Consider the following 138,225-nt stretch of genomic DNA (forward strand, 5'->3'; position numbering starts at 1 on the left):
CAGAGCATCAGGATTCATCCTCGGGAATGCAAGAGGAGCCAGGGGCAGGCAGAGAGATGTGGTGATGCTGGTGCAGCCCTGGCAAGGGGTGACAGGCTCTTGGAGGGTACAGTCTCAGGCTGAGCCTGGACATGGTGAAAACAGTGTTCAGGGGAAAAATGTTCCCCTTCCTTCTGGAGAAAAGCAGGCAGCTGGAAGGGTTGTGTCTTCTGCAGAAAGGCCAGTCAGTCCTCAGCTGTTTCACACGTTGCTTCTGCCTTTTCCTTCCCTGCAGAAATAGCCCATCCCAGCAGTGGGAATGGCCTCACAAAGCTGGGCTGCCCCTTCCCTGGCAGAGGGTTTGTTGTCCCAGCAGAGATGTTCCTACAGGAGCTCTGCATGTGTCTGGGTGTCCCCGGTGTGACCAGGCCTGGCACAGGGAGCAGTAGGTGTTGTGACAGCCTCATCCAGGGGAAAACACTCCACACAGTGTAAGGCTAAAAATAGGAAACCTCTCTCCATCTGTGCCATTGCATTAAGAGCACAGACAAGCAAACGAGGCATAAGCTGCTCAGTCGGTGGCTGCAGGTGACAGGGCAGCAGGAGGAAGGGGAAGGAGCCAGGGCTGTTTCTCTCCCTGGGCTGGAGAGGCCGAGGTGCCCAGCAGGATGCACCTCTCAGCCCATGGAAAGCGTTTCGGGTGCATCACCTCGGAGTGGTGACCCCAAGGGCTTGAGCCCTGGGCCAGCAGCCCCAGAGCCCCTGGGCTGGCTCTGCCCTCTGGGGCTTTTCCATCCAGTTGTGGAAGGGGTAGATGGGGTTGGACGTACAAATATCTGGAGCTGTGGGATAGACAGGGTAATAGATGTGATTATTTTTCTGAACGATGGGCAGAGCCTCCATTTCCATGGGTGACACTGCACAACCTGCCAAGTCCTCGCAAACCCTCTGAATAAATCTGCCTTTTGTATACAACTTAATTTCGACTTCCCATCTTAAATGTCTGTGTTTATTCCTGGCAGTGAGCACTATTTGTAGTTTCCAGACAACACAGCTCATAATTTTTTCACACCTCCTGGCGCAGGTGACAGCTCGTGCAGAGTCAGATTCATTCTCACACTGAGCACGAGGCTGAGGGTTTAATGCATCACACGCACCACATCAAAATAATCCTGCAGACAGAAGGATCATTCCCAATCCCAACTCACCCTCTCCGTGTCCAGTAGCAGGATGGGCACGTGTGGCACTGTGAGGCCTCGCTCTGTGATTTCCTCTCGGACAAGCTCCATTTTACTGAATCCCAGGAAGCCTCGTTATGCTAATTGCTGTTTTGCACTGAGTTAATTCCGCAGTGTTGGACTGTAAATGAAGCTCCCCAGGCCATAAGGCACCCAGTGCCTGTGCTGGGTAGTGCTGGGGATGCAGTGAGGTGTTTCTCTGGCTCCTGTGACCCGTCCATCCCTCTGGTGCCCCTGGATGCTGTCACCAAGCACCAGCTCACTGGTCCCACTGAGGAGGGTGACTTCTCCCTCCATCTGGGTGCAGGGAGCCGAGGCCTGGGATTCAGGATCCTTGCTGAGAAGTCTTTGAAGCCCCTTAAGCTTTAATATTCTTTGATGTGCCATAATTGCATTTAGTCAAGTTTTAGGTGTATTGTAATGGTATTGATTGTTAATAACAAAGCTGTGGCTGCTTAATGCCGAAAGATGATTCATTGTCAGTGGGAGCAGAAAGTCCGGGGGCAAAGTATTATTTTTGACATACAGTAATTTCTTCTCGCAGGATTATTTTTAATTTTTTGTTACCATCTCTGTGTTCTGGAGGCCGATGAGCAGGTGGGCTCCTGGGCACAGTGGGCTGTGTGTGCCCATGGGAGCAGGGAGTGCCTGCAGAGCCCCACTGCCACCCACGGGCTCTTCCAGTGAGCCTGGGCTTTGGCTGGAGCTCGAGGGGCTTTAACCCTCAGGGCCTCGTGGGACTTGTGACATATATAATGGTGATGAAAACCTTGTAGTTCCCTCATTCTTTATCTCCTCATATACGTCCCCTTTATTGCTTAATCCTCACACTTAACAAAATAGAAGTTTCTGATTAGGTTTTAGCTTGCAGATTACTTATGTGCAAAGCAAAGTGTATTAAAATGTAGTATACTTTTTAAAATTAGATTTTTTTGATGATAATCCATTCAGCTGTAAATGCATTTCAGTCACACTGAGAAGATGAAAGATCCTGAGCCACTGCATTACTGTAAGTAATCAGGCTGGAGGCTAAGGGGGCTTTCTTTTAGCAGACAAATGGAAGGAATAAATAACCTGGACACTAAAAGTTGCATTAGGCAAATAAACATTTCCACAAGAATTATGTGTGACATTCAAGGGAAGGCAAATAAACCTTGACTTATGGAAAGCTATCAAACCTCGTGGAGAATTAAATAACGGGAAATCATTATGTAGCATTTGCAGCAGCTATTGGGGACTCTCTGTTCTTTGGGTACTCCTGGAAGTCCGGTGTGACTGTAACCATGGCCAGCCAGTACGTGGTTCTGAGCAGAACCACTGATTTGGTTTCGTTTGAAACCCCTTTTATTTATGACAGAGGTGGGGTTTTGTCCCTCTGCCTCCCTGCAATGTTGGTGCTGGGGGGGATCTGTCCCCGTGGGACCACTCTGAGTGCAATGGACATTTCTTACAGGACTTGGCACACAGAGAGGCCCACTGGCAGTAACAGCCATCGATGGTCAGCCCTGCTCTGGGGCAGGAATAGCCCTGCTGAGAGCAGGAATAGCTGATGTTCAGCTGCAGCAGCAAAGATGTTTTCAACAGAGCTGATGATTCCCGTGGTTGGTTACGTGTCGTGTCTGCTGCACCGGGCGCTTTCTCTCAGCAGCAGCCACAGCATTTTGCCAGTTCTAAAAAAAGGCCATTTTTCTCAGAGAGCACTTTCTATTTACTGATCCAGTGGAGCAGATTGGGATCAAAACCGTGTTCTGAGAAGTAATTGATATCATCAGCTGCACGGAGCTCAGTGTTTGTGATAGAAGTGTTCTGGGTAAGGCGTAGGAAGTGCAGTGAGATGATGTTTGGTGATCAGGACTTTAGCCCTGAGCAGGGGAGTGTCAGCAGGAATTCCCTCTCCACTGCCTTTCTCCAGCATCTCCTGGTAACACCAGTGCTGTGCAGCACCCCAGCAGTGTCAGGTGTCCCGGCGTGCCCAGCCCTGGGGCGATGGGGCTCCCAGGGACCCTGCAGGCTGCCAGGTGTGCTGGCACCTTGCACAGCTCTGCAGAACAAGGTGTTCGTTGAGAGCGTCCTGGAGGGAGATGCAGAGGAGGCATTGCAGGAAGGTGCTGCAGAGCTGACGCAGGCGAGAGCTGTCACCTCTGCCTTCTCCTTGTCGCAGCCTCGGCTGTGCCGTGTCTGAAGCAAAGGGCCCTTCCTCTGCAGAACATGCCTGGGAAAGGGCAGAGGTCAGCAGGGAGGGTATTTAAAGTGCTCTCTCTGCTTTGAAGAGCCAGGGGATGGAGCAGAGCCACGGGATGAAAGGAGGGGGCTGCTGCTCTGAGCTGTCCCTGAACACCACAGGCTCAGGCTCCTGAAAGCCTTTCCTTGACTCCACACACGCTGTGCTCCTACTCTGCTTTGCCAGGAGCCAAGGAGCATGGTGTAGCTGCTGGCTATTTATTTTCCCTGTGTGCAGGGTGAAGAGATTCTCTCCTACAGAACTCGGCTCTAGAGATTGCTTTAAATTAATCAATTAGGAAAAACGAGCTGTGTGATGTAAAATGTCCTTGCTCCATGCGAGTCTTTTGAACTATTAGTTCTCTTGAGGAGATTAATTATGAGCGTACAGAGCTAATGCCCTTTTAATGGAATCAGTTATTCAGTTTAAGGAGTCCTGGGTACTGAGCATGCTGGCATTAGATATTCATTGTGTAAGTTCCAGATCAAACAGGAGAGGATCAAGCTGATCAGGGCTCTTTACTCTGCCGAGCTGAGCCACACGTGCTGATCTGAGGCGAGTCACAGGCTGGGAGCTGCTCTAATTGTCTCCTCTGTATGTGATGCCAGAAACTGGCTTTTAACCTGCAGTAAAAGGGTTATTTACAAAGTGCATACATTTACATCTCAACTACCTCTCCTTGGCTTATTGAAACTTGGAGATGAGCTCTTGGCTTCTCCTGGCTGCTGGGTTGCAGACAAATTCCTCCCCACATCCTGCACAGCTTTCTCTGCTTCTCGTTCTGACCTGGATCGTCCATTTTTAGTGTCTGCGTTTTCAGGTGCCCGTTTTAAGGCAGGAAAGGCCTGAGCTCACGCAGCTCCCAGCAGCCTCGTTAGTAATTGGGACAATTAGGGATGTGATGTGCAGACGCTCCAAATTGCAGCACCAAGAGCAAATTCACTTATTCAGCAGCAAATTGCAAATGGGAAGTTGAAGGCAGCAATCTCTGAGATAATTCTAGAGGGAAGGAGAAGATCTTTCCAGAATATCTGAAGTCCCTCTAGGACTCTTTCAGAGAGGCTTTCTTGGGGCAAAAAGGGTTTATTAGCTGGAGTGGGGATGTGAGAGGAGAAGAAGGGCTGCAAGCTTGGGAATCTGATTGCAGTACCACCTTTTTTGAATGTATTCAAGCCAGAAAACTTGTTTTCAGTCTGGCCCAAAACACAGGCTTCCTAGTGAGTCAATACTTATTTTTTTGCAGGCCAATCTACTCAGACTTATCAATTACAGATCTGACTGGTAGTGCAGCTTTCTTGCTATGGCAGCCAGATCTATCTCCAGTGTTATTCTTTTTCCGTGGTAGAAACAAAACATTTGCTAAACCGAAGAACATTCATTAGCACACGATGGAAATGACCCAGTGTTTTGGTTTCCCACTTGCCTAATTAGTTTTTGCAGATTAGCAAGTAGAACAGCTGAACAATCAATTGGATATATTAATCAGGCCTATTTTGGAAGCTTTAAATAGAGAATATGTTTTGTCTCTTCTTTCATTTAGGATATAATGCCTGGTAAATGGACACACAAAACATAAATTACACCCTCTAACAAGATAAGAGGAGGAAATGGTGAAGTCTAAATAAGGAAAGCTGGAGCATTTATTGGCAGCTCGTTGAGTTCCAGCCTCTCAAGCTGATGAGCAAGGGACGCTGAGCTCCAGCCTTGCCATGTGCCCCAACTCCATCCTATCTCTTTCCCTCTGGGACACACTGGTGAGGGCTGTTCCAATGGACTGTCCAAGAGCTCCACCTCCCTCTCAGAGAATGTGACAAGTGGTAGGGAAAAGCCCCAGCAGGGAACAGGAGAGACTGGGAGGTCTGGATAACCATTCCAGGAATATTTCCTGGTGGAAACGTTCCAACCAGCGCCTATGTCTCTGCACAGGAATGAATTTCCTTGTGGGATCCCAGCTAGGTCTGTTCCCACCTCCTTCCGTGGAGGCTGGGGAATAGGCAGCCATGGCTTCCATTCCTCAGAAAAAAGCCACAGTATCCAGCCAGGATTGCTGGCAGCTGCAAGTGGGGAGGAGGTTTGAGATCCTTTGTTCTGTGAGTGGCCACGACACCAGCAGAGTCTTCTCTAAGCGTCAGAATGGCTGAGCAGGGTGGCCTGATGGTCATTGTGCAGCTCAAAGTTAAACTTAAGAGTGAGGTAGCTGACTTGGGCGGGAGGGAGGGGAAGCAGACGGTGTCTGCGTGCCCGCAACTGCTGGGAGAGCTCCGGCTATCAAAGGAGCAAGGTCAGATGAGAGAGAGATCTTTTGTGGCTGAAAAGCTCTTCTATCAGATCCCGAGCACTGCAGCTGAGTCATACGTGAGCAGTGCTGCTGTCTGTAGGTGTGAGGCAGACACAGAGGTACGTTTGATACATTATTCCTATTTGCAAAGGTTCAATAAAAAATGTGTGGGTTGTTGCAAATTATTTCTCCCATCCTTCTTGCAATGAAGTTAACAGCTGACTGCCTTCAAATGCATCAGTTGTATAAATTCGTAGGGCATTTTCATGTTTCAATCTAGTTATGTATTTCTAGTTGACCAAACATGTTCAAATTACCATTAACTGCAATCCTATCACTTGGTTCACTGAGCAGAAAGGCAATATCTGCGTTTTAACCCTTGCAGAGCTGGGATTGGAGACAGAGGGATAGGAGAGGAAGGAGGAGAGGGGGAGCACAGGTCTGAGCTCCCTCCCCACGCAGGGCCCGGCTCTGCAGGTTCTCTCAACCCTTTCTCAGCCAGAAAAGTCCTCGGGATTGTGTGCCAGGACACACCACGGTCCCACACCTGCACTGACACTCAGAGACTCTGGCTTTGCCGAATGCTGCTTAGGTGCAAATGCAGAAATGGGCTAGAAAACGGCTTTTCTTGAGGAGATTAACATAACAGGGAATAAACCCTGAAAGCCAATGAAGATGAGAACCAGGGTCTGTAAGACCTCAGAGACAGGAGGCAGGACCAAAGCAGGGGGCAGCATGCCCAGGTGGGATGGTCCCTGCTCGTGGGCCCTGCCCAGGGCAGACCTTCAGCAGGTTCAGTGCCGTGTCTGGCCCGAGCGATGTGGGGATGTGTCTGCCTGCATTCCACCCCTGCCTGGCTGTGGCTGTGCCTGGATCCCTGCCTGGCTGCTGAAGGGCTGGAAGTGCTTTTATGAACGGCCTCGTTTCCCGATGTCCTTCGAGGGGTCTCACCAGGCGGGCGGGTGCTCCGTGAATTATTTAATATCCCACTTAGGTTTTTAAAGCTGCTGCATCCCGCACGAGCTGAGCTGAAACGAGCCTCTCCCAAGGATAAATGCCTCTGCAGAGCCAGGCCTGACTGTCAGATCAGTTTAACCCTCCCCTCTGCCGTCACCCCGATGGATCTGACTGACACCAAATGTTTTATCTGCCTGTCCCCACATATCCCCACGTCAGTGGCACATGTCAGGCTCCTTGCTGAGAATGTCCCTTGCTGGGGTGACCGTGTGGCAGTACCACACAGGCAGGGACTAAGTCTGGGGACAGATTACAGTGCAAGAGCAGTGGTGTTGCCTCCCCTGGTGCTGATGGCAGCACCAGCCTGACCCCTGTTTGCTTTTCCCGAGCTGGAATCAGAGTGTTTGCACCGGTGGAGTGCAGCCCAGCCTGTGACACAGAGCAGACATTCCTGGCTCTTTCTAAGCCCCACAAGGCAAAAGACAAAAAAGAGAAATGGTTAGAAATGAATGTTGAAAGTCTCAGCATATAGCACATTGGAGATCTGTCTGAATACTGCTGCAAGGAAAATGAGATGTGGTCTGAAGTCAGCATGAATGACATTGGAATTACCTTAAAAATTCACCATATTTTAATGACTGTTTTTCACCTTTTAACTTGCCATTACCACCCTGCTCTGTAGGAGCAGCCCCTCTGTGCGGCTGGCAGTCCATGGGGTATTGGTCATTCCAGAGAGCAACTTCAGTGGAAATGATTAGTCAAAACTCTTTTTTCATTGATAATGCCGTTTGCTGCTATGCAGAAGTGTTCTGCTCCAGCTCAGGCTGGGGTTATCAATTTCAAGCAGGCAGTGACAGGACATGAGTCTGGGGCTGCTGGAGGAGCTGTCCCCGGCTCACGGATCAGCCCCGCTGGGACACTGCGGTCCTGGTGGGCACTGCCAGCTCCAGGGCACGGCAGGCTTTCAGAGTGGGCACTCAGAGCTGACTAGCTGCTAGAGTCAGGCCAGCCCCATGGCTTGTTCCAGGTACTTTGGAAGAGCAGAAAGAGGCTGATGAGCTCTGGAACAAAACCCCCTGTTTGATGCGAGATTTAACCTCAGGTCAGCTGGAAGCTTTCCTGCACCTGGCTGAGGCTCCACGGCATGAAAGATGCTCATCAGACAGTGTTTCACCTTGATGATATTCTCTTGTCTCTCTTCTGGCAACCAGCTAAGACACACCATTATGGTTATTTTGAGAAGTCAGTTTAACACAGGCTTTTCTCTCACTTGGTGTATCCCTCCCACGAGACGCTGCCTTCCTCGCAGGGACCAGACTCAGACTCTTCATGTATTAGTCATTACCCAGGAAGGAACTATAAATCTAATGAACATGCCAAAGCTTCCTAAAGGTACCAGTAGGTACTTTCAGAGAAATTAATTATCTGTGAAAATCAGATCAAATAAATAATGTTCGCCTGGGCTCTCTGATATAATTCATCATTTCGGAGTTTAAGACTAGGGAGGATCACTGGAGGATCTGCTCTCACCTCGTTTAATGTGGGCCATCACACCCAGCAGAGTGTCTGTGAGGACGTGTCCCTTGTGCATGACTAAAGCCAGCTGGGGTGGGGTTGGTTTGGGCTCCTCTCCCAGCCACAGAGAGCACATCCCATCCCTGGGAGAACATTCATCTGGTGTAAGGACATCCATCTCTTTTCTGCCTGATGTGAACATTCCCTCTAACCCTCCTTCCATCTGTCCCCTTGTTTTGCAGGCGCTGCCCAGGAGCAGAGTGGAGCCTCTGGCTGCATCCACAGGTGAGTGTCAAAGCCAGAGAACAGGAGGGAAGAGCCTCTCTGTGGCCAGTGCTCGTGTGGTCATTGCTCCAGAGTCACTCCTTGGGAGAAAGGGGGAAAGGACCTCACAGCTTTTGTCTTAATTAGTGTCTAGTCTCTGTGCAACTTGACATCTCCATTTAATTTTGTTTGCAATATACATGCAGAGGAGAATGATAATGTAATACAGTAATGATCATTCCTGAGACAGTCGCTTATTCAAAATATTACTCCTGTTTAATCAGTGCAGCCGAGTGATTTATTGACTTGCATAACCAATCTTGCCTGGCATCTCACTGTAATTAAAACAGCGACGTTCCCTGAGTCCATCACATGTAGTAAATTGTAAAGAACCATGTCAGGGTGACATTAACACTGATGATTTGCACGGGTGACAGTCGAGTCCCTCCGAGCTGGGCTCGTCCTCCTCCCGCTGGAGAGGCCAGAGCTGGAGCTCGGAGACTGTGGAGTCCTGGGAGGTGACAGGGACGAACTGGGCACTTTGGTCATGTCCAGGGACGGGGCATTTAGGGCTTTTCCCAGGAATGCTCTGGGGGGATAAGTTTTTGGTTTTATCAAATGGAGTTGTCCCTTGCCTTCTGGGTTTATGGAGGGAGGTCAGTGGGAGGAAAAGCTCAGTGATGCTCAGTCTGGGCCAGAGGAGACCCTGAAACTGGGGCAGCAGCTGAGAACCCTGAGCTGCTTGCTTCATTCCAGGCTTTGGCAGCAGTCAGTGAATTCACAGCCTTGGAAGCAGAAGGTGATGGTGACACAAGTGTTTGAAATGCCATGAGTAAATCTGGTGCTCCTGGCTAAGCTGAGCAATGGGAAGGTTGTGCTCTGTGCCCTGTTCCCCATCCCCTGCACCAGCTCTCCCGGTGGCTCCCTGTGACCCAATGCATTGGATCATCCTGACCTACTGATAATTTCACTTCTTTTCAAACTGATTTGAAAACCAGTTTCTTTTTTCTTGAGTCATATTCCAACTACCAAAACTTCAGTATTCTAGAAGAAACGTAGTGGAAGATGTCAGCTTGTCGTTGAGAAAAGAACAACTGTCAAAACCCAAAGATTTTCTGCCAAAACCCACTGAAAAATGTTGGCTGAAAACTGCAGAGCACAAGAAGCCAGTCCAAAAGAGTCAGTTTGGGTGTTGTCAGCCTTTTTTTGACAAAAATTCTAAATATTTTGAAGAAAGGGGACAGCTTCCAGTAATTTTTGTTTTCAGCAGCTCCATATTCTGTGGGTTCTGACCCAGAATTCCCTGCTGGGAGCTGCAGTGGTGCCCCTGACCTGCTGCAGCACCGGCACCCAGACCAGCATGAGCTGTGTGGGAGAAGATCCTTCGTGTGGTGTCAGTGGAGCTCGGTGGCTCCTCACTGCCCCAGGACCTTCCCCGAGAAGGGACAGGTCAGGTGAGGAATTACAGAGGAAGGTCTTCAGTCCTGCTTCTGTTCCTGGGTTTTTGTTGGTATGACAATGCCCTGCCCCAGAAGGATGCTCAGAGCTGTACCCAGCACCAGCCACGCCGGCCCCTCGCTTTTGGGCAGGGAGGAGAGGTCTGAGGGAGGCAAATGGGTTCCTGCTGTGGAAATGGAAAGCAAAAAGCAGCTGCCTGCAGTGAAACCATCAGCCCGAGGCAGTCAGCTTGGAGAGGGCTGGGGGCGAGGCAGGGAAAGGACATGAGGTGCTGCAGGGCAGAGAAAACCATCTGGATGACACTCGACTCTCACCCGAGGCTCTTATCCATGTGCTGGAGTGCTGTGATGCTATTAAAATCCCAGGAAAGGACTTAACACTCTTGCCTGCCTTTGCTGCTTCACGCTGAGCCTGTCGAGCTGTACAGCCCATTGTGTGACAAGATCTTCATGTCGAGCAAGGACCAGCCCCGTGCGATGGCTCAGCCCCCACCGAGGGGTGCGGGTGTCCCATGGCCCAAACAGCGCTGCTGTCCCTGGCAGGAGCTGCCACTGCCCACAGATGGCCCCAGGTCTGCCTCAGATCTTTACTCCTCACCAGGGAATTAAGAAGCCACCCCAGAACACGTTTTTACTGCCCAAACGCCTCTGCAGTTTGAGGCCGTTCCAGCAGCTGCTGTCACTCCTGCTCTGCTCCCTGCAGCATTCCTGCCTCTTCTCCCGCACCTGAGCACTGCGCTGCTGGTGCCTGTGGAGCTTTTTCAAGCCAATATTTTCCTTCACAGCTCCTCAGCTCGGAGATACAGGCTCGGGTGTCTGCTTTTCCCTTGGGTTTCGATGTCAGGTGTTCCTCAGGATAAGGGAAGGGGGATGAAGAATTCAGGGTCTTTGGCCTATCCCTCCAAATAATATCAGAGGAAGTCCTTTCTCGGGTTAGGCATGGGAATGAGATGAGAACCAAAGCACTTGGCTGCTTACCCAGAGCTAACCTGGTGTGGCCCAAGGCCGCACTGGATCCCTGCAGGAAGGGGTCACCCCGGCACGGTGATGGAATCCCACCCAGATGGGTCCATAGCGGAGCCAGGGCAGGCTGTGGGCAGGAGGTGCCGTTGGCTGCCAGCAAAGGCAGAGCCACATCCCGTGGTGTTGGGTCTGGCAGCCCTTGGAGCCACTGTGAGGTTATTTCATGCTTGGGGAGCCTGACAAAGTGTGTGATTTGTAGCTCTGGGTCTGGTTTTCATCGCTGCCCAGGGCCGTGTGTGCCGCTCCAGCAGTGGGATAACCCAGTGTAAGCCATGCTCAGAAACAGCTGGGCTTTCCATCTTTAAATTAAAGGTGGAGGTGATGAACTGTGCAGAGAGGGGAAGGAACAGGAGCTTGAAGGAGTGGGAAAGGAGTGGAACTCTAGGAGCAGCACACCGTGTGTCTGAACCAGGGCAGAGCAGCACCACAGATGCCACACGTGCACAGGAGAGAAAGCCCAGAGGTGTGAGAGCAGGGAGAAATCATCACCAGTGGTCCTCCTTGCCTTGCTGTACCAGCCAAGTGCGTGGCTGCCACGGCTGCGGGTGGGGATTGTGGCGGGGAGGGGGCGCTGGGGACACGCGGAGCTGTCGCGGCCCCCGAGCGTGCAGGGTCGGGGAAAGTGTCGCTAAAAGCCTGTCACCTGTGGGGCTCGGGGGGCTCCCCGGCTGTGGAGCCCCTTACCCAGCTCGCTGCCCTCGGGCAGAGCTCTCGCCTCCCTCCCATCGCAAGATGCGATTGCCACCTACAGTCCCCGCTCCCGCAGTTCTGCTGGCACCGGGAGCTCCGCAGCGCTCCCGCGGGCCTGGGCGCTGCACACCTGCCCTACTGCAGCACTTTGGGCAATGCCGGGGCTCCCTCAAAGGAACCCCCTCCTCCTGCACATGGGTGTTTTCCTCCTGGATGCGGGCATTTTCCTCCTGGCTCCGTATGCAGCGCCTGTGCTCCTCCTCCGGCACAACCCCATCCCCATCTGTGATTACAAATTAGCAGCCTAATCCTAAATATCCTTTTTGTCTGGAAATGCTTGTCTAAATCTGATTTTTAATCTCTCTTTACCAGCTGCTCCTGCTGCTGCCCTTTGCAATTTATTTTGCGTGTGACTTACGCTGGATAAAAACTATCTGCCTAATTTTCTCTGATGTCAAACACCCTTTTCACTGGAGATGGTGCTTTCTGTGTTCTACAGCATGAGGGGAGCTCTGCCAGTGTAACAATCTCTGCTTTTCCTTGGGATTTATTGACTACAGCGAGGTCCTGCTCTAATCTTCTCCTCTCACACCCTGTTTCTTTCCCTAAGAACCACTAAGCCCCTTGAGTCTCCCGTATCATCTCGGTGATGGGCAGAGCTCCTCGCTGGCTCATCCCCTGCTCAGTCCCATTGAAGTGCAGGGCAGTGCTCAGCATCCCAATCAGCACGGATTTTTTTGCCTTGAATAGCCTGGTTTATGCTCGCTCTGGGGGAGAGAAACAGCCTCCTAAAGACTAAAATCCTTCCAAAAGGGATTTAAGTATTTCAGATAAATCTTACTAATGGTAAATGTAGCTATTCACTCCCAGCTCTTCATACAGGGATTTGACCCTTTTTTATGTTAATGCCGGCGCTTGGAGGATGCTGCTCACGGTCCCACTGCCTCTCCCTTGCCCTGCTGTGCCATCAGCCAACCCCAGCCCCTGAGCTGCAGGTCCCCGAGCCCCCAGCCCTGCCTGTGGCTGAGGGATCACCCCATTATATTGGGGAGGGGTGCAACTCCCAGCCCAGGGCAGGAGGTACCAGCAGCACCCACTCTGGAGGCACAGCTTTTGTTTGGCCCACCATGGATCAATTCTTAAGTCCTGGAAGGACGTCAAAGCTTAAGGAGAGAGTAGGGAGGATTTAGTTCCTTTGGGAATGGCCACTGATTTCTGTGCTCTGCATTTCTTTGTCCAGCTGTGCTGGTCCCCAGGCTCACCGGGCACCCCAGGGCAGCCGATGCCATGCTGGCACACTGGAGGCTGTACCTGGAGCGTGCGTGCAGACATGCACACCCCTCAGCCTCGACAGCGAGAGCAAATCACTGTGGGTCCACGTGTCTGCTCAGCATTTCCAGTCAGAGCTGTTTGCAGTGATTTTCTGGGATCCAAGCTTGGAGATGAGCAAAAAATTACATCAAGGTCTTACTAAAGAAAGAAAAGGAGGAATATAAGAAGCCTCAGAAAATGTTCTGGAGGAATTTCTGTTTTGGCATTCCTCTCTCCTGCCTGTCTGAGGCTCAGCAGCAGCTGATGAGCAGTAAATGGATCGGGCACCACTGTCAGGTGCTGGCAGGAGCTCCAGGTTCCTTCTCCCTCTGTCACTCAGCCCTGCCAGGCTGATGGAAGCTAAAAGTGAAAATCTTGAAGCTGCTCCCTTTCCTTCCCTCCCCACTGCTGTAGGGGGGCCCAGGGGAGCACCTGGACAGCAATTATCTCCTCATGCCTCGCTCTCTGGACGCAGCTGTTGGCAGAGTGAACTCTCACCCTGGGATGTCCCCAGAGCCACAGCAAAGCCCAGGGGCTTTCCATGGCTCACAGGTTTCCTGGGGGGACTTTGGGGTATTGAATGTCAAGGTTTCTAAGGAAATTTTCCTCTCTGCAGGAAGCACGTTCCCTCTGTTGCTGCCCTGGGAACACCCGTGCAGGCAGTGGTGGGAGAGGATCTGGACCCCAAACGAGTTCCCCTGGAAAGCAGCCCCAGGAGGCCCAGCAGAGAGCCAGGTGTTCACAGGTAAGTCCCTCAGAGTCCAAGGGAGCCCTCGCAGTCCCAGCCCCAGCCATCCCCCAGGCTGTGAGCAGCTTGTGCTGGAGCAGGGTTGCCTTCCCTGATTGCTAATTTAGATTTTCCTGCCATCCCACACAGTGGAATCAGGGGAAATAAAATTACAGACTTATTCACTCTTTTTGTACAGCTGATGTACTGATTACCTGTCAATCACAGAAATGCATTAACATCTGACAGTGTGTGCATAACAATTACCCCCATCAAATTAAGGAAACCTTTCACACTCAGAGACACAGAGAGGGAGGAAATTCAATCAGCGTAATTAGTTCAATCAGAAAAGATCTTCTTTTCATCAAGAAGGGGAAAAATGTACAGTGAGAGCAGGGTGGGAGCCAGGTATGGCTCAGGGCTGAGAGGGCAGCTCACACACTGCAGCAGGGCTTGGTCTGGCGTGGCTGGGGGTTGAATTCCCAGCTCTGGGTGCCAAGGGCCCCTCAGGCTCTGTGCTTCCTCCCCACCCCAGTTCCTCCTCTCTGGGCTCTCAAAATCTTTTTCTGTGGTTTTTGGGTGAAAAGGCTCTGCCTCCATGGCTTTCCTGCCCACCTGCATGGAGGTGAGGCATGAGGAGGTGGGGGTTGTAGAGGCTGCCTGGGCTCTGTGGGACTGCAGTGGGGTCAAGAGGGGTCGAGGTGGCCTGTGCTGGCAGGAGGTTTTGTTTCATATTCCCTGTGGAGGGAAGGGATTATTAATGGTAATTCCTAACAACAAAAACATGAGAGAGGAAGAAAAGCTCCACTAGCAGGGGGTCAGACACAGCTGGACTGGTGCTGCTGAGTGATGGTGAGCACTCCTGGCCCTACTGGCTGAGGTGGAGGTGTGTGAGGTGCCAGGGCTGGGAAGGGCATCACCACCACCTTCCTCCCCAGTGTTTGAAGCAAACCCCAATGGGAAGAATAGGGCAGGGGAAGCCTGGGGCGTTTGATCCGTCCCTTCTGCCATCTCCCTCCATTAACTCAGTTATTAAAGGAGACAGGTCACCGAGACTGACGGTGGCTGAGCCTGAGGTCGGGCTTGAGGTGGTTTTACCCACTGATCTGAGAAATGTCATGCAGAGTAAGGAGAAGGGGAAGGGATGTGGAGCTCCATGATGTCTCAGCACGGCCAGCAAAAGCCGGTGGAGTGGCAAAAGGACACTGGCAGTAGTGCATGAGACAGGCACATGTGCCAAATGACTCCTGAGCTTTTGTTGAGTTAATTATTTTGCAATTCAATTGAAGTTGAAAGGCAAAAGTGTTTGTGCTGCAGCCAGCAGCTCTGGGGGAGTGAGCTGGAGCGAGGGCAGGTGCAAGGGGACGTTTTCTCCAGCATCAGGTCTGTGTGTTGTGAAGGTTTTACCCCTGTGAGGCCCCTCATATGGGCAGGTCCCTTTGACACCTCCTGTGAGCCATTTCAGAGTCACTGTCAGGGTCAAATGCCCTGGGAGCCCCTTGTGCAGGATCCAGTGTGCCTGGGCTCCCTGCTGTTTTAGAAATACTCCAGCGCCACAGATGAGGTTTAAAGCACTGGGAGGTGGGGCAGAGTGTCCGGTCACTGAGGACATTTTTGAGGCATAGAGGAGTCATTGCAGAGTGAGGCTGAAGGCTCTCCTAGGAGGGCACGAGGGAGAGGATGCAAAGCTGGGAGGGAGCAGGATCGTAGCTAGTCCTGACTGTGTACTGAGGGAGATTGTCAGCCCTGGGGACAGGGAGTGCAGAACAGGCTGCTGGAGAGGGTGTACACGGGTTCCTGATGTCTCACCAGGGCAATCAGCATCTCCAGACCAGCAGTGTGGAGCTGCTCCTGCCTGAGGCAGCCAAGTGGCCCCTCACAGTGTGTGTTGCTGTAGTTCTGATGTGCTCATTATTAGTTTTCACATCCCAGCTCCACAATGAGATCAGGCCCAGCTTTGCAGAACTGTGCAGGAGATGGGAGGACCCTCTCCCCATCCCCCAGCAGATAAACACGGAGAGCAGGGAGCTGCTGCAGGAGGAGGAAGGAGGAGAGGCACAGGTACCTGTGGTCTGTGTGTGTGCCTCTTCTCTCTTAGTGCAGGTGGATGGTACAAAGTCAGGTTCATTTTCTTTACCCAAAACATGGTCTATAAATGAATAAGCAAGTAAATAAATCCGTCCTCTCTCAGCAGTCTTCCTGCCATCTGCTTACCATTACCAGCTGGCATCCACCCAGGAGTTTATATCTCCCTTTCACTTCAGAGGATCCAAAGCATCCTGCAAACTCTGGGCAGTGTTTGGCTCTCCCTTGCCCCTGTGTATGTGCAGAACAACTCAGAGCTGACTTTGTCCTCTGAGAAGCTGGTATTAAGGTTATTTAGCTCCCCATGATATGAGCTGTCCCTGGGGAGCCACACAGCAGCTGCCACCCCAGTGGCCCAGGGTAGGTGGTGAGTGTTGGGCTGTGACCTGCTGTCACCCATCCCACTGCCCTGACCTCGCAGAGGGGGTCTGTGCTGCAGGATTCCCCTTCCAAAAGAATCCACCTCCTCCACGCTGGGCAGGCGCGGGGAGTGGGAGTGTTCTCCATCTCCTCATGCCCCAGGGTTGTGCAAGAGCTTACCACAACTCCACATCCAGAATCAGCCAGGGAGGAGCAGAGAGAGGAATTAGAAACAAATTGTGAACAGATGTTGGCCAGAATAATAAGGAATGTATGGGAGGCCCACCAGGATAGATGGATGAAGCAAAGAAAGCCCCAGGCTCATCTGAGCAGCAGCTGCTGACCTGGAGGGATCCACACAGGGAGGAGAAACCAGCCTGGATAGAGAAACTTGTGCTGTTCAGGTTCTGCTCCCCGGGGCCGCCCCTCACAGCAGCTCCTGCTCTGCTCTGGTTGCGCAGCAACATCGCATTAGGATGCAGGATTTCAGCATCCTGGCTCCCGTGCTTCCACTTACCCTGTGAGCTGGGAAGATGGAGACAGGTTTCCCTCTGATTCCACCTCCTCTATGGCTGCAGACGGAGGAGGGCAAAGTCTCTGAGCAGGACAGCTCACAAAAGGGGCAAAAATTCCTTGTGTGTGGTGATAAAATCAGTTACTTGGTTCTCCTGCTTGTGTCCCTGGTTGGAGTGCAAACTTGGTTGCATGAGCAGCCTAGGTGAGTTCTGCTTGTACAGTGGAAACTGGAGGCCCTTTTGCAGAGCAGAGCCAAGTCAGTCCCATCCCAAAGCATCAGGTCAGGGCTCTGGCTCCCAGCATGGGGACCCCTTGGGCAGGGGGTGGGAAGGGACAAAAACCTTTTCAGATACCCTAAAGGGGAGTTTCTTTATTTACTCATAAGAGTAAAGATCAAAATGTATTTTTTATCATTAGCACATTCTAAAATAGCTTGTAATGAGTGAGTCAGAGGAGTTGCTGGGGAGGGAGTGGGGCCTGTCATTCAGCACATGAAAGGCTGAAAAAGCTCTTTGTGTGTCTTACAAATTAAAGCATAAAGACTGGAGATTACTACAGGCTGCAGATAACAGTGGAGCAGCTACAACCTGGAGCAGTGGAAGGATGTGCTCTGGGCTGCTCCCCTCGGGGATGGAACAATATGGGCAGAGGGGCCTCGTCTGGGGCAGGGTCCCCATGGGCAGAGCCCTGACCCTGTCCTGTCTGTCCTGGCTGTCCTTCCTGCTCTGAACATGTAAGGTGTTTTTCTAGGAAATACTTTGAGTGCTGATGTTGATATTTAAGAGCATTCCTTTTTCAAGGGCTCTTAAGGCAAAATGGAGCTTTAGCTGCCATTCATCCCCAACTCACCCACCAGGGACACACTCGGGCACAGGGAGCTCTGATGTGCAAACCCAGCCATGGCCGTGGTGCTGGAACTGGAAAACAAGTCTGGGATGTAGAGACTGCTCCTCACACACATTTGGTTGCCAGGTTGGTTAATTGCTGCACTAATGACACCCTGTGTCAGGAACTGGCAGGTGAAAATTAAAGAAGCTTACCAAATTAAAATGGCAATAAATACAAACTCCAGCTGGACATCACGGGGCAGTTTTAAAACCAGCAGCTGAAGAGCAGATGAGCAGACACTGAGAGGAGCTCTGTTTCCAGTTCTGTTCTCGATTTGAGCGGGTGTAAAAACTCGGTGATTTTTTATGGTTAAGAACCTTCCCTAGCAGCAGGGGCCTGCCACTCGTGTGTTCACACCCTCAGTGGCTCAGAGGGCCCTTTTCGGTAGAAAACGGGGCTTCGTTTTTGCTGCTGTGGGTCATGGGTGGGAAGGGATCAGAGAAGGGACCAGGGAAGGGACATGCCCAGGGGCAGAGGGGCACCAGCAGCTCTCCCCAAGGTGGACAGTGGCAGATCTCAGAAAGGACTGAGGTCACGGTGCTGTTGAAAGCCAGGGCTGGGGCTGCACGCTTTTTGGGGCTGAGCATGTGCAGCAGGTGAGGAGGAAACTCCTCTGCCCTCTTTCCACCACTAAAGGGTTAATTACCGTGTCCTCACCAGGACAGGGCTCCCTCACTCCCACCTGCCACTGGAAGCTGGTGCAGACCTGGGACTGAGATTCAGGCAAAACCTATCAGAACCCAGGTAATTTGATTAGAAATTAATTGGCCTACATCAGAGCCTGAAAAATCCAACAGATTTGCTGCTGATAAAATTAAAATTAGAAACTGAATTGATTAGCCCGTGCCAGCAAAGGAACCCAAATGTCAGAGGCACCAGCTGCACATTTGCATTTGGTACTTAACAAAGTTCTCACCAAAGTGAGTGAGAGATGTTTGACATTTCCATGATTTCTGCAATTCTAATGTATCTCTTATTGATATTAACTTAAAAAAGGGAGTAATGAAGTGAGGGTTGACAGGAGGTAGTCTGGGCAGTCCAGCTTGGTGGCTGATACAGGGTGTGGTGTGTGGCTCCTGCTCCACCATCCCTGGGAGCAATTGGTGTTGGACTGGGCGTGTGTCATTTTTATGTTTATCATGGTGAAAAAAAGAGAACTTGTGGAGTGTAAATTCTGGTGAAGTTTTAATTGGGAACAGTTATTTTGAAACATTTTCTTCTCTAATACATTTTACCATGGGGACTTATTACTGTGGGAAAATCCTATCAGGTTTATGCAAAGGTTTCTGCCACAGTCTATTGGGATATTTTAATTTCAGTTTCACAATGAGATATTCAGGAATATTGTGAATAAATTGGTGGAATGATTCTGCAGTGGGAAATTATGAAAATTTTCACCAAAGGGTGAAGTTTTTAGTTGTTTTATTTTTCTAATTGAGTGCTCCAAAAGTTGATCTTCCCCTCCTCAAATCCAGGGGCATTTCCAGCTCCCTTTGTGAAACTGAGCCTGTGATTGCTGGCATTCAGCAGTTACCCATTGCTGCCAGTGCCCATTGCTGCCCACTCTCTTCCACCCTCTCCTCCTCAGCTCTCTGCCATCCCTCGCCATGGTTTGCTTCATTTCTCTCCCTACAGACTAAAATTATAAATATGTCAGATGAAAAGCTTTGTTCTCTTAGAGTGAAGGTGAAGGAGAGCCTATAAATTTTGCAGCCTGTGTCTGAGAATCTGAACATTCCCTTTTAAAGAAAAGTCCCTCCTGCCTTATAAACGTTAATTGCAAGTCTGTGGTAACGAGAGAGACAAGGAGCCTCTGGCTCTGATCTGTGATTGTTTGACTAATACAAGCAACAGTTTAAACACGACAGTTATTATTTGATATGACACTAAATTAGAAGTTTCACACTTCATATTAAAGATTAGCTTATTGAGGGCAGGAGGAATGTGATTCTGCAGGTCAGGACAGTGCTCAGCAGATCTGGAGATTAAATTACTGCCCCGTGGGTCAGGAAGGTGCTGCCGGGGTGAGGTCCCCAGGCTGTCCCCAGGGACAGTGTGGGAAGAGCGAGGCCGTGCCAGGGCTCCAGGAATGGAATCGCCCCTGGATCTTCTAACCAGGCACTGAAAATGAGGTAAAAATGGAATGTTCCCTTCTGCCAAGCCTGTTCCCTTGGGGACTGGGGGGCTGTGCAGTGAAGCCTCAAGACAGGGTGGATGAGCTGCAGCCCCTGCACAGCTGAGGGAAGGAGCAGAATCCTGGTCCTGTGTTTCCTACAGAGAATCCTGGGGCTGGCAAAGGGTTCCTGTGGCAGCCCAGCCAAAATAAGGGGTTGGGTGTCTGCACAGGCACCTGGTCAGCACCTGCAGGGAGCCAACGTGGCACCGGAGGAGCCGGGAGTGGGCACGGAAATAACAGTTTGTATGACCCAGGCAGAGCTGGAATTCACCCTCTGGGACATTACCTGGGCATCACTTGTACCCAGCTGTATCACAGGCTGTGGGGAATATGAGGCATTGTTTCTTTTTTATGCTAATAATTAAATCAGCTGCTGGTTGTGCAGCTGGTTCAGGGGACAGGTGAGCTGATGGCTTCTCACAGGGTCACACCAACACCACGAATGGTGCTGATCCCAAATGGTGCTGATCCCAAAACCTGCCTCGGACAGGCTTACTAGGAATAAGCTAAGGATAACAGAGAAACCTCCCCTGGACTCCAGGACCTGCTCACATCCACCCACAATTCAAAGCCTGAGCCAGAGTGACCCTGAGCAGCTCCAGCCATTTGAAGTCTGTGCTATAATGCTGCTAAAATTACCAAACCTCACTGTACTTAGGAAATAGCCCATTATCAGAAGCTACTTTTATTGCCATGGAAACGCCAAGATAACAGAGTCAGGTCTGGCTGTGTGATGTTTATGGATGAGCTGCTGGCCTGAGTGGGACTGTCAGGGGCCAGGAGGTGGGGGGGTTCCTGTGGACATGTATGTTTGGCTCTGTATGAGAACATACATAAAGATGTACCAGGACCTGAGGAAAACATGAAGCTTTGTATCAAACTGCCAGAACTCTCCATTCATGGCCAAACACTAAATTCCATTTTTCTGGACTCATAGAAGGTGTAAGACTGAATCACACAAAAGCCCAGAGTAGGAAAACCATGAGAGCACAAGGGAAGGTCACCCTGGTAGCCCCTGCCCTATCCACACCTGAAGTTTTTTGTTTTCCCTCAGATTTGGGATGAAAAACTCCAAGGCAGGGATGTGGAGCAGAGTGTGGAGGGATGCAGGTCTGGGGATGTGGGAGCAGCTGCTCCTCCAAGGCTCTGGAGGCAGGGATGGTGCCAGCTGACAGAGCAGCCTGCAGGGCCCCTCTGCTCTGCAGAAGAAAGGTGATGAAATTTTAATCAAAACTTCTCCAAAGTGTGCAGCGCTGTGGATAAGGGCCCCAGTGTGCTGCTCCACCTCCAGCTTCCTCCTCCTCTCATCTCATGCACCATCATCTGCACAGCCATCTCGGAGCGTTTCGTGCTCTGACTTTCCCCAGGATTTCAAGCTGCCCAATTTACGTTCCTCTGAAGGAGGAGCCCTGCTCAATCTCTAATTTATATTTTTTAATCAGGGCACCAAAGTGTGAGAGAGCTCAGGGGAAACATGTCCCTTTTAAAAACAAAGTTATTGCTTTAATAAACATGGGAGGAAGGCAGTAATGGACCAGGGAGCTTCCCCTGGTTAAAAATTTAGTAATCAAGCCCTGCTCTTAATGAGACTGAGGATTAGTCGTAGGGAACAGGAACTTGTTTGTTGGCAGGACGGGTGATGTGGCTGTGGGGAGCACAGATGGCACGTCAGAGTCCTGCTGGAGGGGGCTTTGGAGCTTCCTCACCTGTGGAAGCTGTTTGGGTCTCTCCATGGGGTAATTCCTGCTCAGTGAAGTGATGCTGGTGCCTGGCAGGGCACCCACACCCGGCACACCAGGCTTGGGTCACCCTATGTGTTCACAGCTGATTGCTGAAGTTGCTGTGCCCTCACTTTGATCTAGGTAATGACTCTGAACTCTCGTTAAACCCCATTTCGTGTTGTGCCTTTCATGCTTCCTGTCATCTTCTTTATTCCACTGCTCACTTTGAAGTAGCCACACGTGGCCCTCGCTGGCACTGGGAGAGCAGGGTCATTATTCTTGAGAGCACATTTGCAGAATGACAGCAGCTCTGTCCCAAACAAAGGAGCCCGAAACACGCCGAGAAGTGCCAGGCCAGTGGGGGATCCACGGGGGCAGTGGAGCCTCAGCCCAGCTGGGTGCCAGTGCCAGCACAGGGGACACTCACAGCCTGCAGGTGCAGCCTGGGTGACTCAGCTGAGTGAAGGGTAGTGCAACTGGGCTTCAAAACAGCAGTAACACCTTTCTAGAACCAGAATCAGTGCCAGCCTTCACTCCCTGTCTCCCTCTGTGCTTGGGTAGCTGGTTGAGCCATCAGGACTAGCCCCGTGTCAGGCAATAGGAGTGTGGTTGCCCGTTATTCTGCTTTTCAGCTTCTCCTTTCTCTGTTCATAGTTAAAGGCATAATTCTCTGTCATATCTGGCTTGGCAGCGTGTCAGGAGCCTGTGCCAGGCAAAGTGGGAAGTGAGACTAAAGGATTTCCTTTACACATTCACTCAATGCAAAATATTCTCGGTATTCACCAGATTGTTTTGCATTTGCCCTTGAAAATGCTCCTCGTGCAGAAAACTCTCACCCACCCCTTCTCACCTGGCCTGAACCTCCCCAAGACTGGACTAAGGTCTGGCTGTTCCCTGAGTGGCTCCAGCTCTGTTCCAGCAGCAGGTGGAAACCCGAGGGCAGCATCCCATGGAGTGCACACAACAAGCAGACAAATGAAGAAGGAAGGGTTTTTTGCAAGACAAGTCAGTATAAAAGGCATTTATTCCTTCTTTATAGTTCATTACAGCTGAAACGAGGCTTTTCTACTCAGAATTCAGATGCTTGGAATCCTTTCTAAAAGTGCAATGAGCTCTCTTCCATCTAATTTTGGAACAGATATATTCACATTGCTCCTGCTGCGCTTTGTTGTGTCCCGAAAGGCTGACAATCTGCTGGCAGAAATTGCAGGAAAATGCAAGTAAACCCACATAAATGGTGGTTATGGTGAGGCAGTGCTTGTCACAGATCCAGGGCAGGTGAGCAGTCACTAACCTGCCCTGTGGCACCAAACTGAGAGCCAGATCAGCCCAGGGATAGAGATTCCCCCTGCACTGCATCCCCACCTCATCATGTCCCCACTTCACTGCTCACTCCCACTCATCCCCCGTGCAGTGAGTCCCAGCCAGGCTGGCACACCCCTCCTGCTGCAATCTCTCTCTCTCTTTCTCAGCCAGGCCATGCTGTTCCTCAGCTGCAACACAGTGTGTGACACCCCCCTGCCCTGCCTTGCCCTGCCCTGCCCTGCCCTGCCATCATTGGGGTCACTCTGAGGGGCAGCCGTGTGTCCATTTGGCATCTGTGTTGTGCAACATCCCACCAATATCTTGTGTTCACTGCTCTGAGGTTCTGCCTTAATGCCTCTGTACAATGTATATATTTATTAGCCCTGTGTTGAGCAGTTTAATGAATCCAGGCCTTTAGGGAGAATTAACAGTGTATTAACACCGCATCTGAAAAATTAAAGGAATAGTCAAGCAAATTTCTTTTTATTGACTTTTAGTGAGCCATTTAATCCAAACATCTCGTTAACCGCAGTATAACGATACTCTGTAATGGGTTCTGCAGTAAGAACAATTAGCTTTGCAATTAGCACAAGAGTGAGCTCTCTGCAGCCGCCTGCACTTGGCACCGGGCCCGTCAGGAACGCGGGGAGTGACCCGGCAGCATTTCCATGGGCACGGCGACACCGCTGGACTTGAGGCACCAATAACCAACATTCCTCCTACTGACCTGGTGTGCCCAGTCACCCAGGGGTGGGGGCAAAGCTCAGCTGCTCAGGGGCACTCGTTTCTCCCCTCTCCCCACTTATTTCTCCCCCTCCTCCAGTGTCCGGTGGCCGTGTGTCCAGGCAGGCTGCACATCCAAGAGCATAAGTAGGTGTTTATGATGTGGGGATTTTCTGTGTCAAAGGCAGAGTGGCTCTGTGGCTGCCCTCAAGCCCATTTCTGGGAGAATATCCACCTGGGATTGTGCTGAAGCATGGGATGAAATGGCTATCCATCACTCCAGGCCTGCTCTGCCTGGAGCTTCCCTTCCTTGGAAAACTGAAGACAACAAGGTTTGACATCTCAGGCTGTTGAATAAATAATAACCATCAAAATGTCAGCATTTAGGTTTTATTTAAATCTCCTCACCAACAACACTAACTTAAACTTTATGATGCACCATTACAGCCTCTGAGAGCGTTCTGCCTGCCAAACAATATGTTCCATGAAAACTGATATAATCTGCTTGTTATCTCCAGCACCGCCTTGTAGAGGGGCTTTATTGATTTTCTGCACAATCACAGTAAAAAGCCTTTTTTTCCCCTCTGGTATCTTTTTATGATTCTGGAGGATTTGTTTCCGCTCATCTGTCATTTTTCACCCACTCATATCTTGGCTGGTTTATAACGGTAAAAAACCACAACTCACTATTTATTTATTGAACCACATTAACAAACAGAAGCTGACAAGGAGTGGGGACAGGGAGAACCCCCCCGAGCTGCATGGGCAGACAGACAGACACCCAGACAGACACCTTGCAGGGGTGCCTGGAGCAGGGCACGGGTGCTGGCAGCAGCTCTGTCCCCTGGGAGGTGTTGGCCACGCAGGAGTTACGTGCTGGGGGACAGAGCTGTGAGGAGGAGCGTGGTGGGGAGGCACCTAAAGGAGGAATCAGGCTCTGTTTGGGCAGGTTTGTTACTGGTTGTGTCTCTGCCTCTGCCACGTGTCCTAGGACAGGGACCAGGGAAGGGTCACAGTTCTCCCACGGAGAATGGTGGTGTGGGGGAGCTGGTGAGTGACAGGAGTTGTCACAGAGGAGGCTTCAGTTCAGCCACTGATGTTTGGAGCCATCCTTCTCACAGAGTGAGTGTCCCCCTGCTTGCCCTCGTGCCCTGCTCGGGGACCTGTGGCCTGGGGGCCGTCCTCACGACACGCTCCATCTCCAGCAATAATCTAAAGTCAATTTGCTATAACAATTGAGAATGTTCCCTTTGATGAATTCCTGTTTGCCTTTAATTTGTTACAAGATGATGAGACTTAGAGGAAACGTTTGGCTGTCAGGAAAGTGTGCTCTCAGACACTTAAATTTGTGAACTTTGATATCATTGGCTGAGTCATTTTCCAGGGACTCTCTTCTAACTCCCAGGATTGTCACTGCTGGGTTTTCTGTCTCTGTCACATTTTCTATGGCACCTGAACATTTTACATGTAGGGAGCGTACCTGTGCCTTGGTAAGATTTACATGCTTTGAAATGTCACTTGCCATATGCTGCCATGATTATTATGAATTACATTCAGATGAAGAGCAGCCAGACCTTTGCACTTCACAGGATGCCAAAAGAGCCCCTCATTAAATGGCAGTAATAAATAAACCTCATCTCTGCCCAACCAGGCACTTGCTTCATTTCAAGCGTCTGAGTTGGTCCCCTCTGAGCTGAGCCTTGCACTCGCAGGGGCCATGGTGGGGCTCAGCAGGGATGTTTATCTCCAGTAGCACTGGGATCCCAGGCTGGGGGCCCAGATAACACCAGCAGAGCCATTACCTGAGCCCAAGGCAGCACACGGGAGCGCCAGCATGGAACAACACTGGCTGCTCAGGCAGGGCAAGCTGGAGCTCAATGCCAGGCCCAAAACTGGCATGGCTTTCCTGTTCTTCCCCCCACAGTTTTGCTGCTGCTTCTCTTTAAAGCAGGCGAGGATACAGAAGGGAAAAAATCCCTTTGCATTTCTGAGAGTTATGAAATAATCGGGTGGCATTTCCCTTCATCACTACTAATCACAAGAGCAAGCTCTCACAAAGAATTAGCTTGCACTAAACCTTTTGTAAATCTCCGAAGCCTCAGATGAGAGGTCGTGGAACTGGAGATCATGACTTTTAAGTTCAATTCATTACCTCAAATTAGCATCAAACTGCACAGCCCTGTAAGCAGAGCTCATGGCACAGCCCCTGTGCCTCCGGTCTGCTGAGGCAGAGCAGGTTTGAGGAGAGCAGGGCTGGAGAGGAGCAATTCATGTTGGAGCACATTCCAAACAGTGTCTTCTCTCCTGCTAGAACAGATCATTGCTTTATTAGGCAAAATAGATTTTAGAATTGATTTATCATTCCCTTTGGAAAGACGTTTTGCTGCGCTGTTCCGTTTTAGCGGAGCTAACGCGGGCACGGGAGCTGCGTCCCTGCAGCAGTGTGAGCTGCAGTGAGTGAGGGAGCAGGAATCCTGCTGTTAGAGCTCTGGTGGGATGAGCTCCCATGTCCATGGCAGGAGCAGAAGAGGGGCAGCAGGCTCGGGATGGGGGTTACTGCTATTTACACCTATCAAAAAAAAAAGTCTGAAGACGTGAGAGGAGGGAGCTGCTGCCAGGGATGGTGGCTCTGCTCCCCTGCTCCTGGGGAAAATGTAGGAATAAATTATTATAGCTCCAAGAGCAGTGGGAATTTCAGAAATAGTTTCTGAAACTGATGACTCTGAAATTTCAGGGGTGCCAGAAGGAACCTGGGCAGTGTGAAACCCGAAGCCAGACCACCACCTTCCCTGCAGAGGGGCTGTGAGGGGATGGGCTCAGGAGAGCAGGGCAAGAGGGAGAGCTGAGCTACTGTCACCCTGCCAGGGGCACCAGGGTTACTCCAGCCCTTCTCAAGGGGTGGGAGAGGAGCACACAGAGGACAGGTCTGGCTCCAGCAGACCAGGAACACACTCCAGAGAGCACCCACCTCCTCCCCACAGCGAGAGCCGTCTGCGGAGGCAGCTTATCGCTCAACACACAATCCAGGTTTATTTATATGTGCACAACAGAGGGAAATGGCTTTGCTGAGGGGACCAATCCTTCAATATAATGCCTCTCACTCCATTGTAACTGTATTTCATGACCTTCTCAGGGATTTTCAGGTTTTTCACTTGACAGAACAAGAGCTGTAGAGAGAAGGACGTAAGGATGAAGAGCTCTCTGGTTTCCATTCAATGCAGAGTGACCCAGGCAGGAAAGGAAAACTCATGAGTTATGATGACACACAGTTTAGAGCTGTGCTGCACTCCTGATGCTTTGTGGGCTTTTAGTGCAGGGGTCACCATCTACTTGAGCATCTTCTGCTGCTCATGAAATGCTCCCGCTGACACACCACTGTGCTCCAGCCTCTGTGCAAGGGGAGCAGGGCTGGCCAGGCCCCCCAGAGGGGCTTTGGCAATGACAGAGGGGCACCATGAGGGTGCAGGGGGCTGGGTGGAAGATCCTGGTCCCTCCAGACCACATTCCCCCCAAGGCTTTTCCAAAGCAGCTGCTGCAGGCAGGGAGGCAGCTGTGAAACCGCTCACCCAGAGCGCTCGCTCAGCCTGAATCAAAGGCCATGGCAGGGTGGGGAAGGTCCAGCCTTCCCTCTGTGCCTTCAATCAGGTGATGCTCCAGTGAGCCAGAAACTGAACTGCAAAACCCATTAGATCCAGCAACGGCACGGCCAGACACAGAGCTGTCTCCCTGGACCGACCCGCCGCTTCCCCTCCCAATCTTGTTTTCATCCATTTTTCATCACCCTGGCAGTGTGGGGCTGCAGCCATGTCACAGTATCCCTGCAGCAGGGCTGGGATGGGCTTTTCCACCCTGGTTTTGGAGCAGACTGACATGGGAAGGGAGTGCATGGCCTCCAGCCCTGGGCACAGGCCAGCAGGGACGTTTCCAGGCAGGCTCCTGGGACGTGTCCTGCTCAAGAGGACCAGGGGCTGGTCCCCCAGTGCCATCTCACACCCCAGACCTTGCACCCATTGCAGCGGGGCCAAGCCCAGGTGCAGCTGGGAGGGCACTGGGGGATCAGGACCCGAATCCCCAACACCCCCCCCGCCTGCACAAGGGCACACGTGCCCACGGCAGCAGTACAGTAACAGTCCATTAATTATGCCATTTAATTAGATGACAAATATTCATCTTCCAGTAATGACTCTGCTCGTGCTGCATTGAGCTCCTCGGCTGCAGTGACGCAGCCTCCACCCGTTCGCTCGCTCCTAATGAACAACCACTTAGAATTTTAAAAAGTGGAGAGTATCTTTCTGAGTTAATTAGCTTGAAATTAGCTTAATCACAGCTCATTTAAACTTATCTAAACAACAGCATGAGGAACTCTAGGAAAACTTGGGCTCAGACTTACTCAGCTTTCCACCCAGCGATCTGGCCGGACGGGGGTTTTACGCCTCTGTGTCAGACTGATTTGAATATTAATTGTGTGTGACCTGATGCATTCAGCTCATGCAGATCCAGCCCACAATTCCTTTACTTACCTGCTCTGCCTCCTGCAATAGTTACCAGGAATAATGAATTAACCCTGAATTTGATCCTGAACAGAGAAACGTCACGCTGGAAGAAGTTTATTATTTCATGTGCTTTTCAGGGTTCCTGAACACAGTGCTAAGATCTGATCAATTGAACATCTGGGTTTCCTGGAGGCTGAGGCAGTATCATGCAATATTTACATCAATATTCTGAGATCAAAGACAGCTTCGAGTCTTGGAAAAAAACTCCACACAGAGGGATAAAATGGATTGGAGGAAACCAGAACTGAAATCCAAGCCCTGTCCTGGCCAGACACAGCCAGGCAGGGGAGGACACGAGGAGGTCCCTCAGCGCTGTGGGGAACCACTGGGACATGGGTACCATCAAAAGGACACAGGGAGGCAGCAGGATTTTCTTTCTTCAAAAGGAGCAGATAACATTGCCAGCCCAGCTCCTGAAGAAAACAGCTTCTCTTTCTGCATGGTTTGTGCTGGCAGCTGTATCACTCAGCTGAGTAAATGCCCCTGCCCTGAGGGGCCAAGGGGCAGAGGGCAGAAGGGCCGAGGGGCCAGCAGCCCTCCAGCACCTGTTATTGAGCAAGGACACACCTATGGCAGGTTCTGGTGCTGCTGTCACAGAGTTCTGCCGTTCCCCTGGGTTGGTGGGGCCTGGGATCACTTCCAGGGTTTCTGCATTCATTTTCAGGATGGGGAGCCAGGGGGGTGCAGGAAGGGACCCATGGGACCCCTTGGTCCAGCGTGGACAGTGAGAGCACACCTCAGGAGTTTGTTGTCCCAAACCACCGCACTTCTAACCTGCTCTTAGCAACTTCAGAGAGGGAGGCAGACCTTTTAATGCCAAATTTCAGCTTCCAGAACAAGTTCCACAGCACATTCCCCCTGCGAGGAGCTGCCTGGTAGCAGGAGATGCTGATGGCAGTGCCAGCCCGGCTGCCGCTGCAAATACGGAGGAGAGCAGAGAAAGGTGAAGGCAGAAGCCCTCAGAGATCTCATTAGCAGGAAGCATCCTCCAACTGCTGCTGTGTGGTTGTCAAACCCTGGCCTGCTCGGGGCTCAGGCACCGCACAGAGAACCGAGGGAGCTCGGACAGGCTGGGCTGGGCAGGCACGGTGACCTCGAGCAGAGAGGGCTGGGCTGCAGGTTGGACCTGAGCACACACTGAGCTGTGTCACAGCCCACTGCCCGCTCCTCACTGCAGAGATGGGAGAACACCCATCCAAACCCTCTGCAGAGCAGCTGTTGATGGGATCAGAGCTGGAGCACAGGAGGCCCCTGTTTCAGCCCCATTACACCGGGCTGAGGCACGTTCTGCTGAGGGTGAGGGGCAGCTCCCCCCATCATGTTCTGCTGAGGATGACAGGCAGCTCACCCAGGTCCCTCTCTAATTGCAGGTTTGCTGTGTGAGTGAATTATTTCCATGGTGCTGGTACTTCCCAGAAGCAGCTCCCTTTGGGGACACTCTTATTTCCCATATCATGAAAAATGTAACTGGTGTTTAGGGCCTGTTTCAGCACTCTGGTATTTGTGCCACTCTCATTAGTCAAAGGAGGGAGAGTTGTGCTGCACCAGGAGTGGAAGCAACTCCTGTGTTTTTAAATCAGACACAATATCAAAATACTTCAGGGCTCCTTCAGCAGAGAAACAAACACCCTCTGCCCACTGCAGTGATACTTGGTCCCTCTGGCTTAGTCATTTACTCTGCAGTTAGCAACAAGGTGAATTTTAATTCCAGACCATTTTTTCAGCCCTGCTGCTCCTCGTGTGTGCTGTGTCTAATAACAATGCAAACCATATGGTGCCTCCAGCACTGGGACTGCAGCCATGGGGTAACAGATGCAAAATGGCCCAAGATAATAGATGGAAAAGTTTGTCTTCTCACTTTTGAGGAGTTTGAAGAGCTACCAAACACAGCAACATGAAATATTCAGCAAATTAAACATGGCTGGGGTACATAAAGGCCATCCCTGCTGGAAATTATTTCTTCTGGGAACCCTTTCTAGGACACTTTGGAGACACAGCTCCAGAACTGTGTCGGTGGGATGCTGAGTGATAGGCACTGCCTGACAGCAGTCTCCTTCATGGATTCTTTTAGGAACTGCCCCAAAACCATCCATCAGAGCCAGGTGGGCAGGGCCTGGAGCAGGGAGAGGGGTGAGATGGCACCCTGTGGTCCTTCCCTTCCCTGGATTTGAAACTCAGAGAGTCTTCACTGCCTTTTCCCACGCAGATGCTGGCTTTGCCTACAACACACAGCTGAGCTCTGCAGAGTCCTGCCTCAGCCAGGCAAGCAGATCCCATTTTCCAAGAATTTCCAAACCCATTGGCTCAAAATAATAGAAGGAAAATGAAAATAAGGTTGTAAAAAGAATAACTTTTCCAGCTCCTGCAAAAAGCAGAGCTGGTAGAGGACAAGGCAAAGTGGTTCCCAGCCCATGTCAACGCTGGGCTGAGACCACCTCGGGCTTGGCTTTGCTACCTCCTCTGGGTGCACACTCTGCCCAGCCCCTCAGCTGCTCTGACTCAGGGAAAGGAGGGCACTGGAAGGCAGGGCTGGAATGCCAAGGGAAATGGTGTTCTCAGGTTCACTCTTCTCAGTGCACGGCCTGAGTGGTGAAGAGCTGGGATTGCTCGTCAGAAAGGCATTAAAACTCAGGTTACAAATGACTGCAGAGCTCCACAAATGTCCCCCCCATCGAACAGTTATTCAGTTATTGATTTGCATTAAACAAGTAGATAAATACTTAATCTGAACGGCAGCAGCGCTCTCATCATAAAGTGAATTAGTGCCTGAAGTGTCTCTGGCTCATTAGCAGACTCGAGCTGTGTCACCGCTCCCAGGGCCGCAGCCAGGGCTGTTCATTTCCCACATCCCTCGGGACCCGCTGGCTGAGCCCCCCGTGCTGCAGGACAGGGCAGGGTGGCAGTGGAGCCACAGCCAACCTCCTGTGGCCCCTCTGCTGGGGGATCCCTGGGGAGCAGGAGCAGCTTGGGGGGGGACAGAGCCTGCTCCCACTGACGGTGGGACTGGGTCACCTCCCAGCCTGCCTTCCCTCACCCCCTGGGCCCTGTGCTGTGATGAATGTGGGATGCCAAAATAAGGGAACAGCTGCATCCCTTCCTGAAGCTTCTCCTGCAGTGCTGGGGGGCTGTGCCGGGGTGCAGGGGCTATCCCACTCCCCACCAGTGGCTCTGCAGAGGGGTGTCCTGAGCTCCTCCTGTGTTGTTCCACCCTGGTGGGTCACATCCCTCTGTGCCACTGGGGCAGGCACTGGGCTGCCTGTTGAGGCCATCAGGGCTGGCAGAAAGGCCACGGATGGAGGCAGGAGAATTGTAAATAGTTTTAAAAGGTAATTAAGACTTTGGAAAACTTTCTTATTACAGGTGGGAACTAATATTGATAACATTCTTTCTGGCTATTCTCCTGTGGAAGGATTTTCTGCAGGAAAGCAATTGAGCAAGCATATTAAAAAAAATCCATTCTCATCATCCCTTTTCACATCCCATCTCCCTCCAGGGCGCCTCCTCTCCTCCCGTCACCTATCAACAAACAAACAGTTTGGCTCTAATTGCGAAGGACAAGCGTTGAAGTGGGAGCTGTGAGCCCAGCGAGATGGATGGGCGGGATGGGATGTTCTCCACACCGACATCGTGTCCCAGCACGGGGCGGGAACAGTCTGGGCTGATTTACTTTAGATTTGAGCTGGGAGTAAATTGGAAGACATGAATCATCTTGACGCAGACGCTCCGGAGATGGATTACCTGGCTTGGCAGCTTGTTCCTCTCTTTCCTCAGCCATGCTTTTCTCCTTTCAGTGAAGTTTCATTGCCAGACACGGGAGGTTCCTGCTCCAAGCCTGTGACCCAGGAAGCCTCATGGCACTCTCGAAGTGCTGCCATGGCCAGGCTGGACCAGCAGCTGCCAGAGCCCTTGGGTGGTTCCCACTGTCTGGGAGCTGGTGTGCCCCTCCAGACGAAGGCCTGGGGCTCCCCACTTTTCATCTGGCATCTCCAGACTGTCAGCCACAAATAGCTTTGGGCTGAAATAGTGTTACATTTGTTCTGCCTCTCACCTAAGCAGCTGCAAAGTGCTTCTGACCTCTTTCTGCCCAGGCTGCCATGGTGTTCAGCACATCCCTTTCAAACTTCTTCCCCCCAGGAATCATCTCTTCTTTTAAGACAAAGAGCTGAGAGCAGCCACGTGCAAGGAGCAAGCTCCTGCTGGAGCTGGATGGCTACTGCCCCTTGTTGGCAAGTGGCTTTGCCTCCTCCATCAGTCTCTCTGTGGAAAGCAGAGCTGAAATCACAAGGAATGATGCTGCTTCACATTTTATTCACCAGGCAGAGGGACTCTCTCCCACTGCAATCTTCGTGGCTCCAGTAAAGGGCAGTGCACCAAAGAGAAATGCTCAACTCGCTTGTGTGATGCTGCAAGGCAGGACTCAGCCCTGCTCTGGCATAGCAGGTCTAAATCCCCGGTTAAATAAGGTCCCAACACCTTCACACCTTAAAGAATTCAGCACTTCACTCCACAAATTATGAGCTAAACAGGCAAATAAGCCCCATCCCGGTTCTGCAGTGATTGCTGCAATCAGAGCCCAGCTCAGGCTGGTTCCCAGGGACTGTAAATCCTGAACTCTGCAGGCACAGCCCCGGTTGATAGTGAGTGATTAGCTTTAATTCCACCTCTTCCTCTCTTTAAGACAGTTCATCTGGAGCCCCCATGGTGTTCCTCACAGCTCTGCTGATCATGGCCCTGTGCACGGGCAGCAGCCCCTGCCCTCCCACTCCCACTAAGCCACCTCCAGCCCCCCTCCTTGCTGTCCTTCTTGTCTCCAGCTTAACTTCTACTGGAACTGATTTGTTCTTGGTAGGAGGGGATTTTGAAGCAGAAGGAAATCTGGGGAAGGAAGCAGCCCTCTCCTGGAGGGTCCCCAGTTTAGCCCTCCACCCTGCGTGAGCTGCTGCTCCAGGGCAGGTACATTTTGGGACCTCTCCTGCCACTCCCAGCTGGGACTTCCCCAGCTGTCCCCTGAAGATGGCATCCCCAGACTATCTTTGCCATTCCCCAGTGTTTCCCCCTGGCCTTTGGGGCTCTGGAGCCCACCTGAAGAACATGAGGTAAGAAGCAGGTTTGTTTGCATTTATTTTTAAGACGGGTGAATTTTCGAGCACAGCCTTGTTTCCTCCCTCCTCCCCATCCCCTTCTCCAGATCCCTTTGAACAAATCATTCCGTTTGCAGAGTCCTGTTGTTTAATTTTGCCGATTGCTGAGTCTCAACCTCCCATTAATTGCTTTTGCCCGCCTTTGTGCATTCCGTTAAATGAGAAAATGCCACACATAAAATTTTAATTTTGAAAGTCGCCTTGTTTGTTTTATATTGAAATTACCCACGCCGTGCCGGCCAGCAGAAACAGACGCTTTCTCATTTCATTAAAAACTCTTTGTGATGATAAAAAGCAGCAGAAATGAGATAAAAAGTGGTGTTTCCTTAAAGGCACATGAAAGTGAGAGAGATAAATGCCATGTATTGTAGGGATCAAATCCAGCACAAGGCTGCGAAGCAGCGATACCGGCAAGGAGGCTGCGCCGGCGGCAGTGCAGCAATAGCTCCTCTCCCAGGGCACTGTGGGCTCTGCCTGGCCTGGCCTCTGTCACCCACTGCTGCTTCCATCCCCTCTGTCACCCACCCCTGCTTCCATCCGGGGGCCTGCAGTGAAGCACCCAGGAGGCCTCCAGGTGTCTGTGTCCCCAGCCCTGTGTGTCCCCAGCCCTGTGTGTCCCCAGCCCTGCTCATGGTCAGCACAGTGAACCCAGGTGTCCTCAGTGTCAGTCCTGAAGCTGCCCTGGCACTGCACAGGTGAGAGGGGATCAGTGCCCAAAGTGAGAAGGGTAGAGAGGCCCTTTGCTGCCTGGCAGGTGGGTATGGGGCAGAGGGACCAGCTCCTTCCTCTCCAGCCCCAGCTTTCAGACACACAGGGGATGTAACCAGCTTCTCAGGAGGGGCCCTCAGAAGGACCAGAGTCCTCAGCAGTCCCAACCACTCTCCAGCAGCTGCTGGTCCTGGTAAAGCTCATTGTTAAGCAAACTTTGTGTCTTCCCTCGCTCTGGAGCAGATGTGACCCCTGGGCACAGAGACCCACACAAAGGGGTCTGAGGCCAGGCGAGGCTCCTGTGCACTGGGAGATGTTCTCTGATCCCTTGGGTGCTCAGTGTTCCTATATTTATTCTTCCCAATGGGATCTTTAAGTCAGCACAAAAGAAGAACAAACTTCCAGCTTCAGACTTGATTCTTCACTTCTATTTTTTTCCTCATCCCTTAACATCAAAGTGAGTTCTTTCTACTTGATTTTCAATATTCCTCAGCGGTTGCTGAATTGCTATTCAGTTTTACACAATTTTTCCACCCACTGCAGTTTTAAAGGTCATTTAATTATTATTACAAAGAATTACAAAAAGATAGTGAATTGTTTAAATGCTTTGAGCTGCAACAGGTTATTAGCATGGATTTTTTTATAGTCATGTTAAATGGATCAGTATTTACAGCTCAGGAGCCTTTGCACTGTGCTGTGTCACCCGGTGACACTCAGAGCCCGGCAGCGCTGTGGCAGGAGGTGCTCAACTGCTCCCCTCAAGAAGAGTAAAAGATGTTTCTTTGGGAATTTCAGACCCCCAATTCCCAGAGCATCCCCCTCCAGAAGTGCTGGGGTGCTCTGCAAACCCTCCCACAGGACCACGGGGGTCAGGGCTGTGCGGGAGCAGCCTGAAGAGTGTGATGACAGCAACATCCAGAATCTGAGGCTGCTGGCGAGGCACAGCCCCTCCTGAGGGCTCAGAACAGGCTGCTGGGTCACTGCTGTTTGTGGTTCTCAAGGAGCTGCTTTCCCTTCATTTCATCAGCACATTAATGAGAATCTCTGCTAAGGCAAACTTAAGTGGGAACCAAAATCCAGCCTCCTGTTTTAGAAAACACATTTTCTACCAAAATGCAGTTACTGCTGGTAAAGAGGCAACATTGCACCTTCACAGAAACACTGCATGGATCAAGAAGGAAGAGAAGGATGTGCTGCTCCAACAGGTTTGCAAACAAGCAGGATCGCAAAGAGGGATGGGGGTGAGAGGCACCAGATCCACCTCCTGCTCTGAGCAATCAGAACCTGTTGGCATTTACTGTAGAGAGTAAATTATAAACCAAAGGACAAGTTTCCATTTCTCCACACCAGATTGGACAGACAAGCCCAGCAATGAACACGTTTGTCAGCAGGGCTGGAAGTGGCATTACCCAGCCTTGGCCTCTCATTCACCTGCTTTGTGCATCACATTATCCTTCTCATTCCAAACACTCATTCTGCAAAGCTGAGACAAGAGACGATGAGATGGAACATTGGACTGAACTGTAAAGCCTCGCTCATACCTCTAGGTGGAAGGCTGAGAAAGCAGATCTCTTGTAGAACAGGGGCAAAACTCCCAAAGAGCAAAACCAAAATGCACTCACTTCTTTGCCCCCTTTCTTTGGTGTCAGCTGTGAATCAGGTGTGTGGGCTGGGAGGATGTTATAGGCTGGCAAGGTCTTAACTGAAACCATCTGACAAACAGACCTCAGATCCCACACACTAAATGTTGTGTCTCTTGAGTCTCCGCTCCAGAAGCTGTTTTGCAATAAATGCATCACTCCTGCACACGGTTGAGTAAAAGTGGAAAGACAGGCTGGGGCTGGGCTGGGCTCTCCCACCATGGCACAGCAGCAGGACTGGGATTGGGGCTGGGGGTGGCAGGGACCAAGTGCCGGCCGGAGCATCCCGAGCGTGGTGCTGTGCCAGGGGAGCTCCCTGTGCCCCGGACACCACACAAACCCCCAGCTCCCCAGGAGCAGGCAGAGCCTGGCTCTGCTCCAGCCCCACGCCTCTCTCAGGGAAATCCCCAGCCAAAGGGAGTGAAAGCACGGTGTTGCCTCACTTTGCTGGGCTGCTCTGATAGCAGTGCGAGCACAGGGAGAGGCCGGTCCTGTTTGCTCTGCTGCATCGTGTGCGTTGCACAACTGCTGCAAGGTGTGCTTCCCTCTGGTACCGACAGCTCAGGCCTTGACCATGCTCGTGGACATCCTCCAGGCATTGGGGAACGACCTTCTGTGATGGTTTAGACTTGGCTCCCTGCCAAATCACATCACACCATCACACCTTCCCCTGATGCGTGAGCCATGAACACCTTCTCCAGTTGTATAGCCTGAGCAGGTAGGAACACCACACTGACACCTCCTGAGTCATATCGGAGCGCCTCTGACATCACGGGAGCCGCGAGCGGAGCTGCGGCTGTTTGTCTTTGTGCCCCGCTGACACACATCCGTCCCGTGGGAGGGCTGGGGGAGCCGGCGCTGCCCCACATTGCGCAGCACGGCCCCCACGCCGACACGGCCCCCCTGTCTGGGGTCCGCGCTGACCCCGCCGCCCCTCCCGGGAGAAGGAGGAAATGAGTTTCCTGACCGGCAATGTGTGCTCAGAGCCGGGACCTCCCGTTCCGAACGGAAGCATTGGGGAAAACCAGCCTGTATCCCGAGGGATTCATGATGAGCCCACTTAGCTTTGGGAAACTGTCCAGGACTTAACCCTTGGGTTTGGGACTTCAGCAGGGCTCATGAGGGAAGGCCTGAAGATGTTCTTCCCTAACCTCCCGGGTGCCCAGAGCAAACACTCCTGCTCTGCTTTCAGTCCTTAGAACAAAAACTGCTTCCCAGATGGATGTGACTTCTCAAGAGGTATTTGCTTAGCAATAGGCATAAATCTTCTGCTCTTCACATTGCCCTGGGTGGGATAAAATATTCTGTGACTGTCTATTTAAACATCTTACATTAATACCATGAAGTGTTTGTTCAACTTCTATTATTCTTTTAGCTCTGAAGTAGCAAATGCTCCCAGGCATGTCAGAGTACAGCAAATCCATGGCTGCAGACACTGCATCCAAACTAAACTGGGGCTGAGCAGGCAGGGATGTTTTTGGATAAGGGGACCACTGACATTTTCTGGCAGAGAGGCTGTGGCTGGGAAGGGCTCAGCAAAACTGCAAATGTTGTTGTCACAGACACTTGCGCAACTGCTCAGTTTTCCCCACCATCGTTCATTACTCGAGTCTGTTGCTTCTCTCTCCTCTTGGTCCAGCTGTGGGAAATCCAAGGTTGCCCATGAGGCCGGAGCACAGCTGTGGAACAGAGAAGATGCTGCCAGAGTGCGGATGCTCTGGGTACTGCTGTTAGACACAAGCTGATCCCAGAGGAGAGGAATCACCAGATATGGAATCCCTGATTCATCCTGGCCAGGGGCAGTGGGACTGATTCTCCCTGGTGCAGGGGTCTGGGGGGACAGCTTTCCCGGGCCCAGTCAAGACCCTGCGCAGCCCTTGGGACACCCTGGATGATGGTGAGGCTTCTGCTGCCTCTGTCACTTCAGCCCTCAACAATAACAGGTTTAGAACCCAAAAACCCCTAGAAGGTTGGCTCTTTTCCCTGATGAAAGCACAACAGAAAAAAATTGTCAGAGTGTGCCCAATCCATCTGTCACCAAGGAAATAAGCCCATCCTATAACTTAATGCCATCAATCACTAAGACCAAAGGTGGAGATCAAGGCTGCTTACTTGGAGAAGTACCTAAGGCTGTGTCTAGTCAGGAACACAGTGACAGCCAAATAAATTTCCCTGGTGTGGTCCCTCAAGAGCCTGTGCACTCCTCCAGAGCTCAGAAACATGCCTGCTCTGCAAGGAGCCCTCAGGCTACGTAGGGAGTATGTTACTCTGCAGAGCACTTATGAGGATCTCCTTAAAAGCCAGGGAATAAGTTCAAGATAGAATGTTTCAGAGGAAAATCCATCTACTTGTCTGCAGCTGCACAGGAATCCCAGACTCGTGGGTGAAGGCCATGCTGGTAGGATCACAACGCAATGGGGACTGCGAGCATATGGGCTCAAAAACCATGAGCTCTGCGCATCCACGATGGGCTTCTCTTCTAGTCCTCACTTGCTACATTCTCCTTCTTCCTGAGGAGACCTAAGCTCCCTTTTCTCCTCTGGAATCACTATGACAGGGGGAGGCTGGGAGCTCCTGCCCGATGTGTGTGCAGGAGTGACCTTCCCGCTGGTGCCTCCGCCGGCACCTGTCCAAACCAGGGCAATGCTCAGCTGATGGGATCTCACCTGGGCAACTCGCCACGAGGCTGCCATCAGAGACGTCTCTATCGAGGCCAGCCAGAGCAGCAGATGGTCTCTCAGGCAGCATCTCCATGAACCTGAGTGGCTGTGCTGTAAAAACAAACTGCCATAAGGGGATGTTGCTCAGCTTTGCTTCCGGCATTGCTCCTTGGCTTTCCTCGTGAGGCACTGTGACCCTCTTCCAAAGAAAGGAAGATGAGCAATGCATTTAGGACACCAAAGCTGTCGGGAACACATGGATCCCAGACAGCCATCCCAGCCCTGTCCCCTCCCAGAGAGGCTGAGACATGAGCTCAGCTTGAAGCGGGTACTTGAGCAGGTACCTCACTGCTCAGGGCTTGTCTGCACAGGATTCTTAAGAAAGTTAAATTGAAGCAACTAAATCTAAAGTAGAGCATTAAAATTCTGTATAAAACTCTCATTCAGAATTAAAGTGGCCTTAATTCTGTTTAGTTTAGTCCCAAATGTTACTAAATAAGGCCATTTAAATTGTCTTTAATTAACATAATGGTCCCACATAGGCCATTATAAATGAGGTTTAATTAGCCCATTTTTAGAAACGAGTTAGCTGCCTTGAGCTTCCATAGGTAGGCAGCCAGGGCCACTTTGCTGACAGGGCTCCTGCTTGAGGCTGGTTAGCAGGAATTTCATAGCACTGGCATGTCTTCCCAAAGAACTGGCATGAGGCCAGCTTCCTCCCTGCCAGCAGATAATAAGATTCTTGAATATCACCTATTTTGACTGTGCTAAATGTGCGATGGGAGATGAAAGGCTTTGCCAGGGGACGAGCTCTTCCTTTAAAATCTGGGACATGGGAGTGGTAATCCTTAGAAAAATCCCTAGAAAAATATGATGTCAGGATTTTACAAGACTTGTTCATGAGCGAGGAACCAGGCTGGAGAAAAGCTTACACTGAGTCAGCAGAGAAGTGGATGGAGATGGAGGACTGGAGGGACTGAGCCCATCCCTGGGACAGGGCTCTTGCTGTCACAGACCACCTCGCTGTCCCCACTGCCCCTGGATGCTTTGGTTCATTTTTTGCTTACTAGAATTCTCAGCTCAGCAGGATGAGATGCTGCTGCCCTTGATGACCACCCTGAGGGCATCCAGCCTGGGTCTCTCAGACTCCTCCTTGAACAGCCCTGTGCTCTCTTGGTCTGTGCTGGGGATTTCCACCTCTTTTCCTGTGGCCTCAGAGGCCTCTGAGGCACAAGCCCTGCTCAGCAGCCTGGCAGCACCAGCTGATGGTCCATCCTGCCACAGAAAGGGGCAATGCAGCTGCCCAGCAATGGGCACAGCACTGGCAGGAAGGAGCATAGTCTCGTGCCTTGCACGTGGTGGTGAAGGGCATTGGCACCTCTGTGATTCCAGCAGAGGATTTGTCCTGGGAATCTCCGTATCCTCAGAAGCTGCAGCCTCCACCACAACCTTTGCAGTGACAAAAAGATAGCACTTTCTGTTCAAGGCGGTTTACAAATGTGAAAAAGAAAAAAATAATCAGAATCACCCACGAGGAGCTCTGGGGTGTAGCCAGCATGTGACCCCTACTGACTTTCTGGGCTGAGAAGCCAACGGCTCCCCTCTCTTCTGGCTTCTCTTTCACCAAATCAAACAGATCCATGTGGCTGCTGTCACTGCTTTGCATAAATCAGGAGATCCAGCTTTGGGGTATTTCCTATAAGAAGCACATCTGTGGCCATACTTTCTGGTGCAATAGACTTTACCCTGGAAGCAAAAGCACACAAACAATGCTAAATTCATGCTGACTGGAGTAGATTCCAAGGGAAAGAAGAGTTGGGAAAGCACCTACTTAAGAACTGAGTAAGGATATTATCGCTGATCTGAATCTCAGTCTCTGTGTGTTACTGTTGAGTACACAGTGCGGTTTCAGACACGGCCAGAGACAAGGAAAAATGATTGTTTCGGGGTAACCACAAGGAAGATGAATGCAAATGTATTCCTGTAACTGGGAGAGTTCCTCACTCCTGAGCTGGGCTCTGGTACATGGCCTCAGGGAAGTAAATTTGCAACTACCTCCATTAAATTGTTTAGGGATGATTAATCAGAAGTCAGAGATGTGAAATTTTTGCACGTTGTGCAATGTTGGTTCAATCCCTGCAGTTCCCCACAGTCTGCAGGGGTGGTTTAGCGCCTGGCAGGGGACAGGTACCGGCGGGTGACAGATGCTTCCTGCCAGCGCTTATCTCCTCCGCACGCCCGGGCTGATAAGCTGCCACTGGCTGAATCACAGCCACCTGCATCATCGGGATCCAAGTGGTGCAAGGGACATGTGGCAGAGGCTCGGTCCCCTCGAAGTGCATGGCCAGAGTGTGGCCCTCGTGGGCACCCTCAGGGCAGGTGATGCCAGGGCCACCCTGGCAGAGATGCTGCCACCACCCTGACCATGCTCTGCATGTCCATCATCAGGTCACTGGCTCTCCACTGTCACCATGTGCCGTGTCCACACACTGGTGGCTGGAATTGCAGCTCACACAGAACATAAAAACCCACAAATCCCCTTTGCCAACGTGCGCGAAGCTCGTGGCTGTGTCACACGTTCCTTCTGCCCGAACGCTGCCTACAGCTCAGGCTGTGCTTAAACAGCAGCAGTGTGTCCACAGGGACCCTCAGGGCCGCGGGACTGTCCTTGCACCCAATCCCACCCGCCGTGTCCAGCCCTCTGTGCCAGCTCCCTCTCCAGTGTCAGCTCATGGGCCAGGGCCTTGTTCTCTCACAGCTCCAGACATCCCCCACAGCGAGGGGCAGCGGGGCAGCACCGCCGTGCCCACACACCCCACAGGGCAGGGGCTGCATCCTCCCTTGGGAAGCACCACACACGTGTTCAGAGCTCTGGGACTTCGTTAGCGTTTGACACCCACGTCTGACAGGGACGGCAGGACTGAGAAAGGGCCACAAATGGAATTTCAATGTTTTAATTTTAATGGGAAATCCTCTGGGGGAGCAGCTCGTGCCCCACGGACGCGGTGCCGCAGGACTGCCTGGGCTGGCCCGGGGATCTGCGGTCCCTCAGGAGGGCACGGGCGGCCCGGGCAGCAGAGGGCACGTTCCCCTACGGAGCCTGTCGGGGCAGATCAGCCAAGCTGCGACACGGTTCGCACAAGCCCCAGGTGTTCGCAGCCGGGACCGCGACCGGGACGCGTCCGTGCCCGTGCCCGTGTCCGTGCCCCTGTCCGTGCCCGTGTCCGTGCCCGTGTCCGTGTCCGTGTCCGTGTCCCTGTCCGTGTCCGTGTCCGTGTCCGTGTCCGTGTCCGTGTCCCTGTCCGTGCCCGTGTCCGTGTCCGTGCCCGTGCCCGTGTCCGTGCCCCTGTCCGTGTCCGTGTCCGTGCCCGTGCCCGTGCCCCTGTCCGTGCCCGTGTCCGTGCCCGTGCCCCTGCCCGTGCCCGTGTCCGTGTCCGTGTCCCCGTCCCTGTCCGTGCCCGTGCCCGTGCCCCTGTCCGTGCCCCTGCCCGTGCCCGTGCCCGTGTCCCCGTCCCTGGCCGGGACGCTGCCGCGGGGCCCGCAGCGGCGGGGCCGGGCCGGGCGGGGCGGGCCGGGAAGCGGCGGCCGCTCCGCCCTCCCCGCTCTGCCTTCCGCCCCGCGCGGCGCTCCCGGCCCCGGTATAAAGCGGCGGCCGCAGCCGCCCCGCTCCGGTCCCATGGAGATGCGGCGGCGGCCCGGCGGCGGCAGCGGCCCGGTGAGCGCGGGGGAGCGGGGCGGGCGGCTCCGGGCGGGGTTCGGCCGGGCCGAGGGGAGCAGGGGTGGCGGGGCCGGTGCTGACGCCGCTGTCGCCCCGCAGGTCCGGACGGCGAGCGGAGGCCGCGGGTGCCCCGCCGGGAGCCATGAGCGCGGGCAGCGTCGCCCCGGGCTGGCCTGAGGCGCTGCCGGGCGCGGCCCGGCCCGCGGCGGGGATGAGCGGCAGGGAGAGCCCCGAGGGGCCCGGGGACGGCCCCGAGCTGCAGCTGAAGGTGGATTTCTTCCGCAAGCTCGGCTACTCCTCGGAGGAGATCCGCGTCGTGCTGCAGAAGCTGGGCCTGGGCGCCGACACCAACACGGTGCTGGGGGAGCTGGTGAAGCACGGCCCGGCCGAGCGGGACGGCCCCGAGGCCGCGCCCGAGCCCGGCGAGGCCCCGCTGGTCCCCCGGGGGGCGCCGGCAACAAATCCCCCGCGCCCGGCCCCGAGGAGAGCGAGAGCGACAACCTGAAGCCCATCGTCATCGATGGCAGCAACGTGGCCATGAGGTGCGTGCGGGGCTGGGTTTGGGTGACCTCCGGATCTGAGCTGTGCCAGGCGCACGGGAGGGGAAAACTCCGGCTTGCTCGCTCAAAGCAGGCACGGCTGGGTGCCCGGGAGGGGGCTGGTAATACTTTCCAGGGTGCCTCGCTAGCACGCACGGCTCTCACGCGGACGAGCATCATGTTTGCCAGTGCGGGCTGGTCCTGGCACGGCTCTGCTCGCCCAGAGCCAGCGGTCACGGGGCAGTGACGAGGGCAGCCGAGCTTCCTGCGAAACACACGTTTCCTCTTGCGCTCCAGCGCTGAGGGGATAACTGAAGATACATTGTCCTCTTAATCAGTGGCTTTGTGTAAGTTTCCGTGTCGGGAAGTTGCTCAATAAATAATTATAGGGTTAATTAAAGAAGACTTTGTAATACAGAGCTGTCTCCTGCATTGGAGCCCAGTCTCCAAATTGTGACTCTTGTAGTTTGGTGAATTTCTGTACAACGTAGAGAATAAAGTGTTGAAGGTGTCACCAAAGCAGGGCTGTGATCCCTTCTCAGCATCTTGGGTGTCCTGATGCTGCTGGCACAGGTCCTGTCGAGCACTGTGACCAGAACACCCAGAATCTCAGGGCTGGATATTTATTGGTGTGATGTCCCAACTTCCACTCTGGGTTTTGCTCCCACGATGGTGAGCTTTGCCTGCCCTCACCCCAAACCCGGCAGCATGTGCTCCCCACCTATGCTTGGGGTGGTCCTGGGCTCTCTTTAATTTCATTTAATGCACCAGGTTCAGAATTGGGCTCTGAAAGCTCTTTCTGTTGCAGAAGCCACCTCCCTTGCTGTGTATGTTTGTGTGCAGATTTTATAAAAAATAATCCTGGGTGCAGGCAGAGCCTCTGCGTGTGTTGTGGTAGGTTTGTCTGAGGTGAAAGTGCTGCATGGAGGTTGGTTTGCAGGTGTGGTTTTCCTCCAAGCCCTGGTTGACAGTTCCAAGAACAGGACTGAGAAAAGATGGGGCACAGTTGGCTGTGCAACTGGGGCAGAGCTCAGGGCAAACAGGGAAATGGGGATGACAGTGGAGTGTGAAAGCCATGCCCAGGGTCCCTGGAGGAGGGCCTGTTCCTATTCCAGCCCTCTCCGCAATTTTTCGGGCACTATGGAAAACGGCCCATTGTGAGCTTGGGCTGATAAGTGACTCTAGCAGCGAAGTTTACCTTGGATAAGTGCTGGAGCATTAACAGCAGGATTGGGTGTGTTTGTTAATGAGGAGCCTCTTACCCCTCAAAGTTATCCCAAAATGCAGAGGGGAACTCAAGCAACTGTGAGTCAGGGCAGGCCAGAGCCCAGGGTCCCACATGAGAGAAGCAGTACGGCTTTTTTTAAGCAGTTTGCTAGAAGGGGAATTCCATTCTGAAACTTCCTGTATTGATGGTGTGATGTTCCCTGCTGATTCATTTGCAGTGTGTACCGCGGCCTCCCTCAACAGCTCTTGACAAACTTATGCAAATCACAGTGGAAATTAGTTTTTACTTCCTTCTAAGGGAATTTTTCTTTGGCTGCTGCCAAATCAGATCAGCCCAATTAGCTGCCTTCTGGAGGTTTGAGGTTGGTAGCAGGGACTCAAAAGAAAAAACAGGGACTCAAAACCCAACCCAAAATGTACAACCCACCAAAACCCACTGTTTTTTCACATATCCCTTTAAAAGATTACATGCCTGGGTATTTAGAGCTATACTCATCTGATGTTAGAGAAAATTTTTAGAGCACCTTCTGATGTTGACTTTGAGCCTTCTGTAATTTGAGATTCTTTTGGAGATATGTTAGGTGTCTTTTTCAATGTTAGTTGTGTTGCCAAGAGTTTTAGTTTTTAGAATAAGTATCTTTGTACAGCTCTTCAACCTTCTTTGTAGTTTCAGAGAAAGGGTGAGGCCAGGAGGGGAAGTGAAGTTCCTCTGTAGTGGTGCCTCTGCAGGAATGGCTCTGGGGAGGAGCCCACTGGGCTGCAAAAGGCTGGTGGGAGCTGAAATGTCATTCAGGTATAGATGGGAAGAGTAAGACTTGGGAGAGGTAGTGACTAGGAGAAAATTCCTGAATTCTAAGAGCAGCTGCCTTCAGTGTAGTGCATGTTCCTGAATGCCCTCAGGGAACACAGGCTGTTGGATCCCCAGAGCCACAAACTGGGCTGGAATACAGAGATGTTGAAGGTTTGCCAGAACCATTATCAGCATAAGAGCTGATTGCACTGTAAATACTACTGCTTGTAAAACAGGAGAGGTAGTTTCCTCTTAGAAGTTGTGGAAACTTATTGATATGACCTAGTGAATAATTAAGAAGCACTTTTGCATCGGTACGTGGCTTCTGACATTGTTGTCAAACTCTGTTCTTCAACTGCCACGAGCTGTTCGTTCACCCAGCACCGGTTGTGTTCACAGGAGATGTTTCCCTTTTGTGCAAATAGTGCATTTGTTGCTGAGTTTTGGAGCCAGAATGTAATGAAGAAGCATAAAGAGTGCATTAAATATCTTCTTTTCCTGAAGTGATCAGAACAACTTTGCAAGCAAACTGCCAGTGAGGGAGCAGTGTACCCTGGCCGGGGACAGCCACCAGCATTAGCTGGCAGTGTAGAACTAAGAGGGTTTGGGATCACATTGTGCTCAGGGCTAAAAATAAGCATTGGAAGTCCAGGGTTGAAACAGAGGCTGTTTCAGAGCAGCTGCAGCAGTTCCAGCTGCTCCTTCCCAGTGAGGATTTGGGTGTTTACTGGTATCCTGACGTGCTGAAAGGAATAGTAAGGTTGGGCAGGTCTGGGTGAGAGTGTTTCATGAGACAAGCACCAAATGCTCCTGTGCTCTTCAACACTTCACTGAAGCTTGTCCAACTTGCTGGCTTCCTTTGCTTGGTGCATTGCCTGACTGGTCTGAATAATGAAGTAATGAAATCCTTACTTTTCTCCTTCGCTGCAGCCATGGGAATAAAGAAGTGTTCTCCTGCCGAGGTATCCTTCTGGCTGTCCAGTGGTTCTGGGACAGGGGACACAAGGATATTACAGTCTTTGTGCCGTCATGGAGGAAGGAGCAACCCCGACCAGATGTACTCATAACAGGTGTGGAAATATGAAAACCAAAAGTAGCCTTTTCAGGCTGACTCTGTCACTTAATGAGCTTGCAGAGTTCTGCCTAAGTCAGTAATTAACTTCAGAATGGAAGGTCTGAGTAGTAGGAGATACAGTGAGCTGAGCTGACCAGGGAGAATTAGTCATTAACTTCTCCCCTAAGCAAGCTTTTGCCTGAATCAGCTGGAGTAATTCTGAGAACCAGAAATGTAATACTGCTCTGCTTCTTAACTCTTTCTCATTTCTTGATTAATTTTTTTCCCCTCTTTGAGGGATATACGTTGTGCTGTATTTGACTGGAGCATATTTAGTCAGAATTACTCAGATTGAGGGGAGTTTTCTCTAAACTTGTAAACATCTGAGATTTCTGAGTGACTCGGAGCAGAGATGATGGGGATTGAGTACAGCCTGGCTTGTGGAGAGATGGAATGACTTCTCGTGCGTTTTGTTGTTCACGTACAATGTTACTCTGTGTGTGTGAAGGCCTTTGGGCTGTGCAGGTGTGCTCACAGCTGTGTGTGTTCCAGACCAGTACATCCTCCGTGACCTGGAGAAGAAGAAGATCCTGGTGTTCACGCCGTCCCGGCGGGTCGGGGGCAAGCGCGTGGTGTGCTACGACGACCGGTTCATCGTCAAGTTGGCCCACGAGTCCGACGGCATCGTCGTGTCCAACGACACCTACCGGGACCTGCAGAACGAGCGGCCCGAGTGGAAGAAATTCATCGAGGAGCGCCTGCTCATGTACTCCTTCGTCAATGACAAGTACGGCCCCATCTTCCTGGGCTCTGAAAAGAGATCCCTCTGAGCGTGCTGGCTTGTTCTAATGGAGCAACAGCAAGTGATGCGTGAAAAGAGCAAAATGCTGGTACAGAATTAAAAAAAGCTGGAGTGATACAGAGGCAAAAGGAGTTGGAGGCATCTCAGTAGCTGCTCAGGGTGTGGAGCCAGGAGCTCTGTTGTAGTGAAGCTCCCAGGAGAGCTCCAGGGCTTGATTTCCTCACAAGACAATTGTTAGCAGGCCCAGCAGCAGGTACTAATTCTGGTCAGCAGCTGAGCACTAACCCTCTTGGGTGCCTGAAGGGTAGCATTTTGGGCTGATGTGGACTGGGTGACAGGAGGGTTATCTCTGCAGGAAATAGGAGAGCTTTGTAGGGCTCAGATAGCTTTTAATCTTCGGTGAATTTGGAGACTTTGAGAAGAAATGAAACCCTGACCCAGGAAAGTGAACTGCTCCTGACTGAAATTTATTTTTCTTTAGGTTTATGCCTCCGGATGATCCCCTAGGGCGTCATGGCCCCAGCCTGGACAACTTCCTCAGGAAGAAACCTGTGGTGCCAGAACACAAGAAACAGCAGTGCCCTTATGGTAAGATGCCTCCTACATGTGAAGGGCAAGGTGTCTGTGCAAATGTCATTCATAATTTAGTCAAATCCAGCTGCTCATTCCATGCTCTGCCTTTCCTCGCAGGCAAGAAGTGCACTTATGGAATTAAGTGTAAGTTCTACCACCCTGAAAGGATCAACCAGCCCCAGCGCTCGTTAGCTGATGAGCTCCGTGCCAACGCAAGGCTGTCTCCAACCAGAAGCACCAGTGCCAAGGAGGAGAAAAAGGGCAAAAGAGGCTCCCAGGCAGAGCTCTTGTGCTCTGTGCCCACGGAGAGTGACAAAAGCTCTTTGCAGAAGGTGTCTGCAGAGAGGAAGAGCTTGGCCCACAAAGCCAAGCCCAGCGACGTTCCCCTTCAGGCCAAAGGCTGTGTGTCGGGCAGTGTCCCCCCGAACAGTGGGAGCCACAGGTCCTCTGACAGGTACCAACAGCCTCACATGGACTCTCTGTCTTATATCTCTCAGGAGCGTCTTGACTCAGGCATTGGGTCTCTGGAGAACCAGCTGTCTGACATGTGGCCTCACAGATGTACCAGTCACTGTGATCACTCCCATGCTGAGCAGGTGCCCGTCTGCACCTGTGCCAGGCAGAGACCTGCCTACCCACATTCTCCCAGCCTGGAGCAGAACGGTCTGGTCTCCTACAAGCACGGCTCCCATAAATCCTCCTCCTCTGGTGCTAGCTTCTTGCAGTACAGCCCTGAGGTCTCTCACTCGGGAGCACCGCACTCTTTCTCAGGCTATGGAGTACCTGTGCACCCAGGCAGTGCGGGGCAGTTCAGCCTGCCCAGTGAGTTCGGTGCCCCCCCGCCCCCCTCGCGGGATTTCTGGTCGGAGCCGTACCCGCTGCCTCAGGTGAGGTCCCCCGGGGCCCGCGACCCCCGGGCGGTGCAGAGGGGCCTGGGCCCGGCCTACGGGGACTCGGGGCCGTGGGCTGGCTCGGAGCAGTTCGCAGAGGAGCGGGCCAGCGTGCACGTCAAGCTGTGCGGCATCTTCCACCCCCACCTGGTGGATGCGGTGATGAGCCGCTTCCCGCGCCTGCTGGACCCGCAGCGCCTGGCTGCCGAGATCCTCACCTACAAGGCTCAGAACCCGGGCATGTGAGGCGCATGCTGAGGGCAGCAGGGCACGGGGAGAGCTTGAGGGGGCTGTGTTTGCCTCTGCAGCTGCCACAGATGCCTTCTGAGTGCTCTTCCTTATTCCTTGGAAGTACCTGAGTCCTATTGGACGCTGGATGCCAGATGTGGGGTGCTCCCAGCAAATTCTGCTCTAGCTGTGACCACGTGCCCTTCAGAGAGATGAGAGCACCTGGGGTCCCATCTTCCCTGGGGCTGCTGAGTGGGAGCAGAGGCTGCAGCTCCAGAGCAGGAGTGTTCATTTGGGGTTCATGAGAATCCAGCACACTCTGAATTACTGCAGTTGTCCAGAACTAGATGTCCTTGCCCCTCCCATTACCTTCAGTTTTGAGATGGCTTTGTGCACTATGGAACTTAGAAAACTCGGGGAGGCTCTAAGACAGAAGGGGATGCTACCTTTGCAGTGGCCTGTGGCTGGTTTGTGAAGACCCAAATGCATTGTCAAAACTGTTCTTAGCTCCTGACTAATCCTCTTTCCTAAATCCCACCATGTGGATCTGTGGCAAATGTTGGGTTATAAATCCAGTCTGAAGATGGGTTTAGATGACCTTAATTTGGTCTTCCTGGTGCACTTCTCTCATGATGCTTTCCACAACCCTCCCACCTCAGCCTGCCTTCTTGAGGTAAGGTAATTCTTCCACAAGTGCTTAGTGAACTGCTCAGCTCCTGGAGACGAGGAGCACAGTCCTTACTCAGGAGGAGTGGCAGACACTGCCCCAGAGCTGCATGTGCTGACAACTGCAGTGTCAGAGCAGGTGGGTGACCTGAGCACCCTGTGGGTGCTGCTCTGGGACAGTCACCCTGGCCCAGGCTGGCTCTGTACAGCGCTGATGAGGATTTATGATGTGCCTTTTACCTTCAGACAGCAATAGAACAGCTGTAGTCACATCTGGACTGCTGCCAGGGCCCTTCCTGAAGAGGCCTTAATATTTCTCTCTAAAGCTGTTGCTTCATCTTCTTCCTCACCAATGTTCCCCCATCCCCCTTGGCTGTGCCCAGCTTGAGCAGCATCCAGAATTGTAGAATAAGAGTTATTTGGCAAGACTGTTCCTGTTTCATTTCCTCTTACTCTGTAAGATGTTTCCTACTGTAGATACCGTAAGAGTTTTTAAATATGCAAAACCAGTTGCTGTAGTAATTGGTTCTGGTCCTGGAATTTTGCTGTGCTTGGGATGCAGAGATGTTCCTGGCACTTGCAGGCCAGAAGCAGTTGATTTGTTGATACACATTGTATCTGTGTGTGTTGTTGTTTTCTAAATACAATACGCCCTTCTGTGGTTAAACCAAGGTCGTTGAGTGGTAAATTAGGAAGTGGAGAGTGGAATGCAGCTGGTCCTGGAACCCTCCTGGGAACAGTGTTGTCTATTCCTGCTCTTCCCTCTTATGTCCAAGGAGTGACCTGCCCAGACTGGCACTGTGTGCCATGAGACCACAGGGACACAGAAACCTGTATACCTGGTTAATAATGATACATTACAAATTAGTAATGTTTCATGTTAGTAAGCAAAATGCTTCTTAATTTTAAGTAACCTGATACTTTGCATATTTGTAAATTACAGGAAAAATGGTTTTTAATGTTATTGTCCAGCACTTTGCTGCTTGCAGTTTTAATCAGTGCTGTTCCTGCCTCAGCCATGGGGTGAGGTGGGTTTGCGTTTCTGGTGGAATGCTGGTATCTGCTGCTTCTCTTGCAATCAGAAGATTAACATTTTGTACTCCCCAGCTGACACTTGCTGAATTTTCTGTATCACTATGCAGTATAGTCGTGTACTGAGTGGCCATGTGACAGCCATGGCAAAGGAAGAACTGTGTTACATAAATAAAAACTGCTGAGTTGACATATTTGGTCTCTGGTGGCTTTTTGGAGGAACATTCAACATTTTGGCTGGCATTCCATGAAAAGTCAGAAATTATCCTTCCTCCCCTGGGTTCCTCTGACAGGCTTCGATCTCCATATGCAGTCTGAGGGCTTGTTACTGACAGGCTGTTAATTGATACAGTGAGACCAAAACATCCAACTGCTGTGGCAGATAAGAGCATGTGCAGTGTTTGCTGTTTATTTGGCAGCACTGGGGTTTCTCAGTGCCTGGGGCAGGCACTGGCAGGGGAAGGTGGAACGAGAGAAGTTGTGGGTGTCTCGGGTGCTAAAGCACAGAACACTGATGGGAATTTTGAAATCAGCATGAGCTGTGTTCAGTCTGAAGGGGCAATTCCATTGTACGGTCTGGAAACAACTGTATGTTTTATTCAGTTATGGCACATCCCTGTCAACTGTTGAGTGTGGAATAGTGTCCAGACTCTGGACAGGCTCTGAAGGTTTGTTATGGACTGGAAGTGCAGCAGAAATATCAGTGCTCACATTGCTGTGTAAGGATCTTCCCCTCCCACCTGCTCCAGTGCAGCACAGCATGTTCTTATCTCACCGGTTAAATAACTTTATGGTCTGTATTCAAACTTGGGCTCTTCTTTTACCACAGGACAATGACTCTGTAGTTAATCAGAAACGAGGAAGGCAAGTGCTCCCAGAGACAGCTGAATTTCAAAACAAACGTGGAACTTCAGAGTCTGAAAGGTCTTTTATTGGCTGTGGCAGAGGAACTCTGGGGATGTCACTGCAGTGACAGCTCACGTGGCTCTGTGCGTGTGTGGGGTGATGGAGTGGTGTGTTGCAGAGCTGAGCACACCTTTAACCAGGTGTGGAGTCTGCTTCTGTCCTTAGTGGGGTCTGTAGCTGAAAAATGCTGCATGGTGTTAAGGCTGCTTTTCCTGTAAAAGACCTTTAATAGGTAATTCTAGGTTTGCAGGATGTGCAGGGGCAGGAGGATGTTTATTTTTGCTTCCCTCAAAGCTGGTCTGACACAATTCAAGGCATCAGTGCAGAGGTTCATAACTGGAGCAGTTTGGGAGGGTCAGGCCCTAGCACAGATCTGGTCAAAGCTATTCCCACAAGCTGCTGCGTGTGCTGCTGGAGCAGCTGGCCCACCCAGCTGCCATCCCACTGCTGGGCTTGGAATTCTTTCCTCACACAGGGTTCTGTGGGAGCAAAGCTGCTCCCAGAGCATCCCACGTGTTCTGGGTAAGCATTGCCTCCCCAGGGGCCTGCTCACCAGGAGTTTGGGAAATGGGAATGCTAATTGGAAGTGCTGCTGCTGCACATTTTCCCCACCTTGCACAGTCTGCAGGGAGTTGGTGCAGTTGCCCACCTGCACTGGGCTGTCAGTGCAGGATTTTGGGGTGCATCCTGTGCCTCAGGACTTCCTAAAGCTCAGTGGGGAGAGGCTGCCATGACTGCTGGGCATTTGCCAGCCAAAATGGGTCAGATAGGCTTGTCAGCTCACGTGGCTGTTGGGGAGAAGGAGGTCACACATGGGCCTGCTGAAGGTTTCCTGTGCTCTGGGGGTTCCCAACCCTCATCCTGTCAGCTGTGTGCTGTTGAGCTCTGGGGAAGGCCAGCTCCTCTGAGCAGCCCAGCCCACTCCCTGGGGCTCAGTCGCCTCTCCCTGGCACCACGGCCCTGTGCTGCCCTTGCTCACTGAACTTCCATCTCAACCCAGCTGGTTCCTCCCATCAGGGGATTTCCAGGATGTGGCTATCTCAGTTCTATCTTTTTAAGGATTCTAGAGGCAGGAATCTGACCCAGGGTTCCTGTGCAGGCCATGGGGCAGAGGCTGGTGTGTAATGGGAGCACACGTGTGTGCCCTCACGGGGGGTTTGGTGATGTCACCCACCTGGGGCTCCCATACATGGGAGCAGGTTCAGCATCAACCCTCTGTGTTTCCGCAATGCTGAGGCTGCTGCTCTTCCGCCAGAGAGGAAGAGGTGTCTCAAACACAGCAGCAACTCTGCACTCTGTACCCCAAACCTCTTTTGCAACACAGCCTTGCTATGAGACAGAACTGCAGGAAGCGAGCAACTGCAAAATAAATGTTGCACCCAAGAGAAGAGGAAGGTGCTGGGGAGGAGCTGGGTGCTGTCCCAGGGTGGTGGGAGGGGAGGCTGGTGCTGGACTGGGATGATGGCAGTGCTACATGTGCGGTGCTCTCAGCACTCGCCCTCCAACCACGTGTTTTTTCAGTCCTGTCATCTGCTTTGCTCAGGGATTAGGCCCTGAGGATTACATACCTTGCACCCCCACGCTCCCCAAGGCCAGGGGCTGCCCCTCAGAGCCAAAGCCCTGCTGGCAGAGCAGCTGCCAGCTCAGCCCTTCTGAGGAAGCCACGGGCTGGGAGCAGGGAACAATATTGCACAAATGTGTTGGAGTAAACACAGCCTCGGGTTGAGCAATAGGTCAGGAGGATTTGCATGCTGTGGTGGCCTGGGAAAGGTTTCTGTGGCCTGGAAAATGTTCTGTGGCCTGTGAGGCGGCTCTTCCCTCTCTTGGGGCAGGGTGGTAAGGGGCAGGGAGGCTGGTGGCTGCAGCTGATGCTGCTTGATGTCACCCTCTACCTCCTGAGCCCTATCCCTGTCCCTGTGGGGCTGGCTGGGGATTTCCAGCCTGAGGAGAGCTGAACAGTGGCTGCAGAGCCACGACACTGCAGAGCTGCTGTGGGACGTGGCCAGTGCTCCCACTGTCTCGTTGTGTGGATGCCGCTGATTCCTGCGGGAGAGGGGTGTTTGAGGCTGCAGCGGTGTCCCCAGAGCAGTTCATTTGCAGGGCCTGGTTTATTTTGGTCTTTCTGAGCAGCGTGGGGCTGTCCCCTCGGCTGCGCAGGCCGGCTGGGTGTGGGTGAGTCAGGCTGCTGCTGTTCTTGTTGCATCAGTTCCCCGCCTGTGGGAGCTGCACGGACACGTTGGAGGACAGATCCCTGCCGATCCCTGCCTGCCGCAGGGAGAGCTCCTGGGGAGCCTGTCCCCAGCCCTTGCCATGGGTGAGTGCTGGTCCCTGCTCTGCTTCAGTGAGAGCTCACCTGTCCCCCTCCCCAAAGAGCTGGGACCTGGCGCTGCAGCTCTGCCGGGGAAAGACCAGGTGGACACAAGCGATGGGAAGCAGCCGTCTGTATTGAACAGCCACAGCACAGGGGCAGCCCTGGGGACCCCGGGGTGGGGGGCAGGACACAGCCCCTCTGTGCTAGGCCAGGCCTGGGCACGGGGAGGCCCCTCAGCCCTGCTCCGAACGGTGCTGGTGGTCCCAGGGCTCATCATCTGGGGCACGAGGGGCCCTCGGCCACCCCAGGGGAGCCGCTTCCCCCCGGCCGCTGTCGCGAAGAGCTGGCCTGGCCTTGCAACACGTGCAGAGCTGCTGACATGGGGACCAGGCCTGGCCGGCCAGGAAGTCACTGGGTGAGTTTTGCAATCCATCGCCCCAGGGGCTCCAGCTTGTGCAAGGTGTCTGGGGCCACTGGTGAGCAGACTCCTTGTTCCTGGAGCCTCCCAACAAGGTGCAGTAGATCAGGAGGATGCTCTGTGGTGGGCTCCACCAGAGCCAACCCCACCAGGGCACAGTCAGCCCTGGGGTGGCCCTGGGCAGGGAGGTGGCTGTGACTTCTCCTGGCCCTAGGGCCAGCAGCTCACCCTGACCTGCCTCTTGGCTGGTTCCTGCTCCCAAGGAATGGCTGCAGTTCTGCAGGATGGGGCCAGGCCTGGCTGGCCCCGACGGATGGAGAGGCACATCCAGGGACGCAGCTGGGACTCCACCACTCTGGCCTGTGTCCTGAGCAGCCTGGGCAGGGAGGGACGTGTGGCTCCTTCGTGACTCGCTGATGCCCTGCTCACACCTTCACTTACGTTTTCTGCCATCAGGCTGGATGGTGCCGCGTGGTGGCCACAGGGGCTCTGCCCACTGGTGTCCTGGGACAGAGCAGGGGGGAGAGGGGATGTGATGGCCAGAGCTCTGCCAAGTGTGGGAGTACCCAGCCAGGCTCCTGGAGGGAAGTCGTTCAGACAACTGGGAGCTTTTCCTGGCTCCCTCCTCCCAAATACCTCCCAGGGCACCCCAGTGCCACCCAGTGCCCAGGTGGGGAACTAGTGGGCTCCCCACGCTCCCCGCATTGCCCCATCCCCAGCTCTGGTGGCAGGTCCCCCCTCCCCGTGCCCCCTCCAGTCCCCAGCTGCTACCTTCTGGGCTCTCTCCCTCGCTCCCGCTGGCAGTTGGATCCTCCACTTCCCCCAGCAGCTCGGGGCTGTCGCTGCTGTTCCATTGCCACGGCACCTCCTGCACCTGGGACAGGGTGTGACGGTCTGGGGGGCCAGGGGGGACTGGGGAGGCTGGGACCCTGCGGGGCACTCACCCGCTGGCGAAGGCTCTGTTGTTCCCGCAGCACCTCCAGGAAGCGGCTGCTCCACAGCAGCTTCTCTGCCCCCAGCTCCGTGCAGAGGAAGCGGACGTCGGCCTCCAGCCCCTCCAGCCTCTCCAGCATGGCCTCACTGGCATCACTGTGCTCCTGCCACTGCACCACTGCCCCAGCACCACAGCTCAGCTGCCGCCAGCACCCCCTGACAACTGCCAGCCTCAGCCTCTGCCCCAGGGACATCCCCAGGCTGGGGACTTACCCGGCTGCCCAGGCTCCAGCAGAGAATCGGAGTCTCCGTTCTCCTCCTCCTCCTCCTCCTCCTCCTCCTCCTCACTCCCCTCCAGTCTCAGCTGCAGAGATGTTCCGAGCTGGGTCAACACAGATAGTGGGGACTGACACATCCATGGGCAGCCAAGCCTGGATGGCCTCTGGCAATGACCCTGGCAGGGGAACTCCCCTGGTGCCACCCAATGAACTGTGTCCCTGGGCTCGGCCATGTCCCAAGAGCTGGCAAATGCCACAGTCCCTGTGGTGTGGGGACACGTTGGGGGACTTTTACCTCCTCTGTGGCCTGGAAGGCGCTGTCCCAGCAGCTCTTGTAGCAGATCAGCAGCACCTGGGGAAGAGGACAGCTCACATCTGCTCTGGGGAGTGCAGAGCCTGGAGTGATGTCCCCATGTCCCCAGGGCTGTTGGTGGGCAGAACCATACAGTGCCTTGAGCCAAGAGCCAGCCCTCTGGAGGACAGAGGACAAGGGCCCCAGTCCCGCAGCTGCACCACCGGCTGGCGTGGTGACCCCCCAGCTGCCCCAGGTGCACCAAACCACAGTCCCCAGCACCACTCGTACAGAGGGTGCACCCCAGCAGGTCTCAGCCCCCCAAATGCCCCACTTTTGGAGATGACACAGGTGCATGGGGGTCCCTGGGGAAGGGGTCCCGCGGTACCGACCCACGTGAGCCTCCAGAGCCACCACAGCCCCCGCAGCACCGTCCTGCAGAGCCACAGGAGCCACCAGCACCCAGCACGCAGGAGCCGCTCCCACCACGGCCCCGGGGGTCTGCGCTGCCGGCCCATGGGACCCTGAGGGGCAGGGGACAGAGGTGAGGGCCCTGCAGGCCTGGAGCCGCGCTCTGTGCACCGAAGGGTTGCGTGGCAGCCGCGGTGCCCCCACACGGCAGTGTCTTCCCCGGCTCGCCACCTGCCAGGACAACGAGAGGGAGCCTGAGCATTTGTGGGGCCAGACCCCCTCATGTGGGACACGCGCTCGGCAGGGACCCCCTCCCCTCTGCCCCCTTACCCAGCCATGGCACAAACCTCGGCGGCCGCTCGGCCCAGATGAACTCCTGCCTAATCCTCTTGGTGACGAGGCTGCGCAGGGATTAGCATTTCCCTGCTCCACCTTTGGGGGCCATAAGGACAGCGGCTGCTCTGCAACCCTTGTTTTTTCTGCTCAGGATCCACCTTTCACAAGCAAAGGACTTCTAACCTCTACTTTTGCCTTTCATGAGCATTTGGGTAAAGTCTGTGCAGCTCTAACTCCTGTGCCCAGGCTTGGCCATGCCAGGGGTCTTTAGTCACTCGGGCTCTTTAGGAAGGAAAACAGAAATCTTCAGGAATCAAATGGAAATTTTAGGCACAACTGCCAGAGTCAGCAGGCAGCTGCTGAGCAGCAGGACCTGGCAGGGAACAGCTGTGCCTTTAACTGAACCAAGCATTTGCCATTTTGCTTTCTAATCAATGCGCTCCCCCCAGGCTGCTGCCATCAGACAGGGGCCTTGGCAGAGCAGGCTGTCCCCTCCTTCGGTGACAAACACGGCCTGGGGCAGGAATGGCTGCATTTCCCCCTTGTCCCTGCAGCACCCCAGTGTGTCACAGGGAACGTGGAGCTGACTGACCCTGCCACACAACCCGCTGGCACACAGCGCTCTGAGCTACACCAGCCTTTTGCTGCTTCTCCAATATGTTCTGTCCAAAAAATCTGTCAGCTTTCCTCAAGGTCAGAGGTGCAGCAGAGACTTCAGCCATCCCTGCTTGGAGCAGCAATGGGAGCACTATTTTTCTACCAAGGGCAGGGAATCAAAACCATCAGCTGAGAGTTCTCTTTTCCAAAACTGTGGAGCAGCAAGGCCTCGTTCCTAGATCTTCCACCCCCTGTATTTAACCTCTGCAATTCAAAACACACAGAAATAGGCCGGCTTTGCAGCTTGGCCTTTAAGCTGCTCCACCCCAACCCCTCCACCCTCCGCCCTGGAGAAGCAGCTGCAAGCTCCAAGCACAGAGAGCCAGGTCCCTGTGGGATAAACCAGCCCCTGAGCAGAGGGCTCCCTGTGGGAAAAGCCAGCTCCCTCCAGGAACAAACATGGAGCTGTCTTGATCCTGGACCAGACCCAGCTTGAGGGAGAACTCTGCTCCTGTGCCTCCACCTTCACTCAGGTCCTGCACTGCATGGACTGGGGTGCCTGCAGGGAGCTGAGAACGACCCCAGGCCCCAGGGGATCAGAGGTGCAGCAGAACGGATGAACCATTGGTTGTTCCAAGGGCCACGCACACTCTGAGGGCTCAGGGACACCCCTGTCCCATGGCCCCTTTCCCAAGGCTCTCTCTGTCAGCAGGGGTTACACAAACACATACCAGCACCAGTTCCAACATCAACTCCCCTCCCTGAGCAAAGCAAAGCTCAGTTCAAGAGCAGCACCAAGGTCCTGACCCGGGAGCTGGGAGCAGCATCTGGCCCTCACCCCTCTGTGCTGCTCCAGGGGCAACCCCACCAGCTCATCCCTGATCCACGGGCAATCTGCCAGCAGCAGCAGAACCCACAGACATCCCAGTCCTGCCTTGCACAGCTGGAGGTTGGAGCCTGGCACTCCCTGCAGCACTCAGTCACAGCCATCCGAGGAGAGAAGGCACCAAGGGAACCTCCCAGGGGCCACGGGACAAGGAACTGCTCCTGTGCCAAAGGGGAAGAACTCCAGCAAAGCCCTCATAAAACAGGTGGACAGTAAAAAGCACCAGGAGTCAAAGTTTGGACTGAACAAACCATGGGAAGAGACAAACATGGAACTTTTATTGTTTATGTACAAATGACAGAAGTTTGTAGTAAAAAGAGAATCCACCCAAAGTCAGTGACAGCAAAGAGCAAGTTGGCTCTAAGCTCTGACCCTTCCTGCACCTAAAGCACTGTGGAATCTTGGGAGATGGTGTTTAAAATGAAAGAGAAAAGGGTTAAACCACCTTCTCTGCTTGAGTACGAATCAAACAAGCTGCTCCACAAAATGAAGAACCTTCCACTACACGGATTAAACAAAGAAACCCAAAGTCAACTTTTAACTATACACTTTGGCTTTAAAAAAACCACAATAAAACCAACAAAAATCCAAAACCAAACCTAAACCTACAAAGCTAAGTATCAGCAACAAAAGTAATCTGAGTCTCACAACATGGATGGGACACACTGAATTCTACCCCAGTTCCAGTGGCAAAGGAAATGCCTCTCTGTGGGTCTGCAGGTGGCAGGGGGGCAGCAGCATCAGCCATTTCAGCAAGTTCCTGACCAAGGTGGAAACACAGAACAGTCAGGAATTCAGGACTACTACTACTACCTACACCACCTTAGTCTTCCAGCAACGCAGGTGATTTAAAAATGATGCAAAGTACATGGTCCAGCATTTCCTCCCCCCATCCAAGTCCCTTAGAGTGAGTCACTCCAGCTGCAGTTGCCATCCTGCTTCAGGGCTTCTCAGTGGGGAGTCACAGACCAAAATCCTAGGAGCATCAGCACTCATGGCTCTAGTAGTCCTGCAGAGAAAGGACAGCACAGGCACGTTAACACCTTCCCACCTCTGATTCTGCTCACGGAGCTGGGGGATCTCAGTCCTCTCCCATCTCACACAACATTAGCTGCAGGCAAACCAGATTTTTTTCTTGTGGCTAAACACTGAAAAGGATGGAGCCTTCCAACCCTGAGCATCAACTCAAACCAGATGCTTTTGATGCTCCAGATAATGACAAAGTAACAGGATGCAAAACAGCTTTTTCCAGAAGTGCACAGGAGCTACCTGTGACCCCATCTCAGAACAGCCCTCCTGGGCTCAGGTGCTGTCACAGCCACAGGACAATGCTGGTCTCACACTAGGACACTCCTCAACCACAAAAACTTAAATGAGAGCACAGGGAGGGTTTTTTTAAGCTTAGGAGTCAGCCAGCCCCTTGGGTGCAGAGGTGAGCAATGAAAACACGGACAGAGCACAGATACTTACGGCTCTTGGCTTTTTGTTTAACTTGAGATCAATCCTGTGGTTGGAGAGACAAGAGAAATGTCCATGTCAATGCCTGACCCGACACCAGAGCTACTGCACAGGGCACAGCTACGACAGAGACTACGGTTAATCCATCCATTCCCAACTGGCTGAGCCAGGGCGCTGTCCCAGGATTACTGGGAATGAGAGCAGCAGGACAGTGGAGCCGTTATTATTTGCCAAAAAGCAGATTCCATCCACTCCCAGACAGAGTTAATCAAGGGGCACAGTCAATCACAGGGCAGTTAGGCAGGTGAACAGGGGGAACTACGCATGCTCTATGTTAATTTAATCTGTCAGGGGTGTAACTATGCCTCAGGTAATTATCCAGACATAGTGTGAGGGTTATTCACTTGGATAGGGAGAGGAGTTAGGATGACAGGGATTATATGAGCCAAAGGTACTGAGCTTAGTACATTTTTCCAGAAGGAAATATCAAAGTCTATACTAATCTCCTGAAGCAGCAAAGCCAGAAGAATCAGATTTTAAACTAAGTTTTAAAGTTAAAAAGTTTTATCTATTTAAATATGAAACAGAAAGGTAAAGAAGAGTGAAGTTAATGTAATTTTTGCTGAAGTTATTAAATAAAATGTTACCTCCATCACGCTTTTCTGTTTTTAAAAAAAACTTCCCAGCCTAACCTAATATACATACCTACAATTAAACAGATAAACTAGGGGTTAGCGAGGTCTCAAAAGGCACATTGGTGTCTACACACTAACAACACAGCACAAGTACTAATTCAAGTCAAACTTACTCAAAGTCATAATCAAACATGCCAGACGGGCTGAGGGGCAGCATTTGAAAGGAAGAAAGCAATAGAAATTAATATACTAATGAATTAAATCAATTAGTTGATTAGCCACCCTAGCAAGATTGCTAAAAAATAAAATAAATAATACAGCCAGAGTTCAAACGCCACCAAGTTCTTCAGGTATCTTAACCAGGATGGGGCACAAAAAGCACTCGGGAATGGCAATCCGGGGTCCCCCTCCCCGCCAGATTTCTGGGAACACGAGGTTTGCACAGAGGTGGGGTTGGTTTACAGAGGGGATTTTAGGAGCTGAGAGGGGCAGCTGCCAGACCTGAGACTGCAGAGCTCAGGGGTGGGAGAGGAAACCCAGAGAGGGGGGGTCAGGGAGCAGGGGTGGGCTGAGCTTGCCAGGGCAAGGCAAAGGTGGTTCAGGCAGAGGCGACAGAACTCGGTACCCACTCAGCACTGGGCTGTTCCTCCCCACACCCCCACCCAGCACTGCCCTCCCAGCTAATGAGACACCAGAGTTATTTGGCCAGAGCTGATTAGTTTGGTGACAGTCCCACCCCTTCACACAGGTGCCACAGCACAGCCTTCAGACTCAGCTCTGCCCACAGCTGCCACTGGCTGGGAAGGGCTGACCATGGAATCCCATTTCAGCCCTGCTTTGCTAAGACAAAACAGCTCCACATTCCCCCAAATACTCATTAGTTGTGAAAATTGCTAAGCACACAGAAAATCCCCATCCTAGCCTTCCTGTGGTGTGGAGGGAGCAGAGGGTGACAGCACAGGCCCTGTAACCTCCTCCCTGTGTGTACCTGAAGCTGCGTCCCGTTCACCCCGTGCTGCCCAGTCTGACCCAGTTCCCCACCAGGAACCCCAGTGAGGCCGAGCTCCCTCCTGTTCCCAGCACCTCCCGGCTCTCCAGGAATGGGGGAGTGGAACCAGCGGTGTGCTGGTGAATGGAAGAGCTTCTGAACAAAGAGAAACACCGACAGTTCGTTTTATTTTTCATTTCCATGCCAGGACACTCAGGACACAGACCCACAGGTCTGGCTGGAGTGGGGACTGTTAATGCCCTTGCTGCACACTCAGATCACTGGGATGGGGTTGTTGCTGGGTTTTTTTAAGCTAAATATACTTGAAAACTGTTTGGTCTCATCTGCCAAAATTTAGGGGATAGTCAGTAACAGCAATCACAATTTTAACAGAGCTTTTATTACAGAAAAATTTAATTATCTTGTTTTAATTATCTATCTGGCCCTCCTAAGCATTACAAACAGTCAGTTCCTGCCTCACTGAGCCCCTCGGCACTGCAGGTGTCTGACAGGTCCTGGGGACACTGAGCTGCCACAGCTGAGCAGAGCAGGGCTCCTCTGTTCAACAGCCCAACCTGACAGCTGTAGAGGGGAGGAATGTGAAGGAACCCAGAGCCACGCAACCTGTTGCTAAAATCCGGGTTTATGGAATGGAACAAAGGGATTTACATCATTTACAGCACCTGCCCTGCACCCCACCATGTTGCTGGCCATGGTTTGTCCAGGGAAGTGCTTGGGAGAGTATTTTATAATTTGTTTGAAATTGCAATTTTCTTAAGCTGTACTTCAGTTTTACAGGTTGTTTCTCTGGACTTGTTCACGGATGTAGTTTCTTGTGTTATTCCTGAACTTCTTCCAAATATCTATAGGCAAAAAAAGAGATTTGAACTTCTTTGGATTCTCAGCTCGTGAGGAACCAAAGGGACATCCAATACTTTTAGGTGTTTGCCCAATTCAGGCTGCTGTAGGGAGGAAATTCTGACCTAAGAATTAAAGACACACTAATGACTCAACACCTAATGAAGAAGAAAAAGGAGTTAAGCATTTTTCAAGCAGTGTACCTACCTCGTGTCCCCACCCCAAATGCCCCCAGCCCCCCTTGTAAACTTTTACCACTTTAAACCACTTCTCTCTTTAACTGCACGGGCAAGTCCCTCAAAGAGGAAGCCCATCCCTACTCAGAGCCAACAGCTCAGAGTCAGCACAGGCACTCTGGAGTTTTAAAAGCTCCATTATTTCTATTAATCCTTAGGTCCCAGCCCCAGAAATCTTTCCAGGAAGGTGCAGCTCTGCAGTGTCTCCTCTCCATGGATTTCCATGTTTTTCCCTGTTCAGGGCCTGACTTACAGGCCCTGTCACTGCAGGGTCTGAGCCACCAGCCCAGAGCTGGACAGGTAAATCCAACCAGAAAGAGTTCTGGGAATCTGTTTCACGTCAATTTCAGGTCAGTTTAATAATAAGTACCCTGAGGTAAAGGTAACACAGCAACTCCTCTTTGGCAGCACTGAGGCTGGGCTAGGACAGGAGAGCGCGAAGGTGCTGGACTGGAAATCCAGATACTGGGAGTGCCCACAGCACCCAAAACATTCCCATTTGCTTTCCCCCCTCCTCCAAAGAAAGCATTGACATTCCTGTCTTACTGGGATCTGCAGAAACCAAGCAGCAAGAACAGAAGGTCAGGACCTGCTGGAAGGAATCACTTTTATCCTCCTGGAGAGAAAGTAGAGCTGGAGAAGCCTCCCAGCACAGCTGTGCCATAGCTGGTGGTTTAACTTCCTCAGCACTTTCCCCAGCTCAATAAAAGGGCCCAGGCATCCTGCTGAATGCCACGGAATGCACAGTTACAAACCAGGAAAACCTCCCCAACAACTGACCCCAGCTGCCTGTTATTCCAAAGGTTACTGTTTCCTTCCAGACAATAAATTCAATCCAGCCCCAGCCACCTTTCAGGTGTCCAAGAGGCTGCTGATCCCACTGACCTGTGTCTGTTTTTGTTCTTCCGCTTTTTGTGGCTGCTGTGGTGGCTCCCGGAGGACGTGGAGGACGCAGCTTTCTGGGGCTTCACCCCCTGCACGGAGCCATCCAGCTCTTCAGCATCCTCCTGGCTGGGCTCGTTCTCCTGGTTGTGGAAGTCTGGAGAAGTGTCACTCTCTGTGCCACTGCCTGGCTCCCCTAGAGCGGGACAAACCCAGGTGAGCACCAGGGTGAGCTCCCGGCTGCCCTGGCACAGCCCTGAGTGCGAGAAACAACCCCAGAACAGCAGCAGAGACACCTGAGCCCTGCAGCACTGGGAGCTGAATCACACAACCTGGGAAACATCTCCGCAGGACAGAGAGGATGCTGCTCCTCGGCACTGAGGCTCTCTGGAACCACATCCCATTTGGTGCTGATCACAGAAACGTTTTTAAACATCCTGGAGGTGAGTGGCCCCTTTCCACATCCCTCATGGCTGACACACCTACAGTGACGAGGCACTCCAGCTCTTCCAGCCTCCTCCTCCAAAAAGCAAAAACCCACTTCAATTAATTTTCTGCACGACAAACCCCTGCTGAGTGTGTAAGGTACTCAGGAAGTTCAGCTCCAGTTGTTCCTCACAGCACCCACTGGAGCGGCCGGGAGCAGCCCCAGAGCAGCATCTACAGGGCCTGGCACAGGAGCACTGAGTCCAGCCCAGATCTGGAGAGCTGAAACAGGGCTGGATGGTGGGGAGAGTGTCATTTCTCTGGGAATTTGGGAAGAATTTCAAAGAAGTGACTTACGCTTTTCAATGAGCTGGTCCTGGACTCCAGCTAAAGCACTGACAGCCTGGAAAACCAAAAGGGATGTCAAGGCAAGCAGGGATTCACTTCCCAATGCTCAGATCACAGAGCTCAGCTCACACAGACATGTCTCTCAGAAGTGCCAGTGGCCCCACACGGTACAGAGGGTCTGGAGTAGGGACAGCAGCAACACCAGAGACAGGGACCTGGGGTTCTGACTGCCCTCCCACTCTCTGGACACCTGGGAAAGGGGCTCTGGAAGAGGCTGCGGGGTGGGATGGAGATGCTCAGGCCAGGGAGACAGGGCAGGTGCAGGAGTTCCAATGGAAAAGTGGCTCTGCAGCAGCACGGCAGGACCGGGGCACCAAGGGACAGGGATGGGGACAGGGAAGGAGACAGCGACATAAACAGGAAAGGGGACAAAGATGGGGCCTGGGACATAAATGGGGACAAGGTAGGGGCAGGGATGGGGATGTGGGCGGTCATGGGGTCAGGAGCATCTGCCCGTCCTGCCGGTGCCCATCCCGGCACTCACCGCTGCCGAGGTGACCGAGGACTTGCTGAACAGCCTCTCGGCCTCCTTGAACTTGCGGTTCCTGCGGTCGTTTTTGCTGTTGGAGTTCCTGAAACAGAGACAGGCGCGATGGCGGGGCCGGGCCGGTGGGGGGGGCCGGCCGGGCGGGCAGAGCCTCCGCCACTCACTTCTGGTTGGTGAGGTACCGATCCCAGCCGCGGATGATGTTCCCGTACATCTGCGTGTCCTCCAGGTAGCTGCCCTCGAAGGCGTAGATCTGCCGCTCCAGGTTTGCCAGCGTCTCCTGCCGGGAACACCGCGGTGCATGGAGCAGGCCCGGCCGCGCCGCCGCCGCTCCCCCCGCCCCGGGGCCGCCCCCCGGCCCGCACCGAGCCCGTCCCCGGCGCTCACCGCCAGCTCCTGCTTGCGCTTCACCAGCTCGGCGAGCTCCCGGCGGGTGTCCGGGATCTGCGGGGGCCCGCCGGCCTTGGCGTGCAGCGCGGCCGTGGCGGCGCGGCCTGCGCGGGCGGGGCAGGGCGGGGCGCTGCCGGCGGCGGCCGCGCGGGGGCAGCACCGGCACCGGCAGGGCGGGACCCCCAGCCCAGCCCAGCCCAGCCCAGCCCAGCCCGGGAGGGTCCCCGAGCGCTGCGGCGGCACCGCCCGGCACGGCCCCGGCACGGCCCCGGCACGGCCCCGGCACGGCCCCGGCACGGCCCCGGCACCGCCCCGGTACGGCCCCGGCACGGCCCGGCACGGCCCCGGCACGGCCCGGCACGGCCCCGGCACGGCCCCAGCACGGCCCCGGCACCGCGCCGGCACCGCGCACGGGCTTCACGGCGGCACCGCGGCACGCCAGCACGGCCCCAGCGGCACAGCCCGGCACGGCCCCGGCAGCGGCCCCAGCACGGCCCCGGCACGCCCACGCCCGGCACCGCCCGGCACGGCCCCGGCACCGCCCGGCACCGCCCGGCACGGCCCCGGCACCGCGACACGGGGACACCACAGCAGCCCGCGCTGCATTTACAAACTCTTTATTTAAAAACCTCCCGGAGTAGATATAAAGGAGCTCCTCCTGCTCAAACCCCCGTCCGAAACCCCGCGGCAATGCCCCGTATTTACACCGTCAATGTTTCCAGCCCGCTGTACAACGAGAACGGCTGGCGAACAGTCTGTACACGGCAGGGACGAACAAACAGGTGGGCCACAAACACCCCGTGAAGTGTGGGAAATACACATTTAACATAAAGCAACGGGGAGGAGACAGCAAAGACTATGCAACCCCCAGCGAGTGGGACTGGTGCTTCTCTTCCTAAACACGATTTCTTTACAGGGAGGAGACTGAGTTAAACAAGGGACTTAGGTAAGTTTTTATAAAAAGAGAACTTAAATAGTGCAAACTCTGGTTCAAACATGTCACCACATTGAAGGAGTTTCCGCGTGACAAACCCTGCGGTAGGGTGGGAGCAGAAATAACAGCTCCAGCTTTCAACCCAGACACTCCACAGCCAGGGACAGTGTCAACATCGAGTGTGGGAACACTGGGGCAGACCCTGCCCTCAGTCCCCGTCACAGCCTAGTCACCTGAAATCCCAGGAAGCATTTAAATTCTGTTTCACATTCCCTTGTGATTTCCAGGCAAAAATCCAGTGAAATGCCCTCCCTCAGTCACCATGAGGCAAATTAAATACCCGAAACATACAAATACAGGAGAGGCTTTGCCACATTTTTGCCCTTTCAGCAGTGACCTGGATAAATTCTCCTGTCAGAACTTCCAACAGGCAGAGGAATTTGGCAAACTACCGAACGGGACGTGCATCGGGGACTCTCTAACTAACATTTCAGTCTGTAGTATTTTCAAAGGGCTATAACAAAACAGGTCATAAAAATAATTTTCCAGATGTCATCTGCGTTTGACATGGTTTGCTGGAAGAGTCTGGCAATGTGTGTGGAGGGTTTCCAACACCAGAGCTTTCATGTCCAGGTGCTCTTCTCCTTGTCGGGAGAAAAATAAAATAAAAGTAAAGCTATATTTCCTGATATGCAAAACCTATAAAAGATGAATAATCAGCAAAGTCCCCCAAATCAAACTGTGAGAACAGACCAGCAAAAGAAAAAGGACTTTAAGGCAACAAGAGGCATCAGTGCTGTGATGCTCCGTGGTCATGTCCCAACCCCGTTCAACTGCAGAGAGTTTCTCTCCTCTGCCCCTCTCCAACTTCCTCCTCATCTGTTAACTGTCAGATTCTTCCTCCTTTTCCTCATCCTCATCATCGTCCTTTGCATTGGCCTCAGACTTATCTGAGGATTCATGGAGCAGGACATACTCCCTGCTGCTGAACCCGAACTTGAGCACGTCCTTCTCCTTCAGTTCGTAGTAGCGCTGGGGCTCGATGCGCTGGTTGTTGAGGAAGGTGCCGTTCCCCGAGCCCAGGTCGATGATGTAGGGCCTCACCCTGCGGCCCACAGTGCCATCAGCTCGGGTGTACTCCACCAGCCTGCAAAACACAAACACTGAGTCACAACAGAGGCACAGGGAACGTGCCCCAAAGCCAGGTGAGACAAAAATCACGCTCCACGAGCGAGTGGGTTTCTGCTGAGAGCAGAACAGGCCGAGGGGAGCAACAAGAAACTGTGTGAGAGAGAGCAGGTTCTGAGAGGCTGCAGCATCCCCTAAGCCTCTGGTGATTTCACACAGCAACTCCTGCATTGGGAGAGATGATGTTTCCCAAGAGAGCACCGCTGCTGGCAGCAGCAGCACCCCCCTGCTGAGTCAGAGCATGAGAGCACATCAACAAACCTCTCCTTGAAATGCTTTCACTGCCAATCGCACCCAGTGTGATTCCAGCCCAGATTCACACCCTACCCCGTGTCTAACCCCACTGTGTGATTTCCCTACTTGTAGCTAAATAAGAGAAATTACAGGTATCTTTGCATCACTACTGAGAGGACCTGTGGCAGTCACACAGAAATTCCATTTCTAATGTAATGTAAGTGTAGAAGACTCTTCTGGAAGATTTTACTATGAGGAGATTTGGGTTTTTCACTTAAGGAAGCTTTCCTGCCTGGAAAAAGGCATCTTTCCCAGAGATAGTTTTAAATGTTTTCTCCTCCTGCCCTCCAGAGGAGCTGACTCCCAGGTACGACAGAAGGTAAGTTCTCGCAGACGTGTCTGAAGGCCCCACAGCAGGGTTGGGGAGCCAGGAATGACAAAAGTCATGAGAAGAACAGAGGTGAGTCTCCTTCTCAGGCCCAGTGGAAATCTGTGCTGGTACGTTGAGTGTCCCTGACTTTGGAAAACAAACTCTCCTCCACCCTTCCAGTGCTCGGCCCTCACACCCACGTTCGGCTGTGCGCTCCGGGGGGTCTGGTCCATGTTTTATCCCCCCAGGGACTCACCGGTACTGGAAGACGGCGTGCTGCTTGGAGCAGGAGGGGTGGTCGATGGGGATGTCGGCGATGCGGCGGTGCCGGCCCAGCAGGTAGGCGCTCTGCCGGTGGATGTACATCACGGGCAGGAACTCGTCGTTCTTGAAGGGGTACAGGCGCCAGCGCGTCTTGGGCACGCGCGCCTCGGGGGGCTCGCTGTACTTGATCACCACGCCCCGGAACGTGTTGGTGTCCTCCAGCAGTGCCCCCGACAGCTCGAAGCTCGGCTTCTCCTTGTTGGCAGCCGCCTTCTCCTTGGGCTTGCCCTCGGGCGGCCGCAGCTCGGGGTTGTGCTCGGCGCTGCCCTGCCGGTGCTCCCGCCGCCGCTCGTTGTGCAGCTCCCTCTCCGCCTGCTGCTCCCGCAGGCTCTGCGCGTCCCGCTCGTGGCCCCGAGCGCCCGGGTTCCTCCTGCGCTCCGCGTGCTCCCTGTGCCGCTCCCGGTCCCCGCTCCGCTCCCGCCGCTGCTCCTGCTCCGACGGGTGCCGGGGCTTGCGCTCCTCGTTGGCCCTGCGGCCGTGCTCGTCCCGCTCCTGCAGGGCACAGGGACGGGCTCTGGGTCGGACAGAAACCCCAACCCCACACACGGACAGCACACCCTGGGGCGGGAGCGCCCAGGTGTGACACAGCCCCGACAAACGGGTCTCCTTCCCGAACCTCTCTCGTTCCCACAATCTGCACCGAATGAAGCACGAGAAACAGGCTGTGTCGCCTGCTCTGGCCTCAGGGTGCAGCTCCCAGGCACGTCTGTGCCGCAGAGAGGCTGGGCTCGCACGGGTGCTCCGCTCACCGCTGGCACGGCCTAGGGAGGGCAGACCCGCCCAGAGCCTCCCCCCGCTCAGGGACGGGCTGCGGGGGGCGCAGAACGGAACTGCCGAGGGGGGAGGCGCCTCCCGTGCCCGGCACGGCCGAGTCCCCGGGAACAGCTACCGGGGCCCCGCCGCACCGACAGCGCCCTTTACCTGCTTCACCCTCACGGCGCCGTGGTACGGGCTGCGGCTGCGGCTCCTCCTGCAGCGGGGCGAGCGGCTCCTCCGCCCGGACCGGCTCCTCCGCCGGGGCGACCTGGGGAACAACGGGAGGGGGGATTAACCGCGGGGGCCGAGCGTGCGCGGGGCCCGAGCGGCCGGGCCTCCCTACCTGCTGCCGCGGCTGCCCCGCCGCTCCTCGCTCGGCGGCGACGGGCTGCGCCGGGGGCTGCGCCGCTCGGCCTTCACGGCCCCGTCCCTTCGGCGCCGCTCCCGCCGCCGCTCCCCCCCCGCCTCCATGGCGGCCGTGCCGACGGAAGCGCGGCCGCTTCCGGCGCGCGCCACTTCCGCCCGCCTGCGCGCTGCCGCGCCTGCGCGGGGCCGCGGCGTCGCGGTCGCCATGGCAACAGCGCCCTCGATGGCGGCGCCGCCGGAGTCGCTGCTGCGCTACTGCCCGCCCGTGCTGGTCAGCCGGCGCGGCGACCGGGCCTCCGCGGGGGTGAGCGGGCACGGCCGCGCCGCCGAGCGCCGCGCTCTGCCGGGGGCGAGCGGGCCGAGGGCGCCGCGCTCCCCCGCCCGCTCCTACCGCGCTCTCCTCTCCCGCCCCGCAGGCCCGCTCGGCGAAGGGGACCCCCTCGCCGCCGCCCCGGACACCCGGTGCCGTCAGCCCCTCCCCGAAGCACCCGCAGGAGCTCCTGAACGCCATCCTGCCGCCGCGGTGAGCGGGGCCGGGCCGGCGCCGGTAGCGCCCGGCGGGCTCCGGGGCGCCCGGTAACGCGCGGTGCTTCTCTGGCAGGGAGTGGGAGGAGGCGCAGAAGCTCTGGGTGCAGGAGGTGTCCACCGCGCCCAGCACCCGCCGGGACGTCGTGCAGCTGCAGGAGCAGCTGGACCGACAGCTGCAGCAGCGGCAGGCACGGGAGACCGGGCTGTGCCCCGTGCGCAGGGAGCTCTACACGCAGTGCTTCGGTCAGTGCTCCTCCCGCTGCTCACACGCCAAGGACAGGGCTGGCAACACGTGCCGACACGTGTAAAACCGCTCAAAATCCTTTTAGCTGTACTTACCCAACAGGTCGTTTAAAATAGCTCAGAACCCTCTCTGACTCACACTCTGGCAGCGCACGATGCTGGTCTTCCAAACGCAGGGGGTGGCCATGGGTTGGAGCAGGATCCCTTGGAGGCTCCCCTGTAAGTGCAAAAACTCATTACACGTTCTTAGGTGCTCCCTGTTACCGCTTTAGGGGATTAACACCAGTTGTGTTACCTGAGGGGCTGCACCATCACTCCTTTAGCTGCAGAGTAACAAAACAATCAGTTACGACTCTGGTAAATCCCCGTTTCTGTGGAGCAGACAACAGGTCGGAGAGGCGCTGTGTGTGTGTGCAGCACTCACAGAGATCGCCCTGCGGGTGCTGTGCCTCCCTTGCAGACGAGCTGATCCGGCAGACGACGGTGAGCTGCGCGGAGCGGGGGCTGCTGCTGCTGCGGGTGCGGGACGAGCTGCAGCTCACCCTGGCCGCCTACCAGGCGCTCTACGAGAGCAGCGTGGCCTTCGGCGTGCGCAAGGCGCTGCAGGCAGAGCAGGGCAAGACCCTCATGGAAAAACGGGTGAGTCGGGGGAGCTGCCGCGGGATGGCAGCAAAGACCATCCAAACGCTGGGCTCGCAGTCCTCGGGCTCCACCGCGCTCCTGAAGCGTGGTTCTGTTGTGTGTGAAATGCTTTAGAGACTGAAACACAAAGCACTTTTAACTGAAAGTTTATTCAGCAACAAAACGTGAGAAATCCGTACTCTTTCCCAAGATTGCAGAGCTGGAACAGGAAAGGAGGGAGCTGGAAAAGCAAGTGAGTGAGGAGAAAGCCAAATGTGAGGCTATTGAACAACAGGAAATAGAACGGCGAGAGATAGAAGAGAAGAAACACAACGAGGAGGTTCTGTTCCTCAAACGGACAAACCAGCAGCTGAAGGTCAGTAAAACACCACAGCTCCAAATACTAATGGTAGCATTCTCATTAAAGCCACTAAAGCTGCCCCTCTGGGAACACAACCCACCATTTAACATTAAATATTACCCAAGAACAACTGCACACTCCTGCAGCAGGGACTGGGTAATTCTTTTTGCATGTGGCTTTGGTGAGAAGAGCTTCTGCTCCATATTTTGTTTTTGAAAGGAAAAATCCCACATCTTTTGAGTAAAGAAAGAATGTCACCCTGCAGGTCATGGAATGTTTCTGGCTACAGCTAAAAACATTTCCCTTAGAGCAAGCTACTTTCCTTACCTTCACTTCTCCTACAGGACCTGCTTGCCAACCCACATATTCAGGCTGCCTTGGAATGTTTTAGGACACAAAATAGAGTAACTGTTAGATCAAATATGTGTTGCCCCTGACTCCATAGCTTTTTCCTTGAAGTACCTGTACTCCAGCAGCTGTGTTTGCCACTGCTGTGGGTTATTTTGGGGGCAGCTCCCCTTATTCCACTAACTGGGCATCAGGTTGTCTCAGTAATCACAAAACTTGCTGTTCCCAGCTCCTCTACTCCCAGAGTCAGTTTGTGTTCCAAATGCTAGAGAGCCAAATATGTAATTTAGCTCACATAGTCCATCCTGAAATCAAAGAATTCAGACCACTGTTTCAACAGCTTTTATTTAATTTCCCCCTTGATGCTTTACATTCTGAGTCTCTCAGTGCACAGAGCCAAGGCCAGCTCTGTTCCCCTCAGAATGCCAGGAACGACAAGCTAATTTATAAAACATGTAGTAAGGAATGGAATGGCTGGGGAACAAACCTGGCCTGGCTCTCCTGGCAGCAGTGCACGATCCCTCAGCTCCTCGCTGCAAACATCCAACAGACAATTTAATCCTTCACAGCACTGCAGGTCTATTTTTTAGGTTGAATCTAATTTGTCTCACTGTCTCATTTGTTTTTCAGTCACAACTTGAAAGCATCATTGCAGCAAAGAGCTAATTGTTTTGTTGTCCTCGAGGCAGGCTCAGAAAAGCTGTCAGAGCAAGAAGCTTGCAATTAGACAAAGATTTGTCTTCCTACAACGATCTTTTCACTTACCAGTAACTGAAGGCAGCATTACTGTGTTCTTTCCTTCTCTTTTGAAGAGCTGAAAATCAAGAGCTTCATTAATTACTGCTCCCTCTTTCAGTGCCATCTCAGCAGTCAGCTCTGAACAGTGAATGTGTCTGGGACTTGCCTGTTGGTAACGTGCCAATGACCTTCAAAGCAATAACTAATAAACATTTTTAAATGCAAACATCTCTCTGATATTATTAATTTGAAAATGTTGTAGAAAATTCCAAAACAATATAAAAGCGTCTACAAGAAATGAAAGTCACATGCACCAAGAAACAAATGGCAGGTGATTCTTCGGTGGCCGGGGGTATTTCCTTGAGTACCTGCAGATCGGTGTCCATGGTACCTGGAAATCCCCGTCAGTTGTAAGTGAAGCTCTTGGCCTGATGGTTTCCAGTGAAACAAAGGGACACCATGCCAGTCACAGATTCACTTCTCCATGGAAGTAAATGAGATCTTGAGGTACCTGTGTAAGTAGCTGGTTACACAGCAAGCAGACATGGGAAAGAGAATTCCCTGTAGTCATGTGAAAAATCCCATAAAGCTGGTTTCCAGAAAAAAAACACCCAAAGCCCACCACTGAGCAACACTGGAGGAGCTGTTTGGCCAGTGCTGGATTTGCTGGCCTGGGACGGAGATGTGGAAATACCATCAGCTCCAACTGCACAAAGAACTTTCAGATGATGCAGAAACAAAGAGGGAGATGCTGTTCCTGGGGCCAGGACAGACCGGTCACACTGGGCTTTGAACGGGAACTGCAAGTTTTATAGTAAAAAAAGCCACCGCATACTAGAACTGTTTTATGTAAAATTTAATAGAATAAGCAGCTATTGCTTGTGTTTGTATTTTTTGTGCTTTGATCTTTGTTCCTCCAAGCCAGTTTTTTTCTTGTTCTTATTCTTATTTTTCACGTTGTGAGTTTCATAATACCGGACTCCAACTTTCTTGGAGCGCTGCTGCCTCTCGGCTCGTCTCCTCTGCAAACACAGACAAAACACATTAGCAAATCCCCAGCATCCATAGCCTCGATGTCTGCCACTCTCCAATGGTGCTCACATTCCACACGCCTTACGTAGAATAAATAATTTCCAACAAAATGTTACTGATGTGAATCTATAGGGAACCCACCCCCCCATCTTAAAAAAGAAAGCTATGCTTCAATCTTTACAGAAATAGTCAACAAGATACAGAAAGCAGCCCAGTGTGCACAGTCAGGTAAGAGGGCTGTGACATAAGTCATGACAGGACATTCGTAACAGAGTTCAGTCTTTACTCCCCTCCTGCTCATGCCGAGTCTCAAAGCTCTTTAGTGGTAATGGACAATCCACGGATAAAAAAGACACTCTATTTCCCTGCTCAGCTGTACTACAAGAAATCACACTTACTTCTTTGGATGTGAGTTTCTTGCAAGGCTGTTTACCCAACTGGTCATCATCATCATCACCTCCCTCTTCTGCTTTCCTCTTTCTTTTCTTCTCTGTGCTGCCTGCAACCAGCAGAAATCACACACTTGGGTATCTTCCAGAACACCCATTTGTTAGCAGAACTTCAGACTGGGGTCACCATCCCAACTCCTTGAGCGATGTATTCCTTTGGCCTTATTTAACAGCTTCTACCCAAACAACGTGCGTGCTGCTCACCAGAGAACCAGTAGCTATTACTGTGAAAACTGCTCTCAAGAAGGAGATTGCTTCCAGCCTCAAGTAAGCCCAGGAGAATTCCATAGTCCTTTCAGAATGGGGCTCTCCCACCTGACTATGCCTTTAATCAAACTGCCTAAGGCAACTCAAGCCACAGTAAAACCTACAGACTGATGTATTCTCTGTGCTTTTATAACATCCCAACCCCCTCATTCCCTCCTGTGGAACACCCCAGCGAGAGGGAGCTGCTCTGGCTGCAGCCTGGAGCCCAAGCTGTTGGGAACACAGTATTTGCCTTCTCTGGACCTTCCCTCACTCACAGGAACATCTCCCATCACACAGACAGGTGTTCTACAGCGAGGCTACAGCAGGTCAGCTGCAGCTCTTGGCTCAGCTAAGGGGACATCTAAGCAGCTTCAGGGGAAAAGAACTTGGACACAGGAGCCAGTGGATGCTTCTCCCCCTAACTCCCTTTCTTCTCTGGTTCATAGGATTTCCAAACACAGAATAAAAACATTTACTAATTTTGTTTTACCTCTGTCTTCAGCTTCTTTGGGTTCTTCAGCCTTCTGCATGGATTTTGCAAACACTTTGTCACTCAGTCCCTTAGGGATTCTACAGAAGATAAAATCAGCAATAAAGGTTGATGTAACACAAACCGAGAAGCCACCAGTCTCCAGTAGATCCCAGTCCCCCATCAGCACCAAAGCCACAGTCTTTGCACCTAAAAACATATTGCAGTACTCTTGGCTCTGGAGTCATTGGGCTCGTGCGCTGCACAGGAGACAAAATATAACCCTTAACCTTGAAATCTCAGTCCTCACAAGGCTGGTGAGTGAGCTTTGCTAAAACTGGGCCTGCTCTATGGGCCAGGATACTCTGCATGTGCACAGAGACCCACCTGGCATATCGAGGTAGGAATTAGCCTTGCTATAACCCAACACCAAGGAGAGATCCAAGGATGCAATTTTGCTGCCCAGAATACCAAGAGATTTCTAACCCATAGCTTAAGAGGCAACTTTCAAAAGTTGCACCTCTTGGAATAACCTTTCAAAACAAAACTGCTGCTTGGCCAAATTTCCAACCCTGATGGCTAAACTAGACAAACTGTGGCTTATGTGAGGCAGCACAGGGGAACTGTCAAGCAAGTCAGGCATGGAGTGGAACTACAGCAGTCACATCAACCCCTTTTACCCCCTGCAAAACACTGGACAGATTTAGGTACCTTATTGCTGAGAACCTCTTGGCTTTGGCTTTATCCAGAAATTTTTTGTATTTTGCAATCTTGTCCTCCAAAGCCTTAAGAACTGCTTTAGAACTCTCCCTGGCACTCGGTGCAGCCACCTGCGATTCCTCCTCTCCTGCATCCTGATGTTGCTCATTCTCCTTCTCCTCTTCCTGTTCTTCCTCTCCACAGGAATCACTGTCTGTCTCATCAAAGCCTGGTACATCCACAGGAACCAGGTCTTCTTCCGAGAACTGAGGTGCCACGTTAATCCTGCCAAAGTTCTGCCGAACGTGGGACATGAGCTGCCTGATTTCAGTGTCTGTGCTGTTCCTCTCTTCTGGCTCCACACCTGATGCCACCGACTCAGAGACTTTCTCCTCAGTATTATCTTGGCTTGAGGTCACTTGAGTTTCTTCCAAAGCAGGAGGCTGCAAGGAAGAGTGTCATGGATATATTATCCACAAAGTCTGTCCCATCATCTCCAATTTCTATATTTTCTCTCTTTGGAAAGACAAGTCAATACAATGACAATGTCATAATCACTGACATTTCTGGTATTCAGTAATGGCTCAGATATCTCTGTAAGAGCATAGCACAAACCTGGTGCTCACTGAATTCAAGTGTCACCTGAATGACCAGGCTTGTGCAGAGCCCAGTCACTGCCAAGTCTCATGGCACTCTGGGAAAAGCAGCAGTGAATTCCATTAAGAAAATCAAATAATACGTAGAAGAGGAGGCATGAGCATCACAATCTCACCTGGGAACCCGGTTCACCTGGTTCTGCATTTGGTGGCTTTACAAAGAATGGGATTCTGCCCCTCTGCCAGTCATTGAGAACCATCTTGCTCACAGTCTGCAAGTCAGGCTCACCACCCTGAAAGAACAAGGAACAATTTATGTCCACTTTTGCAGGGCACAGCACCTTCCTACGCCTTGTAAGCAACATTCCTATGTCTTGTAAGAAACACTCCCATTTCCCATGTTCAGTAACAGGCCCCATGCTCTTCCAGCCTGCAAATGCAGGAAGCTCTCGCACCTTTAGCAGTTTTCCAGTCCTAGCAGCAAGTTTCTCAAGGAAGTCTTCTGTATCCTTCCAGGAATCAATTTTGTATGTCTTCCTGATGTACTCTGCTTTGGCCCTTTCCAGCACAGCACTAATATGGTCCTCGGGGCTCTTAATCTTTTCAACTTGAACCTGAAAACACATGGTAGAGGATCAGCCCTCTGGAAGTGTGTATTCACCCCTCTGAGCCCACCGCATGGACAACAGCAAAGCTCTGCAGCAGCCCCTGCAGACACGTACCACTCCCTTCAGCACAATGTCTGTCTCGGTGTCTCCCGACGGATAAACCACCCCAGGGCAGTCGATGAGGAAAATGCGCCGCATCAGGGTGATGTACTGCCACACCTGGAACACATCAGCAGCCGCTGCTCAGTGCTTGTTCAGTGTCCTGTTTGTGAGGACAAGTCAGAGAACCAGCACTAACAGAGCCTGAGCCAGTGCTGGGCTCAGGAGAGCACAGACACGGAGCACTCCCACGACTGCAGTGTGGCAGGGTGGGAACCTGGGAATGCTGCCAGAGCAGTGCCTCAGAGAGGGGACTGCCCATCAGCTGCTCCTGGGCCACACAGCCTGTGCAGCTCAGTGCTGGACTTGACAGCGTCACTGGGCTGATTCCACACCAATTCTGCCTTCGACCACGTGCTTATTTGTATCTTGAACACAGGATGTTCTTACCTTTGTTTCCCCTGCAATGGGGGCCACGTTGCAGACCTTCTTGGATCGCAGGGTATTGATCACTGAGCTCTTGCCAACGTTGGGGTAACCAATGAACCCCACGCTGATCTGCTTCTTGTCAGAGTGTAACTGGTGAGAAATAACATGTCCTTGTATGCCTTGGAGCGAGGGTCAGAACTGAAGAACTGCAGAACTGAACCCCAAACCCTAACAAAGCACACCACCACACACTAAACCCCCCGAACCAACCACCCAGATCCCCAAAATTGTTCTGTACCTTTCCAAACTGCCTTAGGAGCTGTATGAAAGCACCTTTGCCAAAAGGGTTTGTGAGGCTGGCGTGAAAAGCCAGTGTTGGATACTCCTGGGAAAGGACAGCAACCCAGCGCTTCTGGAGAGGCAAACAGACTGGGTTAGGGACCTGGGGCTAGAGGGGGTGACACCCTCTGCTCAGAGAGGGGGGTACAGTGTCTGCACTGGGCTTACAGCTGCGATGGCCATGAACATTGCTAGGGAGAACCTTTGAAGCACTTCCCCAACCCAACAGCTAAAAGCACGGAGTATTGTTTGTATAAAAGACAAACAATTTCCCAAAAACGCCTTCACTCCTAGCTAAAACTCATTAGTTTAACGACATAAAGCAAACCAGCTGGGGTGGATATGGATCCTAGGCAGACTAACATTTAGCATACTCTGGAGACAACAGCTGAACTGTTAAATCCAGACAGAGGAAGTAGGGAATTTGTGGCTGGTGAGTGTTGCTCAACTCAGCCAAACTTGGACAGATTTACATCGTAATTGTTACTTTTACAGCAGGCAAGCAGAGAGCTCCCAGTGCCCCAGTTGCAGTACACCCTTCCAGACCAGCATGGGGACCAGCATGGAGCTACAGCCAAGCTGCAACAGGAACAAAGAGGGTCCAAGGAATAACAGGCAGGGGTGTGCTTACAGTAGCCCAGGTAGGAACGAGATCACATTTGTTCAGGACAAAAATGAGATGTTTCCAGTGTTTCTCCTTTTTGAGGTAAGATTCCACATGAGGGGAGCGAGTGCCCATGGGATCCCTGGCATCAAGAACTTGAACAACAACATCTGACGAGTCGATCACCTGAAAAATAAGAAAATCACACAGAAGGAAAGGATTTTACAGAAATCAAGACATCTGTACCTCCCAAGTGAAAACCAGTCAGTTTTGAAACTACAGCATTAATTTAAAAACCTTGTATCCTTCACAAACAACTGCTACTTCCCCTCAGACCAACACCTACTGATGCTCTACTCTCCCCATTCCTAAATGCCCTCCAAATTCAGGCTGGACAGCTGAATAGCTTTTACCTGTTCTTATGCACCAGGGAAAGAAAACGCTGTTCCCAAACGGGAAAACTAATTGCTTCAGTACACAAACCCCCAGTGTTCATCATCCATTTAGCAGCAATTCCCTTCTGCCATTTCATAATGGATCAGGGTATAAAGGATGTTTTCTGGATCGATATGAAACACACAACCAAGCAGGAACCTGCTGTTAGTCCACTAAGCATCTACAGCAGGGAGCTGTCATTTTATGACTTGCTTCAAGCCAAGTGAATTTGTTTCACAGCTTTCTCCTGCAGTTTTGGCAGCCTCTTACTGAAATCTGTTTTGCTCGATCATTCCCAGTGCTTTTAGATCCAAATCAAAAGGTTTTAAACAACACTCAGAAATTCAGAGCAAAAAGTCAAGCAATTTCACACCTAACAGTCACAGAGAGCACACAAACTCTCAGTCTCCATTTCTCTAGCAGCCAAGGTGGCTCACAGGGAATTAAGGGTCAGAGCTCTCCCAAGACGAACCCATCCACACACCAGATGTTTTTAGCCAAAAGAAACTTAAGGGAACATGACTGGTTCACTTGTGGTGAAGCCCCAGGAATCCAAGAGAAACTGTTATCTTCGCTCTGACAGCCCTTCTCTAGATAATGTATTTTAAGAATGTTGGTTCCAGCAGGACAAGAGCTCAAGAATCAAGCTCAGTCACGCAGAGATTTGGAAATGAAACTCTGTTTTCTCCTAGAGCTTCTCTCATTGTTGCTGTACAGGATTTCAGTGCTGTGCTGCAGCCCCTGTCTGTGCAACAGATGTGACTCTGCTGCAATTCCAAATGCTGCTTACCTTGTAGAGCTCACCCCAGATTCTTCTGGACTGTCCTTTCTTAAAGATTTCCTCTTGTGCTTCATCCCTAGAAGACATCACCAGAGACATCAGCAACCACAGAAACAGGGTCACACTGTTGTCTTCTCTTCTCTAAAGCCCTTTACACCAAAAGAGAAGACGAGGCCCAAGTAACAGCTGGGATTTAGCCAAAGTCCCAAATTCAGCCAATCTCACTTTCCTTAGTCCTCAACAGTAACAGCATTGATGGATGTACCAGACATGTCTTTAATAACAAGGCTGGCTTTTCAGACAGGGACACAATGAATCATTTTTCCTTTCCATTCACCTTACACCAGTGTCCTCTGTCACCAGGTCTCGGTCCTTGTCCTGGTCATAAGACTCTGAGGAGGCCTCAGCATTCTCCACCAGAGCCTGCACATCACTCGCAGACAGCGTTGGTCTCTTCCTCTGTGACTTGGGGCCAAACGTTGTTTCAAATGTTTCCGTGTCAAGAATGTGAACCCTGGAGGTCTGAGGAAAAACAGGTTGGTAAAAAAAAACCCCAAGCACCACTTTTTCCACCTCTTGTGACACATACTGAAGAATCCCGGAGTTCAGCACAGCCCTGGAGCCTGTGACAAGTGACAGGCATGTCCATAACAACGTCTGAGTTTTCCAGCTCAAGCTCTGGGAAACCTAAGAGTGGATATTTAATAAGCAACGAAACACTATGCACTTGCCAAAGAACTATGCTTCAGTTCTTCCACCATAAATGGTGTCAAATGCAATTACAGCCACAATGATGAAAATTCAGCTGCTATCTTTGATCATTTCTTATTTTTCTAACAAGAGCACAAATCTTGCCAAATTCTCAGATTTTTGTCAGGAACAATTACAATCAAAATTGTAGATTTTTAAAGCTTCCAATGAAAGCCAACTTTTCTTGGAACAGCAAACAATTCATTGCTGAAAGCAGCAATTTGTTTTTGTAATGCACATTTTAACATAACCTTTTCCTAATTTAAGTAACATTTTTATTACACAAAACTTAGAAAGTTTCCATATGACAAAATAGTCTACCAAGAGTCCAAAATAATAGTTCGGACACCATGAAAAAAACCTGGCAATAACTAAAAGTTGATGTACTAGAAATGAAGCCTGCATGCACAAGGATTTGTGATACAGGATAAAGCACACGTTCAAATTCATCCCCAGTGCCTGCAGTGTGAAGCAGGCTCAGAAGAAGTCCAGGAGCTGTTAGAGGTATTAGAACATTTGGAACATCAGCAGGCACACAAACCCTTCAGAGAATATATTGTAATATGGTAATATCATAACCTATCACAGAATCCCACAGTGGTTTGGGTTGCAAGGGACATTGAAGCCCACTCAGTCCCACCCCCTGCCGTGGGCAGGGACACCTCCCACCAGCCCAGGTTGCTCCAAGCTCCTGTCCAACCTGGCCTGGGGCACTTCCAGGGATGGGGCAGCCACAGCTTCTCTGGTAAATCTGTGCCAGGGCCTCCCCACCCTCACAGGGAAGATTTTTGGGTAATTTCCCAATGCAAAATGACAATTTCTACTAAATGACACATCTTCTCACTGTTTCTTTGCCCTAACACTCGATGCCCACAGTGACAGGGAATCAGAACCATCCTTCCCCAAGGAATCCACTTCAGCTGCCTCTCCCAAAGCTTCCAGAACCTAACATTTCCCCAGACTGAGCAGAAACACGTTCCCAGGTAAATGCCTCTCCTGCTCAGGGAGTGACACCCACGTGTGGTTTGATCCGATCGTAGAACAGGGACATGGGCAGCTTCCTCTGCTTCATAACCACCCTGTAGGGATCCTTCATCACCGTCTCCATCTCCTCCTGGAACTTCTGCAGGGACGACTGCTTGATCACACGAGTATTTCCTGCATGTAAAAACAAACACTGCACCTGGCCATTCCTCCCCTTAACTGCTCCACACACCCTGGGGACACAATAAAGCAGGAACTCTCTGTCTGGGATCAAAAACACCAGGGACAAAACCAGAGGATTTTACTGGAGACTTTGGGGTTCCAGATAAGCACAAAGAGGCCAATCCCTCTCTTTCCCCCAACATTTAAAAGGAAATTTTAAAACTATCTCTAAGGACACTTAAAATCCATGTACACAGGCAGATGCCAGGGAATGACCACAGGAGCCAGAATAACCACCCTTAAGGAAAGCAACCCCCCAGAGCACAGCTAGAGGAGAGGGGTCCCTCAGCTCAGTACCCACCCCACACAGCCCTCAGACCACAGCTCTGGAACAAATGCCCTCCAACACACAGAGCTCAGCAGTTTTTAAGCTTGATGGCTCTGGAAGCTGAAGAAAACTCACCAAACCATTTGATATTTGGTTCCACCCTCGCCACCGTGCCCGGAGCCACTGTGGACTGGAACTGCAGGGGTTTGATGACTTTGCCGTGTTTGTTCCTAAGGGACACACGAGGACGTGTCAGTGCACTCACTCCTCCAGCACCTGTGTGCACCAGGCCAGGAGCACACCACGAAATCCAGGGAGACCCTTTACCCACAGCCAGTGCTCAGAGTGTTCTGTGGCCTTTGCAGGTGAGTTAATCCAGCCCTGACAGCAGCAGTGGCACTCACAGCCCTGGCTCTCCCTCCAGCCTGGCCAAACCCTCCCTGCAGCTGTCTGGGTCAGCACAGGGAGGGCTCCTGGGGTTGCAAAAGGCATCAAGAACCATTTTCTATCAAACCCCACTCAGTTCTCCCTGGAGCCTTTTAACCAGCTCTGCAGGGCACTCATCAGCACAGCATTCCCAAGCTCAGACCTGCTTTAAGTTCAGCAACATTTCAAAATCCCTCCCCCTCATCTGCTCCCCAGGCAGCAGGAAATGGGGCAAAACAATCCAGAACTGATGTGAGCCAGGACTCCCAGAGCCCCCGCTAGCACAGACACGGTGGGAGCTGCTCCCCAGCCTGATCCCTGAGTGGGGCACAGGGGGATCCCCTCAGGAGATCCCTCCATGCAGGAGCCAGGGGGAGTCAGGCTCTTCAGGCACTTAGGAAGCAGCTTTTGAGCTATGCTGCTGTGCTGTGTGAAATCTGGGAATTCTGGGTGCGTTTGGGGCTCATGACATTTCAGGGACACGTTCAGCTGTTCTGCAGCGCCTTTTCCAGCTGCACCTCTGGGGCGTGGCTGGGCTGCTTGGAGCTCTGCTCCAGGCTTGGGGTCAGGCTCAGGCTGAGGCTCCAGAGTCCCAGAGTCAGCGTCAGGCTCCCGGTCCCACAGCCAAGAGCGCTCCCACACCGAGCCGTCCCGCCCGTGCCCACCTGCGCTCCTTCTGCCGGTACATGTTGAGGCGCCGGATGGTCGCTCGGTCCCGCATGTTGTTCCCCCCCGCGCCCCCGACTCGATCTGCAGAGACAAGAGAGAGTCAGTCCTGGCCCTGCCCGTCCCGCCCCGTTCCGCCCTGGCCCGGCCCGGCCCGTACCGGGGTTGGTGCTGGCGCGGGAGGGGTTGATGGAGCAGCGGCCCTTGTACTGCGGCTTCACCATGGCGGCGGTGCCGGTGTCCCTGTGGGTCCCTGTCGGTCCCGGTGTCCCGGTGTCCCGGTCAGTCCCGGTCAGTCCCGGTCGGTCCCACGGTTCCTTCCCCGTGTCCGGAGCGCTCGAGCCGGGCCGCGGACACGCGCACAGCACTTCCGGTGCGCCTGACTCACTTCCGGGAGGCCCCGCGAGGCGGCGCAGGCGCACCGGCGTCTCCGGGCAGCCACGTGCGCGTCCGGTCGCCATGGCAACGCGTGGGCCCCGGGACCCCCCCCCCGTGTCCCCCTGTCCCTCCCGTGTCCCTCCCTTGTCCCTCCCGTGTCCCTCCCTTGTCCCTCCCCTGTCCCTCCCGTGTCCCTCCGTGTCTCTCCCGTGTCCTCCGTGTCCCCCTGTCCCTCCCGTGTCCCTCCCTTGTCCCCCGTGTCCCTCCTTGTCCCTCCCGTGTCCCCCTGTCCCTCCGTGTCCCTCCCTTGTCCCCCTGTGTCCCCTGTCCTCCCGTGTCCCTCCTTGTCCCCCGTGTCCCTCCCTTGTCCCCCCTGTGTCCCCCTGTCCCTCCCGTGTCCCCTGTCCCCCGGTGTCCCCCTGTCCCCCCTGTCCCCTGTCCCCCGTGTCCCCTCCGTCTCCGGGAGGGCTCCGGCCCCCGGGGGGCGGCGGGACGCCCCTGTGCCCGGCCCGGGGCGCTGCGGTCTGGCCGAGTCCCGCTCGGGACCGCGGGGCGGTTCTCAGGGCGGGCGGGGCCGCTGGCACGGGGGCCCCCATTGTTTGGGAATGTTTGTTCATGGACGCAGAATGGGAATCGTTTGGGAGCGCGGCAGCAGCGCTCCTCGCCATCCGCTGATGAATGGGGGCAGCTGGAGAGGACTTGGGGCTGCTGCTGGGGAACTGGGACTGCTGGAGGGGCACTGGGACTGCTGGAGAGCACTGGGGCAGTTGGTGGGGCACTGGTGTGGCAGAGACCTGTGCACAGGGCAGTACTGGTGGGTGTTTACAGGCACACGGGGCTGTTCCTTCTGGGTTACTGGCAAAAAAAAATAAAAAATTGGAAATAACAACACTGGTGTTTTTATGTGTGTATAAAGAATTGCATGGACAGTGCAGTAACAAATCAAATTTAGGCAAATTCTATGTCTAAAGCCTAAGCCTACGTTTGTGTTACTGCCAGATTTTAATAGCAGCCTGAAAGCTCCTCACCTAGGGGAAATGAACAAAGCTGCACTGAAATGGTGTTAATTGATACCAGAGCCTGGGCCGGGGCCAAGCTCAGCACCTTGGGAAATCCTTCCCCAAAACACAGACCTGGCCTATCCTTCCTAAACACTTATTAGCAGCGGAGCATTCCTGGCCAGTGCAACATCCTTCTGGTGCTGCTAATGCTCCTTTAAACCCAGAACAATAACAGAGCTGCTGGGGTTTTGTTCTTCTAATGATTTTCAGCGTTTTGCTGTGAGGTGCAGAGTCCCTGCTGTGCAAGGGAGCCCTGATGAGTCAGGCCTGAGAGATGTTTTGTAAGATGGAGTCTGGAGTTTAGAGGCTGTTTGGCTTAAGCCTACAAGTTCTGGTTTTTCTCTTAATAGAATTATCTGTGCCTTGGGCATTGAAAAAGTACACACTGATGTGGGCATAAAAATCAATTCCAAATTGTAGATAATTGTTTAAGCTATCAGACTCGAGGCTCATGTAGGAGACTTTTCCCGGGACAAGTGTGTTTTCTATTAGAGTTGATATCAATCTGTCAGAAGATCCTTTTGATTTTCAAAATTTTAGACTAAATAGTTGAGTAATACTTGCTCTGCTCTCCCCCACTCTTTCTTCCTTTCCCTTAAGAAAACTCCTTCTTTATTGTTAGCAGGAGATCTTGGGGTGCAGCCAGAAAGTCACTGTCTCCTTCTGTGAGAGAGCAGACCCAGCCAGCTTTGGGCAGGAGGTTGTGGTGTGGAGAACTTGTCTTGGGGATGCCTCAGAGCTGGGTGCTGAATTCCCAGGCTGGAAGCACTGGCAGTCAGGGCTCAGCCCCTGTCCCTGGCTGTGCTCACAGCGTGTCCCCGTTGGAACGGGCTGTGGACGAGGTTTTCTGTCCCTACTGATCACGTGTGGGACCTGCATTCAGACTGGCACCAACTCATCCTTTCTGCTGTGCTCTCCTTGTTCTCCCATGCTCCCTGACCCAAATCCCCTCGCTGGGGCCAGCAGTTGGTGTTTAACTCGCAGCATCCCTGCGGCTGCAGCTGTTTATTGTGTATCTGATAGCGCACCGCTCGGATATTGCTCCTCTAAATGGATCTTTTGTTGCTCTAAGACTCACAGCTTTTCCTCTGCTATTGAGGCATCTCTTCCCCTTTGGATCTTTAATTTTTTCTTGTCCCTGTCCATTGGGTGCAGCGGGACCAGGCGGGACAGCGAGGTTGGAGCTCGGTGCCCACTGGCTCTGCCCCACGGCCTCAGCTCCTTGGCACTGCTGCCCTGACCAGGGCTGAAATGAAATCATCTCGAGTTTTATGTGGCCTCATCCCTGTCAAATCCCAGGGAATGGGGTTACATGATGCCATTGGAATGACTCATTCCCATAATTACATATGTTCTGAGGGGTTATTCCCATTGTATTATTAAAAACTAGTGATGTTGGATTTTTGGCAGGGGCTGTCTTCCTTGTATGATCTACACATTTTGTCAATTAAATGAAGGAAGAGTAGATTTCCAAGAGTTCAGAACAAGACTGGACTTGTATTCAGAGCTCTTTTTCAGTGTGGTATCGAGCTCCTGTTTTATCTAACAGGATAAAGCAGCATCAGCCATCTGACTCTATTGCAGCAATTCCCAGCAGAGCACGAGGACTCGAGTGGCCTTTGTAGCTCGTCTTCAAAATCACAACCAGAAGACACCATAGGTGGTTTATCAGCACAGCAGCTTTCCCAGCTCAGTTCCCAAGGAATAGCTTTCCAGGGATACAGCTGACAGGAGCAGGAGGCAGGGCTACCCGGCAGAAGGCTCCAGGTTTGATGGCTCCTGAACGAAAAACCCAAGTGATCCCAGACTGTTCCCAAAACGGGGACTGGAAGCAGCGGGAAGTGAGGAGGGAGGAGAAAACCCAAGTCAAGAAAAAAGGCCAAAAGGTGTAAGAGGACTTTGAGAGCCCAGGCTGAGCTGTGCCCAGCAGGATTGAGCCCTCGGAGCTTGGGGTATCAGAGCTGTGCCCGTTCTGCAGAGCTCTCGGCTTCACTCTGGGAATGGAGACTTGGAGTTCACCACTGCTCTGAGGGCTAAAGCAGTTACATGTAAATGTTTTCCTGTAGTGTTTGATTTTACCTGTGCTGAAAAGGAACTTCTTCCCTGTCAGGCTGGGCTCCCGTGGGGCACAAGAGGGGCCATGGCCTTGAGCAGCCCTGTCAGTGCCTCTAACCTGGCACTTCACCTCGGGCTGTAAATAACAACACAACCTACCTGACTGCCTCTTTTTTTTCTAAGATCCTACTGCTCTTCAAAAATCATGGGTATTCCAGCAAGAAGCTCCATCTAAACTATGGTTTGGCATTCAGTTGGGTGTGATGTATTACTGTGTACATAAAGGCCATCAGGGTGATTTATTTATGGTGACTGGTTAAATACACTGGTATTTCTGTAATTTTAATAGAGATTTTTTTAAGCATGATGCCTAACATCTCTCTCTCACTCTCTCTGTGAAGGCTATTGACTTAATAAATCTGTAAATATATCTGGGCTATCCCTTTTAGTGTTCTCAGACAATGTAATCCAAACAACAGTGTTGGAGATAACCTGTTTCACTATTCTACTCTGTTTCCTTTAATCAAAGCTAAGATTTCTTCTGAGTGAGAAACCATTTTAACATAAACATGGGCTAAGCAGTATATACATTGCCCCTACCTCCCTGGGGTGGAAAGCCAGTGAATTACTGCATCAGGAGTGTGTGTGCACACAGTTCATTGACTGTATCTGACGAAAAATACAGGTTTAAATTACTCAGAGAAGGTAAGAACAGGATAGAACCAACCTGTGTTTGGTGACATTCATCTGCTTTAGCTTCTAAATTTCAGCAAACGAGAGAGAAATCGAACAGTTTCAAACCCACAACTGTAAGCTGTTCATTGTTCCTGGCCCTTTGTCCCCCATGGCATGGGCAAAGGCTGAGGAAACTGCCTAGAAACAGTCCTGCAGATTCTGAGTGGAATTCTGTCCAGAGAACAACAGCAGGTTGCTCAGCAGGGAAAATAATGATGTTTCCTGTGCAGCAGAGTTCCCGACAAAGGATCTGTCTGTCTGTCTGTCTGTCTGTCCATCCAGCAGCTGCTTCTCCAGTTCAGCATCGAGCCGGTCAAAGCACAGGGTGGGAATAGCACAGGAGTCAGAGCAGTGGTGTTCCCATCATTGATCTGTGTCGACTCCTTTGGCTCCTGGATGTAGACAGATGGCTCTCAGGAGAGGCTTGCTCTGTCTGTGGACATTTTTGGTTATTTGGGATTTGACTCAAATTTTGGTGAATAAACAAATTAAGCTGCTTCAGCAAACCCATTTAATGATTTATTTGCTTAAACACGTGTATTTTACAGTGATGCCATGGAGAGAACACCACAGCAGGGTTATTTGGTGGGCGGAAAGAGAGCGCTCACGTGCGTGTGTGAGCTGAGGTGACATCACCTTGCTAAGGACATCTCAGCTTGGACTGGGGAGCTCAGCATGCAGTTCACATTGATCAAAGGCATAATGTTCCTAAATTCATAACTAAACCTGCTCTCTGGGAGTGGGAATAAGCACAGTTCTTGAGTTGATTAAAAAAAAAAAATTGACTTCTTTCTTATATTTTTTCTCCTAATTGTTCTAAACCAATTTAATTTTAAAATTACTCATACTGAAAAAATCTCAGATATTCTTAGTATGCATTTTAAACTTTCTGTTGTCTTTGTCCCTTTTTCTTCCCATTTTGCTGTGAAAAAGGAAGAAAGGAGGGAAGAGGCTACAACAGAAAGAAGTTTGACAGTTTTTCTAAAAATCTCTAGAGTTCTCTAAAGTAGGTTCTGTTGATTTATTATACGCAGTTTAGTTTTGAAACAGTTGTGCTAATAGTGCCAGGAGTTACTGCAGGGAATCGAGTCATTAACAGAGCCTCATGTAGAAAATCTTCCTAGTGCACCCCCTCTTTTCCCTAATCCTCGCTGAGAACTGGATGGAGATACAGCAGCAGGAGGGAGGTGGGTGAGCTGAGGTTCACCAGTGGGTGACTGGTGGGTGCTGCTGAAAGCAGAAGGGAAAATGGTTCTGCTTACAGGCAACACTGTGGCACAAACAAAATACTTCTCTCACAGGCTAGAAAATAGGATGAGATTGGATCTTTGAGCTGGGAGGCTTTCAGGAGTCATCTGAACATGATCCATAAACAATTCAAAGCATGACTTTTAAGAACCTCTTTCTCTCCCTGCTTGGTATGCTGGTCGTTTATCATTGTGCTGAAATGGAATCCCCTTTCAAAGATGTAACAGCTTCTTGTTTACTTAAACACAAAGTGGATGATGGGCTGAAAGGTTTTCTGCCAGCAGAGCAGTCACGGACAGCTTGGTACAGCTCCGGAGGTGAAACAACTGTGCAGCCCCACAGCCTGCAGCGAGCCAAGCCAGCCCCGGGGCGGCGGGGAAGGGAGTTGGGGTGTCCTTGTCCTCGGCAGAGCCATGAGCTGCAGGAGAGAACCAGGGCTGCAGGTGTGGGCAGGTGACCCCTCAGAGAGATGGGGGCTCTTCCACAGGTGTCCCCACACTCCCGCTGGCTCGCTCTGCCCTCCAAAACCACAGAGCAGAGGGAGGTACGGAAGTGAGAGCAGCCAGGATTCACCAGGTTTAGTTTAGGGTGAGCTTTCCCCTGTCCATCACCCTCCCAGGAGAGCTGGAGCTCCAGCACCATGTCCCTGATCCACCCAGGGCACATCTCTGGGAGCCAAGAATCTCCCCAACTCCATCCCTCAGGACCAGAGGGCTTCTGCTGAACTCTGGAGGAATTAAATGTGTCTCCACATAATTATACAGAGGAAGCACATTTTAAAATACGAGGCAGTGAGCAATGTGGCACTTTGTGACACCACCAAAGGTAGAACTCCCTGTACAGAGCTGACAGCATCCCCATGCACCCTATGCAGCCTGTTCTGCACAGTCCTTGTCCTGGTTCCTCTGTCCAGATGTCAGCTTGTGCAGAGCAGGAGAATCCAGAGAATTCCAGCTGGTGGTATGCAGACAAGTTGTTTCTACCCAACTTAAAAATTTATTTCTCTTCTGCAGAACCTGAGCTGTGCCTTCCCCTCCTGCCTGCCTCCCTCCTGCCATGTGCTGGGGTGGTGTCCAGTAGCTGGACCAGTGTGTCCCCAGCCCACGACAGTCCCACAGCTGTGACTGCCCGAGTGGAGCCACAATGTTTTGGCAACCTGTGGTACGTTGTAACCTCTCATTTTCTCAATCTGCTGTGTGTTAACTGGATCCTTCATAAGGGAATTCCTCAGGGCTTGGCGGGGCACAGCTGGGGTCCTTTGCTCAGGACAGCTGGTTTGTGGCTGCAGTGCAGCTGACAGAATTCTCTGGGATTTTCTTAAAGCTTTGGTGAGTTTCCCTTCCACAAGTGAGTCTCTGTCCTGTGGGACACCAGCCTCCATAGGGGCCAAGGTATGAACCACATACTCAGGAAGCTGGTTGTCTTTTTTTTTGTTGGTTGTTTTTTTTTTAATTTGAAATAATTATTTGAAGCAGATTCGGGGCAGATACCACTGACCTCTTATCACAAACTTTTAACATGTATTCGCAATGATAAAGTCATACAGCTTAAAACACAAAATGAAGGGTATGGGGAAGAGAAAGAGGCCACTGCCATGTATGTCTGGGTCCCGGGTTGGGGCAAGTGGCCGTTTGAGTCCAGTCATCCCCTGGCTCTGTGGGGCTGCACTGGAGCTGTGTGGGGCCACTCACTCAGGCTCCAGTTGAGGCCTTTGGTCATGAAATCTCACATCTGTGTCCTTTGCTGGCTCATCCTCCACCTCTCCTGCCTGCAGCAGAGCCCTGGGGCCGTGGGCTTCCCCTCTCTGTGTGCGCTTCCACTCCTCGGCAGCTTCCACTCCTTGGCAGTGTCCTTCTCTGGTCCCGGGCCAGGGGTGGGTGCAGCCTCCTGAAGTATTGTGTGTGTGGCCTCTGTTGGTCTCTGGATCAGTCTGGAGTATATGTCTGTCTGGACACGTGTGGGTGTGGTGTAGCAGTGCTCTGTTCAGTAAAGCTTTCATACACATAGCAGCAATGGAGTCTTGCCATCAGGTGACACACAGGGCCAGCTACTGGGCAGGGCTGGCAGGTGTCACGGCCACCGTGGGCCCTCTCTGTTTGCTCTTCCTCTTCTTGGTGCCAGACTTAGTGTCTTTGGTGTCTTTCCGATTTCTATTTCCATTATCTTGCTTTCCTTGCTCTTCCTTTTTCTTCCTTTTCCCTGCAGTAAAGCAAAGAGGCAGCGTGAGGCTCTCCGGTGGAACGAGCCATGAGGGAATGGATTGGCCGTGTCCACCTCCCCCTGCCCCGCTGGTTAATCCACCTGTGCTCACCTTCGGGGCACTGGCTCTTCTGCACAGTGCACCTCCGCACCTCGGTGGTGGGTGGACACAGGGACACGTCTCCAGAGGGAGCCTGCAGGATCCGCCGTGTTCGGTCTTCATTGCCCTTCTTGAAGCCACAGAGCTTCCTCTTCTTGGAGCAGGGCCCCCAGGGCCCCCACTCACTCATTTCACATTGTGCTGCCAGATAACAAGAGAGCCCAGCAGTAACTCCCATTCCTGGATTGCTCCCTCAGGCCGTCCCAGAGCCTTTTCACAACATAGCATCTCTCCCCACCTTAGGCTGGAAGGGAACGTGTGTTTCCCCAGCAGCTTCCTAAATTCCTGAGCACCCCCTTCCTTACTGCACCACACCAACTCTGGGTCACAGTTCACAAACCCTAGGGGCTGCTCTCCATCCAGGCTGGTCCCCAGAGGGCTCTGTCCCAGCTGGGTCTGGCGGTGCCGTCACCCCCACCCACAGCCAGGCACAGCAGGCGGGCACAGAGCTGGGCACGAGGCCACTTACCAGGACTGCTGCACTCCATGGTGCCGTTGGCAGCAGCGTAGCCTTCGGGGCACGTGATGTAGCATCTCCCTTTGTGCAAATACAAACCTTCCTTACATTTTGTGCAAAAATTTCGACTGAAACAGGACTCACAGTTCTCAATTTTGCATTCTGGGGAAAAAAACACCAAAGCCATCATGTAATCTGATGTGAGCAAAAGACACAATAAGCTCCACACTGCCAACAGGAGCTCAGTCTTGGCTCCCAGGGATTTTCCAGCAGCAGGGCACGTCTCTGAGAAATCTCTGAGCATCCTGTCAGGCCTGACTGTGCCACTTACAAGTCAGATTTCTTTGCACCATTCCCTGTACAGGACAGCCCTGTGCTGCAGCTCTCATGGCCCACAGCAGCTGCTGCCAGGGCAGAATCAGGCAGGGGGGGAAGTTTTGGGCTGGCATTCAGCTGATCATCATCCAGCTGAAGGGGACAGTGCAAAGTCCTAGATCAACAGCTGCAGCTACAGGACAGGCTGCATGGAAAGGGAGTTAGATGGAAACCTTGCCAGGAGGATGCTGTGCACAGAACTGCCAGAAGAGTGATCGCATGTTTCCATGTCCAGCTCTTTCTGGTGCTCTGGTTGCAGGAGGCAGCCACAGGCCAGTGATCTCGCTCAGAGCTGCCTGGCTGTCATGAGCAGGAGGGGAGGAGAAAAGGCACTTGTCTGAGCAGTACCTAAATGGCTGAAAGGATCTCCCTCCTCCCAGAGGGAAAGGGTGCCAGTCTGACAACCCAGGTAACAGAGCTGCCCAAATGTCCTGCAAGACCCCGTGCCCACAGTGTGCCTACGTGGTGCTGAGCGGGGTTATTGCCAGGGCAGGTGGCTGCCCTGCTCAGCAATGCTCTCCCCTTCCATACAGTCACAGCCCCTCCCCTCACACGAGTGAAGGCGCACAATGCCCTGCAAAGTCCTGCCACCCTCCCGTGCCCATTCCCTCCCACCCTCACACTCACTGATGCACTTGTTCATGTCTGTATTGCGAAGGCCAAAGTATCCCAGTGGACAAGAAGGCAGGCAGATCCCAATTTGTCGGATATCGTTCCTCTCCAGAAGGATGAAGAGTTTGGGGGAACACCTCAGGCACCCATTGAACTCGGAGCACAGGTCGCAGCCTCTGGCACAGCCCTGACTCAGCTCGGTGCTGACTGGAAGAGCAGGAGAGAGGCGGTGGTTAGTGCCAGGCTCTGCAGGCACCAGCTGCAACCCCAAACCACCAGCACTACGGGCAGGAAGGGGAGAAAGTGAGGCAGAGTGAGGGCTGGGGTCCTGCAGCACTGACACGCTCCCAGCACCGCTCTGGCTGGGCACCAGAGCCTCGTGCCCAGTGCCCACAGGCACCAGTGCTGCTTGGAGCACACAGTCTCGACAGTGGCAGTGGTGAGGAGCAGGACCCAGAAGCAGCCACCAGCTGTACCCAGAGCCCCAGCACTGTCCCTCTTACTGCCTCCCAGCCCTGCCCATCAGTCCTGACACCTGCGTGGGGCAGACACTCACGATGGGCACGTGCCCAGGGATCCAGCACCTCCTGCTGTCTCCCCGCTTGGAGCTGGCGGTGCCTTCACATAGAGGACCAGTGGGGACCAGAGCACATGGCCCTTGAGCGAAACCATTTGACTGATTCCATCTATGCCGCATCCCAGGCTGGAGCTCGCTCTGACCCTGCCTATGTTAAAATCTCTCTGGCAGTCAGGAGATGTTACTGCCCCCAAAAGAGAGATGTGTTCTCAGCTCCTATGTTCAGTCCAAGAAAAATACTCAGTCCCATGTCTTGAGAGTTTTCTGCTTTTAATTATCATGTAAAATGCTGGTTGTTTTGAAACCAATCGCATTCTCTACAGGCTAGAATGCAGGTTATTTTTATTAGTTTATTATGCAAGCCATGTCCTTGTTTATAGAAAAGCTGTGTATTTAAAAGATGTGTTCTTTTAAATACCTTGTTTACTACACTTCAAAAACAAGCGCAGAGCAGCGCAGGGTTCATGTGCCAGGAGGAGAGGTAAGAGAACTCCCCTGTCCCCTCGCTGTGACCTGAGAGCCTGGCAGCCCCCATGCCTGCCCCAGTCCCATCGCCAGGTCTGTGGGTGTGGGGGCTGCCACAGCCTGCAGAAGTGACACTGAAAGCAGGGAGGTCCCCAGTGGGGATCCCAAAGACCCCAGCCCTCGGCTGCCAGGAGGGTTCACTGGGTCTGGATGCCACTTGGCACTGGATGCCCTGGCCCCTGTATGCAGGGATCTCTGGGCGATGTGACCCCATCCCTCCTGCAGCACTGAGCTGTGGCACCAAGCTCTGCATCCATGGCAAAGGTATAAACTAAGCCCTTGCTGGAAATTACCCTTTATAGCATTAGCCATGATGTCAGGTTTTCCTTGTTCTCCCAGGGCTAAGCAGTCCCAGTTTTAATATCAAATCAATGTTATATAATTTAATTTAAAACAGTTTTAATGTAAAACAGTTCTAACGTGAGCTTACATAAAAGAGGGCAAACGCTTGTGATTGCTCTTGTGCCAATTCTGCCTGGCTGCTGCACATGAGCTCTGGCCAGGGACCCTCCGGGCAGGGGGGATAACTGACCCCTCCGTGACCTCGGGGCTGTGGCAGGTCCAGAGGGACAGGGTCCCGTGTGTCTCTGCCCAGCAGTGGGACTGGGGGAGCTCCAAGGCTCCCAGGGGATGGCAGACCCTGCACATCTGTCTGTGCTGTGAACACATTCACACCTGCATGACCCACCCGGCATCACGAGAGGAAGGAGAGAAGAAAAGCGTTTCATACATACTTCGTCTTTGCCTCTTGCCCTTCACCACTTTGCTGCTGCCTGTTAGATCCATCGAGCTTAGAAAAACCACCACCACAAGCAGTCCAAGCTGCATAGTAACTCTCCAGCGCTGCAGGCCCTCTGTCACAGGGTGGTCGGGGGAGCCCACTCCACAGCTGGGGTCTCTGCTGCCGCTAAAACGTCTCAGGTGGGATCAGAGCTGAGAGTCTGTGCACGGAGCCTGGTCTGGGACCATATCCACAAACCACATCAGCAGCAGTGAGCTTAGGTAGCAGGTAACATGGCTCTACCTTCATCCCTGTGAGGAGTGCAGGAGTTTGGCCTTAATCCCATTGGGGGCTCAGCAGCAGGCGTTAGCTGCTCACAGTTTCCAGGTGCACTGATAGAAACTGCAAAGGAAGAGGACAATAGATTAACTCAGTTGCCAGCATCACTCCCATGGTGGCTGGGGGCGAGTACAGGGGGTGTGGGGTGAACTGGGGGTGCTGGTGTCACCCCGAGCAGCGTGGGGAGAGCTGCACTCCAGCCTCATCCACAGGTCCCTCTTGCTAATATTGAGCACCCATCAAAATGCTCAATGCAGCTTTGCCATCTGCCAGTGCTGCAAACAGTTATAGCTGGAACTTGTTTCAAACAGAGCCAGACCCCTGGGCCGCCCTCCCTGAGTGGCAGATGGCCGCTGCGGGTGCCAAGCACACAAGATGTTTCCCATCAAGTGGGCACCTCTGGGGCTGGTAGTCGAGCTGAAGAGCGAGCCTGCAATCCCCAGCAGGGGCAGGGGCTGTCTGGGGACGGGGTGGGATCCTTCATGAGCTGCCTAAAATGCCGTGTTTCTGCTCCAAGGGAATTTCCAAACCTCCCAGCTCCCGTTCCCTGGAGCACAGGGCAGGGTCAGGAGGAGCTGCTCTGCCCAGGCTCGCTGTGTCCCACGGCCCCACTGTGAGTGCCGCGCTGCCCTTGCCAACCACGGTGAGCGTGTGGCAGGACAGGGGGACAGGACGGCAATACCAACAGGACAGTGTGGGCAGCAAACCAATTGCTCCTCATGAACTTCTGGAGAGCCAAGGGAAGCCCAGGCAGAGGGCAGATGCCAGTACCCAGGACTCCACGTGCCCTGTTCTTGCCTGGGAATGTCCAAGCCCTTGCTTTGCCTGGCTGCTGGCCAGGGGCGTTTTCCACATGGTTTTCAGGTGTTTTTCCCTGTGCCCTGTGCCTGGTGTGCAGGAAGGGTGAACTTCAGGCTGCACCAAGAGCTCTGGCACAGCTGGGCAGGGTCCAGCTCCTCTCTGCAGCTGGCAGAGCAAAGCCCCGCCAACGGCAGCCATTGTGTGAGAATAAAGGCAACAACATTCACTCTGTGAAGTCAAATGAAACAGAAAATTGTTTTAATCCCTTTATAATAACTGCACAATCACCGATGCCCCAAATGACTGGTGGCAATGGTGCTGGAAGGGAGCCTGGCTGCAGCCTGGGATGGACACGGGCCCTGGGCAGCCTGTCTTCTCCCTTACTCACCCTGGGTTGGGGGATAGTCTGAAAGGCCCCTGGCCCAAGCAGCCTCCCTGCTCCGGCCCCCTGAGGTGGGTTATGGCTACGGCAGAAGAACATCTGAAAGGAGGCTGCTGCCCCAGCAGCAGGTGTGGGCTGGCAGCACCTCGAGGCAGCTGCTTCAGGGATGTGTGACCCGGTACCACAGGACCTTGCGCAGCACACACCACAGTGCTGAGCTGTGCCCGGTTTGAGCACCTCCCAGCAGCACTGGCTCACCTGTACTGGCGAGGCTGGAGGCCACTGGGTGCTGTGGGGCATTGCCACTGTCCCCACAGCCCGGTGGCTCTGAACTTTTCACCGTGTCCCTGCTGTGGCTGCTGGGGCAGGAGCCCAGCACTCCCCATGTGCTTGTCGTTACAGCTCACGGCTCTTCCACAGGATTTTCAAATAAATAATTAGTCACTTGTGTAAACACCAACTTGTTCTGCACTTCCAAGCCTGTTTGCTGCAAGCTGCTTTATAAACACTGTCAAGTGCTTAAGCCGAACTGTGGGAGGGTTTAGGGAGCAGAGAGCTGTGCAGAGTGGGGATCCCTCTAGCCCTGCAGCCCCTCCACACCTTGTGCAGCGACCTGGACATGGTGCAGGACACACCTGTGAGGTGGGGGCAGCCAGTCAGGACAAACCCTCCAGACCGGTGGCGTGGCACGGTACGGCAATGCACGGCACGGCCAGAGGAGCCTGGGGACACGAGCTGCTGTGAGCAGGCACGTCAGGACAGCACGGCCCAAACTCTCCCCAAATAAGCACTGAGCGCCAGCGGCTCTGGAGGGAGCACGGTGCCACCACCTGCTCTGCCTGCCCTCGGTTTTAATTACGGCAGCTTTGCCGGTGAAACACGTTCGCAGGAAACACACGGTGTGTTTACAAAACACTCACAGTTTGGGCACAGTCCCCCAGCATGAGGACAGCAGCAGGGATGGATGTCCGGAGAGTGCAAACACAGCCCCAGTGCGCCAAGAGCCAGTGTGAAGCTTGTGCCACCGCCACATACCCCATCTCTGAGGGCCTGTGCAGTGCCACGGCGGGGAAGTGCCATGGGAAATCTTGAGGCCACAACACAAATCAGACAAGCCCAGCACACTTTTTCCTCTTTGTGTCCTTGCCTTCTAGCCTGAAGAGAGCCTGAGCTTGACCACAACTGCCCACTTATCACAGAGAGGCCACTGGCATCCTGGGTGCTGCAGAGCCAATGCCACAGCGGGTCACACGCGATCCACAGGTTTCCAAATCTCCTCCTTGAGCACTCAGGGTCTGCGGTGAGCCCACCGGAGGGGGCTGCAGCAGAAGGATCAGGCTGCAAGCTCTTCCTACCTTCACCTCAGGACACGAATTATGATTCTTTCTGTTATTCCATCCATCAGTCAAGCTCAGGTTGCTGCAAACAATTTCCAGTCTAAACATTAGCAGGATTTATGCCATTATCCCATCGACAGGAAGAATTTGGGGTAACCTGAATTGCTCTGAATTCGTTTATGGAGAGACCTGGCCCCTGAGCCTGAGATGGCACTAAGCCTTGTTTGCAATTCAATCAGGATAAATTGGTCCTTGGGAGCTCCAGTACAAACCAGAAAATATAAACCATCCAGATAATTTGCCATTAGTCCTCCTACACACAAGGTGAGAAAGACCAACATTATATCCCCAGGATATTCAAGACCTAATCCGCAATAACTAAATTGCTGATATATTGCCTCTTTCTGAATGTACCAGGGGTCCGTAATGTAAACGGGCTCTCCAAAGGCTTACTGAGCCTGGGAGAGAAGGACCAGATGCTGGAGGCAGGACAAGGCCGATTACAATAGCAGCAGGAACCAACCCCTGGGAACTGCCAGGTCACTGCCAACAGACAGCTGGGCACCGGCTGTGATGGGGAGAATTTGGGTTTTACAGGTCCCAGGGCTGGACAGGGTATTTGAATTTCCCCTTGGTAGTCAGCAAGGAGTGTGAATATGCCGGAACAGGTTTCCTGCAGGAGTCACAGTTTCAATGGGTCTCACTTGGTTTAGTTTGGTCCCAGAACAGTTCAGCCTGAGCCCTCCCAACCCCAGGGCAGAGTCCATCTTCACATTACCAGCGCATTCCCCAGCCTGCCTTTGTGGAACTTTCAACAAGCCCCTCAAATACCAGTGATGGCACCCGGGTATCAGAGGCAGCACCATTGTCCCTGTTCTACAGGCACACAGGGATGTGCTCCCAGTGCTGGTGCTTCCCAGCCTGGTGCCTGCTGTGCCTGCACTGGTGACCCCATGGCAGAGCTCCCTGCCTGCTCCACCAGCCTGACCATGGGAGAGCGGCAGCTGGGCCTGCAGCAAGAGCGTTTGGGCCCTGGTTCTCTTTGTGAAAGTCCCCCTCTCTCTCTGCATTTCCGAGAGCGGTTTTCCTGCTGGCATAACTAATGCTACAGTAGCAGTGCTGTGAAACTCTCCATGGAGGAAGGTCCCACCACGCTTTTCTCAGCCGTCACAGCTGCCACAGGGTGTCTCACACACCTCTGGCAAATGCCCCTGCACATGCACAGGCAGAGCCACTTTGTTCTGCTTAATCCTTGAAGCAATAAAAGACGGCTGCATTAAGTCAAATTTCCGAACCAGAAGGTCTTTATTTGATATTAGATCCCAGTGCCAAGTTCTGCAAAATCCCCAACCCATAAACTTCACTGAAAAAATAAAATAATAAAGCCCAATCTGGCAGCAGAGCTCTCCACAGCATTGTTGAGGTCTGACTCCTTCCACCAGCTCCTGCGCTGCATTCCCCGGATCTGCGGAGCCGTGCTGTGCCCCGCTGATGGGAAATACGCTGAGGAGAGGCCGCTGCTTGCGGCTGCCCCTCTGCCCTGGCCTGGCAGTGGGAGCTGTCCCGGTGGGCAGCAGCACCCCGGTCCCCAGCTCCAGCCCCCAGCTCCAGCCCTGGCTCAGCACTGGCTCCTTGCTTGCCTCACATGGTGCCTGTCACAGTAGCTGCTCCAAGTAACCCTGTGATCCATGGTGCTGCAGGCCTCCCTCCAGGAGTGCTTGTCAGTCGGCGCTGTAAAACATCAGGAAATGTTTTACAGGGGGATTTCCATGGCCCTCATACCAGCACCGAGGAGGCACACTCTGGAGGAGGAGGAGGCAGAGCCCTGAGGCAAGCTGCATTATCCACGACTGCTGCTTCTCCACAGAACCAGAGCAGCATCTGGAACTGCACTGGAGTTGTCCCAGCAAACACAGCTCTGTAATACAACTGGGACGCTGCCTGGTGGTCTGGCTAAAGTCATGGGAAAAGCAAACCTGTGTCTATTAGGTACAGCTCAGGTGGGTTTGAGCCTCCTACAGACCAATAACTCACCAAATGCCAACAAAAGGCATTAGAACAGCAGAACCAAAGCAAATTTCAGACCAGGAAACTCAGAACAACACAGTTTGGGGCAGCACAGTCCACAGCACTGAAAACCTCGCTCTTCCCCCAAAAGGGCTCCCCAGCACCTCCAAGGATCCATTGCTGAGCAGGAACGTGCTCAGCAGGTGCCCCAGGTTGTGCGGGATGGACACACATTGCATCAGGTACAGCCCTGCTCGCAGAGACCCCACAGGCATGAGGAACAGGGCGCTCTGAGGCAAACCAGAAGCACAGCCAGGGTTGCTGAGGCTCCTCCTACACAAGTGCACACATTCAACTTAATACCCAATTCCCCTCTTATTTCGATGTAAATGTGTCCAGACAAGTGCTTGGGGCTCCTTCCACCACTGACCCTGAATGCTGACTTTGTAAATGCAGATTTCCAGGTTGGAAGGAGCCTGGTGAGCCATAGGCCCTGTGCTGATCTGCTTCTCCAGGCAAAGGCAGAGCCAAAGCCCAAAGCCCAGGGCAAAGCCCTGAGCAGCACCTGGGGCTTTCTGCTTGGCCATGTGCACAGGAACCATCTGCCAAATGGAGCTTCCTGCAGGGATTCCTGGTGCTCTGGCTCTCCCAGTGAAACGTCACTGCCTGGGAAACACGAGCCCTGCAGAGCCAGGAGTAGCATGAACTCCAGCAGCAGAGGAAAACAAACTGGAAAAAATAACCCGCAGCCTCAGGCCTGGGCATGGGGCAGGACAAGGCACTTGGCTGGCGGGAGGGAGCAATTGGGCAGCCAGGGTGTCCTCCAGACTAGCCACTGCTGCCAGCCTGGACTGAGGACATCCAAATTCTGCCTTTTTGTTGGATGACAGCACCCTGCACTGCTGGGATAGGGGGACCGAGCTCTGAGCTCTGCAAGCTTGGCAGCGCTCAGGGTGGTTTGCAGTGAAGGGCATCCTGCAGCCAACCCCTCTTGCCCTGCTGCCCATGAGTGTGTGGGGAAGCTGCAATCCCAGAGGGTACTCCTGGAGGCAGTTTGGTGGTGGATATGACTGTAAGCCTGTCTGTATTTGCCAGGTCTTAGGCAGACAGGCACTTCCGTTCTTGGCAAGACAACAGATTGCCCTCACACTGCCCTGGGAAAAAGTCTCTGCTGCCAGTGCCACTTCTCTCAGCTGTATGGTCCCCTTTGTCCACTCTGGGGCTGTTCCCATAGGCCAGGGGGGCTGACCTGGCCCCCAGCTCTGTTGCTCATTGCAGTCCTGGCCCTGCGGTGCAGTCAGAGCTTTGCCAGCTCACATCTAGCTCAGGTAATGGAAACGTGGGGTTTATGCTCAGCTCTGCTTTGCCTGCACGCACTGGCAGGGCCAGCTCATTTCAGCTGTGCTTAGGGGGTCACTGCCCTGCACCTCCAGAGAGGGTGCTCTGCACCCCAGCTCCTCCCTGCTGCATCCCTCAGGGTGGTGCTGCTGCTCTTGCAGCGGCTGTGCAAGGGCCAGGGAGCTGATCCAGCTGAAATGAGCCTTTTTTCCAGGGTGGTTTCCAGGCATGTCACAGCGCTGGCATTCCCAGACCTGCAGTGCTGTCACCATCCTCCCACCCAGCCTCTGCTGCCCTGGCCCCACAATGGGGATGAGGGATGGAGTCAGGAGCTCACCTGCTCCAGGGTCATGGATGGACTTCAGACAAAATGATTCCAACTGGAGAACCCTCCAGGCACATGGTTCAGTGCAATTCCCAGTCCCTGTGGGATCTCAGCACAGACCTGGCCACCCCAAATAGGACTGTAAGCACTGCCACAAGTTCACAGACACTTAGGTGACAGGATTTTTTGCGTGGGTACCTTCTGACCCTGGTGCAGGAGAGTGGAGGCTCCATGCCTGCCTTGTCATGCAGCATTTTATTCTCCCAGTATTACCATGTTTTAATGCCTTTTGCTGTAAGGCACCTCTTCAAACCCAAACTGCATCACCTGAACACCCCTTGTCTGTCCCCAGGGCTGTTCAAGGGAACATACATGCCTGAGCCTATAAAACTCTCCAGCAGCCCAAGGGTCACCCACACCCACATCTCACAGCACCCCAGCTCTGTTGATGTGGAGGTGTCACCTTGACCTGCAGCTGGGGACCTGTGTCCCAGCCCGGCCACGGGAGCCCTCGCTGACCCATGGCAGCCAGCGCCAGATCCAGCAGCACTTCCCACACACATAAGCACTGGGTGTTCACACCATGTCTAATTATTGCCATGATCCCTGTTAACTATTTCTCCACTGATCCCGCATCCGAAACCCCAAGGAGCACATATTTACCCCATGGTCTTTGGGTGCCTGCCATGCCCCCATGGGTGCCTGGCGGGAGGCTGGGTTAGGCACAGCCACAGCAGTACTGAACACAGCATCTGCTTAACTGCCCCGTCCCCCCGTTTTCCCTGTCTCTGGGATCAGTGGGAGGGCAGCAGGGCACGGCCATCCACTGCACCATGGCTTGCAGGATCCACTGCAGCCAGTCCAGGATCAACAACAGGCTCCAGCAAGCTGATCAGCATCCAGACCAATTCTCTGTGTCCCCTTCCCCAGAATGGGAAGTAGCACAGTGGCAGAGGACACATGCAGCAGCCCAGATCCCCTGCACACCTCGGGTGGGGGGATGTGGATCCCACAGATCGCGCTGTGATTTCTCACAGCTCTCATTGTCTGAGCTCATTATCCACGTCGCACAAGGCAAACCCGCAGTCGGATGCTGACACGGCTCGCGTTCCTCATTAGCAGCCCACATTGCAAAAGCTCCATCGACACAAACATGCATGCTGAAGCCCTTACCTCCGACTTGTCACTCCCTCATCACTGCGGAAAAGACTCTACTGGGTTCTCAGATTTAAAATACTAGAAGACCAACTACAAAAATCCTCGGTTCCTCCAGAGAAAGTTACACACAGGTTTCTGCCAAAAAAAATGAAAAATATATTCATGGCGAGTCCATGAAGAAGTCTGGTGCATCTGAGTATTTTAGTCACTTGTTTTTTAAAGCAGGTTTCTACAGGGTCCCGGCTTTTGTGCAGAGAAACAAACCCTTCTGCGATGTGCAGGATCTCAGCTCGTAAAGATCGCTCAGGCTAGTTCCTACTCCATCAGCCCACGCTGCTCCCTGCGTATGCAAAGCAGAAAGTATGTGATCATATCAGAGCAATTTGCACATTAATAAATCCTGGTCTCAATCCGTAGACTCCATCCCCATCCACCGGGTAGGGGCTTTTTATTATTATTATTACCAGAGTATCCAGCTTTGTAAAGGCATCCAGTGCAAACTCCTGCATGAGGGAATTCCACCCCACTAGTACCACCTCCTAAGACAATATCCAGCCAAAATATTGTGACTGTTGCAAAACCCGGACTGGAGCTCCACAAAGGACCTTCTAGCCTCACATCCAGAGCCGACGGGGTCTCAGTAAATAACTGCAGAGTGACACACCATCGAGTTGTCTTTGCAGTCTTTTTTATTTATGACAGTTAATTCTGAGTTATTACTAACACTTCAGTGGTAAGTGGCATATGAAGTCATCAGCTGTCACAACTGCATCTGTTAATAAACATGTCAGATATTAAAAGCAGCTTATTATCCTTCTGGATAGGGGAAGGCACGAAGTCAAAGAGCTCACCGCCTGGTTGTTTTTCCATCACTGGCTGCGCAGCAGAAGGAAATGCTCCTGCTCAGGAGAGCAGCATGGCTGTGGTGGGGCTGCCTGGACACCTGCCCTCCAGCACACCCGAGCAGCCTGGGAGCTCTGCTCCCAGTGCCATCAGCTCCCCTTTCCTCCTCTGCTGGAACTGGGGTGTCCAGGAGGGCTATGGGACAGACCCCACTTCTCTCAGGTGCACAGGGGATGTCAGGGCTTGGGCACCTTCCCTGAGACTTCCTGTGCCAGGCGGGATGAGCAGGATCCTGGACCCTGGCAATCTCCTGGGAGAGACTCCCACGGCTCACAGGGCTCTAAGCTGGAAGCCATAGGGTATGGGCTCATTTGAAGGTTGTGACAGACCCTCCAGTGGCTCCTGAATCCCTCCTGGGTCCCTCGCTGGGGCCAGGGCATTCTGCTGACATTCTGCTGCCCACGAGCCCCCACTGAAGATGGGTCCCCGAGCATCCCTGACAGCCCCTGGCATGAGCCCTGGAATGCTCCATGGAACTCGGCACAGACCGACAGCCCCAAGGGCAAGGGTATGGGTACAGGATGTGGCATCGAGCAGCCCCCCAGACACACGGGTTTGAAGAGCCTCCTGAATTCCTCACCTGCCATCCTCTCTGCTCTGCACAGCACTTGTGTGGGGGCAGGTGGGAACACAAAAGTGCAAAATAACCCAAAACAGGTGGGAGGGAAAACTCATCCTTTCTGCAGCTTTTCCTTTGCTTTTTTTGTGTGTCAATGCACATGTACATGGAAGTTTTATTCATCCTGAATTTTCCTTGACACCTCATTAAATGTCCCTCATTTCACACTTGTAAATGATATCACCGAGATCCTTGTTATCTCACAAGAGTGTTGTGAATGTGTTCTGGATGTTGGCAGATGCTCAGCAGTCGCTGCCACAAGTCTCCATATTGAAGATCTTTTCCTATTTTTATTTGGACCTTTTTTACTTTCTGTTCTAGGGAATTCTCAAGTACCACCAAATGTTGCTCTGGGGCAACATCACTCCGTTGACTGTAAGAATGAAAAAGATGATGAACCCAAGATCTTTTTTTATGTTGCTGTTGAACAGCCAAACCTTCTCCTCTCTGATCTTGGACCACCATAGCCCCACTTGACAGCTGTAGATCAAGTTTCAGTCAGGAGCAAATGTTTATAAGTGAGCAATAAACCCTGAAGACAGAGCTCCGTCCTGGCAGTGCTGACAGACCCTGTCACAGGAGCAGGGCTACCGTCATGGCAGGAATTGGCCAACAGAGCAGGTCTGGCTGAAGGCAAAGGGTCGTGCTCACAGCACCCTGGTGCTAGAGGTGTCATTGCAGAGGATGGCAAGTCACACTAAATCCTGCCTTAACACCCTCCACAGTAAATCCAGCATCAAGTCCCACATTTCTTCCCCCTCTGACAGGAGCTTATTTACTGGGTTGGTTTTCTTCAACTAATGGCTGTTCAGGCTGATCCTAAATTAATCCCAAACACGTTGTTTCTCTCTCGTACAAAAGGACATGAAATTCCACATTTTAGCAGGCTAAGATGCCAAGTGACTCCAGATTGAAAGCAGAGCTCTGACTGGAGGGTTCCTTCACGCCCACAGCAGGTGCCCAGCAGCCCAGGCTCCTCCAGCTGGGACACGGGCACAGCGGCGCTGAACAAAGCTGAGGGCAGAACCTTGCTTCCAGTTTCTGCAGAGGAAGCATCAACTGCCCCACATCCCCAAGCCCACCCCTTAAGCACGTTGTTCTTATGTTAAAAACTTGTCATTTTTTTGTCAAATTTCATCCCTCTGTAGTCCCTGCCCTCTGTACCTCTCTGCCTCTCTCAACAAGGGGAAAAAAAAGGGTTTTCTCCATGGAAGACCCACCCTGCTGTGGACCACAGGGACATCCAGGAGCCATGCCCTTTAGCCCCGGGTTGCAGCTGAGAGCAGAAGACCTGGGGATGCACCCAGGTCTGCCCCCAGCAGCTCCAGCACTGAGCACCACAGCTTCTGTCAGACCCACATTAACCCTACCAGTGCCTACAAGTTCCCCGCTGGCACAGAGGGTGTATTACTCATCCCTGGTGCCTCATAAGCCCTTGATAATATCTCAGCATAAGCAAAAAGCAGAAAAGACTTCGCAGAGAAAGCAGAAGGAAAGCAAGTACATCCTGAAGTGTCTGAGACGCTCCCAGCCTTGATGAGAGCTCTGCTGTGGTCTGCTGCTCTGAGGGTTCTCTGCTGCAGGAAGACTGATAGCCCAGGCAACTCTTTATAATTGTAAATTGTAAACACCTGCACACTTGCAGCCTGCAGTCCCAGGAACACTGTTCTCCCAGTGTTCTGCTATTCACTGCATCGACACTTGCTCTGGGTACAAGACAAGGACTGGGTTCCTGGCAGGGGCTGCTCAGCCTGCACTGGGGTTAGGCACAGGCCTCCCACAGGAGATCTGGGAGCCAGAGGAGCTGACTTCCTGATAGGATCACTCGGGCATGCCTCTGCTTCCCAAGCAAGCCCGGGCTCTCATCCAGTGAGGGCTGCTTGTTGTCTGTGCTCAGAGGTGGCAGCACTGGCAGTCTGGCAGCAGCCAGTGCAGGAACCATCTCCATCCGGGATTGCCCCTGGATTGTCATCACGGTTTGTGGTGCTGAGAGCCACGAGCTGCAGAGCCGTAATTACATTGATGTAAAACTCTCTGTGGGAGACAGGAGAGCAGGATCCCATCATTCACAGAGCTGGGTGGGATGAGATGATCCATCCCACCCTAGATATGGTGCGGGCAGCAGCCAAGTGCTCCCCGTGGGGTCCAGTAGGACTGACCTGCTCTGGGCTCACCATGCCCAGAGCAGGAGGTCATTCTCATGTGCCCCACCAGCTGCCCAGCTCTTCAGACCCCTTTCTTGTGCCTGCCACGTTTTCTGACACCTCACCCGAGCAGTCTGGACATTTCGCCTCTCCCCAAGGAGGGACGTTATGCGCATGTTGGGAAATGCTCCTTTCCCATTTGCTCTGAAGGCTCTTTTCCCCTGTTGTTTGAGGAATGCTGTTTGAATTAGCTCCACGGATTGCAAACAGACCCCGTTGTTTTCCTTTCCCAGTGCAGGGAGGCTTCTGTTCTCTCTGGCCCGCTGGATTAACCAGGGGCCTTACACACTGACCCCTCTGCAGCTCAGGGAAGCTAATTTAATCCCAATATTGTTACAGATCACAGCAGGACGGATCTCACAGATTCCTTGAGGCAAACCAGCATGGAGCGCTGGCAGGGACAGCAGCACACTGTGTTTGTAGAGGCTGCTGCAATGTTTCTGTCAAATTCCCTCTACAAAGCTCCTGTGGCTGGGGAGAAGAGCAGTGCTGGGGGGCCGGGGGGACAGCCTGGGCATGGGGTTCCCACTGAGGAGATGCTCTGCCTGAATCCCCATCATTTCCTGGTGTGCTGGAGGGTGGAGGGCAGCTCTGGATCCTGGCAAAAAAAAAGGAGATGCAGACTCACATCTCCTTGCTGTTTCTTTCTCCTCATTCTTTTTCTCTTTGTACCTCTCCTGAGTCTTGTGGAAGTGGTCTGTGATGTGATGCTGAGCGCAGAAAAGGCATCAGCATCCTCACAGTGAGGCAATCAATACACATCTCCCTTGTATTTTCAGGGGGAAGGTCTGCTTTCTCATCCTGCATGCAGTGTCACAGCTCTGCCTACCCTTGCTCCACAGTCCCACCTGAGACCATGGCTTGACCCAGGACAGCCAAGGAGGATGTCCAGCCCCCACGAGCAGGGCAGGGGTGTGTGGGAGCTGCCAGGGCTTGGGGGGAAGCCCTGCCTCTCCCAGCATTGCTCGGGGGGCTTTGATGTTTGGGAAAAATAAATTACTTTGGGACACTATTAAAGAGAAGTTTGAATGATGACACACCACAGGGCTGGGACTTCCAGCGTTTCTTGTAAACTCCATCCAGTGCTGGAAGTGGAAGAGGCCACTGGCACGGCCAAGAGGACATGAAACCAAGAGCCTCTGCAGCAGGAGTGGCTCTGTGAGCAGCTTGTCCCTCTCCAGGCATCTGCTCCCTCCCTCCTGCCTCTGCTGTTGCTGTTACAGAGATCCCCCAGGGGCACAGGGTGGAGTCTGGGGAGCAGGGATGGGGAACCCATGGGAGCAACAGTCCAAGGAGCTGGTCCCAGGAGGCTGGGGACAGGGATGGGAGCTGGGCATGCAGTCCCTGCTCAGTCCCATCCTCCTCTCTGCCATGATCAGCTCTTGGGAACATTCCTGCTGGATGACATTTCCCAAGGCATTGAGGGGGAAAAAAAAAAAAGGCACTTTTTTCCCAATATAAATTCTTGCAACATTGAAAACCCCACACAATAGCTGTAAGCCTGAAACGGCTGGGGGTAAAAAAGCTACAGCTTGACATGGAAATAGCACTGCCATCCCCAACTGGTGAGTCCCAGATGTGGGACATCATGTGTGACAAAACCCCAGAGGCAGGACACGCAGGAAGCCTGTAATTGTTGTGGACTCCCATCACTGCGTGGGGACAGGCTGGTGATCTCGGGATTCCCGAGTGCCCCAGGGGTCACCTGCCACAGTGAGGGCAGAGCCCTGGCCAGCAGGTTGGTGCTGAGAGCGACACAGGGCTCCTTCCTGGCCCAGCTGTGCCTGCAGAGAACAGGCTGCAGTAGGAGGGACCTGGGGAGGTTTTGGGATGCTGGGGTGATTTGGGGACCATAGGGTGGCTTGGGAACCCCTCAAGCATGAGCTGGATGTTCTTGCTGGCCCACAGAACTGGTGTTGGTGCTCCAAGTTGTACCAACACAAGAACAAAGGGTAAGCAGTGCCTGTAAGAGGTCTGTGTGACCTCACTAACGGCAGACATGCGTTCCCTGGGCAGGGACCTGCTCAGGTCGGCCCAGGAGCATCACTGTGCTGAAATCAGCTGAATAGATCAGCTGAAAACACGTGGAAGGGATGCCTGTGCAGCAAAAGCCATAGCAATGTTCTCACTTTGCTGTGTTCTGAGCCATTTACAGAACACCTGTAATTACTCTGACTACAGCCCAGGACTCTCCCATGCCAAGGGTGCCCTTGCCCAGCCACCTTCTGCCATGCAGCGGCTCTGCAGAGGTTTCCAGCAGGGCTGGAAGCTTTGCTGGTGTGGATGGGAAATGTCTACGTATTGTGTATTAAACTATATAATTAATTGGATGCAGTGCTTGGCGAGCAGCTAATTCTGCCCGGGGGTTTTGGTCGTTGTACAGACACGGAGAAGAGCGAGGCCCAGCCCGGCGCTGCAGGATGAGGCCGGCATGGAGGAGGCCAGGCAGGGAGTGACATTCAGGCTCCCGGGGCTGGGGCACAGGGAAAGGGGAGGCTGAGATGTAGAGGATGAGGAGTGAAGGGCGGGATGGCTGCTGTGCTTCCCCTCGGCAGGAGGGACTGGCAGTACCACTGCAGCAGCTCTGTCCTCTCTCTTTCTGTCTTTTTCTCTTTCTTTCAGATTTTGGACATGTACGGCATGTGCAACCTTGAGGTGAGGCTGGTCCAGCCTGCACCCTGTATCACCGACCCCCTCACCCCTCATCAGCACCCCCATCATCCTGCATCACCCCACACCACCACCCTGCACTGTGGCACTCGGTGCACACACCAGCCACTTTAAACACCATTGCTTGCACAGGAAGCATTTGTATTTATTTTAAATGCTTACAGGATGATGGCATGAGGAAGAGACAGGTCAAGCCTGGCTTTCTCATGAGGCAGAGCAGAACACACTAAACCTGGAGTGCGCAGGACAAGTGAGACCGTGGCCAGAGCGGCCACGGAGCATCAGAGAAGGAGTTGGGATGGTGGAATGGGCACTACCACAGCCTCTTATGGTGCCTCTGACCTGGGAACTTCGGGGTTTCATTTCCAATTAAGTTTTTCATATGGTAGCATTCAGAATTTTGATGGAAGAGGACGCTACTTTTGTCTAAGAGAGAACATACTTTCACTGCTGCGTCTAGCCCAGGAATGAGTTCTCCACTATTAAAATGTAATTTAATTTATCTCCATGAGTTTTGTGATGACTGGGATTTGTTCTAAGGAAACATTTAAAGAAGAACTTTTGCATTATTGAATGTATGTGCTAGGAAGCAGAGTTTTGGCATCCTCTGATAACCAAATTTCTTTTCTATCCTCCACTATATCCATCATGATAAAAGCCCCTGCCAAAGCCCTAACTCAATCCATGCTTCTGGCATATTGTGAAACAAATCAGCAGGGGAAAAAGCCGAAATCCACAAGATGCTCTAGTCCAGTATTTTTTAATGTAAGTTTCAAGGATATTGATGGTTTACCTCATCAGGTAAATATTTGTAGCCCAGTTGCTTTCCCAGGGTTAAAGCAAGAACAAGTGGCTGCTGAAACTGCAACTGATTTGCTCTGACAGACCTCAAGCAGCTTCAAAATGAGTTTTCCTGAAATCTGGGGCCCTGTACATGCCAAGCAATGGCACTGGTACCTTCCCAGTGAGGGCTGCAGGGGGATCTCATTTTCCAGGGGTGAGCCTCGTGGACATCCACAGATCCCCAGGCCCCCCACCCACAGGGGACCCCACTGCACTACTGGGGACCTCTGTGAATGGGGTGATGGCCCAGGGACCCTTGACTCTTTGACCCTTTTTGAGGTTTCCTGAGCAAAGAGGAAGGTACCTTTTTTTAGAATCAATAAAATTATTTCTTGTTTCCCTGATACGGCAGCTTGTGCAGCAGAGCGACAGCAAACCTTGCTGTGGAAAGAACTCCCTTCCCTGAGAGCGTCTCTAGGGCATAACAATGGCTCTGAGGCCAGCAGAGAGCCAAGATAGTTTCAGCAGTGAGGCTGGCATCACCCCCAGGACCCACACAGTGCACACACTTCGCTGGCACAGCCGGTGTTGGTCCCCGGCGGTCACCGCACTGGCACGGAGGGCACGGTGCCTGTGCGGTCCTGGCTGCCGGCTGGGAAAGCTGCTGCTCTGCTTTGCGTATAAGTCAAAACCTATGAGCTACTGGTTACAGACACTCACTGCTTTAGCAGGCTGAAGTGGGAGAAGGGAGGGAGCTGCCAGATCCCAGCTGGTCTCCGCTCCAGGAGCTGATGGAGGATTAGCCGAGCAGCATGTCTTTACAAATTGTCGGTTCCCAGAGTACACAAAACAAAGCTCTGAAGACTGTGTGTCTCAGCACAGAGGCAAAGGCAAGAAATTTGGGAACCTGATAGCACTTTCCACCCAGACACACAGACAGGCTTCCTGTGGCCCCCACAGAGCCCTGTCTGTCCCACAGCCTTGGTGAATATGGTGTTGGGGCTGGTGGTTCAGATAGACCACTCCTGCCCACAGCCCCACTGAGCCTCTCCTTCCCTGGGCTGGTGCCCCACAAACCAGAGGGGGTTTGTAAAGCGACCTCAGGTCCTTCCTAAGATGTCCTGGTACACATAAACCCTGCTGCCCACTGCCACCCTCCCGCACGAGGCTGGGGCCTCCCCGCCAGCCGCCCTGTCGCGTACAGCTGCGAGCTGGAAGCTCTCGCTACTTATTTCATGGGAACTTCTGACATTTCCAAAATTGTTTTCGTTCTGGCTTGGAATGAAGACAAATATTTCAGAAATTTCCTGGATAACATAAAGTTTAAAATATCCTCTGAACTAAAAGAGAAGCGTTGGGCTATCTCAGCTCTTGCATTATGTCATATCATGCCAGCTCACGGTACACCACGCAGAGTCCCAGATGACTTGTCATGAGGAGATGTAAACAAAAATACAAATAATGTCAGCAACAGAGGAGAAATGAAATGCTGAAGTGACAAATTCTCTATAACTATTTTTTCCCACTTGTGCAAATTAATTCTCCATGGGAAATCGTTTGAATTTTTTGAAAGAGCACAGTCTGGCCAGAGCAGCTCTGCTGTTCTCTGAAGAAGGAGGAACACGCTGCCGGCGCTCCCCTCCAGCCCGGCCAGCCGCAGTCCAGCAGCGCTGCTGCCGCAACTGGGCTGCTCCGGGATGTCCCGGTGGCCCTGCCCCCGGCTCCCTGGCCGTGCCTGACCTCTTATCGTGCTTCTCCCAGCCAGGGCAGGCGAGCTCTGCGCTCGCCGCGCACCAAGGCCCGGCTTTCTCCCGCACCGATAACGCCGGGATGGATCACGCCGGGTGCTGCGCTAGCGGCACGAAGCTGCGTCTCCGTGGGAGCGCAGAAGAGGTTCCGTGGTCCTGCCCTGCCCGGTGCCGTGGGACGGCGCTTACCTGGCTCAGCTCTGCTCGGCCGGGGCTGGCTCCTGCCCTCCCTGCGCCCAGCGCATCGCCCGCCCAGGCGGCCGCTCAGCGCCGCGGCCGCTGCCCCGCGCCGGGGCTCCGCGCCGGGCAGACCTCCGGGCGCCGGCTGGCACCCATCCCCCTGCCTGCCCCGTGCCTCTCCAGAAAGGCACTGCTGGGAAGGAGTGCCGGGGCTCATGTCTCCGGTGCTGTATCCACCCCTTCCCACCCTCTTGGGGTTCGGTCCTGCCAGTTCCACTTGTGGGCTGTCCTCACCACTTTGGGCCTTTCTACCGCTCCCCTTCTTGTGGCTCTGGATGTCACCACAGACACGCTTTTATGAGAGTGGGCTTGTGCAAGGCTTGTATAAAGTGTTCTCAGAAATACGAGGTCCTGTCATTTGTAAAACTAATAAAAATGTCCAATAATTTTTACAAGGGAAAAATGAGTCACTGGATGGCACATTTCTCATTACTGGCATTTTACAATTAAAATGAGCATCTATTGAATCAATCCAAAGCTCTTATTGTTAGCAGACACTAATAACTTCCTGAGCTATTGAAGATACTTTTTTCTGAAGAAACATGACCCCTCACCACGGCATTTCTCGTCGAGAGTGGTATCCAGCTGAGACCAGCTCTGCTCAGCTCCTGCTGGAGGGTTTTCAAACACATCCTGATGAGACTGGTGGCTATAGCTGGGTGGGAAATTGTTTTTAAGCCCTCAAAAATGTTAAAGATTTCAAAATTTTTCCCGCTCCACATGGGGATGAAACCAGAATTGTTCAACATTTTTACCAAAATAAAAAGTCCTCATGGAAACCTTCCCCGGAATAGCCAATAGCCATGGGTCACGCTGAGCCAGCGAAGCAGGGACTGCAGCAGCTCGGACCGCCGTGATGGTGGCTGCACTGGCATCAGATGACTTCTGCTTCCAGTCTGGGACACCCATCGTGGACCTCATGACCTTTTCTGGTGAAAAATGAATCCAGTGAAACTTTCTCAATTTCACCGCAGCCATTGCTCATGTGTGTCCCCCTCTGCCCCACACAGAATGAGCCAGGGCAGTGAAGCGGGGACATCACCACCTCCTGCCCTTAGAAGACTGAGAATTTTGCAGCTGCCTGTGTGTTCAAAACCCATCAGGAATTTCAGGACAATATAGGCAGATCCTAATTTTCAGCAGGTGCTAAGCCCTTCTGCTGCTGCCTCCTGAAGATCAGACTCTCTCCAGATGTCTCGGGATGGATCCTGGTCACCGGAGTCACCACTTGTTTTTGGAAGTAGATCTGTTCCGTGATGGAACAGATAGGGATGGTCTGACATGGGTTCAATGAGAAGAAGCCCCATCGAGGCACAGGGAGACTCTGAGTGCCCCAGGCAGTCCTTTCCTGTCCGTGGAGGCTCACTTCAGATCCAGGAGATGAGACCAAGAAGAGCCAGCCTGACTTCAGGACTTTTTTCTCAAAGTTTCTCCAGATGAAGCAAAAGAGATCAAAATGCAAAGCCCATGTATTACCTCCAGCAGAGGTGTCCAGGGAAAACTCTCACTGCAGGATATAGCAGCATCCTGGTAGCAGCTCCAGGTTGTTGTCTGTTTTGGGAGTGCTCTTTTCCCATGCATGATCACCTGCATGTACCCAAGGCAGAGTGAGAAGCCCTTCCCCTGCCATGACACCAGAGAAAAGAAGCCAAATTGTCCCCTCATGCCCAGGGAATACAGAGAGTTTCTGAATGAGAATCATTCAGAATCAACCTTTCCTCTCAAGCCCCAGCAGGCCCCAGGCTGCCAGGCTGCTGTCACTTGTGGGGAGGTTCAGTTCCTATTTGTACCATCAAACACGTGCAAAGCTTATGAAAAACTGCCATGAAATCCCACTGCACAGCAGTAACAATGTGCAAGTGCTGGCTTCCAAACACCAAGTGCCCTGCCAAAGGGCTGGCAAGTCCAGATCCTGCTGGGTTGAGGCGTTCAGATGCCACTTCTGCCATGGCAAATCCTCTTGATGCAGTTCTGCAAGACTCCAGCCTGAGCCCAGCCTCCCCATGAGCCTGCTCAAGCCCTTTGCCAGAAATGAATACCCACAGGACTCAGAGCCATCCATGATGGAGATTTCACTCTGTCCTGGCTGGAAGAGTCCTTCTCTGTGTTGGGCAGAGGGCTGGAGCTGGCACTTGGTGTGTGTGTATGCTGGTTGATCAGTCCAAACTGGGCACGCCAGAAGGACACCGGGCTCCACTCTCTGTGCACCTCACTCTGGGCTCTCGTCTCCCCATCCTCCCCATGGCTCTCTAGAGGAGATGGCTCTGTGTCTTGGGAAAGTGCCATGGGAGTGGGGGTGCTGATGCAGGGCCCAGATGTTGGGGAGAAGCAGATGAGGTTGTTTTCCATTCTCTGTTGTTGTGCAACAGCCTCAGTGCTGGAGACACTTCCCACTCCTTTTCCTTTGCTACTGAGCATGGGGGTTGGGATGACAATATGTATTGTCATTTATAAGCTCTGTAGGACCCTTCTGGGACCTACGTGCATAAATCTTGGGTTTGCTTTAGCATTCCTCTTCACTCTTGCATACTTACAACACAGCTTCTGCCTGTCCTGCCTGTCTGCAAGCCTGAGCTCTGCAGAATCTGGAGCCCTGCTCTCTAGAGCATCAGTCTGTGCTGTGGCCATGCTCCTCTACTCCTGCTCCAAAGGGAGGGCCTTGGGAACATGTTGCTAATCCAGCTTGGCCTGGTCACAGTCCCACTGTGGCTGCCAGGTGCCTGAACACAGTGCACACAGCGGGCATTGCCATCAGCCAACAAGAAATGCCAGGAGCTTCCCTTTATGGCTCTTTCCCGTAAAATTTTTATGGGATTTCCTCAACATTCAGATTTATGAACATGCTTGCCTGGCTCAGGACGGAGACTCCAGAGCCGGGCCACTGGCAAAGCGGAGAGGGAAGACCTGCTGCCCTGAGGGGACAGGGCTGGGGACTGCCTGGCTCTCTGGTGCCCGGGACAAGGGCTGCCCATGCTGGGAGGGCAGCCCTGAGCGCGGGTGCCACCAGCCCAGCAATGTTCCCGGCCGCCCGCCTGCTGCAAGGACAGCTCCGAGGTGCAATGGCAGGCGTTCGGCCTCCGGCTCCCCCGGGGATGCCATGTGCCTGGCCGGCAGTGAATTTGGCGTCCCCGCCGCAGGGACTCATCGGCTGATGTCGCAGGATTTCCTCCCCCCGCCGGGAGCGCACAATAGCGGGGACAGGCTGCTCCGCAGACACCCTAATCCCTTGGCGATTGTGCCGCGTTTCGGGGGGTGACAATGGCTCAATGAAGGTTTGCAAGGTTAGCAGGAACGTTAATCCTTACAGAAGAAAAATGTGACAATTACTTAATGCCGTGGCCGGGAGCTTTTGTGCTGCCCTTGGTGCGCTGTGCGTGTACCGGGCAGTGTCTCATGGACAGGCGCTGCCCGGGTACCTGGGACAAGAGGAGACGGGCGGCTGCTCCCGCGGGTGCAGCCAGTGCTGCCAGATGTTTGGCAGTCTGGCTCCGCTTCTGCCCTTGGAATTCCCATTCGAGCAAAAGAGTTTCTACCCTCACTCAGTGAAAGCACACACATGTCCATGGCCACAGCACACACAGGAGCTGTTGTCTGAATTAAATTTCCAGAAAATTGGGAGTCTCTTACAATTCAGAAGAAATGCACCCGAGGAGCTCCTGCTCTCCGAGGGTACGCTGCTGTGGGGAGGACATGGAGAGCACACGTCTGCCAAGCTGCTCCGAGGGGCTCGGAGGGGAACGTGCTCTGAGCAGGGCCCAGACAACTGCAGAGGAGGGGGCAGGTGATGTGGGAGGGCCGAGTAGAGGGGGACAGCAGACCCTTGGTCACTGGACAGTGATCCCAAGGGCTTGTGACGAGAACAGGAGGGCAGGCAGGTCGCCGCTTCCCTGCAGGGCAGACCTGCCCTGTGGTCCCCGCGCCCCGGGAGGTGCTTAGCGGGGTGGAGAGAACCCTCCGTGGGAGCCTGCGACAGCTGCCGGGGGCTGGAGGAGATGTGCGAGGGCAATTGTGTCAGTGCAGAAGCTCGGCCTCTTCCCGCAAGACGGCTCTTCTGGCATTAGGGAGGCGCTGGGAGGTGGAGGAATGGAACACCCTCGGGGCTGCCAGCCAGCTTGTGTGCGGAGAGCTGTGACAGCCATCCGGGGATTTCTCTGGCTGCAGGGACTGAAAGAAGGGAAGGAAGGGATAAGGCACTGAGATCACAGGCGAGATCCCGCCTGCTCGCCCAGAGGCAGGCGCAGCACCACAGCACGCCCCGCCAACCTGCTCCCGGCGGCGCTGGCGAAAGTGCCGCCGTGCTGTCCCCGCCTGACCCCGCACCCGTCCCCACGGAACACTGAGCACTGACAGCCAAGGGCAGGAGGAACAGCCAGGCATGGCCCGCGCCACAGGGGACCCCTCAGTGGTGTCTGGGGCTCCAGCCAGGCTGGGGCAGCATCTCAGCCAGGACAGAGGCAAACACCTCTCCAGGTGTCCCCTTCGCGGGGCCGGCAGCCTGCACCCCATCCCGGCTCCCCTTGGCTGCCTGCATGGCTGAGACCTCATCAAAACAGCCCCTCAGAGGGAGAGGAGATGCAAGAAGGCAGCCCCAGATCCCTGCCGGGCTCCTGAGAGGCTCGGGACAATCTCCCCTCACCTGTCCCTTCCCTCCCTGCAGTTCATGGCCACTATCATCCCCTGGCACATCACGCAGAGCAAGAGGCCACGGAGTGTGTGGCAGTAGGGCAGGCTATGGCTGGTGCTGGCCCTGGGCACCCTCCTGGGTGGGTGAGTAGCCACCCAGGTAACCCCCACAGCCCTGTTCTCGTGGTGCTGTGCGTGTGTGCGCTCGCGTGTGTGTGCCGGAGCCATCGAGGCTCGGTGGATTTCAAGCACTGCAGTCAAAGAGCACAAATCTGCCTCTGATTAAACCGGCCCTTTGTAATATAACCTATATGAGCCTGCACTTAACACCCATCATCCTGAGGAAAGCCCAGGCTCTCTTCCAGCCAGTTGGGCTGCGTGCCTCCGGGGCAGATCTCCCAGGGACATGAGACTGCCGGGGCAGGAACTTGGATGCATTTCTGTGCGGATTCTTCCCCCTTCTAGAGAGGCACAATGGGGCTTTGCATGAGTGATACAAACATGCCAGTTGTACTTAAGGTTGACAAATAATGTAAACCACACAATCTGGTTTGAGGGAAACGACTTCACCACAATTTATTTTAGTGCTTTAAACATCACGCCAAACTCTGTAGTGAATTGCTAAATTAATGCCGGGCTGCCATCTAAATAGACATCTTCAGATCACAAGCATGTTATAGGGGGAATGGTTTCCTTTGAAATGGTTCCCACAGCTTAAAGGCTGCACAGAGAAAAAATGTGCCCAGGATTCAATCGCTGCCAACATGTGGTGGCCACATTTCTCCACTGCTATTGGCCAAGATGCGCAGTAAAGCTGAAGAAGCATCATCTGAGGTGGATAGATAAACTAGTGACTGCAGAGAGACAGGGAATGCCATAAGCAACTCACTCTGAGGAAAAGCCTCAGTTCCAAGCTTTTAGCCTGGAAAAATGTGCTCTGCCCAGGAAGGCATTTGGTTATCCCCATCATATATTTTCTCTGCTGCTTGGGATGCAGCAGAGCTCAGTAAAAGCACAGTGGATTTGTCCTCCACTCTCAGTTTTCCATTGGTGTCTTGGCTGATGTTCTCAACACTGCTGCACTCTGCTACCCTGGCTGCTGGCACCAACAGCAACTTCCACCTGTTCACAGCCACATCCTGGATCTCCTCGGAAAAAAACACATCAGATTCCCTTGGTACGGGGAGAGCCGGAATCCCAAGGTCAGTGCTCCCTACAGGTGTCAGGGAAGGGGACAATGAGAACATGACATCTTCCCCCTCCAGCTGAAGGAGCTGGGGAGGCTCATGGTGGGCTCTCACACCATATGTGGACTTTAAATCTGCACTTCAAACTGGAGATACCCTTCAACCAGGCTGTAGCAAGCACAGACAAAGGATGAGGAGACAAAGGAGAGGGAATGGAGCTGTCACTTGGCCACTGTTCCCATTCTGGCTAGTTGGGTTTTGTTTCCCCATCACCAGCCCGAAATCCATCTTCCATGCTTTCGTGGCTCAGTCGCTCTTTCCCCTTATGGTTTCCTTCAGCTGAGCTGGAGGAAGAATAAAGAAATGTCTCTCTGGGCCCCAGCCTCTTACAGGGCTCATAAATATGTCTCTGCTTAAAAACTCAAGGATTAATTAACTCATGAGTATCTCCTAACCAAAGTTCTGGGAAAGAGCACCCTCCTGCATGGGAGGCAGCGTGTCTGTGGGAGGTTTCCCCGGGGCCTCTCTTCTGCTCACAGACTCCTGACTGGGATGGACCTGGGGCTGGGCAGGGCACTGCCCACCGAGTGGGATCCTGGCCTGGCACCATCACTGCCATGCTGGGCCCCCAGTGCCACAAGGCACCTGGGTGGCCATCAGCATCAGCTCCCAGGCCATGTCACCGTGTTGCCTTCACAGTGTTTTCAATTAGGTGCTTGACAATGCCCAGGCTTGGTGGTCCTCATAAATTTTGAGCACTGACGGTGCCACGGGAAAGTTTGGACCAAGGGGGCTGGTGCCTTGGGGCACATTGTGGGGCTGGGCTCTCCAGACACACCAGCCCCAGCCCCGCCGCTGCTGAGCCCCTCACCAGAGCGGCTGCCCCAGCTGATGGTGGGATGGGTGGGTCTGCCAACAGCTCCCACCTTGTCCACACGCCCCATTCTGCCTGGGGGAGTGTTGGCTGCATTGATGGGTGCTCCTTCTCTCAGGAGTCACTTGTCCCTGCCCCATGCCTGGTCCAGAGGGATGCCAAGCCCTACAGCAGGCATGGGGCAGAACAGAGCAAGGGTGCTTCTGGAGGGTGGGCAGAAGCTTGCCCCCCACTGACAGCCCCTCTGCCTCATCACTTGCTCAGGCTCTGCCTGGTATTGGGTCTGCAGCTCAGCAGCCCTGGGAGCCCCCGTGGTCATGGGTACCCTGGCTGGGGAGTTGGCCTGTTCTGAGGCCTGGCTGTGCCCAGCACAGCCCCTGGGGAGGGAGGGTGTCTCCAGCAGCCGTCTGGTCCTTGGCACAGCGTGTCAGCCCCGCAATCACTGGTCTCTGAAGAGCAGAGCTGTCAGAAGCCACTCCTTCTGCTGCGGGTCTGCGCAGAGCTGGTACGAAACAAACAACTTTTGCAACATGTTTTGTTTTCCACCATTATATTAAAAAAGTAAATAAATTAAATCCATTTTGCTGCCACTTCACTATGTCAAGTGTAACCTGAGCGCTGCTGGCAGAGGAGGCAGCAGATGGGACGAGGCACCCTCAGCTCATGGCAAGGCTGCCTGGCTGTGCTGGAGCCCGACAGCTATGCAGGGATGGACTCAGAGGAGCTGTGCTGGACTTGTGCTCATGGCCCGTTCTGCCTTGCTCCCAGGAGGGATGGCCCCATCCCACATGACAGGCTGGGCTGGAAGGGCTGGTGCTGCAGCAGAGAGGGGTGCAAGGAGCTGAGATGCTCAGACTGAGCAGGAACCATCCCTGACAAACTGCAGATGAGGAGGATTGCAGTGTCTCCTGGGGCTGTTCCCCAGGCCACTCCTCCCTCTGCTCCTGCATCACTTCACGCCTTTGTCACCATGTCTGTAGGGACAGTGCTGCTGGCTCAGAGAGGGAAGGAGGAAACTGCATGTGTCCATCCTGGACTGCTGCACTTCTCACAGGCTGCACACACAGGTTGTCACCCAACAGGGCACTGGCATCAGCAGGAGCTGTCCCCAAGGGCTGTTACTGCGGTGAAATGCTCTCCCTGAGGCTCCTGTCCTGTGCTTGATCTGGGTGGATGAGAGGCCCGACACACAGCTCTCTGCCAGTCCATCCCCAGTCCCTAGAGCTGAAAGCATCTCCCATGGCCACGCTCCTCCTCTCCCAAGGGAAAAAGGACTCTGCACACTCAGCCTTACACCGTCCTCCTGGGCAGCCTCCCTTGCCTTCCCCAGCCCCTCAGGCTGCCACCCCCTGCCAGCACGCAGCAGAGGCAGGGGACACCCAGTCCCAAACTGGATCCTCCTTGCCAAGGCCCTCTGGGTGATGGAGCTCCACAGGCCCAGGGAGACGCCTTGTCTCGGTGATGGCTCGGGGACCTCACTGGTGAGCCAAGGGCAGTGCCTGCCTGCACTGCAGGGCAATGCACTCCAAATCACTCCAACTCCCAAACACAGTGCAGGGAGGGGACTGTTTGCGCTGGGAGCACCATCCAGAGGCCTGGATTTTCTCCTCTCTGTGACGGCAGCTGTCTGCACCCAGGACAGACCTTGGTTACTTTGGCATCGCACTCAAAGCACCCACTGATGTCATGCAAAGTGGAACTTGGCCCTGGGTGCGAGAGGACTCAGGCTGCTTCCAGCTGGCCTCCTTGCTGCTTCTCTCACTGTCTTTGGGACATAATTAATTTTCTCTGTTGGAGGGGTAGTTTCCAGCTAAGCAGGGATTCTCTGGGTTTACAAGTCGATGAAAGTGGTTTCCAAAGCACAGGACACTCTTTCTTCTCAAGAACCAGCATGGAAAGGCAATGGCAGTAGCTCTGTGTTCCTGCCCATGATAAAGGCATTTCATTTCTGGATGAGACCAACTGTTTGGCTTTGTGTAACACATCTAGATACAACCTGATTCTCTGCAGCCCTACAGCAGTGTGGCCCTGCCTGCAGGGACAGCTGTGATGGCCATGTGGGGCTGTGCTGCCACCCTAAGTAGTGGGAGAAGCTGCGGGCTGACCCAGCCACTTGGCTTTCTTCCACAGAACCTCTTCCCTCTGTCTCTGCACCACCTGCAGTAAGGCTGTAGTGTGCTGGAAGCGCCGAGAGTTCCTGTCCTTTGCCAGCTTCTGCACTGGGAGCTGGCAGGTCAGGCACCAGGGTCACCTAGGCCTGACAGCATTGTGGTGCCCCAGATGCTGTACCCATCCCCACTCTGGTCACCTACAGAGGTGATTGCTAAGCCAACTCTGCCTCCATCCTGTCTCATGTGCATGCTCAGGCCCTGGTGTCCTCCCATCAGCTTCTGCTCAGAGCTGGAGGAGAAGAGGAAACATTGCAGCAAAGCGTTTTACCAGAAAACACACAAGTGACTTTTTTAATAATAACATCCAAATGAAAACAACGTGGGTTTCAAAGTCTATCCTCAGGATGCTTTGTGGTTCACAGTCTTTCTGACAGCAATTCTCCTTTCCATCCCAGGGAATGTACCCAGACCACCAGCCCCTTCCTGAGGTGCCTGCGGTGCCCATGGTGCCCCTCACCACTTGGGCACCCTGCGGAGCCAGGATCTGGCAGCCAGTGCCATCAGGGTCACACTGGGGTGCTAGGGATTCTGTCACTGCCCAAATTGGCAATTTATCTGCTTCCTCACTCCTGCCCTTTGCCAGCAATGCCGGCAAGGATCCACATGGCTGTGGCTGTGGTTGTTCCAAAGGCCGTCTCCCATTACTGAAACACAAATGTTGATGTTTGAGGAGGGGAGATGCTGATGGAAATGGAGCTGGCTCTGTTTGTTTGTTAAAGCAGCTATTTTAAACAAGTTCTGTTCACACAGCTTGCAGATCGGAAGGAAGTTTTCCCAGCCATAATATCCTAGCTCAGCGCTGGGCAGACAATGGTTCAGCAGTTGCCCGGGATTAGCTGGTGAAATCACCGTGTGCAGCCTGGGAAGGACGTCTGGGAAAGGGCAGTGCTGGATTTTGTGCTGGGGGGGCCAGGGGGGCAGGAGCTGCCCAGAGAGCAGGGACAGGCATGGAAGGAGCAGCTGGGCTCAGAGCAGGGCATTGTGCAGCCAGTCCGGCAGGTCCCAGACAAGGGTTTCAGGATAGCCTTCCCTGGGCACTCAGCATGCCCGTGTCCTGTTTTCTTCCCAAGGAAAATGGTTAAATGCAAAAGATGTTTCTGTTAAGATACTTCCCCAAGCAGCAAGCCTGAAAACGCAGCACCTCGTCACATGCAGCGTGATGGGGAAAGGTGCCCTGAACCCCGTGCCCTGAGCCAAGAGGACAAGAGATCCCCTCGGAGCCACCTCTGCCTGCACCCCGAGCCCTGTGCACAGAGCCCCTACTGCGGCCATGACCCGAGTCCTGAGCCCCGAGCTCCAGGCCCGTGCCCCAAGCCCCGTGACCCCTGTCCCAGTCCCCGAGCCCTGAGCCCCAAGCTCCATGTCCCAAGCCCTGAGCCCCATGTCCCAAGCCCCATGTCCCAAGCCCCGAGCCCCATGTCCCAAGCCCTACGTTGCGGTCTCCCAGGCGCCAAGGCCACTGCTCCCTGACGCATTCCCTTCAGGAAGGCAGACAGGGCTCCTGGAGGGTGGCGGAGGCGGCAATGCCAACTCCTTTATTCAGTACAGCCTCATATGCAAATAAAAGCTTTACAAGCTTGCCTTGAGCCTTTAAAAATGCCATTTAGGACATGCCATTTGTATTGTCTGACTCCGGCTGCCCTGCACCACGGCTGAGCTCAGCAGCAGTAAAACTGCTTCCACGTAAAACCCAAATGAGTTCATTTTATGTGCAGGACAGGGAGAGGGAAGCACTTACCAAGCAGCTTCCTTGGCTCAGCTGTGACACCCCACTGCCCTGGGCAGGGTCACCCTGTCCTGCTCACTGCAGACATTGTGCCCCAAGTTCCCCTGCGAGTGCCTTGGGGGTCTCATGGGAAGGGGGCACAGAGCCCCTGTGGATGCTCTTCCCACCAACGGAGTCTGCTGCCACCTCCTGTGTTTCCACTTGGGACATCCCAGAGAGTGGCTGTGGCAATGTCTGCAATGCCACAAACATCAGAGGAAGATGCAGAAGATTAAAGCAAATTAATCTCTGCCATCCCTTTGGTTGCTCTGCGAATGCCAGGGCGTGAAAGCTCTGACTCAGGAGGTGCACATGGAAACTCTCCACCAAGGGGAATTAATTGTGGGAGCACTGGCCCACAGTGTGAAGATTTTTTTTGTTAAGAGCTCAGATGAAGCTTTCTGTTTCTTCCTCCTCTTGGTGAATCTTACTGTGATTAAATTAAAGGAATTCTTGTTAAAATGTTAATATCCTTCTAAGACCGTTTGTTGTTTTTCTCAGCTGCCTCTGGTCTCTTTAGAGCCTTTGCTGCCTTTTCCTAACATTTTCCAGCTCTTCCTCCCCCTCCATGCTGCCCTCCCCCCTGTTTCTGAGGCAAACTGGAAAGTTACAGTTGTGGTTGAGCCGTGGCTGCGGGCGGTGAGTCACGGCGAGGATTCCCACTCACAGCTCGTAAACGGGAGGGAGAAACGAGCGCTCCTGCCCAGGGCTGTGCCCAGGGGCCTCGCCGTGGGTTGGGATGGAGATGGGACAAGGATGGGAACAAGGACAGTGATGGGGATGGACTGCTGCCCACACCACTCCCAGTACACAGGGTGAAACCAAGGCACAACCTTTTTCCTGGTGGCTGTCACTGAGCTGGGGGACAGAGAAGAGCCTGGCCCCGGCCAGTGCCCCTGGTCCATGCTGCTCCCACTGCTGTGCATGTGGCCATTCCCAACCTGCTTCCTGTGCCCCCAGGCCAGCAGCATGAGATGACTGCACAGGAACCTTCCAGGGATGCTGCAGCAGTGCCTAAAAGATTGCTAAAAACTTATACAAAAGTAGATGAGCGATAGGATTTTTTTCCATAGCTAAGGAAAGAATGCTCGTTTGTGGGCATTTTCCATTCAGGAGCATCCTGCGCAAATGCATTGTTCCTCTTTGAATTCCTCAGCATATGGCATTCTGTGCTGTTAGAGTTTAATATTCTTTTCATTACTGATATCTAATACAGACAAGTCTTGAGGGTTACACAAAACATATGCGAGCCTAATTTGTTTTTACTGTGCCACATGGTTTTACTCCCTGCATCATTCAGTTAGCTTTTTTTTTCTTAATCATGTGATCAGCAAAAACTTAATGCTATTTTTAAGCATGGTAAGAAAGTGAAAAACACATTTACTGTGACTGCAGAGGAAGAGGAGTGTAGATTTCCCTCTGCAAAAGTAGTTATTACAGTGTGATAGCAAAATGACACTGCTGCTGTAAAAATGGCATTTCTTTGGCAGTGCAGTTTGTCAAAGTAGTGCCTAGCTTGTAAGGAGAATTCCTGAGAATTCTGGGTTTGGAGTGATTTATCTGACTGAGACAAATGAGAATGGGCTTCACAAATATGAAGATATGTGGCAACAAGCCACCTTCCCATGGGAGAACTCACCTTCTTCCTACTCTTCATCCTTCTCCACCTTTCCTTCTTCTGACACCTCTCTGGAGAGGTGGACACTATTTTGTTGAATATATCATCATTTTCCTCATCAAATTATCCAGGTGTTCACATGGTATCCATACTCATACCAGGGATACAGAAGGATGGTTGTGGTCCCCATGCCAGCAGTTCTTAATTCCCCTCTCTGCAGTTCTGTCCCCAGCTGGCTGCACAGGTTGGGGGTGAGTTTATTTGGGGATTTGGAGCCTGGGAGTGAGGGGAGCAGGGAACAGGAGAGGGTGGGTTGCTACGTGCAGAGCAGCATAAGCCAACCTGCTAGTGGGGCTCAGAGGCTCATGGCTGCATGGGGTTCCTCCACACCAGAGCTGGTGCTCATTGCCCAGTTCTCGGGCTGGCACTGGGCTGGCAGTGCCATCTTGCTGCCGGCCCACAGCCATGCGCCTGGAGCTTGCCACAGCAGGTCAGGGAAGCCTGAGCCCTGGAAGCTCGTCCTGCCAGAGAGCTTCAAACAACCCTAAACACAGGAAATCTTGGTGCTGCCACACGCCACATCCTCTGTTCCCACACATGTGCCTTGTTAGCAGTGTCAGGAGCCTCCAGCTTGTGGGTGACTGCTAACCACAACCACCAGCATTAACCTCCTTCTTGCAGGTCATTTGCAACAACCCACAGAAATGCCTCAGAACTGGGCCTTGTTGAAAGAAGCTGGTGGGTTCCTGAAAAAAAAAAAAAAAAAAAAACAAAAACAAAAAAGGCTTTATTATTTATTTATTTGGGCCTTTGAGAATTCTGGACTAGACTAATAAAACAACTGTGGACATCTGGAGCCTTCCAGGGCAGGAACCCCAGAGTGGCCGTGGTATAGGACAGCTCCATTCACGGGCTGAGGTCATGGTCATTGGTCTCTGCTGCTTGGCCAAAGCAGTGTGTGGGTCCTGCCAACCCTCTGACGACCAAGGGATCTGATGTCAAAACCAGCCAACCAGCCCAGCAGGAGCCTGACCTAAAAAGTGGAGCCTGGGGCTGCATGTCTAAGCCAAAGAGGCATTAAATCTTACATCACATAACATGGATGGAAGGGGAGAACAAGATGCCCCAGCAGCTTTCCCAATGCAAAACTATCTATTCCCTCCAGCTGGAAAACTCTAGAACCTGCAGTCAGGTGTCACTGTGGGACCCCCAGCTTGCACAGAAAAGGCTGGATGCCAGGGGGGGCTGCCCTACACATGTGTGTCAGACACTCCCAGCATAAATAACCCATCATACTGGGGAACCTGGGCCAGCTGTGCCACTGGGTGCTCCTGAGGGTCATCACGGATTGGGTCAAGAAGCTGGATTTGTGTCACAGAGCATATCTAACCAGAGCTTTTGGTTATGCACAGGACCTGGCCTTCAATGGGTTAAGGGTAATTTGAATGATTCCTTTTGTTTAGATTCATTTCAGGTTTCGTGATTTCTGTTATTGCTGCATAAAATCACTTGCAGGCGCTCGAGGTGGGGCAGGCGGAGGGAGAGCAGGAGCAGATGTGAGCTAATTGGAAGCACAAGAGCAGTAACAGCAAGTGCTGCCTGGCTCTTCGGGGCCCAGGGTGCCTCCAAGGCTTCAGCATAGCCTGTTTGGAAGTTGCACTGGCCATGGGGAGAGCCCAGGAATGGGAAGGTGTGCCAGGGTGGGGTGCAGGATGCTTAACAGCAAGTCTCTGCCCTTCAGTGAGTGATGAGGCTCCACTGGTCCCAGGCAGTGCCCAGCTCCCAGCATCTTGGCTTGGGTTTAAGGTTGGATTGTTCTGCTTTCCATTCAGTTCACAAATAAAGCTGGAAAACATAGGAATTACTGCAAAAGGTGAATTCTGTCTGCCAGGAATGTGGGTAAGGAATGAACTTGGAGGCCTCTTTGTCAGTGCTTCAGCAGATGGACTGTGTGCTGCTGGACAGCCCCAGCATGGCTGTCCTGGGATGGGATGGAATGGGACGGGATGGGCAGCACCTCTCCATCCTGTCATTCTGCTCACAGCATGTAGTGCCTGGCCTGGGGCCCCTTTGTGCCTGTCCACCAACGTCCCACTCCATCTCCCCAGTGTGTGACTGGTCCTGTGTGGGATGGTCATCTTGCAGGCAGCCAATGCCTGGGAGTGCAGGCAGCAGTGCTGGGAGCTGTGGGAGACCCATCCTCTCCCATTCCAGAGGTGAGGGCAAGATGATGTTCCCTGGAATGAGGGCAGGACATGCTCCTCCCTTCACCTGCCGAGCTGCTGTGATAACAGACGTACTTTGTCTGTGCCTGACATGAGCTCACCAGAACCTGCTTTGTTCCCAAAGCCAGAGCAGAAGCTGCCATTCCTCCAACACCCACAGAGGGGGTCCTGTCACGCTGGGACGTGCCGGTTCCGGGCAGAGCAGGGCTGATTGCAACCTGCCCCAAACCTCCCCCTCACGCTGCGAGAGGGGTGAGAACTGGGAGGCCACGCAATAAAAATTCAAAGCATCCCAATCCAATAACCAGCCGGAGCTGCAAGTGATAATGAGATTGTGCACCGGCTGTTGTTCCCCAGCTCGAATGTGTCAGGAGCTCTCTGGGCCCCACCATGGCAACATTGGCTTTAATTAAAGAATCTCTGTGCGGCACCAGAGGGCAGATTCACCCGGCTGGGATCCGTGGCACTCGCCGAGTCACGAGACAGTCTGTCTCTGTCCATAGATTAATCTCCAGGAATCTGCCAGGTTGCCTGGCACAGAGAAACAGGGGAACTTCTGTGTGAATCTGAAGAATGTAGTTCAATTAACTTTTCTCACTCTCCCTTTGGGTTAGACACAGATTGCATCCAGGGGTTCACACCCCAGGCAGGTGACAAGGCTCAGGATTAATTAAGGAGCTGACATTCCCAGAGCCCCAGTCTCCTGGGAAAGCAACCTGGCACTCTGAGCCAGTGGCTCCCAGGGCTGCCAGGATGGCCAGAAGGGTACCCAGAGGGTCCCCAGCCTCCCCTTCCCCTGGGAAGGCTTGGCAGGTGGCATCTTGCTCCTCGCTCTCTGTTGCTGCACTGGAAAGTCTTATCCATTACCAAACCCACTGGTATGGCTGAAGAAACCACGTGTGTGTACATGTGTGTACATGTATGTGCATCTTGTTTGGACTCAAGGGGTTCATTTTTGTGACGGCCCAGCAGTGCTGCCGCCACCTTGGCCTCGGGGCTCAGTTGTCTGGGCCAGAGCTGTGGGACTCGTGGCCATCCCAGCCCACTGAGCAGCCAAGATCAGTAAGGGCTGGAAGGGAATCTTGGAGCAGTGACAGGGAGGGTGATGTGTCTGCCCTGTTCTGTCAGAGCATGTGGTTCTTCTTCTGAAATCCCAGCACTTCCTGCAACCTGGTCCATTGAATCAAAATATCTTTCGAAAGAAATCTGGAAATAGACTCTGACACTATCAAAACATCCTGTTTTGAGATTTTCTGAATGAATCACTTTGATTTTTTTATTTGGAATGACCTCGCTGCCTTTTTGGTAGAGAAATGGACTATGTTTACTGACAAGCTGCAACCAAACAAAGTCATTGATTTTTGCCTCACTGAAATGTTTCAGCCCTCTCCCCCAAATCTGCTTTGAGGTTTGATTTGTTGTAGCAGAGTATTTCTAAATATTATAGTTTTGTTCCAGCTTAGAGGCAGATTTTGCAATCCCGAGATGAGCCGGTCAGTCCGGCTGCGCAGTCTCGGCTGAATCCCGCTGGGACCAGCCCCTCGTGGCAGCCCTGGGTGGGGGGCATCACCGAGCCCCCAGCCCCCAGCAGCCACCACAGGCTCCTACCGGGGGCCAGGGGTGATGGGGGTGGGGGTGACCTGGCTATTAGTGCTATTTGACAACTTGTCAGGATTAGAAAGCTCATCATAAAACCCTCCAAAATGAGCAGGTTTTGTGTGTGTGTGCGAGTTAAACTTTTCTGCCCCAACCAGGAACAGATGTCTGAACTGGTTGATGAATTGGAAACATCTGAAACAACTTTCCAAGCCGAAGTACAATAAATATACCTTTCATCACGATCCCTGCAAGAGGGTTTTAGAGGCAAAAATCGCTGAAGTGTTTAATATGGCCCATGGTGAAGAATCATTATAACAAATGAACCAAATTAAACGAGAATTTCTCCCTATTTTAGTGACTTTGCTGGGACTCCAGGTGTCACCTTCTGAGCTGGCAATGGGTCTCTCTGCTGCCAGCCTTTCTAAATCTCTCCTCCATGGTCTAATACCATCACCTCCCTTAGGTGGAGGAGGATGGAGAAGTGGGGCCTCCCCTTGGGTTCTGGGGTCCTGGAAAGCACCCAGGCTCTGGCCTGGCTGCATGGGCATGAACCAGGTGCTGAACAATGGTGGGCAGCTGCTATCTCCTGGGAAATTGGGATCCATATCCATGGACAGGGTAGAGGGAGGCAGACGGTGTCTCTGCAGCCTTTCCCAATGCTTCACCAACCTCCAGAGAGTGCTGGTGGAGCCCCAGCTCTTTGCCTGCTGCCCCTGAGCCAGCAGTGCCATGGCAGCCCACCACCTCCATACCAGGGTGGGATGCAGGGGGAGGCTGAGGGGTCTCGGGGCTGCCCCTCAGGTGGTGCCCAGGGGTCCCAGGGCTGCCCTCTCAGTGGGGCACACAGAGTTCTGTAGCTGCCCAGGAGCCAGACTTGTCCAGACCTGTAACAACTGACAAATCATCCTTGTGCCTCAGTGCCAGGAACATCTTTCAGAGCCCATGGGCTGTCTGCCAGAGTTCAAGTGCTGCCATTCCACTGTTGATCCCGTGACCCGCAGAGATGAGAATCTTTCAGCAGGAGTCATCAGAAAGAGTTTATTTTTCCATGTCTCCACTTGGCTTATTCCACTGAGCAAAGTCATGTTCTATTGATTTATTCTAAAATCACATTTATTTTCCTTTAAGAAATAAACCCCAATATTTCATATTTCAAAATTCAAGTGGGTTGCACGGGATTCAAAAGTCAGATTTTCAACCATGAGCACATCCATTAAAGCTCCTGCCTAGGCAGGAAACATCCTTTGCACACGGGAACCTGGTATGAGCCCTGCCTGGTGCTCACAAGAGAAGGGGGTTGCAGCCTTGTAGAAGGTCTGGTGCCCCATGGAAAATTCACTCCTGCTCCTCTCAGGACTCTCTGCTGTGTCCCCACCAAGGGAGAGACAGGCATAAGGGAGTTCATATTCTGCACTGAGGGCTGTAAATATGAAAATAGAACAGAAACTGAGTCCACAGTTGGGTTTCTTTGTCTCTGGCTGCACTCAGGGACCTGTAGTGATCCTGTGGTCTGGATGAAGCTGCCAGTGCCCCCAGGTGCTGAGCCCCAGCTGCCACTGTCACATTACCACTATGATGGGAAGAGGTGGAAATGGTACCATGGGGGTTTCTAGGGACACACACTGGCACACACTGACCCTGTGCCCACACCTTGTCAGGGAATCACTGCCCTGGAGAGAGAACTGGGTTCTGTTACAGTTGTTGTGACACTGTCCCTGACCTTGGGAGGGCACAGAATGTGCTGTATTATGTAACAGCCAGGCACTGGCTTTATACAAATACGTTATCAGAATGGCTAAAACATCACCAACACATGCTTTGAGCAGAATGAGTCACCAGAACATGACTTATAAATAGAGGAGACACCTTTGATGTCTCCATTCCCCTCCACTCCACAAGCTGGCGGTGTGGCAAGACCCGGGGAGCACTCAGGCTATCACAGATGTCCCTAATGGGATACTGATGCTCACACGTTGCTGCCACACCAGAAGGCCATGGTGCCCCTCCTGCAAAGGAAGCCTGGGCAGAGGTCCATTCCCTCCAGCTCAGCTGCAGGCCATGTTGACCAACCCCCACCCACGGCAATGGATCGGTGTTTCCTGATGGTGGGGACGAGGGGCACGTCCCTGCTGAGACACCGGGACATGACACCCGCATGTGCCCCACAGGCTGGAAGGAGCTGCCTCAGGTGATGAGTGCAAGATGCAGTTGGGGTCCAGGGGCGGGGACTTGGCCTCGGCCTGGCACTTGCAGGACAACCGGTATGACCTGAAGCAACTTTTTCATTTAAGAAAAAATGTTTTGGAAGCCACCACCTCCCTCTGCTCGCCAGCAAGTTTAGGGTTTCATAAAGTCAGCCTGGTAATGGGTTACAAATGTACCTATCAGCTTTACATTTGTTTTCATTCAGGCTCAGTGAGTCTCCCCCAAACCTGGCGGTGTCAGGGAGGGGCCCCCCCAGTCCCTTGCCCTCCCCGCTCCCCTCTCAGCACACCCACAAGTGAATTGTTCTTCCATAATCTAAACCAACACTCCTCTCCAGCAAATTGGATTTCGGTTAAACCCTGTGACTTATGTGCAAATCCTGACAGCAGATCGCCTTGCGCAAAGCTCCCCGCGGGGCCCGGAGCCACCGCGGACACGCGGAGCCGGAGCCTCCACAGCTGCTACCAATCAGCTCAGCCCGGCGGCGGGGCCACGGCCTTGAACCCCTGGATCCCAGGCACAGCCCCTGGTCCTGGGCCTTGCACCCCTGATCCTGAACGTCGCACCCGCAGTTCCCAGGCATTGCACTCCCGGATCCTGGGTCTTGCATCCCAGACCCTGGAAATCACAGCTCCAATAAAGCAGCAGAAAACCAATCCCAGCACTGAGAAAACCAGCAAAGCCTGAGTTCAAAGAGCCTCATCCTGATGTTGGAGATTCAGAATAGAAGTGTTATGTGGCACAAGGCATGGCAGGCACTGGCTGAGGTCATAAAAGTTATCTTTTTTTCTGAGTATTATTCAACTTTTGAAGCTGTAATAAAGTGCAGTTCCCAGAGGAGTCAACCAAGCAGGTCTTGTCTGGATCGTGTGAAACTGAAGCTGAGCAAAGTCCCCCATTTCTAATTCAGTTACATGGTGATTACATGGACTCTCGGCTGAACAGCAATGAGGGGTTTTATTTTCTGTGATGAATGAGCATTTTTAGTGTCTGGACTAGCAGCTGTCACAGAGCTTATATTTTTGCCAAGAAAGTAACTCAGAGGGGAAAGATAAATTCTAAATCAACTTTTTTTTTTAAATTTTGAGATTTAGGACCAAGATTTGACAGAAAAACCCCCAGCCCTGGGGAGGAGCCAGGCCTGGGTGCTACCACTGCCACAGGGTCCCCCAGCATTCCTGAGCACTGCTGGGAGGACTGAAGTGATGTCATCTTCCAGCCCTCTGCTGGAAGATGTGCTGCTGGGCAGCACAGCCCGGCATTTTCCTGTGGCCTTGGTCAGCCCATCCATCCATCCATCTGTCCTGCACATGGGAACTGTGTCTAGAGAGTGACTGACACCTTGGAGCTGTTCAAACATGACCAGGGGGAACAACACCAACCCCTTCAGCCTGGTGTGCAGGGAGCCATCCCAGTCCTTACTCGGGGGTGTTTTGAGGTGCAATATCCATGGGGGAGGGGGAGGGAGCACCCACCACACATGACAGGCAGATGTTGGGGCATTGGACACACCGCAGCTCTGGGGTTTGTTTGCTGCAGCTCCCTGATGCCTGAGCAAGAGCTTCAGGATGAGTAAGATCCACTTCCTGTGCACTTACTCAAAGACATTACTGGGTCCTTCATGATCGACTCTGCTGCCTGGAGTCCTCTGATGGAAAAAGTCTATTTAATTTTGTGGTCTGTTAGTAATTTAAGTTGAAGAATTGGTGTTCAGTTCCATTGTTTTCAGCCCATGATATTCATGGGAAAGGTTTCTTTGATTCAGGATACAGCAGTGCAGGAAGGAACTGCAGACACTATGCAACAGCATGTTGGTGAAAACAGAGATATTTGATCAGGAGCTGATTGTGAGCGAGATACTGATGTTGTTGTTGATTTAAAGGGATGTCATCAACTTAAAATTCATGTTTAATTTATCAGTTAATTTATATGTTAACATTGGAGAGCTCTTGCACTGACTCAAAGTGAATGAGATAAGGAATGGGTGGTTTTCTCTGTCTCACCTGCTTCACTTAATGACCTTGGCTGCATCTTGGCCATACTCTGCACCCCCCTGGAGCACAGAACCAGTGAAAATACTTGCTGTAGTAAAACCAAACACATACCAGTGTCATTGCCAGCCAGGGGCCTGGTGCATGGTGTGTTCACAGCTGCCCCAGTGCCAGCATTGCCCCCACAGTGTGTCACCACTGGCACTCACGGCAGGAGTGCCCAGGATGTTGCTGCTGGTTCCTTGGAAACCCTGGATATGTGGGGGGAATGGGTGGTTTTCATCCTTCCCCTCCTCTCTCTGAATTTCATATCTGGTTTGCATTAATCAGCTTCATTGTTCTAATCAGAATATGTAGAAAATGAGCAGCAGCAACGGCATTTGTGTCTTGGAGCTGGTTCTGTGTATTGGAGGGCAGGTGCTGCAGATGCCAATCCACACATCCCACATCCACATCCTCCCTCTCCTCCCTTCCTTGGTCCACACCCTCCCTCCCTAGGATGAGGGTCTCCCTCCAGGGAGAGAGATGTGCACCAGGTGCCGCAGGCAGGGCAGGCAGGATGGGCTGTGTGTGACGAGCTGGGGTTGTGTGAGGCCACTGAGGCAGGGCTGATCCCTGTTCCCAGCCAGGCTGTGGGCACAGTGCTCGGCACAGCACTCTCCTTGTGTGACTGCAGTTCATCAGAGCAGGATCTCACTTCATTCAGCCCCGACCGAATTACGAGCAGCCGTGCTGGGGCTCTGCTTTCACAAATGAAATACACGCTGCGCTGGCTGCTCCATCTGCCAAGAGGCTGCTGATGGGTCACCCAGAGCAGTGCTCACGATCTGGTGTTTTCCTGATTTCACCAACCTCCTCCAGCAGTTTATTGATACCAAGCAGCACCAGAGCAGCCACAGCCAGCAGGAGGGGTCAGCCTTGCTGCTGACCCACAGCAGACACAAAGAGGTTTTTTTGTGTATGCAGCACCTCAGCTTTCCCTTGCTGGCCTGGTTTGGGTTACAGACCCATCTTGTAGAAATGCAGCAAAACATGTACCCCCTTCCTGAGGCACAGACACCAGCACCAGCTCCTGGAGACCTCCTAGAGAGGAAAAAAGATGCTCCACCAACACCGTGTCCCCCACATACCATGTCTGTTGTTATTTATCCTGCTTGAAGTGTCGGCACAGACACTGATGGAGCACTTAATGAACTGAACAGAACTTGGCCCACAAACTCCACAGTGACATTAAGCAAATCTGCTTCTTATTGTTATTTATCTGTTTAATGAAGCGGTAGGGACAGCTCCATAATTAAGGTCAAGTTGTGTTGCACTCAAAGTAAAACTCGTTGCAAATTCTCCCTTAAGTGTCATAGTTTTCAAAAGAAAGCTCCTTCCGAGATTTTACAAGAAAACTTCTTATTTAGGTTAGTACTTTTGGTAGGAATTTCCCTGAAGGGGAAGATTTTATATCCCAGGATCAAACAAAATAAATCCTCTCAAGTTGTGAAAAATAATGTCTAAAAGTGTCTATTAATCCTGCATTAAAATTGCTGGGTTTTTACTTGCGGTCCTGCTAGTTCTGGACAGGCTGAGGAGGGGGTGGAGGCAGAGGTGAGGGATGTGTGCCAGGGGCACCTAGAAGCAAAAAGGGTGACTGGCATAGGCAGATCTGTAGCACAGGGATGAGGACCCGAGTGGGAAGGAAGGAGGAGCTCCAGGATCCCACCAGTCTCACTGGGAGGTCAGGGGTACCCTGAGCTCAGCCCTCAGGGAAGGTCAGAGGACACAGGAGGACACCAAGCCCACAACCAGTCGCCCACACAGCAGGAGCTGAGGCAGCTCTCCTGCTGGGCTGGGGTTTCTGTTGGGACCCCCGTTGCTGTGGTAGAGCAGTGTCATGAACTCACATCTGTATGTCTTGAACTGATTGGGAGCCTGCAGACGGCGGCAGCCACGTGACGGGCTCCCGCTCTCCGAGCAGCGAGTGTCCCACGCACCGGGACTGTGGGGTTTCCCTGGCTGGGAGTGACATGATTAATGGCCTCATTACTGCAGCTTTCACTGCGCTGCCTGACACACGCTCTCGTGCTTGTACACAACTGTGGAGTCCTCGCTCCTGGTGCCAGCCCTGATTCATATGTCAATAAACAGGAAAAGAGAAGCGGATTTCCCTGCCAAACCAAACAAACAGTATCTCTTTGGTTGGGGCTACAACATCCCCATGAAAACAGCGCCAAGGGGCATCGTGCTGATGGCATTGCCCGCTCTGCTGATGCTCCCCATGCCATGCCCATGGGTCAGCAGCGCTTGGTGGGTATGGGGCACCCTGGCCCAAAACGCCCTGTCTCCCAGAGGGAGAGTACACTCCTCTGCCCATCACTGACAGGCACCTTACAGCCAAAAGTGGAAAGGGATAAGAGAATGCTTTGTTTAATAGCACTTTTATCAATAAAAAGGACTTATTGGTCTGTATCCCTCCCGAAACTTTAATAAAAGTCAAACGAGTCTACTTTTTCATCTATTTCTAATTCAGACCTGCACTGGGGCCAGATTAAGAATGCTTTTAACCTTTCCAGCAGGCCTGGTGGAGGCATGCCCAGAAGCAGGGTGAGCAGGAGGAGGCTGCCCAGGCTCTCCACTGCAGTGGTACCCCTGGGGCAGCCACTGGCCCTGTGCCAGGCCAGGGCTGGCAGTGATGTCCCATGGCCCTGGGAGCTCCTCCCACACCTTCCCTGTGCTGTCCCTTTCAGCATGCAGGATGCTGTTCATGCAAGTCCAAGAGCTTCACATTGACTCACATCAGTGAATAAAATGGCTCAAGGTTTAGAACCTCGCACCTTGCACAGATCTGACAGTGCTGATGAGGAATGCAGAGGCACCAGGGGAGTCTGGGGTGCTGGGTGAGCCCAGGGTAGGGCACTGCTCAGGCTCTGTTCTCTTTAACACTTCACCACCCTAAAGCCTGATCATGCAGGCTCTTCTAGACCAAATTCCACACTTTCTTGGTGGAAACATATGTATATGCCAAAGGATAAAGAAAAATGTTTTCCATTAACACATCTAACACACCCGTTAGTGCGTTCTGGCTGTACACAAGTGCTAATGAGATTTCACTGTGACATTGCAGGAGGAGAGACAGTAATTAGGGCAGTTTCTGTTCATGGCTGGAGAATTAATTACTGGGATTAACCCTTCTGCAGGAGACAGCAGCTCTCATGGCGGGGAGCAGGAAAAAATGAGTTAATTTGGTGTGATTATCATCTGACTGAGGACAGGTACAAGCACAGCTGATAACGAGCACCACTGTGACAGCAGTGCTGGTGTGGGTAGCCTTGCTGGGGAGGTGGGTGCAGCCATGGAGAGCAGAAGGACAGGGTGGGCAGGCACAGAAAGTGGAGGAACGTGTGGGCGCTGAAAAACTTTAGCTTGTTCTTTACTGGCCTGAAAGTTTTGCTGTTCCTGCTATCTGGGGAGCACCCAGCTGGCCAAAGGTGGCTCTGGAGGAGATGTTGGCTCACAGGGTGTCCCAACACCACTCACAGGGGACTTCCCATTCTGCCAGTCTGGCTGGGAACTCAGGCAGACCCCAGGGGAGGGTGATGGGCTCTGCAGACCTGACCCCATCAACAGCTCTGGCTTCCCTGCAAAAGCTTCCACCCCTTAAGAGCTACCCCACTTTGCCCAAGGATGTGCTCGGAAGCCTCCCAAAGGAATGCAGCTATGGAGGGAGATATTTCTCATCTTAGCAAATGAGAAAAGGGAAAAATAAGGTGAGCGAATGTTTTATTTAAGGGACAATTTAATTGTTGACATCTGTGATAAAAGCTGTTCTTTTCCAAATTGGAATTCATTTCTATCTCAGGATGAAGCAGGGATGTGGGGGCAAATTCTTTGGAGAGTCCCTTTGAGTCCCATCCAAAGAGGATGGGGAATGAAATGTGGCACATGTTAAACATGTAAATGAGGTACTGATTTACTGATTTATCTGTTTCTCGCATGAGATCTTCTTTGGCTGCATCAAAATTACTGTATTATTTATAAGCCTTAAACATTTAAAATTAGATGTGCGGTTTTAAAACAAAACATCAAAACCTTAATGCAAACCACATTGTTTCAATAAGAAATTAGATTAAAAAAAGCAAATTCAAAAAGTTTCTGTGCTGGATCAAACCTGCACCTCATGTGGTTCACATCCACGTTGAATCTATTCTGTAGGACTTGGTTCTCTTTGTAATGATTTGCAACAGTGAACTCAAAACAAACAGATCTGGTTTCATTCATGGAATATTTCCTTGTTATTGAAAAGCATCATTTTCTGCACTGTCCCTTGACATTTCTTGGGGAAATCCTGGAAACTCGCAGCTCACTGGAGGCACCAGGACATCCCACCAGAGCCAGAAGTGTGATGTGCAGGCAGCTGCTCTTCCACCACTCTGCCAAGGGCTCAGGAGCTGCCACTTCACTCTTTATGGGCTGTGACAGTCCCTCTGAGGGCACAGTCCCTTCCCCAGAGCAGCTGCCCTTGCTGGGCTGCTTGAGAAAGGATTTGGGGGGATCTGCAGAGCACCATACCCTCTGCCTGTCCAAAAGCAGGATGAAGCATGGCAATGACTGCCCACTGCCCCCCACCAGTTTGCCCACTTGTGAGGCATGTGCCTGCAACTCCAAGGTGGCCAGAGCTGCACCTGGTGAGGAGAGTGAAGGTCTGAAGCTGCTCTGGATGCTGGTTTTGTGGAGCAGTGCAAATCCTGGGGTCTGAGTTTGATTGTACCACCACTTCCAGCTTCTGCCCATTTGTGTGACTGGTGTGTTCTGCAAATGGGGGAAAACGGTGATGCCTGTCACTTACCCTCAGGGGCTGTTGCCCTGGCATTGGCACCACATAAATGTGTCAGCAGTGAAATGCAAACCACGCCACAGTGAAGTCGGAGTCGCACCAACTGGTTGGCACTTCTGTAATTGCACTTGTGATGAAGTGTTGAGGGAGGACGAAGGACCTGGGGCTCCACATCAGGGGACAAGGCTCACTGGGCACGGGGATATGCTGTGGGCCACGCTGCACCTGTTCTGTCACATCACAGTGCTCAATGTTCCCAAAATGGGCAGCTTTCTCCCCACGAGCTTGGAAAGGACAGGCACCCTTCTGAGCGAGAGGACAGGGCCTTTACCCAGTGCCATGCCCAGGGCTGGCAGTGGGCAGAGGGAGCCCAGTGCAGAGCCATCCCGTGGCCTGGGTGCCAACAGCAAGACAAAGTATCACCCCATAAACACAGAGCAGAGCAGAGAGCAAGCTGTGGCTCTCCACACTGCCAGGCTGCCGTCAGTGTGTGCCTTTTGTGCTGGTGGGTCACAGATGTCACTGCCTATTGTCGCCATGGGGGTACCCTGTCAGCCTCTGCCCACTGGTCCTGATGTAATTTTTCACTCCCAGCTTTGTGGTGTTTGTCATAATGAGTCAGCATTACCCTCCACAACACATCCCTCCATCCTTCTCATCATGCTCTCTGCACTTGGGAAGCTGGGAATCTTACTGGAGGACAGGAAGAGTTTGCTAACACCACATTTAATGCATTTTTTTTCTAAGAGCAATGGAGGAGCTGAGGGGAAAAGCATGAACTGCAGGAATTGCTCATTTCATTTCCTGTGGTTTCATAATTTTCTTGCTTACCAAATTTGAATTTCAAAAAGCTTGTGGTTTCCCTACAACCCTCGTCTGGGAGGAAGACACATTTCAGTAGCATTCTGAGCTGACATGGGATCCCAAACAAAAAAAGTATGATGGCAACTGGCATTCTGAGCTATGTGAGAAAGAAACACAACCCCACTCTGCCTGTGTTTGGCCCAGGTGAGGTAGCAAAGTGGAACCCCCAGTGTCAGCAGGTCAGCCCAAGTGTCCAGGAGGGTGTGGTGTGGGTGCTCCTGTGCTGGGGGCAGGCAGCCCCTCGCTGCTGACAGCAGAGCATACATGGGTAGCAGGACACATATGGGGAGGGACAGGAGTGAGTGCGTGTCCCTCCCCTCTTTGAGCAGATTTCTGTCCCACTGGGGCCAGTGCAGCTGGTGCTGCTGAGCTCAGGGTTCTGTTTGTCACCTGGGTTAGTCCATTCCTACAGGCTGGGAGCTTGGCCTCTGCCATGGGAGCTAAGTGGGTGCCCCAGAGAGAGATTTGTCCTGTTTTAGCTAAAGCTCAGGGATGTGAGCAGGATGAGCCCTGCAGCCTCGGGGGCTGTAAGAGCTGTCAGGTCTGTAAGAGCTGAGCCTGCTGCCATCCTCGCCTCGGCCTCGAGCCCTGAGCAGGAGGAGTGCTGGGACACGTGGAAATGTGTCCCCAGGTGCTTCACTGGAAAGATCCACAGGTCGCAGGGATTAGAGGTCGCATTGATTACATAGGTCACAGTGATAGATGCAAATATCCTCCTCTGGAGACTGCTGGGGAGTCAGCTTGTGTTTATTGAAAATAAGCTTTCAGAGGTGAAGAGAAGCCTATTGGTGAGGAAAATAGGTTTGTGAGCTCAGAATTTATAGCCTGCCTCCATAAAGCTGTCCAGAATCTGTGGATCTTTCCTTCAGATATTCATGTTAAAATAATTTTCATTCTGTTAAATGAAAAGTGCTTAAAGTTTGGCAGGGTTGTGCTGCTCATGCTCTCACCACTCCGTAAATTATACTTTATAATAACAGCTCAAAAAAAAAAAAAAAAAGGAATGGGAGGACCAAGGTCTGCACCAAGCTCTCCTTGTTGGCTGTAAATACCTCTCGCCATGATGTCAGTCGCTCTGACAGAGGATCTGCCAAAATCACTACCATATGTGGAGACCAGGGTTGGGCTGGGCTTTACCTGGACTTTCCACATAGTGAGTAATGTGGTTCGCAGCCCTGGCAGCGCTCACATGGCTCATGGCTGCAGACTCCTCTCCACTTTGCTGTGAATCACTTACTAATATTGGACAGCACAATTTCATCAAATCAACTTATTTTTATTTCCCCCTAACTTTTTCATCCTTTAAATAAAAATCACTTCACACTTTCCTGAATGCCTCTGATATGATTTAATTCAAAACACACGGTCACGGAAGCAGGAGGAGGATGAGTGCTTCTCGTTCAGACACAAACCAGAACCCCATCAGGACGGAGCAAGATGGTCCCATTGCTGGGAGGGCAGTGGAACAAGTATCAAGAAACAAACTTTTCACTGCAGAAAATACATCCAACTGTTTGAGGCTTTACTGCAGCATTGCAAAATGGGCTCTGTGGCCTGAGACGCCCCGCTCACACCCTGCAGGCTGCCAGCAGGCCTCCAGAGCAGGCTATGAGGGCTGGGGACCTCAGTTCTTCCCCCTTCATCTGGTGGCAGAGACAGTGTCATGTTTGGAATGAGGAGGGGCTGGGCAGATGGTCAAGGATAAACCTGGGACACCACAGCCTCCACTGCTCCCCCACGGCCATCCTGCTCTGTGCCTGCCCCAGCTCCTGCTGGTCCTCCCAGGAACACAGGGAGTTAAGGACCAATAATACTTTTAATGACCCCTGAAAATTGTTTACCAGCCCTTGAAGGGGATGAATTAATGGAATCTGCTCAGACATGGCCTGGGTGTGACAGAGCCTGGGGAGGGATCTGCCCCTCGCCCCGCAGAGCGGACGGGGCGCAGAGCACGACCCCCCACTCTCTGCAGGGCTCAAAGAGCTTTTCCTTCCCGCATGGCTCTGCTCCCATGATTCTAATTAGCCTGCTCTGTGAAGTGGTTTGGGGATGCAGCTCATATGAAAGGCACAGTAAAACGGAGCACAGTCGAGTACTAAATAGCAGAAGGACATGTCCACATGTGGCAGCTGTTAGTCACATTTCTGGGCCCTTTGTCTGGGGGGACTCAGCCACACACGCCTGGCACTGCCATGAGGAGAGCACAGGGAGCTGAGTAGGCGTAAGCAAACAGTGGCCAAAACCTTGAAAGCTGTACATGATAAGCCCTCACTAATGTCTCACTGCAGCAAAGTGTTTCTAGTGGTGTTCAACTGGAAACCCCATAAGCTTTAACCCATATCCCACACCCCACAGGGAGCTGCTGTGCCCCACTAGCCTTGTGTAGGTGCTACGGCCAATGACACTGGTGTGGGTGTTTCCTGAGTCAGCCAAGGAGACCCTGGGCTTGTGGAAGGGTGTCAGCTTGTCACCCAGTTGCAGGCTCCGTTATACAGCCCTGGTCCCAGCTTTTGTGTCAGTGGGAGGGGGATCTCTGAGGATTTGGCTCAGAGCAGATGATGCCATGAGTGCAGTTTTTGTTAGTGCCCATGAGTCGAACCTAATAAAAAGGGGAAATTTCCACTGACCACAGGGGAGTGGGATGGCTGAGATGGAAAAAAGAGGTGGAAAATTATTTATGACAGTGTAATTGCATTTGAGAAAACTTGTATCCAGCCAAGATTCCACAAGAAATTTAGGAAAGAACAACTTTAGGTCAATTTGATTTGTTGTCCTGTGTATAAGGTGGGTGGGGGGGGAGGAAATTTCCCTTGTGAAAATTGGACTCTGCAACCATATAAGAACACATAATCAAAATTAATGTGGAAAATAAATTGCTGGCTGGCATCCTTGCCAGTGACAGACATTCACTGTAGCTCCACTGTCCTGAGACAGCAGCACATCCCAGTATGCCCAGCCCTGCCAAGCTGGCATCTTCCTCTGGTTCCCTTAAAATCGGGTTTTATTGTCCCCGAGGCTGGAGGGAGGAACAAAAGGATGCCAAAGCTGTGGGCGGGGTGGCAGTGGCTGCGTAACTCCGGCGGGGTGAGGAGTGCCCTGCTCACACCCCGGCCGAGGGCAGGACTCCCCGCTCTGCTCCCAGCCCTGGCGGGTCCATGCCTCATCCTCGGGGACCCCCATACCTGCCTGGAGGGCACTTCTGGTGCAGTGGAGTATCATGCCCTGGTAGATGCTACCTGGGTCACTCCAGCTCTCCCCTGGCTTCCTGGAGCTCCTTGGGCTGGCAGCTGATCCCTGGCCAGCACAACCGCTCAAACCTTGAGTAAATGGTGAGCAAGTGCTGCTCTCCCGCTCCATCTGAGGTCCTGGGCACCACACTTCATGTTGTCTGACTCCACCAACATAGCCAGAAACCTT

The 138,225-nt window shown here is 52.9% G+C and overlaps 7 protein-coding genes across 9 annotated transcripts; 2 read left to right on the forward strand and 5 right to left on the reverse strand.

Annotated features, from left to right (window-relative positions):
- The first annotated feature begins 41,778 nt into the window (after window positions 1–41,778).
- ZC3H12A (zinc finger CCCH-type containing 12A) lies at window positions 41,779–49,845 on the forward strand. Its single transcript, XM_050326508.1, is given in 7 exon segments — window positions 41,779–41,851; window positions 41,954–42,294; window positions 42,297–42,396; window positions 45,341–45,480; window positions 46,017–46,251; window positions 46,748–46,854; window positions 46,957–49,845. Coding segments are annotated over 6 exon segments (1,899 nt in total). The 5' UTR covers window positions 41,779–41,851; window positions 41,954–41,996; the 3' UTR covers window positions 47,976–49,845.
- Window positions 49,846–53,002: 3,157 nt separating this feature from the next.
- Window positions 53,003–54,659, reverse strand: LOC126645760 (uncharacterized). Of its 3 annotated transcripts, none has more exons than XM_050326511.1 (4): window positions 54,497–54,659; window positions 54,235–54,401; window positions 54,062–54,158; window positions 53,003–53,794 (listed from the first exon to the last, which is right to left on the reverse strand). In XM_050326511.1, the coding sequence occupies exons 1-4, from the start codon at window positions 54,636–54,638 to the stop codon at window positions 53,724–53,726; spliced, it is 477 nt and encodes a 158-aa protein (XP_050182468.1). In that variant the 5' UTR covers window positions 54,639–54,659; the 3' UTR covers window positions 53,003–53,723. The 3 variants fall into 3 exon arrangements, with proteins under 3 accessions (XP_050182468.1, XP_050182467.1, XP_050182466.1); XM_050326510.1 differs by having other exon boundaries at window positions 54,062–54,164; XM_050326509.1 differs by lacking the exon at window positions 54,062–54,158.
- Window positions 54,660–57,279: 2,620 nt separating this feature from the next.
- On the reverse strand, window positions 57,280–65,193 carry MEAF6 (MYST/Esa1 associated factor 6). Its single transcript, XM_050326105.1, has 9 exons — window positions 65,183–65,193; window positions 63,789–63,921; window positions 63,566–63,681; window positions 63,399–63,486; window positions 62,864–62,909; window positions 62,084–62,276; window positions 59,290–59,319; window positions 58,494–58,527; window positions 57,280–58,032 (listed from the first exon to the last, which is right to left on the reverse strand). The coding sequence occupies exons 1-9, from the start codon at window positions 65,191–65,193 to the stop codon at window positions 58,024–58,026; spliced, it is 660 nt and encodes a 219-aa protein (XP_050182062.1). The 3' UTR covers window positions 57,280–58,023.
- Window positions 64,393–68,074, reverse strand: SNIP1 (Smad nuclear interacting protein 1). Its single transcript, XM_050326323.1, has 4 exons — window positions 67,941–68,074; window positions 67,763–67,865; window positions 66,774–67,333; window positions 64,393–65,872 (listed from the first exon to the last, which is right to left on the reverse strand). Exons 1-4 carry the CDS (start codon window positions 68,066–68,068, stop codon window positions 65,608–65,610), a joined length of 1,056 nt encoding a protein of 351 aa, XP_050182280.1. The 5' UTR covers window positions 68,069–68,074; the 3' UTR covers window positions 64,393–65,607.
- Window positions 68,075–68,168: 94 nt separating this feature from the next.
- DNALI1 (dynein axonemal light intermediate chain 1) lies at window positions 68,169–71,028 on the forward strand. The gene is made up of 6 exons (XM_050326324.1): window positions 68,169–68,267; window positions 68,380–68,486; window positions 68,565–68,734; window positions 69,195–69,373; window positions 69,567–69,731; window positions 70,695–71,028. The coding sequence occupies exons 1-6, from the start codon at window positions 68,169–68,171 to the stop codon at window positions 70,728–70,730; spliced, it is 756 nt and encodes a 251-aa protein (XP_050182281.1). The 3' UTR covers window positions 70,731–71,028.
- Window positions 71,029–71,643: 615 nt separating this feature from the next.
- GNL2 (G protein nucleolar 2) lies at window positions 71,644–81,227 on the reverse strand. The gene is made up of 16 exons (XM_050326322.1): window positions 81,068–81,227; window positions 80,907–80,991; window positions 79,951–80,045; window positions 79,360–79,499; window positions 77,929–78,113; window positions 77,601–77,667; window positions 76,403–76,561; window positions 75,731–75,844; window positions 75,454–75,582; window positions 75,019–75,123; window positions 74,752–74,910; window positions 74,473–74,589; window positions 73,713–74,143; window positions 73,023–73,102; window positions 72,233–72,333; window positions 71,644–71,824 (listed from the first exon to the last, which is right to left on the reverse strand). The coding sequence occupies exons 1-16, from the start codon at window positions 81,129–81,131 to the stop codon at window positions 71,675–71,677; spliced, it is 2,181 nt and encodes a 726-aa protein (XP_050182279.1). The 5' UTR covers window positions 81,132–81,227; the 3' UTR covers window positions 71,644–71,674.
- A 2,964-nt stretch (window positions 81,228–84,191) lies between these two features.
- On the reverse strand, window positions 84,192–100,226 carry RSPO1 (R-spondin 1). The gene is made up of 8 exons (XM_050326515.1): window positions 100,162–100,226; window positions 99,962–100,037; window positions 99,713–99,832; window positions 92,024–92,412; window positions 90,203–90,394; window positions 89,213–89,362; window positions 88,696–88,884; window positions 84,192–88,583 (listed from the first exon to the last, which is right to left on the reverse strand). Exons 4-8 carry the CDS (start codon window positions 92,115–92,117, stop codon window positions 88,432–88,434), a joined length of 777 nt encoding a protein of 258 aa, XP_050182472.1. The 5' UTR covers window positions 92,118–92,412; window positions 99,713–99,832; window positions 99,962–100,037; window positions 100,162–100,226; the 3' UTR covers window positions 84,192–88,431.
- Between the last annotated feature and the right edge of the window lie 37,999 nt (window positions 100,227–138,225).

Source organism: Myiozetetes cayanensis, unplaced genomic scaffold, assembly GCF_022539395.1.
Source record: "Myiozetetes cayanensis isolate MyiCay16 unplaced genomic scaffold, myiCay2020 scf31, whole genome shotgun sequence".
NCBI classification, from domain to species: domain Eukaryota; kingdom Metazoa; phylum Chordata; class Aves; order Passeriformes; family Tyrannidae; genus Myiozetetes; species Myiozetetes cayanensis.

What these genes read in the sequence shown, in the direction of transcription:
- MEAF6 (XM_050326105.1), bottom strand. An exon ending in AGCGCAAGCAGGAGCTGGCG is followed by an intron (nt 63,682 to 63,788) that starts GTGAGCGCCGGG and finishes TGTTCCCGGCAG; the next exon opens with GAGACGCTGGCAAACCTGGA. An exon ending in ATGTTTGATTATGACTTTGA is followed by an intron (nt 58,528 to 59,289) that starts GTAAGTTTGACT and finishes CTCCAACCACAG; the next exon opens with GATTGATCTCAAGTTAAACA.
- RSPO1 (XM_050326515.1), bottom strand. Translation starts at nt 92,117, where the DNA reads ATGCAGCTTGGACTGCTTGTGGTGGTGGTTTTTCTAAGCTCGATGGAT. An exon ending in CATGGAGTGCAGCAGTCCTG is followed by an intron (nt 88,885 to 89,212) that starts GTAAGTGGCCTC and finishes GTTATCTGGCAG; the next exon opens with CACAATGTGAAATGAGTGAG. An exon ending in GAAGAGCCAGTGCCCCGAAG is followed by an intron (nt 88,584 to 88,695) that starts GTGAGCACAGGT and finishes GCTTTACTGCAG; the next exon opens with GGAAAAGGAAGAAAAAGGAA.
- DNALI1 (XM_050326324.1), top strand. Translation starts at nt 68,169, where the DNA reads ATGGCAACAGCGCCCTCGATGGCGGCGCCGCCGGAGTCGCTGCTGCGC. An exon ending in AACGCCATCCTGCCGCCGCG is followed by an intron (nt 68,487 to 68,564) that starts GTGAGCGGGGCC and finishes CTTCTCTGGCAG; the next exon opens with GGAGTGGGAGGAGGCGCAGA. An exon ending in GGACAAACCAGCAGCTGAAG is followed by an intron (nt 69,732 to 70,694) that starts GTCAGTAAAACA and finishes TTTGTTTTTCAG; the next exon opens with TCACAACTTGAAAGCATCAT.
- SNIP1 (XM_050326323.1), bottom strand. Translation starts at nt 68,068, where the DNA reads ATGGAGGCGGGGGGGGAGCGGCGGCGGGAGCGGCGCCGAAGGGACGGG. An exon ending in GCGCCGTGAGGGTGAAGCAG is followed by an intron (nt 67,334 to 67,762) that starts GTAAAGGGCGCT and finishes TGTGCCCTGCAG; the next exon opens with GAGCGGGACGAGCACGGCCG. An exon ending in CACGCCGTCTTCCAGTACCG is followed by an intron (nt 65,873 to 66,773) that starts GTGAGTCCCTGG and finishes TGTGTTTTGCAG; the next exon opens with GCTGGTGGAGTACACCCGAG.
- GNL2 (XM_050326322.1), bottom strand. Translation starts at nt 81,131, where the DNA reads ATGGTGAAGCCGCAGTACAAGGGCCGCTGCTCCATCAACCCCTCCCGC. An exon ending in ACCAAATATCAAATGGTTTG is followed by an intron (nt 79,500 to 79,950) that starts GTGAGTTTTCTT and finishes TTTTACATGCAG; the next exon opens with GAAATACTCGTGTGATCAAG. An exon ending in AGAAACTCACATCCAAAGAA is followed by an intron (nt 71,825 to 72,232) that starts GTAAGTGTGATT and finishes CTGTGTTTGCAG; the next exon opens with AGGAGACGAGCCGAGAGGCA.
- LOC126645760 (XM_050326509.1), bottom strand. Translation starts at nt 54,638, where the DNA reads ATGTGTCAGTCCCCACTATCTGTGTTGACCCAGCTCGGAACATCTCTG. An exon ending in GCTGGAGCCTGGGCAGCCGG is followed by an intron (nt 54,402 to 54,496) that starts GTAAGTCCCCAG and finishes GTGCTGGGGCAG; the next exon opens with TGGTGCAGTGGCAGGAGCAC. An exon ending in AACAGAGCCTTCGCCAGCGG is followed by an intron (nt 53,795 to 54,234) that starts GTGAGTGCCCCG and finishes GCTCTGTCCCAG; the next exon opens with GACACCAGTGGGCAGAGCCC.